Source organism: Cololabis saira, chromosome 3 (genome assembly GCF_033807715.1).
Source record: "Cololabis saira isolate AMF1-May2022 chromosome 3, fColSai1.1, whole genome shotgun sequence".
Lineage (NCBI taxonomy): Eukaryota > Metazoa > Chordata > Actinopteri > Beloniformes > Belonidae > Cololabis > Cololabis saira.
In genome coordinates, this window is record NC_084589.1 from 50,126,447 (window position 1) to 50,257,637 (window position 131,191).

The window sequence follows — 131,191 nt, forward strand, 5'->3', positions numbered from 1 at the left end:
GGCTCATTCATATGCAAATACTACTTTGCATTACGCTTTTAAGGTAAAAAGTGGGCGTGTAGAGGGCGGGATATGAGGCGGATTCAGCTGCGCAACCTTCCAGCTGGACTGTGATTTATAAAGCGAACATTGCGTGCAGGTATGCGTGCACATGGTTTTATTGATCCGGATTTTTTTTTGCCCCCGGCATTTTCGGGTTTTGGGTGTACATGCACTTTTAGTATGACTCCTACGCAGTCCATTTTAAATGAGGCCCCTGGGCATTGCTCCCTCTACCAACCCCGGGAGTTCCTGCACTGAGCTCAGGTCTCCTCCTTAAAATACTTGCAAAGGTGGAATGAGGAAGCGTCTTAGGACAAAACTCGACTTGTCTGTTAGTCAACTACAGAAGAAACTTCCTCTTTGTGAGTGTGTGATGCAAAAAGATAAACATAGAATCTCCTTACTCGTTCATATATCAGTTTATTAGATAAAGTAATTTAAAAGATCGTACTATGCCTACAATGATTGGTCTTTTGTTAGTTGTGAATTTATGGTTGTCATTCAAAATAAGGGTTTCTGTAGAAGAATAAATTATGGTTCTTGAGATTATTTTTGTTTATTTTTTATATAATTAAGGTTTTGGAGTTTCTTGAGATTAGAAACCTATTCTATTTGTTTTATTCTTTCTTTTTTATTATTAAAGTTTTAGAAAGAGAGAATAAAGAAAAGAGAGAGGAGAAACAGATGTTCTTTCCTGTCTTTGGTTTGGATTCAGCCCCTAGTGGTCAGCAGGTGAACTGCAAGTCTTTCCTGATTGGCCTCAATTCAAATATCTAGATTGTGTGGAGGTTTTGCTAAAAACTACATTTACTTCTCTGCATTTATCAGCCTAATTTTCTTAAGAAAATGTGCTCAGATTAACTTTAAGTTTAAAAAATGAACACACAAGTCTGTTTTTCTTTATCTGTGTCGGCGCGCGATTAGATTAGATAGATAGCGAGGCATAAGGTGTCCATTTGTCCCAATTTTATTTTACGTGTTATTGTGTGAAACCATTTTTAAAAAGTAATAGCACTGTACTATTTTGTATCCATGCTTATGTTATAGAGATGTGAAAAATGAACATATCCTGATGCTCAAAAAATTGCTTAAAGATACATGTGCTGCACAATCACTGACCTTTATTTACAAATTCAACATTTGTGATGTTATACATTGTTCACTGAAAACTGTAAAAGGCTTTATGCATTTTAAAATCTGAGCTGCACGTACATCAGATTATCGTGATAATTCATGGGACAAACTAAGTCAAAACAATGTAATTGAAATAATCCATGCTGTGTTATTGTAACTATACAAGCTAAAGTTACAACATATTTGTGTATGTTTTTAATATTTATGTGGCGGCACGAAGAGGTAGTTTTGGTCAAAGTTATATTTTAAAGGATTTTTACTGTTGCCAAACAACGCCACCCTGGGAGTTTCACCCAGGGAATTCAAAGTAAACTCGTTCAGGAGAAAAGGCACTCAGGTTCGTCACAAAGTGAGGCAGAGACAGTCGTTCAATTATACAAAATATAGGTTTGCTTTATTATTCGAATATTTCTTGTTTAAAAATGATCAGTAAAAGGAAATCATTCACTAGGGGAGGATTTTAAAAAGGGGACCACTCAGGGCTGAGACTTTCTGGTGTGGATGGGTCAACTAAGAGGGGATACTTAAAAACACCACACGTGCAATAAAATAAATAAAGTGAAAAACTTAAACACAGCACACAACAAAAGGCAGGGGCACCACCACCGGACACCAATCCACCACCGTCAGCTCAGCACCTGAGAGGGGGGAAACCAGAGGACAGTTAGGGAACAAATGAACAAATGAACACAAAAGGAAATGAATAGACTTAAATTAAAACGTAATTAGGCTCAACAATCACTTATTGGCCACCCAAAATATACAAAATCACAGATACCTCAAAAGAAATATAAATAACGGACACTAAACCAACAATAAGTTCCTAAATGAAATAAAATACAAATAAACAGGATCAACAAACACACAAAACAACCAATAAACCAAGTCCCACACTGTTCTCTCTCACACATACACACACGCGCGCACACACACAGACACTATAAAACTTGGCTGAACGTCACGGAGCCCCAAAGCAACACAGTAGCTCCACAAGCAGCAGACGCAAGCTGTCACACAGCAGCAAAACGGCGTCTGACGTCACGGAGCTCCAAGCGACACGGTAGCTCCAGCAAGGCAAAGCAGCTCCACAAGGCAAAGCAGCTCCACAAGGCAAAGCAGCTCCACAAGGCAAAGCAGCTCCACAAGGCAAAGACGCAGGGGTTTAGCGGTGGCTACATGGACATCCTTAACCTACAACAGGGGCGCCACTAGGCCCTTTTTGGGGGGGCTTGAGCCCCCCCAAAAGAAGTCTCAGCCCCCCCAAAAAAATAGAGACAATTTTTTTTTTTTTTTTTTTTTTTTTTTTCCCCCTCTGGTGGTCATTACTAGCAGTTTCTGATTACACTCAATGCGCTGTGTGTGAGTTCCCCCCTCTATGTTCTTAGGGTGTGCTGACAAACATTTAGGGGGTTCAGCCCACCAAGGGGGCCCTGACTCAGCCCACCCGAAAAGTTTCTAGAACCGCTACTGCCAGGCGCTCCCTCCTCCATCTATGTGCCTAATCCCTTCACTTCACACAGGTCACACACACACACACACACACACACACACACACACACACACTGCAGCAACGAAGTAGCCCTTCACAGTCAACAATCGTTTTCCCCAGTCCCCACTCATGATGAAACTGTGAGGTGAGCATTGAGCAGTCAGAGTCGTTAGTTACTCAATTAGCGCATATTGATATGCAAATTAGCGCATACCGTTGTAGTAGCTAAACAAACTAACGTGTCACAGTCCCTGCCAGACAGGTGACTATAGGCAAGGCTACCATGACAACCCAGCCAGCCAGCCATCATGCTATCTCGCAGTAAAGCGGGTCTAAATGGATGCGATGTCTTTTGAGAAACAATATGGGCATAAGTGAAGAACATATTTTCAAACGGGTCTCTTGTTTTCTGAATGAAATTAAGCCCTTCAGAATCGCAAGTGGCTGCTTTTCAACTAGTTGACTGCAAACTCCTGCTTTAGCTTACAGTATATTATTATCTTGTCGGAATATTATTCCAGCCAATAAGTTAGGAAGTTCCATTTGATTTGATTTAATTTTACTTTTGTTTTGGCTACAAAGCAAAATATTACTTTACTTGAGTCTCCCCTGAAGTGATTTTGGTATTATTTATGCAAGCAAAATTCTACCATAACCTGTATGCAGAATATATATAGGGAAACAATTATTTTTTCCATCGCTGTAAAACCACAGAACAGTAAAGAAGATATTGATGTGTATAGGTCTTCATAGATCTAGTCCCTTCATTTTGACCTCAAAGTGCACCAGATTGATCAATTTTTACTTAAAATCTACAAATTTTTCTTCCGGGGGGGCATGCCCCCGGACCCCCCTAGGGGTTCTGTGGTCCATGAACTTTGGGGAGGCTGAGCCCCCCCAAAGCTCTGATGCTAAAATCGCCCCTGACCTACAATAATAAATAAACACAACATAAGAAACTACAAGTGGCTGGCAAAGAAAGCCATTGTCACTGAACACCTACCAATCAGGCATTCCTGGCCATTACGGCATGGAAAGAGGGGTCAGCGCAGCATGTGCGCCACCTGTAAACACACACAGGTTGCTGCGTGTGCAACGCCAAGGAGGATGACGCGGGGGGGAGAAAGCTCACTTAAGCAGTGAACGGCATACAGAACGGTACAAACGGTGAGCAGCATGCAGCCAGCATTCAATACAGGGACAGGGCGACATGAGCTTTGACACTTTCCACGTCAATTGCACCTGTGAAGAAGCAGCATGCAGCAATCACCCAAACGAGCCTCCACACCCAGGGGCTGAAGTGACGGACGTCAAGTGGCAATGAAGCCCGGCCCCCGGGAGCAAGAGAAAGACAGGTATTGCAACCCCCCTTTTATACCGTCACTGCCCACTAGAAGTGACGTCACAGGACCGAGGACTGTCCTGCTACAATCACATAATATGAAATTAACAATATTATTGAATCACATGTATAAAATCAAGTTGTACTAGATTTACAACTCGTCTGACACATGATTTATTATAAAACTGATGTTTAGATCCGTGTTGAAGCTGCAGATCTGCAGGTTGGAGAGCAGGAAGAAGAGGGAGGATCATCGGGATCAGATTCCAGGAAGAGGACACACTTTGGGTTTAACCCTTTTATATCAGACATCCGTTTAGAAGTAAATGTCTTTTTACCTAAACTTAAACTTAAACTTTATTTATTTGTATAGCGCCAAATCATACAATATAAAATGCAACACATGGTGCTTTACATGCAGAATAAAATAACAATAAAAAAAACACAATTTAAAACATTCCATACGACCCCACCCCCCACGCGTACACACACACTCACTCACACTCATATACCTGTGCACACACTCACACGCCCACACCCACACACACACACACACACAATAAGTGGACTGGTGACATGGCTTAGCACTAACGATCCAGGTGAGGAAAACACTACCTATGGGTGGCCGTCCACACCGAGAGGCATCACCGACCACGACCACCAGAAGCATCCCCACAGAGACCCCCCCAACCTGGACAGACCAGGGCAGACCCCACACAGAAGGTGGAGCCCCCCCCCAGCTACCCAGGCCTGAGGGATCCCCATGACGACACCCCCATGGGCGGAGCAGGCACACCTCCCAGTGTGAACGACCCCCCTGAGGAAACACTGGAGCTAAAAACTAAAAGATTAAAAGAAAGTAAAAAATGCCTAAAAGTGTAAAATTTTAGAGAAATATATATAAAACTTAAGATGAATAATAAATAACATAAAGTAAAAAGTCATTAAAATGGATTAAAGTTTTAGAGATGATAAAAGAGCTAAAGAAGTACACACAATACATAGCTAAAAACACTAGGTAAATGAGATCAGATAAAAGCCAAACTAAAAAGGTGTGTCTTGAGCCTCCTTTTAAAAATATCAACATTCTCTGCGGCCCTGAGGTTCTCTGGCAGGCTGTTCCATAAAGAGGGGCCATAATGGCTGAATGCAGCCTCACCGTGGGTTTTGGTCGCGGCTCGGGGAATGGTTAAAAGGCCGGTACCAGAGGACCTCAGGGTCCGTGAGGGTTGATACAGTAAAAGCAGATCAGATAAATAAGATGGCCCAAGACCGTTAAGACACTTAAAAACCAGTAAAAGAACCTTAAAATCAATCCTGAAACGGACGGGGAGCCAATGCAGCGATTTTAAAACAGGTGTAATGTGCTCCCGCCCTCTGGTCCTCGTCAGCACGCGAGCGGCTGAGTTCTGTAATAGCTGTAAGTTCTTAATACTCTTTTTAGGAAGACCGGAGAGCAGGGCATTACAATAATCTAAACGACTAGAGATAAAAGCATGCATCAGCACCTCCGTGCTGGCCTGAGAGAGAAACGGGCGGACTCTGGCTATGTTCTTAAGATGGTAAAAACCTATTTTCGTGATATTCTTTATGTGTGGAATAAAAGTGAGCTCAGAGTCAAAAATAACACCCAGGTTCTTTACACGTTGCGAAGGTTTAAAATCTTGTAGTTTTGGTAAAAGTTTCTCTCTCCGGCCTTCAGGACCAATAACTAAAACCTCTGTTTTGTCCTGGTTGAGCTGTAGGAAATTATCTGCCATCCATGACTTAATATCTAAAATACAGTTAAAAAGGGCATCAAGTGGCCCTGTGTCATCAGGAGACACGGCGATGTACAGCTGTGTGTCGTCAGCGTAACTGTGGAAGCTGATGCCGTGTCTCCTGATGACGTCCCCCAAGGGAAGCATGTAAAGGTTAAAAAGAAGCGGACCTAAAATTGACCCTTGGGGGACCCCACACTTAATTTCATGCATTCTGGAGGAACATGTATCCAAACTTACAAAGAAAGATCGATCTGTGAGATAGGAGCGGAACCAGTTAAAAACAGCACCAGAGAGGCCCACCAGGTGCTTCAGTCTGTTTAATAAAATGTGATGGTCTACTGTATCGAAGGCGGCACTAAGATCCAGTAGAACCAAGACTGTCAGTTTGCGGTTATCTAAATTGCACCTGATGTCATTTAAAATCTTTAAAAGGGCTGTCTCGGTGCTGTGGTTCATCCTAAAGCCAGACTGAAATTTCTCTGAAATATTGTTTCTTATTAAAAAATAATTTACTTGGTTAAAAACCAGCTTTTCTAAAATCTTACTTAAAAAGGGTAAGTTGGATACAGGTCTGTAGTTATTAAAAATGCTGTGATCTAAATTACTCTTCTTCAGAAGGGGCTTCACCACCGCCATTTTAAAGGCGGCAGGGAAGACACCCGTCTGAAGAGAGTAATTTACTATATTTAAAATATGTTCCTCAAAGAATTCATAAAATGTCTTTAAAAGTGATGTGGGAATGGGATCTAAAAGGCAGGTTGTTGGGTTTACCTGGGAGAAAACTCGACCAAGTGTCCTCGCATCAACCAGGGCAAAACTCTCCAGTGTTTCCTCGGGTAAAAGCAACTGTCCAGATGTGTTAAAAATGACATTTTGATGTGGTAAAAGACTGGACCTAATGTTGTCAATTTTACTTCTGAAGTGGTCTGCAAAATCCTCACAAAGATTGTCTGTTGGTGGTTGTGAGGAATTCTTAAAATGTACATTTGTTAAAAGATCGAAGGTGGAGAAAAGAAATTTAGAATTGTTTTTATTGTCTGTAATGAGTTTTGAGAAATGGGCAATTCTTGCTTGTTTGACGGTTTTATTGTAGGATTTGAGTTGATCACGAAATATCTGATAATGTATTGTAAGTTTGCTTTTTCTCCACCTTCTCTCAGCACTCCTGCATTTTCTTTTTGATTTTTTGACTTCCTCAGTTCTCCATGGGGGTGTAGGCTTAGTTTTTATGGTTTTTGTTAAAAGTGGAGCAACTGAGTTCAGAGTGGATTCTAGTTTCCTGTTAAAATTATCAACAATAAAATCACATGATGCAGGTAAAACATCTGCAGGAGTGCTCTGTAAAATCTCAATAAAATTTGCAGCCACTTCAGGAGTTAGGTAGCGTTTCCTCACCGTTCTCATCGAGGCTTCCTGATGATTAAGACTGGTGACGTTAAAAAACACGCAGTAATGGTCAGACACAGCCAGATCGACAACAGAGGACACACCGGTGGACAGGCCATAGGTTATGACTAGGTCCAGGGTGTGTCCTCTGTTGTGAGTCGGCTGTGTGACATGTTGGGTAAAATCCATGCAGTTTAAAAGGTTTAAAAATTCTCTCGACAGTGGGTCGGAGGTATTGTCAATGTGTAGATTAAAATCACCAGTTATTAAAATTCTGTTGTAAGTGGTATGTATGATTGATAAAAGCTCTGAAAATTCACTGATAAAAACAGTGGAGTGATGGGGTGGTCTATAAACAGTTAAACAAAGAATAGGAGGACTGCTAAAAACAAAGGCAAGGTGTTCAAATGAGGAGTAGTTGTTAAAAGGGACCTCCTTTGTAGCTAATATGTTTTTAAAAATTGAAGCTGTGCCGCCTCCCTTTCTAACACCCCGTGTAGTAAATAAAAAATTAAAATTTGGTGGAGAAGCCTGGATGAGGGAAAATGCAGCGTCCGTGCCAAGCCATGTCTCTGTTAAAAGAATACCATCAAGTTTATGATGCACAATAAGATCATTTAAAATAAAGGTTTTGTTTAAAAGAGAGCGCACGTTCAACACAGCCAAGTTAATGTCTGTGTTGGACGTGCGCTCACGACCACAACGTACCGGGTTGATAAAAACAAGATTGTCTCTGTTAAAACCAGTGGGTCTGTGGATCTGACGGGGAAAACGGGTGGTGACCAGGGGATGAATTGGTTGAGGATCTGGTGTGTGGGTGGCGCCAGATGTAGCTGGTTTTATGGAAGAATTATCTGGTGGGGGTGGCAATGATGACTGTGACCTGTGGGGGAAGCTGGAGAGGGGGGCAGTGCTGTGAGCGGCTGGCTCCACAGGTGAAGAGGAAGACTCCGGGCCAGAGCTGGGAGTGTGGGTGTGGCCAGACCTCAACTCATATTTAGTCAGAAATAATCATGAAAAATGTAATTAAGTTTTCATTTTAGATGGATGAATTATTTTATTGTTTATAATTCTGGAATATTACACTCTCCATATGTAGAAAGAGCAGCAGTGCCCCCTGGTGGTGAGTTATAAAAGCTCAACATAAACCCAAGAGTGAACAATCTAGAAAGAGAAATGTTATCAAATGAAGTTGAAAAGTGGAGATGCACTTTTGTCCTTTATCCTCAACTTCCTCAATCACGTCATTTTGATCCAGTTTGTTATTTCACTGGTCTTGGCTTCATCAAATGACACATCCTTAGTCCCAAAAGCATCGTCACACGTGTCAGGGCTGGAGGCCTGAGCCTGGACTCCAAGATCTTCATCTGCTGCTGTTACCGGCACCTCAGCTGCTCCAGCAGCTCCACGTTACACCAGTTCTTATATTTTCCTGCAGCTTTGCCGGCACGTCCCAATACTTTAGCTGTCTGTGAACCACAGTCTGCTGTGTTTCTGAATGTCTTTACATTTGTGTTTACGTCATCCGTCTCTCTGTTGCTGCATTTTCCAGAGCGGGCAGCGAGACCTCAAACGCCATAAAACAGTTGAGATGTTAATTTATTTTATTTTGAACATTTCACACTTCACCATAAAAACTGTTACTTGAATTGAACTGAAAAAAAATTTAGTGAACTAATTAGTATTTTGAGTTGATTTTATTAATTTTTGAGATTAATGATATTAGGACATTTTACTGAATGCCTAAAACTTAAGTAAAATGTAAGATAAAAGTATGAGAAGTGGAATAAATGCAATGTCAAAATCTTTAAAATCTAAAATTAGATTTCTATAAAATACAATAAAAAAATCATGACCTCAGTGTTTATTTTCATTAATCCTTTTATGATTCTACACATTTACCGTAATGCAAAAAAAAAAATTTAGACCAGTATCTACTTTGAACATATACTGAATTATTTTATTTTTTAACTACACAGTTGCAATAAATAATGGTGTGCATTCATGTCCATCTATGGGAAGAATAAAACCTTTGATTTAAGCTTTAAAAGTGCAGTTTGATGGGCAGCTCTGTGGCGTAGTGGGTTAAGTAGCGGCTCCTGTACTGAGGCTACAGTCCTCCTGCAGCGGTCCTAGGTTCAAATCCCGGCCTGCATGTCATCCCCATTCTCTCTCTCTACCCCCTTCCTGTCTGCAACTTGAATAAAGGGCCACTAGAGCCACAAAAAATGTAATGCTTTTTAATGAAACCTTCACAGTATCAAGTGCAAATCTTGAACATGAAACTTTGCTCATATCAACTAATTCAGCATTTGACGTTAGAAACAGCCAATCATACCTGCCCTAGAAACAGAATATTTGCAACAGCTGCCAGCCTGTTTCATCAACTCTTTCTCTGATACAGGTACAGTTAAAGGTGATGACATTCCCCTTCAAAATATGAACATGGACAACATCATAAAGTGCATCCTAAAAACACCTTCACGATACTTTGTTTGGGTGGAGAGGCTGAAACACACTGAGATATAACAGCCATCATTTCTTAACTAGCCAGAAATCCTGAGAGGGAAGCTTGATTTTGAGAGTCAAACATAACGTTTAGTTTTGGGAAATTACTGCAAAAAAAAACTTTGGAAGTCTCCAAAAATGTTTTCATATGTATTATTTTGAAGCCCATTGCAATAAAAGTTTCTTAACAACATAAATATTTTATGACACATTATAAAGTACACATGAATTAAAAAATATTTTTATTTTATTTATTGATATTAACAATCAGAAGCTTATCATATAAATTGCGTCAGCTCTCATTGTGTTAGAAAAAATAAAACTCTTTCTAAACCTTCTTGCTTGTGTTGTTTTCTCAGATGTAAATCACTTTGGATTAAAGCGTCTGCTAAATGACAGAAGTAGTAGTAAACCAGTGATGAAAAATGTTGTATGCATTTTGTTCCAATTACTTTCGTTGGTAAATGAAATACTTACTGTAACTGCGAGACGGAACTATCCGTAGAACCGTGATTTCTACCGGAACTCCAGATTGTAACACCCGGCGGAAGGTCGGAAGTTTGGAGCGAACGGAACACGTGAGCAGTGATTCCTTTGAGGAGGACGGTTCTGTTGTTTCCTTTCTTTTTCCTCTTCAACAATGTCTAAGGTGAATCATCTGAGAGAGTTTATCGGTCAGCGACTAACAGCAGCTGCTGTAGAAATATTGTCAGTGTTTGAAAAAACCATCTTGGAGTATGAAGAAGAGCTCGACCGTCAGCGCAGACTGTTGGACCTCGCCTGGAAACCTGAAATCAGACTCCACAGAGTCGGTACGTAACCCTGGAAAGTTGAATGAATGAACACATGAGTATGACTCCTACAAGATCCCTTTGTTTCCAGTTAAAAGCCGTGGTGATGAAGCAAACCAACTAAATGGGAAACTCCCCAGCTCAAGCAGCTGCTGATGTGGGATTCGGAAACATCCCGAACTAACTTGTTGTTCTGTTTACTTGGTGCTGCCTTTCATGCTCCATTCACACTCTGGACCAGACTGATATTTCAGACTTTACACTTAATCCTTTATTTAGTAGAAAAGATGCAGATCACACTGGCTCCGTGTAGATTTTTTTTTTTTTTAGATTTATTTCTTCAGCACAGTTTAAAAAACAGAACAAGTAACATACAAATGTAAAGAGAGATTGGTAATGTGCTCGACTGCGGTCCAGCCAGACGTCATTCGTATTTACGGTCAAATCAGCTGCTCCTAAATTTCATGTGTGCTCCTATTTAAATCTTTACGGCAAATGAATGCGGCTCAGAAACAGAAATATATGAAAATACTGAGTTTGAGATAATGCAGATATGTTTTTTTCATATATTTTTTTCATTACCTTGATTACACCCAAACTTCCACCGTAATATTTACACACTCTTATTGTAAAATATTTTTTTTTTACTTCAGGTTCTGTTTTGCAGAAACTATAAAAATGAATTCTCCCATAATTTCACCCAATAGCTCATATCTCTTCATAACTGCAATCACTACAAGCATGCTTAATTTCAAACAATTTTTCTTTAGAAATATTGAAATATTAAGGTGTAAACTTCAAACACTACTTTTCTACAAAGGCCTTTGTTGCAGAGACTGTAAAAATGAATTCTAAAACTAAATCAAATATCCACATAGTGTACTTAAGGGTGATTATAAAACAATGAGGCGATTGTGGTGACGGGACTGAGCCTGTGATTCTGTGTGGATTATAAAAGTACAGTGAATGTGAAATTGAGCAGACCTGTAGTGAAAAGTTTGAAGTTTACACCTTAATATTTCAATGTTTCTATAGTAAAATAGTTTGAAATTAAGCATACTTGTAGTGACTGCAGTTGTGAAGAGAGGTATATGAGGTATTGGGTGAAATTATGGGTAAATTCATTTTTATAGTCTCTGCAAAACAGAACCTGAAGCAAAAAAGGCGATTGACTTTTGTAGAAAAGTAAATTGTGTTAAAAACCTTGGTCACACTAGCAGTATGCAGAAGTAAGATTCTAAAGAATAATCGACTTAATAAACTTTCAGCCAACTGTGGCGTATTTATTCCAGCTTCAGTAATGCACATACAGGCTGCTCTCATCAACAGGTGCAGAGGAAGAGAGAGTGAGCAGGGCGCGAACACACCCTTTTATATTGCGTACCGCTGACGTCATCACGTCAGCTCCTCTCACAGTAAACAGCAGTACAGTAACAGTCAGTCATATATTAAACATTTAACACTCCCACTTATGAATGTTCTGTATACTGTACAGTCTTTACAAAATCAAATAAATAAAAATAATAACATGGCAGTCAAATGCTAAACATTTACACACCAAACATGACCCCTACAAATTTCCTCAACTTTAACTTGGAGGCAGGTTTGGTCATTGCATCTGCAACCATATCATCTGTGGGACCAGTGTCATCTTCTCCTCTCTAATAGTGGACCTAAGTCCTTCATCTTGAACCTGGTGGAAAGCATGCCTTTCTGCATCACCACACGAACACTGGTCAGGTTTGCTGTAGGTGAGAATGTTTCACCGTAATCGATCCCCGCCCTCTGGCTGTATCCTTTAGCTACAAACCTAGCCTTGTATTGCTCGTGTCCGTCACTGTCCTCTTTGATGGAGTATACCCGTCTTCCTCCCACTGTCTTTCTGCCCTCTGGCAACTTAGTCAAAGTGAAGGTCCGGTTGTCTTCTAAAGATTTGATTTCCTCATCCATCGCTCTCTGCCATTTTTCTGACGCTGATGATGTCATGGCCTCTTTAAAGGTTGTCTGTATACCACACACCGCTCTATAGCAATAGTCTATGCTGGTGAGTGTGCTATCACCCTCCTCACTGTCCTCCTGAGTAACATAGTCCCTCAGATACCCCGGCGGATTACGCTCTCGGGTGGGATATCTCCCACTGCTTGAGGCATGTGACGTTAGGGGTGGGCGGTACACCGGTGTCATAGTCATCACCGGTGTGAAACTGCGCCACGACATGGATTTTGCAATACCGTCAATACCGTAATAAATCAATTATAAAATAATAAGCCTAAATAAGGCATTAAAAACGTCGGTGAAATGCAAGGTTTGCTGCCGTGTTGTGACAGCAAGAGGTGGAAACACAAGCAACCTGTTTCATCACTTAAAAAACACGCACGCCCGTGAATATGAAGAGGCAACCCGGGCCAAAACGAGCGCAAGTGGGACCAGCAGCTGCTGCTGGGACCGCTGCTCCGCTGGTGCTGCTGAGCAACACCAGCGGAGCACGTCCCAAGAGTACACAGCTTTCACTGCAGGCATCGTTTACTGCTGCTACACCTTACGACAAGAGTAGTAAGAAATGACAGGGCTTAAAGTATTCCGGCACCGTGCCGGATCTCCGGCGTACGGAGTTTTTTTTCTCGGCGTGCGAGTTTGACTGCTTTAAAAAAAAAAAAAAAAAAAAAAAAAGGTTTGAGAGAAAAAAAAAAAGTCTTAGTCAACCGTATTCGTCTACCAATGGAATGAGAGGAAAGCAGCTCTGGCGCTCAACCAAACTAACACTAGCCAATCAGAAGTAGAGCTGGGCGGGTCTTTGACGGCAGCGGAGCGCAGTTTCAACCTGCTGGAATACCAGTCACCCACTTCAAGACGGAGAGAAAATTAATGAATGTCGGTTTAAAAGAATCTTTTTGCCCAGAAGAAAAAAAGAGTGACAAAAAATACCCATAACCATGTTCTTCTCTCGAAAAAACACACCTGTACCGCGGGCTTTAGAAGAAAAAGACGCTACAGCGCGAGTCGGGATTGCAGCAGCATCAGAACAGCAGTGGAATACGTGCGAGGCGGTGTTGAACTCCGCAATTTGAAGCTTTGTATAATAATTATAAAAAAAAAAAAGGGTTGCTACTATTGTGTGTATCTGGACCCAAACATGGGCAGGATGTTTTAAGATGGTCAGTTTATTTTTCTGTGACTTCAGTTCAGACTTGAGTGGATATGTTTGATGAAAAACTTTGTGTTTTGTTTCAGTGGCGTTTCACTTTCGCACTTTGAACGCCACGGTCTCTGAACGTATGAGACACTGGTTTTGTCCCAGTGGGAAGACTGAACAGGATGAATTTGTCCATTCCGGGTTGCATATTTAAAAATACAGCGAGGACAAAACTTAGTTTGATTTTACTTTAAGTTATTTACATTAATAAGTTGTCAGGACTCAGTGTGTCGGGTTCATCCGAGCCTGATCAGCTGCACAGCCCGCACCGCAGCTCTCTGGTCGCGCTGCAGCAGTTACTTTCCAATGCTTTTTCGAAAGCCCGAAAGTCCAGTCCAGCAGACACGACAGCCCACGCATCTACATCTACCATCCTTCAGCAGTAACGACGGATCCCACCGCCCGAGCGGCAGCCTCAGCCGACCTCCCCGGCCGCGGGGACGCGCCGGGATAAATGATGACGCCGCGCTCGCTTGCTCTGGGCGCAGACCCAATTAATCGATCCCTGATCCTGGCGGATCTAAACCTACTCTGTGCAAAATGAAGGATTTTCTCTGTAAATACCATGGGGTAAATACACACCATTTCTCTTACTATTACACGTACAGCTAGCTGAGTGTCTTCTTCTCCTCATTTGGTTGGGAGTTGCTATGCAGTCCCGCGGCCCTCGCGGCCCACACGTACAAAACTGAATTTTTTTTGGCGGCCCACTAGATGGCGCTCGCGGCCCAAGTGTGGGCCGCGGCCCTATGGTTAAGAATCACTGCTCTACCACACCTGGATTCTAGTTTACCTCTGTCCTGTTGGTAAGCGTAACACACTGATCCAAACTTGTGCATCCTGGCTAGATTACACTCTTTCCCCGTCAGTGCTGTGTATGGGGTGGTACCTGTGTGCTTATTAAAGCACCGCTTTCTTGTGTAAGCTGCTTCCTGAACAGCATGGTGCCACAGACTCTTAGGTAAGTTGCTGTCTATAAGCTTACATCTGGCCATCTCGAAAAGAGTACGTCCTTCCCTCTCAGCTATCCCGTTCTGATGCGGGGAGTAAGGACAGGACGTCTCATGTCTGATCCTGTTTTTCCTCAGTAATGCCCGGAACTCTCGGTTAGTGAACTCGGTTCCGTTGTCTGATCGTATGCATTTTACGTTGCCATAAGGCGCTACATCGGCTAAAAACTTCTCAGTAGCCTGAAGTGCATCACTCTTCGCTCTCAGAAAGTAAACAAACACTACTCCGGTACACACATCTGTGAAAGACTGCATATACTTAAAACCGTCTATAGACTTGTTGTTTACTGGACCAGCAAGATCTGTGTTCACCATCTCAAGTGGTTTATTTGCCTTTTCAGTTGGACCTCTGTTTCTCATTTGAGTGAATTTTCCCTGTATGCACACATCACATTCTCTATCAGGCCTGCGCTTTGCACCTTTAATATGCATGCCTACTGTCACATCCTGCAATTTCAGTATATCCTCGTAATTGCAATGACCCATTATCTCATGCCATGTCTGGATATCATGGCTGACATTACACACATCATATTCATCACACTCGGTTTGCAAGTAGTACATTCTCTTATTCACATGAATATTAAACCTTGTGCCATCGGGGGTAACAAGAGCATCTTTACCTTCCTCAAAGAATACTTTGGCACCATTAGCAGTAGCACACTTCACTGAAAACAGTTCTTGAGGGAAGGAGGGGATGTAGAGGGCCTTCTTCAGCGTCACCTTACACCGGCGCCCCTCACTGTCTATGAGGCACACCTGTGCGTCTCCCTTACCTCGTGCCAACCCGAAAGTGTGCTTCCCGTCTGCCAGCTCCATGCTGTGCCTCTCCGGCTGGAAGTCGCTCTCAAAGCTCTTGAACCGCGTCTTGTCGTTGATGATGTGGGATGACGCCCCGGTGTCCACAATCATCCCCTTTCTCAGGATCTGCTGCGCTGACCGGCTGCCGCTCTCCGTCTCCGCTCTGAAGAAGAAGTCGTCTCCTCCCGCTGCTCTCCGTGCGTCATCTCGGTCCTCTCCGTGACCGCCGTCGTATACGCCATCTTGGACCCGCGCGTACCGAGCGCTCTGTCCACGTTTCTTTCTGCACACCTTGTCTGCATGCCCGGAATGTTTGCAGAAACCACACCAAACCGCCTTTTTACAGGCATCTTTCCGGTGACCGCTCTCCCCGCATCTCCAGCACGTCAGCTCCGTCGGGGGTCCGCTCGTTCTCCTCCTTGGCGCCGCCCGCGCTTTCAGCACCCTTTCTCCCGCCTCCTCGGCGGCTGCGTCGGTGTCCTCCGCGGCCTCGAAGTTCCGCAGCTTGGCCTTGAACTCTCCCAGCGACATGTTCACTGAGCCGTGCGTCACCATCAGCGTGAACGGCTTGTATTTCTCTGGTAGTCCCCGCATAATCATCGCCATCATCAGCCCTTCGCTTGGCGCCTCACCTGCGCTTTTAAGCGCGGTAATAATCTGCTCTGCCCTGATAATATACTCCGTCACAGTCTCTGTGTCAGCTTTCTTCAGTGCAGTCATTGTTATGTACAGGGAGACGATGCGGGGCCTGCCTTTGCCAATATAATGTTCCCTCAATACTTTGAGGCTTTCCCGGCCCTTATCCTTTGTCTCCCTGAATATAAGTCCGAGACTCGTGTTGTCGAGAAGCGGCGCCAACGCGCAATATGCGTCGGCGTTCAGCTTGTCATCCAGGGCCCGCTGCTCTGCCGTCATGGGTCCCGCTGGTTCTTCCAGGATAGTCCTTTTCAGACCCGCTCCATGCATGCAGCACAGCATCCTCTCTTCCCAGAGTTCGTACTCCTCCGCTCGCCCGTCAAACGTGGGCCACTTGCTCTTGCTTCTGTTCGTCATGGCTCGTGCTTCGTAGTAGCCGCCCGTTAGCTCAGCTTTAGCTCCGCGTGGTTCTCCCACCGCTAAACTAGCTATACTTTGCAGCTAATAAGCTACCGCCGTTACCTCACCGCACCAGCAGGCCGGCGTCTTACTTTGCTCGTCGTCGACTAGCCTAGAATCTATTTCGTGACCTGGGCCCATAACCTGTTAAAAACCTTGGTCACACTAGCAGTATGCAGAAGTAAGATTCTAAAGAATAATCGACTTAATAAACTTTCAGCCAACTGTGGCGTATTTATTCCAGCTTCAGTAATGCAAATACAGGCTGCGCTCATCAACAGGTGCAGAGGAAGAGAGAGTGAGCAGGGCGCGAACACACCCTTTTATATTGCGTACCGCTGACGTCATCACGTCAGCTCCTCTCACAGTAAACAGCAGTACAGTAACAGTCAGTCATATATTAAACATTTAACAAATTGTTTGAAGTTTACACCTTAATATTTCAATAATTGTACAGTAAAATTGTTTGAAGTTCATTGTGCCTGTAGTGATTCTAGTTATGAAGAGGGCTATATGGGGTATTGGGTGAAATTATGGGAGAATTCTTTTTTGTAGTCTCTACAAAACAGAACCTGAAGCAAAAAAGGCAAATTACTTTTTTAGAAAAGGAAGTGTTTGAAGTTTAGATGTTAATATTTCTATTTTTCCACAGTAAAATTGTTTGAAATTCACTGTGCCTGTAGTGATTGTAGTTGTGACGAGGGCTATATGGGGTATTGGGTGAAATTATGGGAGAATTCATTGTTATAGTCTCTGCAAAACAGAACCTTAAGCGAAAAAGGAGACTGACCTTTTTAAAAAAGGTGTTTGAAGTTTAGATCTTAAAAGAAAGGTGTTTCATCCTTTTCTTTTACAGTAATAGCATGTAAATATTACAGTGGAAGTATAGGTATAAGAAAAAAACATCTGCATTATCTCAAACTCAGTACTTCATATCTTTCCGTTTCTGAGCCGCGTTCATTCATTTGCCGTAAAGGCTGAAATAGGAGCACATGAACATTTAGGAGCGGCTGATTTGACCACGCAAGTACGAATGACGGCTGGCTGGACCGCAGTAGTGCTCAGTTGAGGCAAAAAGCCCAAGGGGCTTATACGAGGCCTCTGCCTGTTAAATACAGCAAAAGATTGTACAAAGATTTAAAATATGCAGAATACATGATTGCAGTCTAAAAACACACAAAGCAAATAAACAGCAGCATGAATAGAATACATGGTATCTACATGATTAAAGAAAAAAATAACAAATCGAGAAATATCATTAGGTAATTTGATCAATTAAATGTGTCCTGAGCTTCTGTTTAAAATGATTGAATGAAGTAGAGGTAGACGAGATTGCTGTAGGTGTTCCATAACTGTATCTGATGGAGAACTGACACAAACCAGTACGGAACTTCGGGAGATTTACCGTATTTTCACGACCATATGGCGCACTGTGTGGAAAGGCGCACCCTCAGTTTTGTGTGTCATTTTTGGTTTTAAAACACGCATACGGCGCACCGACCTAAAAGGCGCCGTCTACAGAGACGGAGCTGCACACACACGCGCTGCAAAACACACACACGCTAAAAATAGAGCGGAAGCAAAACTTAGTTTGATATTTTATTTCACTTTTAACATCAATCAAACCCTTCAAGGGTTCATATTCTGTTTCTGCATTAAAGAATTTTAAAAAACCACGGGTCGCTGCACATAAACCTGTCTCAGCCACTGATCATCTCCTCATCCATCCAGCCCTTTTCATTTCACTCTGGCTGGAAAAGTCTGTTTAGGCAACGCTTTTCTTTTAAAAATCACCATAGCCGGCAGTTTCTGTCCATCAGCGTGGCAGGCAAGCACAAGAGTAAATAAACTTTTCATACCCCGTTGTGCTGCTGATCCCGACCACGGCGGGCACGGGTCCCGCTCCGCTCCCCCCCGCGCTGGACCGGGTCCGCTCCCGTCTGCTCTCTCGCGCTCCCAAAACTTAGTTTGATTGTATTTTATTTCACTTTACACATCAAGCAAATCCTTAAAAGTTTTCATCTTCTGTTTACGCCTTAAACAGCTCAGTGGATGGTCTCATTCCCGTCGCAACTCAAGGCTTCACCCGCCCCCTTCTCTTTTTACCGTTCTCATGGTGGCCGGCCTTACATTACCGTAATTCAGGTAATAGACACGGCGCACTGTTTCATAAGGCGCCCGGCACATTTAAAAAAAAAAAAAAAAAAAAATGTGCGCCTTATGGTCGCGAAAATACGGTAAATGATTAGCCTGTCTTGTATTAAAATGGTGCATATCACTGTTGAACTGAAAACAATCTTTACATGGCAAAGAAAATGAAACTGGCAGGAACAATACTTTGAAAACAAAATTGCAGGTTTGATATGTATTTAACTTAAAGTTGGGTAAAATATTGAGTTGTTTGAAAAGAGAGGCAGAATGAGCAGACCAATTACTGTGTGTGGCAATCCTGCAGAATATTTTTTAGCAACATGTTAAGTTTATGAAGATGTGTGTTGTAGGTAGCTCCCCAAATACTATTACAGTAAATGAGATATGGATATATAAAGCTATAATAAAGAGTTGGGAGACAATTTTCATTCACCAAACTACGGAATTTGCCAATAATACCAATAGATTTAGATATTTTTTTACAGACATGGTTGATGTGGCTTTTCCAGCTTAAACTTTCATGGATAATTACACCAAGGAAGGTTGTTGATGTAACCTGAGTGAGCGGGTCATCTCCTTTAGACAGACCAGTTTCTCTGGATAAAGGCCCAGCAGGAAAAGTTTAGGATCCAACGATATTGATTTGGAAATTATCTTTTCGATGATGACTCTTATCTCTTCCCAGTATTTAATATTTATTCTACACTGCCAAAGGCAGTGAAATAGTGCTCCTCTATCTTCTGTACATTTTGTGCATATGTCTGGTATATTCAGGTCATATCTATTCAAATCCACCTGTGTCACATATACATCCGCATTAACCATTTATATTGTATTATTCTAAGGCGTGCATTTATGGATCCAGAATGAGCGTTGGCACATGCGGCTTCCCACTCTTCCTTGGTAATATCTGTTTGGATGTCTCCTTCCAGGCCCTTAGCTTATATGTTGAGTTCTCACTTGAAAATGATATCAACAAATTGTAGATGTCTGATATTGCACCCTTTCTCAGACAATTCCTTGTTACAATTTTTTCTAGTTCTGTGCTACAGGGTTTAGAAAGTACATTGCTTGGATTTATTTTAACATAATTTCTAAGCTGAAGGTACTTGAAGAAATGTTTTCTATTAAGATTATATTTAGCTACTAGTTCTTCAAAGGACATCATATCATCTGAGTTTGTTGTGTATAGATTTTTAATTGTTTTTAGTCCCTTAGTTAACCACAATTGGAATGTTGCATCTGCCCTGCCTGGTACAAAGAACTGATTACCCCAAATTGGGGTAAATTGCGATAGTGATTGTGGTTCGTTTAAGTATTTATTCACTTCATACCAAATCTTTATCATTTGTTTAACAATTTGATTTTTAGTTTGTTTACAAAGCTTTTGTACATTGTCGGAATAAATATATGAAGGAAGAGATAGATTTAAGCCATAAGATTCAATTTCAGCCCAGTGGGGGGCATTATCCAATGAAAAATAAAACATAATAGACCTCAGTTGTGCAGCCCAGTAATACCATATCACGTTCAGACATTTTAGACCCCCCCGGTCATATGGTAAGTACAATAAAGACAAGCGTATTCTCGCCCATACGGTTGTTCCATAGAAAACCAACAAATAATATTTTGACTTTTGAGCATAAATCTGTAGGTGGTGGTAATGGGATGTTCTGGAATAAATAAAGCAACTTTGGCAAAATATTCATTTTAAAAATATTAACTTTGCCCATTATGGATACTGGTAACGACATCCACCTGTCGATTGACTCACTAACTTCTGCCATTAAAGGTTCATAGTTGGCACTTGCTACCTGTTCTAACCCGGGTACAATGCGTATTCCCAAATATTTAAATTGGTCCACAACATTGAACTGAATTGCTTCAGCTATTGGATTTTTCCTCTCATTTGAATTAAGTAGTAATATAGAGGATTTGGTATGATTCACTTTATACCCTGAGATATCGCCAAACGCTCTTATCAGCTGTATCAGAGCTGGGATTGATTTCCTTAAACAGGACATAAATAAGATTACATCGTCCGCGTAAAGGGCAATTCTGGTCCTACTGTAATTCCGCAAAACTGTGGATGAGAACGTTTTGCTATAGCAAACGGTTCTATTGCTAATGTGAATAACAAGGGTGAGAGAGGGCAGCCCTGTCGACATCCTTTGTTAACATTTATTGGTTTTGAAATATTTCTGTTTGTAGAATTTCTGCTGTAGAGTTATTGTATATGACTTGCACCCATTTAATAAAGATATTTCCACAACCAAATTTTTCTAAAACATAAAAGATAAGGCCATTCGACCCTATCAAAGGGCTTTTCAGCATCTAATAATAATAGGGCTGTATCTGGTTTATCTTTTTTATAGTGAATGATATTCAGTATTCTTCTGACATTATGGAAACCTTGTCTTCCTGATATGAATCCATTTTGGTCCTTATTTACAATCTTTGGCAGAATTCTCTGTAATCTAATTTCTAGAAGCTTACATAATATTTTAAGGTCCGAGTTTAGGAGGCTTATTGGTCTCAGATTTTCACACTTATTAAGGGTTTTGCCTGGTTTTGGCAGTAAAATAATTAGAGCTTTATTCATCGAAGATGGAAGATTGCCACTCCGAAATGCCTCGAGAAACATTTCTAAATGGGGTGTTAGCAATATGTTTTTAAATGTTTTGTACAAGTCAATCGGGAGACCATCTGGTCCTGCTATTTTTCCTGATTTCAAATTATCTATGGCGTTACAGATTTCTTCTTTGGTAATATCTGTATTTAAATCTTGATTATATTCATCTGGGGTACAAGGAATAGGTAATCCATCTAAAAATCTATTCATATTTTGTACATTAATAGAGTTAGTTGTACCATATAATCTTTTATAATAATCTCTGAAATCATAATTTATTTCTGTAGGGTTCACCACAACATTCCCGTTGGATGTTATGGTTGTAATAGCTGTTCTGGTCTCTAATTGTTTTATTGGCCATGCTAATAGTTTTCCAGATGTATCACCTTGTTCATAGAATGACTGTTTTAATCTTAGAAGACTAGATGCGGCTCTAAAAGCAGATTGTTTGTCATATTCAGACCTCAAAATTAGTAATTCTTTTTCCAGTTGAGTTGTTTTTTTCATAAACTTTTTCTTGAAGAGTTTTCTTTTGTTTTTCCAAATTGAATCTCTCTTCTTGTGCCTTTTTTGACTTTGAACCCGTATAGCTTATTATATGTCCTCTGAGAAAGGCTTTAAATGCTTCCCACCTTATACATGCTGTTGTCTGTGTAGTGTTAATTTTGAAGAACTACTCTATTTGTTTTCCTATGTACTTTACAAATTCTTCATCTTGTAACCACTTATGCTGAAAGCACAATCTAGGTGGGCCAATTGGCAATTTTGAGGTCATTGGGTATTATTCCAGTTTCTAGAGATTTGGTGAAAATATGGGTCAAAGGCTTAGCAATTGAATGTCTAGTTTTCATAATTAAGTTAAATCTGACCTCATCATGACCAGCAGCTGAGTCTTTCAGGCACATAATTATGTCCAAGATTTCCTTCTCTGTAGGAGGCTTGAAGCTCTGAATAGAAGCATGGGAACCTGTCAGAAACTCAGATGGAGACCCGGCTATAGGAGTTATCCTTTTTGAAAGAACAGTACCAATATTAACAAAATAATTGTTAAAACATATGCAATGTCAGATGGGTCAGAGTAGACTCGATTTTCATTAAAAAATTAAGATGGAAGATTGGCTGTAGAATTATTCATATTTAGAAGCTGGTTAATGACTCCCCAGGTAGTTTTTATGTTATTAGAAGCCTCATTGAATTTGTCGGAAAAGTACTTTTTCTTGGCAATTCTTTCAAGATGATTATAATTGTTACGAAATGTCTTATAATTTGCTTTATTTGGGGATGGATTACTGAATATCTTATACAATCTATTCTTAGCTTTCAGAGACTTATGGAGATCTGGTGTAAACCAGGGTTTTCTAAATGCAGAGACCTGGTTTGCTTTTTTGCTGACAAGAGGAATGCACCTGTTGAAAGACTTGAAAAATGACTGATATGCTTGTTCAACATCATCATGGGTGTATCCATCATCCCATAGGATGTCATCAACCTGCATCTCAAACCGGTCAACATTTATTTTGTTATACACTCTATACCTTAGAACTAGAACTTGTAAGATGTGAGATGACACTGGCAAAAAACACGACGGTTGGAGGATGTTCATATAGGTGTTCATATGCAGTACTTGTGGTTAGATCGTTATATATGACGCAGAAGAAGCCATTTCTAGAACAACAACTTTATTCTTCAACTGTCTCGATACCAACGCAGTAACACAAGAGTACAGTCACAGTGCCGTCTAATGGTCACGCAGAGTAATGCACTTGTTTTCAAATATATACTACATAGATGAAGGGGAAGACCGAAGGTTCAGGACAAAGTTTAAACCTCACAAATACAACCAAACAATCAACACTGGGAAGCACTTTTGACTTGTTAAAATCCTATCTTTTTGTCCCTTTTTGTAATTCCAGAACTCCCACAAGAAAATGTTTGTAAAGTGGAGGAGGACGGGGTTTTCAGTGACCAGCACCTCAATAACCTGGAGAGGAGCTGCAGCCCGGACCAGGAGGAACCAGGGCATCCACAGACTACAGAAATGGAGGAAGACTCCACCGGTCAGGAGATGAAACACAAGGACGTAGAGGTGGATGTCTCATTGGTCAATGTTGCTCATGAGAAAGTTGAAAATGGTGAACCAGGACCAAACTGTGGCCAGCTGCTGTTGCACACTTTTCCTGAAGCTCAAAACAAAGATGAGGAAGGGACTGAAAGTTTACGCTCAGACTCCAGTAAAATTGCAGATCCAGAGCCAATGAGACGACACGGTGACCACGAAGATGCTTCTGTCCCGTCAGACAGCAACTGTAAATCAAAGCTGACCAGGACCCACACAGGGAAGAAGGCGTTTTCTTGCAGCACTTGCAGGAAAAAGTTCAGTAAAAGTAGAATTTTAATGGATCACATGAAGATCCACACTAGCGAAAGGCCGTACCTGTGCAACACCTGCGGAAAATCGTTTAGAAAATCATCAATATTCAAGAAGCATAAAATGATCCACATGGGCCAGAAGCTCTACGTCTGCAAAACATGTGGTAAAAGTTACAGACAAAATTCCAGCCTGATGATTCACTCGAGGGCCCACACTGGTGAAAAGCCGTACCTGTGCAAAACCTGCGGCAAAAGCTTTACTAATTTATCTGATCTTAACCGGCACATAACCATGCACACGGGCGAGAAGCCCTACGTCTGCAAAACATGTGGAAAAAGTTACAAGCAAAATTCCAACCTGGTGATTCACTCGAGGACCCACACCGGTGAAACGCCGTACCTGTGCAACACCTGTGGAAAAACCTTTACTAATTTATCAGATCTTAACCACCACATAGACACGCACACGGGCGAGAAGCCCTACATCTGCAAAACATCTGGAAAGAGTTACAAGCTACTTTCCTACCTGGTGATCCACCCGAAGATCCACACTGGCGAAAGGCCATACCTGTGCAACACCTGCAGCAAAACCTTTACTAATTTATCGGATCTTAACCAGCACATAACCACGCACACAGGCGAGAAGCCCTACGTTTGCAAAACATGTGGAAAAAGTTACAAGAAAAATTCCAACCTGGTGATTCACTTGAGGACCCACACCGGCGAAAGGCCGTACCTGTGCAACACGTGCGGAAAAACCTTTACTAATTTACCGGTTCTTAACCGCCACATAAAGACGCACACGGGCCAGAAGCCTTACATCTGCAAAACATCTGGAAAAAGTTACACACAACGTTCTACCCTGGTGGTTCACTCGAGGACCCACACCAGTGAAAAGGAGAAGGGTCCAGCTGCAGGCTCGGAGGCTGCAGTTCCAGGACCCGCAGTTCCAGGACCCTCAGTTTTTGCAACAGCGCCACTCAATGAATTGGAGTTGTCATTGCAGGTTTGCAGGTCGCAGATTGCAGATTGTATCCGGACTTCGATGACGAACGTAAGTAACATGTCATGTTATAAGTTATTTGTTTAAACTGCGGTCTAAATGTAGGATAGTTCACCAGCTGCACTCTATTAAAAAGCACCAAAGACGAGTATATTCGTCTTTTGGCGGTCAAAGACGAGTAAACTCGTCAAAGATGAGTAAACTCGTCTTTGACACAGATGCATTTTTAATAAAAAAAAAGACGAGTATACTCGTCTTAACTCGTCTAACATTAGCGACACGGAACTGTTGCTTTTAATTTTCTGCAGAACTGTTGCTTTTAACTTTCTGCAGAAGGTTAAAAGCAACAGTTCCGTGTTGGAAACAAAATAGTTTCGTGTTGTTCTACAGTTAGGCTAACGTTTGGCGTTAGCCTAACACGGTACCGGCTCAACAGATGCATTTTTAATTTAAAAAAAGAGGAGTATACTCGTCTTAACTCGTCTAACATTAGCAACAGTTCCGTTAAAAGCAACAGTTAACTTTCTGCAGAAAGTTAAAAGCAACATTTCCGTGTTGGAAACAAAATAGTTTCGTGTTGTTCTACAGTTAGGCTAACGTTTATTTGAAGTTGTGGAAACATTGCTTGATTTCTATTTAACTATGAAGCTAATTCGATTATTTCTATCCAGTACATAGATTTTTAAAGATTAAAAAAAAGATTTTAAAGATTAAAGTTATGTCATTACCTGTCTGATAATCTTGAATTAAGTATTCCAACCTAAACTGTATTAATGTCATATGTCAATATGACATAATGTTAATGTCATGTAACGTTTTTTTTTACACTTCATTCATTTTGTGACTCTGCTTGTAATGTTATGCTTCTTTGTACAGTACATTATAACCTATAACTTAGGACTGCGGTCAAGTGGACAGAACATGCAAAACATGCTCAAATAAACAGTAACACTTCACAATTAGGTAAAATAAAACAATCGGGTAGTTACTGATAAGTCAGTAGTCACTTGGGAATTAACGAGTAACAGATGCGACAGATGAGTATTTTATCATTAGTTGATGGTCAGTCAAGGTAACAAAAAGTATTGTAGTTACTGATTAGTTAGAAAGAAACTAATGAGTAATGAATGAGAAACTTATAATTATGCTGGTCAGTTCTTGAGTAACTCTTCATCAAATGCCTTAGAGTAGCTAATCAGTAATGAATGAGAAACAAGTGAGGGAAGGAATGAGTGACAAATTATTTCACTGAGATTATTTGTAAACTTTGTAGTTAAAGGCAAAATCAGTTCAAGTTAATATAGACTTCTCATTATTTCCGCCCTTTGCAACTGGTGTGTTGGCTTCAACTTTAGTACATTGTCATATGAAAATGTAGAAGCAACACTGTCAATGTGAATGAGGGATTTTATGTTTTCGTGATAAAAACAATTACTAAATGTCTTATTTTGATTTCCTTACTTGTGTCTGTGGTATCATGTAAGAATGTTCAATTTAACCAATTATGTTCTCTCATTTACTAGATGCATATTACTATACAAAGAGGGAGCTCTTTGCCAGAGTTGCAAAGGTTCCGTACGTGCTGCGATCAATATCACTGCCCTTTCTGCCAATCATCCTTGTTCCATCCCACCAAACTGAGCAAGGTGAAAAGCCATTTGGAGGCCCATTTTAAGAGGGCAATGTCACATGAAGGTAAAGTTGTAGAGACCGGTTCCATTTAAGCAATGAATCAAAACTAATCCTTCTGTGATGTGTTTGTGACAGATACTACATGATTCAGATGTTGATTGTAGAATAATATTACAATTCAATGTTCTGTTCCAGGGTACACCATCCACAGATGTGGGTTACAGTGCAAATCTGACCTACACTACCACTGCATCCACTGTCAGTCAATATTGATACGCAGGGCAGACTTTATCAAGCACCTTGCTTCGTGCAAGGCAAAGCCCCCTGCTGTAATAGGCATCCAAGCACCAAAAGCACCCACACCTGTGGCGCCTGCGCCTGTAACATCTGCTGCTACACAGCACGCCACTGCACTGCACGCCACTACCACCACACCACACGCCACTACCACCACACCACACGCCACTACCACCACACCACACGCCGCTGCTGCCACACCACACAATGTTGATGCACCATCCACCGCTGCACCATCCACCGCTGCACCAGCCACAGGCGGAACAGCTGTTCCTTGCTGGGCAACCCTTACATCCAAGGTGAGAGAATAAAATATAAATATATTTCTAACAAAATTACATTAAGTCTTAATCAATATATGCAATGCGTTACATACTATAATTAAGAAATGTGCATAATTATTGTAATTCCTGTAGCACTTAATGTTTTAAATGTTAAACACATTTCTGTCAATAAAGCTGTGATTTTTATGTCTACTATTTCAGTGAAAGGGAGGAATTTAAAAGGAAGCTCCAAAAACAACTGTTCTTTGTGCAAGACGTGCAACAAAGGTTTTAGCTGCAGAATTAATTGTCTGAGTCACATGACATATCACCCGGAGGAGAAGTCTGGTGACTCGTGACAAATGAAGCTCATGTTGTCGTCCTCCGGGGGCAGCTGTCCACTCCTGTCTGACTCATAGATAGAAGAAGAACCTGCAGAAGTCCAACCACCACCTCCTGTGGCTGATGAGCCTAATCCCCTCCCCACAAGGGTTGCAGGTTCAACCCGGATTTATGCTTCTCCGTCAACTTGACGCAGAGGGAGCCATGTGGTCGTGTACTTTTTTTTTAAAGTTCTGCATTGAGTTTGTTTGAATCCCTGTTCATTCTTAAAATCGTATTATTTGTTGCTGTTGGTAACTTGTCGTCTCCACGAGCTGTTAGTATGTGCTGAAGTTTCTTTAAACGTTTATTTCGTTCATCTACAAAGCCTCTCTCACACTTCCTTTTCCCGTCTGTTTCTTCTTCACTCACATTCTCTTTGTAAAGTTAATCTGCAGCTCCATGTTGTTAAACTCTCTCCATCTACTCCGTTCAGAGTTTAGTCCAAGTTTGATATATTTACATGTTCAGTTTTTACAACGTTCCTCTGAAAAACAAGAAGAAACTTCAGAGAAACGAGGACAAAAGAAGAAATGCAACCATCAACACGTCAGAAACAGAACAGCCAACCATCTGTCACCATTTACAGTTTAAGATTAAGATTCCCAGAATATTCAAATTTTTTGAGATAGGATATTTGAGTTTTCTTAATATGTAAGCCATGATCAGCAATATTAAAATAATAAAAGGCTTGCAATATTTCAGTTGATTTGTATTGAATCCAGAATGTATGACTTTTTTGTTTTTGTAATTGCATTACTGAAAATCATAATATTCAAATTTTCTGAGACAGTCCTGTACAAGCTAAAGTTACAACATATTTGTGTACGTTTTTCATATTATTTACATAATGAGATTTTAACAATATTATTGAATCACATGTATAAAATCAAGTTGTACTAGATTTACAACTCGTCTGACACATGATTTATTATGAAGCTGATGTTGAGATCCGTGTTGAAGCTGCAGATCTGCAGGTTGGAGAGCAGGAAGAAGAGGGAGGATCATCGGGATCAGATTCCAGGAAGAGGACAGACTTTGGATTTAATCCTTTTATATCAGACATCCGTTTAGAAGTAAATGTCTTTTTACCTCAACTCATATGTAGTCAGAAATAATCATGAAAATGTAATTAAGTTTTCATTTTCATTTATTTTATTGTTTATATTTCTGGAATATTACACTCTCCATATGTAGAAAGAGCAGCAGTGCCCACTGGTGGTGAGTTATAAAAGCTCATCAGAATCAGAAAAAGGTTTATTGCCAGGTTTGTTAAACACACAAAAGGAATTTGTTGTGGTGATTGGTGCGGTTTTTAAAGTGCTGGATATGAGTGTATGCAAAAGTGACTTAGGATGTGCGTTAAAGGAGACCTATTATGGCATTTAATGTATATTTTAAACAGGCCTTGAATGTCTTAAAAACAATCTAAAGATAGTTTTTTCTACATAAATCAGAAATTCAGCCTCTGGGTCATGTCTCTAGTTTTACTGCTTCTAACCTCCTCTGTGAGGGATTCTGAGGGGATGGGAGGTTATGATAATGAGGCTCTGCGCTGATTGGCTGCTTGAATGACGTGTAGCAGGGGAGGGAACAAAGCCTCGCTCCGGGCAGAAGAGCCGGCTGCGTACACAAAGCGTGTCCCATGTGATGCGATCGAACTTGAGTGACAAAATAAATTTCCTTTTTTTTTTTTATTGGACTGTCCTAACTGGCCGCGAGTTTAACGGTTTCAGTGTGGACAGAGAGCGTCCGATGTCACGCAGCTCAACACGATAGTCGGACGCTCGCATGCAGTAAGACACGGTGTGAACGGATCTTAAAGCCTGAATTACGGTTCTGCGTTAAATCGACGCGTACCCTACGCCGTAGGCTCTGCGTTGGTGTAACGCGGAACCATAAATCAGCCTTTAGTCACCTCGTCTTCACACAGGAAGATTTAATTGAATTCTAAACAGGTACACCACAGTTATTTACTCTGATTCCTTATCCATCCATCCATCCATCCATTGTCCACCGCATTATCCGAGTCCGGGTCGCGGGGGCAGCAGTCGGAGCAGGGATCCCCAGACTTCCCTCTCCCCGGACACCTCCTCCAGCTCTTCCGGGGGGACTCCAAGGCGTTCCCAGGCCAGCCGAGCGACGTAGTCACTCCAGCGTGTCCTGGGTCTTCCTCGGGGCCTCCTCCCGGTGGGACATGCCCGGAACACCTCACGAGGGAGGCGTCCAGGGGGCATCCTATACAGGTGCCCGAGCCACCTCAGCTGGCTCCTCTCGATGTGGAGGAGCAGCGGCTCTACTCCGAGCTCCTCCCGGGTGACAGAGCTCCTCACCCTATCTCTAAGGGAGCGCCCCGCCACCCTGCGGAGGAAACTCATTTCGGCCGCTTGTATCCGGGATCCCGTTCTTTCGGTCATGACCCAGAGTTCATGACCATAGGTGAGGGTGGGAACGTAGATCGACCGGTAAACTGAGAGCTTTGCCTTTCGGCTCAGCTCCCTCTTCACCACGACGAACCGATACAATGACCGCATTACTGCGGCCGCCGCACCGATCCGCCTGTCGATCTCACGCTCCGCTCTCCCCTCACTCGTGAACAAGACCCCAAGATACTTGAACTCCTCCACCTGAGGCAGGAACTCTCCCCCGACCTGGAGGGTGCAAGCCACCTTTTTCCGGTCGAGAACCATGGCCTCAGACTTAGAGGTGCTGATTCTCATCCCAGCTGCTTCACACTCGGCTGCAAACCGCCCCAGTGCATGCTGAAGGTCCTGGCTCGAGGGAGCCAACAAGACCACATCATCTGCAAAAAGCAGAGATGAAATCAAGTGGCTCCCGAACCGTACCCCCTCCGGCCCCTGGCTGCGCCTAGAAATTCTGTCCATAAAAATAATGAACAGAACCGGTGACAAAGGGCAGCCCTGCCGGAGTCCAACACGCACCGGGAACAGGTCTGACTTACTGCCGGCAATGCGAACCAAGCTCCTGCTCCGATCATACAGGGACCGTACAGCCCTCAGCAGAGGGCCTCCGACCCCATACTCTCGGAGCACCCCCCACAGGACGCCACGTGGGACACGGTCGAAAGCCTTCTCCAAGTCCACAAAACACATGTGGACTGGTTGGGCAAACTCCCATGCGCCCTCGAGCACCCTGCGGAGGGTGTAGAGCTGGTCCAGTGTTCCACGACCGGGACGAAAACCGCATTGTTCCTCTTGAATCCGAGGTTCGACTATCGGCCGAATTCTCCTCTCCAGCACCCTGGAATAGACTTTCCCCGGGAGGCTGAGGAGTGTGATTCCCCGGTAGTTGGAACACACCCTCCGGTCCCCCTTTTTGAAGAGAGGGACCACCACCCCGGTCTGCCAGTCCAGAGGCACTGTCCCCGACTGCCACGCGATGCTGCAGAGGCGTGTCAGCCACGACAGCCCCGCAACATCCAGAGACTTGAGGTACTCAGGGCGGATCTCATCCACCCCCGGTGCCTTGCCACTGAGGAGCTTCCGAGCTACCTCAGTGACTTCAGCTTGGGTGATGAATGAATCAACCTCTGAGTCCTCAGCCTCTGCTTCCTCGACGGAAGGCGTGTCAGCGGGATTGAGGAGATCCTCGAAGTATTCCTTCCACCGCCCGACGATGTCCCCAGTCGAGGTCAACAGCTCCCCTCCTCCACTGTAAACAGTGTTGGTGGAGCACTGCTTCCCCCTCCTGAGGCGCCGGATGGTTTGCCAGAATTTCCTCGAGGCCGACCGGTAGTCCTCCTCCATGGCCTCCCCGAACTTTTCCCAGACCCGAGTTTTTGCTTCCGCGACCGCCCGGGCCGCAGTCCGCTTGGCCTGCCGGTACCCGTCAGCTGCCTCGGGAGTCCGCCGAGCTAGCCAGGCTCGGTAGGACTCCTTCTTCAGCTTGACGGCATCCCTTACTTCCGGTGTCCACCACCGGGTTCGGGGATTGCCGCCGCGACAGGCGCCGGAGACCTTACGGCCGCAGCTCCGGACGGCCGCGTCAACAATGGAAGTGGAGAACATGGTCCATTCGGACTCAATGTCTCCGGCCTCCCTCGGAATCCGGTCAAAGCTCTCCCGGAGGTGGGAGTTGAAGACCTCCCTGACAGGGGAATCTGCCAGACGTTCCCAGCAGACCCTCACGATACGCTTGGGTCTTCCAGGTCTGACCAGCTTCCTCCCCTGCCAGCGGATCCAACTCACCACCAGGTGGTGATCAGTTGACAGCTCAGCCCCTCTCTTCACCCGAGTGTCCAAGACATACGGCCGAAGGTCAGATGAAACGACAACAAAGTCGATCATTGACCTCCGGCCTAGGGTGTCCTGGTGCCACGTGCACTGATGGACACCCTTATGCTCGAACATGGTGTTCGTGATGGACAGACTGTGGCTAGCACAGAAGTCCAACAACAAAACACCACTCGGGTTCAGATCGGGGAGGCCGTTCCTCCCAATCACACCTCTCCAGGTAACACTGTCGCTGCCCACGTGAGCGTTGAAGTCCCCCAACAGAACGATGGAGTCCCCAGTTGGGGCACTTTCCAGCACCCCTCCCAGGGCCTCCAGGAAGGCCGGGTACTCTGCACTGCCGTTCGGCCCGTAAGCCGAAACGACAGTGAGAGACCTATCCCCGACCCGAAGGCGCAGGGAAGCGACCCTCTCGTTCAGCGGGGAGAACTCCAACACATGGCGGCTGAGCTGGGGAGCTATTAGCAAGCCCACACCAGCTCGCCGCCTCTCACCATGGGCAACTCCAGAGTGGAAGAGAGTCCAACCTCTCTCAAGGAGTTGGGTTCCAGAGCCCAGGCTGTGCGTGGAGGTGAGCCCGACTATCTCTAGTCGGTACCTCTCAGCCTCCCGCACAAGCTCAGGCTCTTTCCCCCCCAGCGAGGTGACATTCCATGTCCCTAAAGCCAGAGTCGTCGTCCGGGGATTGGGTCGCCGGGGCCCCCGCCCACGGCTGCCACCCAAATCGCACGGCACCTTCCCCTTATGAACTCTCCCGCGGGTGGTGGGCCTACGGGAGGGCGGGCCCACGTCGCTCCTTCGGGCTGCGCCCGGCCGGGTCCCGTGGGCCAAGACCCGGCCACCAGACGCTCGCCTGCGAGCCCCGACCCCAGGCCTGGCTCCAGGGTGGGGCCCCGGTAACGCCAGTCCGGGCGACGTACACTTCCTTGTTGTTTTTTCTTTCATAAGGGGCTTTGAACCGCTCTTTGTCTGACCCGTCACCTAGGACCTGTTTGCCATGGGAGACCCTACCAGGGGCATTAAGCCCCGGACAACATAGCTCCTAGGATCATTCGGGTGCTCAAACCCCTCCACCACGGTAAGGTGGCGGTTCAAGGAGGGGTGATTCCTTATCATTTAATTTAATGATGATGATAATGATAATGATATGAATGATAATGATGAATTCTTTACAGTTAACATGATTCATTTGTCTTGTAACATAAATTAAATTAAATGATTCCTTATCATTTAATTTAATTTATGTTACAAGACAAATGAATCATGTTAACTGTAAAGAATTCACAACACTGAATTTTCACAAATGGCAACTTTATTGTTAAAAAAAAACAACATAAGTTGTATATAAGTAACATGTATGCACTATTGCTGGCTCAAGGAAGGACCGTGCATCTTCTGAAGGTGTCGTTGAACAGCTTCAGATAATAATGATCTTAACTACGCTGCAGCCGTCTGGACATGTGGTTGGGTGGAGCAGGTCGTCCTCCATCCTGAAGGTCGTGGACTGACCCCAGTCTGAGGAGTCTTTGAGCAGGACACTGAACCCCACACTCCCACCTGATATGACGACTGGGCTACGATGTAGAACATAATTACTACTGTAAATATGCAGTACTGATACTTGAAAATCAAACTTGTCGTCAGTTCAACATTTACTGGAATTTAAACTGAGCAGAGAGAACTTGGAAGCAGGACTGAAGATCACAAAACTGCATCTGGACGAACCAGCAAACTTCAGGAACCGTGTCATCAAGATTCAGGTGTCTGTTCCGGGACTCTCCTGTGTTTCCATGGAGATGCCCTCTGACCCTGACCTCTTCCTCATCTTCATCATCAGCACCAGCAGCAGGATGGCAGCAACTATCAGGACGACGGGAGCGGAGATGACGTGGACTCTGAATGAGCGGAAAGACTCCACCCTCCAGCTCACGTCCAGCCGGTTGTCCAGACACAGGTGAGACGCTGCACAGGTGTACTTGTGCTTCCTCTGCAGCTCCTCTTCATCCACCACCAGAGTCTTCCTCAGCTGGTAGAGACCGTTGCCGTTGGGCAGCACCGAGCCAACGGTCATTTCCTCCTCGTCCACGGGTTCACCGTCCCGCAGCAGCGTCAGGTTGATGTGGCGAGGGTAGAAGTCTGTGGCCAGACAGGTGATCAGGGCCCCGCCCCCCCCCCGGCTGTGATAGGAGGCGTAGTCGAGGTCGAACACGACGCATCACCAGGTGCTTGTTGATCTCCAGCAGGTGTTTCAGAGTCCGGGCACAGAAGGGCAGGTAGATGTTTGAGAAGCGCATCTGAAAGTAAATCTGCTCCATGGTGTCCAACTGGAACTCCCAACCGTCACCACCGCCGTACAGGAAGTGGGTCGTGTTACACACTACGCTTTCGGCATCATGACCATTCACACCATCCCTGACCATGAGGAAATTATGCTGATCGTCGTATTAGTATTTTCCTGTAAATTTCCCATTTTATAATGTAATAATTTTTAAACCGCAAACTGAATTGTCACTAGTCTCGCCAGAAACTGCCTCTTGCTGCAGCCTGGGAGACAGTTCTCACGAGGTTAGTGGAAACAACGGGAACAAACTTGGAACAACAAATCAGAGATGGATGGATGTAACCAGAGAGGAGACATTTCTGAAAAAAAAGCAAAGACCTCGTGTAAATATCTCTAAAAAAAACTTTCCTAAAGAGGAGCAGGACCATGAACAGTCACGAGTTCTGAAGTTATTTCAGCTGAAGACACAGAAACGTGCGTCTGTTCATCAGTCATTGATGGCAGAGAGCCACATGAGTGAAAATGACAAATTAAAATAAAATGTAAATGTTTCACTTGAAGACAAACAATGCATATATAAACTAAAAATGTTTAAAATAAATAAGTGTGCTTTAATTCACTAGTGTTTTCATTTAGGCTCTATTATAGGAATTACAAACACAGGAATGTCCACAGCATTTCAGTGTCAACAAAGGTAGAATTAGCAGATTCTGAGCTCATAATTGTAGTTTGTAAGTGGTTGACAGGTAGTTATTTTAGATTTCTCATAAATCTGTCTTTAAATGTAATATAATACTGGACCTCGGTTGCGATGGTTGGACAGCGGCGGAAAATTTCACTTATTTTAAAATCCAAAGCTTGACAGGTAAGATACAGAATCACCATCAAAATGCAGAGATAGATTTACGACATATTTAAGAGAAAAAGGAAGTCCGACTCCGAAGTTAGAGATGAAGAAAAGAGGGAGGAAGAAAAGAGGGAGGAAGAAAAGAGGGAGGAAGCAGCAGCAGAACCAAAAAGAGGGGCAGGCTGTTGACAGAATTAAGGGCCAACTAACTAAATAATGTTAAACTTTACTGTCTCAGAACACACACACATAACATTACACTGGAAATTATACTAAAACATTTTTTTTTAAATTTATTTAGATGGGATAATGCATATTGACACATAAAGCAGAGTAAATACAGGCTATTATCTAGCTCTGTGCAGCTCTCATCTAGAACATTACATGTCTATGTGAGAACAGCCTTTTTACAGTTAGTCTTACTCTGAATTAGGTAAACTAGTTTTACTTAACTTATAAACTATAAGCATACTATAATTCTAAAATTGTAAAATTGAATTTGTGTCTGAGGTTTGGCCCGTGGGGGGGCGATTAGTTCCTACAAGAACTTTATCCTAGAGTAAATAAAGAAACACAGCTGTTTCCAGCAGTATTTGTTACCTGAACTCATCACCAGGTGGAGGAGCAGAAACCCCGACATCAAATGGAGAACAAACATATTTATTACACTGCTGGTAAAAACCCGACCGTCTGTTTCTGAGTTTTTACTTTCAGTTTTGCAGATGAAAACACACAAAGACACACGAAGACCCACGAAGACCCAGCAACAGCAGCGGAACTGATGAGCAGAGTCTGGTTCCTGACGGACGAACAGAGGAGGAGGACGACGGTTCTGTTGTTTCCTTTCTTTTTCCTCTTCAACAATGTCTAAGGTGAATCATCTGAGAGAGTTTATCGGTCAGCGACTAACAGCAGCTGCTGTAGAAATATTGTCAGTGTTTGAAAAAAGCATCTTGGAGTATGAAGAAGAGCTCGACCGTCAGCGCAGACTGTTGGACCTCGCCTGGAAACCTGAAATCAGACTCCACAGAGTCGGTACGTAACCCTGGAAAGTTGAATGAATGAACACATGAGCATGACTCCTACAAGATCCCTTTGTTTCCAGTTAAAAGCCGTGGTGATGAAGCAAACCAACTAAATGGGAAACTCCCCAGCTCAAGCAGCTGCTGATGTGGGATTCGGAAACATCCCGAACTAACTTGTTGTTCTGTTTACTTGGTGCTGCCTTTCATGCTCCATTCACACTCTGGACCACACTGATATTTCACACTTTACACTTAATCCTTTATTTAATAGAAAAGATGCAGATCACAGTGGCTCCGTGTAGATTTTTTTTTAGATGTATTTATTCAGCACAGTATAAAAACAGAACAAGTAACATACAATTGTAAAAGAGAGATTGGTAATGTGCTAGGCTGAGGCAAAAAGCCCAAGGGGCTTATACGAGGCCTCTACCTGTAAAATACAGCAAAATATTGTACAAAGATTTAAAATATGCAGAATACATGATTGCAGTCTAAAAACAAAGACAAAGCAAATAAACAGCAGCATGAATAGAATACATGGTATCTACATGATTAAAGAAAAAAATAACAAATCTAGAAATATCATTAGGTAATTTGATCAATTAAATGTGTCCTGAGCTTCTGTTTAAAATGATTGAATGAAGTAGAGGTAGACGAGATTGCTGTAGGTGTTCCATAACTGTATCTGATGGAGAACTGACACAAACCAGTACGGAACTTCAGGAGATTTAAATGATTAGCCTGTCTTGTATTAAAATGGTGCATATCACTGTTGAACTGAAAACAATCTTTACATGGCAAAGAAAATGAAACTGGCAGGAACAATACTTTAAAATAAAATTGCAGTTTTAATATGTATTTAATCCATCGTAGGAACAAAGGGTACTGGAAATGTAACTTTAAGTTTATTGAAATGCCAGGCCTTTCATGATGGAATCGAAATCTTAATCTCAGATGTAAAGTGTGATGAATCAATAATATCTTATGTTGCTAAATGGGAATTCTTAAAATTTAAAATTTGAGAATTTGCTATTAGTTTTGGAAAATCACGTAACAGAAGTAACAAATTATCTGAAATTATTAAAGAAATAAATTCTATTGCAATAAAATTTTACAGACTGATGAGGATAAACAAAAATTACAAATTTAGCAAATTAAGCTTGATGAAATCTATCTCAGGAGAGCCGAAGGTTCTTATATAAGATCAAGAGCAAAATGGATAGAGGAAGGAGAAAAAAGCACATCACACTTTTGTCGTTTAGAAAAAAGAAGACGGGAAAGAAATTCAATCAAATCACTGGTGATTAAAGATCAAACTGTCACAGATCCAGCTGTCATTGCCAGAGAAATAGTTTCCTTCTACAGTAAGTTATATTCCTCATCTTTCTCTAGAGATGATTCTGACAACTTTTTAAACTATATCAAAGATCTTATTCCAACTATAGAAAAAGAATTTGCAGATTTACGTGATGCTGATATTTCTTCTGTTGAACTTGACCAGTTAACAGTTTGTCTTTGGACAAATCCCCAGGGCGTGATGGTCTTACTGCAACTTTTTATAAACATTTCTGTGATTTATTAAAGAACCGTTCTCTCTTATGTTAAAAGAAGCAACTAACAATATCACATTTCCCTCTAGTACGAAACAAGGAATAATAACTCAAAACCCAAAAATGTTAGAAAATCTTAGACCAATCACCTTATTGAACAATGATTACAAAATTGTAACCCTCATTTATGCTAACAGATTAAAGAAGCATTTGCACAAAATCACAAGTGACTCCCAATCTGGCTTTATGAGGGGTAGATCCATTCACAACAATATTCGCTTAATCCTCGATCTTCTAGACCAGGGATATTCAAATGACGGCCCGCGGGCCACATGCGGCCCGCCAGGAGCTTTTATGTGGCCCCTGGTCATATTTCAAAAAGGGGTTGTTTGTTGAAAAAAAAAAAGTTTTTTTTTTGTTGTTTTTTTTAATAAATAATAGTGATGCATCGAATGTTCGGCCGAAAATAGTAAAAAAAAGACTTTCGGTGTTCGGTGGAATAAGTGGGGAAAAAACCGAACAGTTAGGTAAGGTAATAATCTATTTTAATTTTTTTTTTTTTGTAAATGAGTGATGGACATTGGACAATATGGCACACATAAGTTTGCACTACTGTACTTCAGTTCCGAGCTCGAGCTGTTTGCTTTTTATTTAAATTGATTTTGAGAGAGTGCCAACTGCGCTGCGTAATTTTGTTGGCCCGCTGCACACCGCTGGCTGACGAGCCGCCTTGAGAATCAGGCAGACACACAGGCAGACAGACATGCCAGGAATGCGTTCACACAAGGTGCGATTTTTATTTGTAATGTGTGCAGAGAATGCATATCGCATTTAAGTTTAAGAAGCTTGGTAGCCTTTTTTTAGTTGGTTAACGATGCATAGTGTTTGTACATGTTAATCTCTGTTGGAGATGTTTTTTACTTCAGATTTTTTGCCAGTGTTGCACAGTGTTAATGTTTGTCACATTATTATTAACCTCCGTTGTACAGAGGACTTGTTGACATCATTAGGCTTCTAGGATTGGCCTGACGTTTTTTTCATTTGAATAAGTGAGGACTTTGCATTTCAGATGGAACTTCTAAGCCTCCTATAATTTCATGTGATTGTTTTGTTTTGCTGATATAATGCACAGATGTGTCATTAATAAAGGAGCTTATGGTTAATATTTTGGTTCCTTATTTATAACATCAGACTGGCTACTATGGACTGAAATGCTTGTGCTCAATGCTTAATATAATATTCAAATAAGGAAATCTTGGTGGAAAGTGGTGCTTTGTCATTATGGCGTATTTTATTAAAAGTAGGTCAATATCAACTTCATTAAGTTTGTACAATGCATGGTTTCAAAATGAACTTGCATTCAAAATAATATTTCTTTATCTGAATATTATATTTAACATTCACAATTACTAAATCTGGAGACAATTAATACATAATTCATATGTAAACTAGATATATTCAAATGTATACAAATGTATTATATATACAAGTCTTCGTCTTTGAGTGCAAAATACATTTTGAAAACCCCCAAATTTTCAAATTGTGCGGCCCTCTCCATACAGTCCTTTTGCAGATGTGGCCCCCGGCCGAATCTAGTTGAATACCCCTGTTCTAGACTATAATAATTTAATAGAAGATGATGATTTTATTTTGTTTCTTGACTTTTATAAAGCGTTTGATTCGATTGAGCACCCATTCATTTTTCAGTGTTTAAAATTAATTGGATTTGGTGATAAATTCATAAATATCTTTGAATCCCTTCATCAAAGTTCAAATAGCTGTATATCTTTACCAAAAGACACATCACCTCGATTTACAATTAAACGAGGAGTAAAACAAGGCTGTCCTATTTCTCCATTTTTCTTCATAATAGCTACAGAAATGCTCTCTATCCTTATCAAACATTCCAATATTGCACCTTTTAGAGGTACTTGGAATACATGTAATCATTAGCCAGTTAGCAGATGACACTACTATCTTCACAAAACAATTATCTGAAGTCCCAAAAATATTGCATAATATTGATATTTTCTCCAAAGCCTCAGGGCTGAAATTAAATTTGAACAAATGTGAGTTAATGCCAATTCACCATAGTCACTTATCAGAGGCATACAACATCCCTATAAAATCTGTTGTCAAATATCTTGGCATTTCCATCTCTAAAGATTCAGCAGAACGTGAAAATAAAAATGTCTGGAGGGTAATTAATGAATGCCAAACCAAACTTAACTCCTCGTTATTAAGAGACATCAGTTTATTAGGTCGTATCTTCTTAACCAAAATGGAAAGTCTCTCCAGATGTATTTATCCAGCAAACTCGTCGTCTATTCCCAATAACGTAATCAAAAAGATGAATCGGGTTAACTTTGATTTTACCTGTGGAAAGAAAAATAATTACATTAGGAAAACTGAACTGATCAAAGAATTCAAAGATGGAGGCCTGCAAGCTATAGATTTAGATTTTATTAATGGAAACCTAAAATGAACTGGTTGAAATCTTTTCTACACAATAAGAGCTTTTGGTATCATTTTTAATAAACTGGGAGACATTGAACTGTTACTAAGATGCGACTTTACCGTTCAAATTTCATGCTTTAGACTTAATCGTTTATTTTGTAGAAAAGATGCAGGTCACAGTGGCTCCGTGTAAGATGTGAGATGACACTGGCAAAAAACGCAATCGTTGGAGGATGCTCATGTAGGAGTTCATATGCAGGACTTGTAGTTAGATCATTATTTATGACGCGGAAGAAGCCATTTCTACAACAACTTTATTCTTCAACTGTCTCAAAACCAACGCAGTAACACAAGAGTACAGTCACAGTGCCGCCTAATGGTCACACAGAGTAATGCACTTGTTTTCAAATATACTACATAGATGAAGGGGAAGACCGAATGATCAGGACAAACTGTAAACCTCACAAATACAATCAACACTGGGAAGCACTTTTGACTTGTTATAATCCTATCTTTTTGCACCTTTTTGTAATTCCAGAACTCCCACAAGAAAATGTTTGTAAGGTGGAGGAGGATGGGGTTTTCAGTGACCAGCACCTGGATAACCTGGAGAGGAGCTGCAGCCCAGACCAGGAGGAACCAGGGCATCCACAGACTACAGAACTGGAGGAAGACTCCAGCGGTCAGGAGATGAAGCACGAGGACGTAGAGGTGGATGTCTCATTGGTCAATGTCGCTGATGTGAAAGTTGAAAATGGTGAACCAGGCCCAAACTGTGGCCAGCTGCTGTTGCACACTTCTCCTGAAGCTCAAAACAAAGATGAGGAAGGGACTGAAAGTTTACACTCAGACTCCAGTAAAACTGCAGATCCGGAGCCAATGAGACGACACGGTGACCACGAAGATGCTGCTGTCCCGTCAGACAGCAACTGTAAATCAAAGCTGACCAGGACCCACACGGGGAAGAAGGTATTTTCTTTCAGCACTTGCAGGGAAGAGTTCAGTAAAAGTTGTAATTTAACGGATCACATTAAGATACACGCTGGCGAAAGGCCGTACCTGTGCAACATCTGCGGCAAAACCTTTACTACATTATCAAATCTTAAACGGCACATATACACGCACACGGGCGAGAAGCCCTACATCTGCAAAACATGTGGAAAAAGTTACAGGCAACGTTCCCACCTGGTGGGTCACTCGAGGACCCACACCGGCGAAAAGCCGTACCTGTGCAACACCTGCGGAAAATCTTTTGGACACGCATCACTTCTTAAAAATCACATATACACGCACACAGGAGAGAAGCCCTACATCTGCAAAACATGTGGAAAAAGTTACAGGCAACGTTCCACCCTGGTGGTTCACTCGAGGATCCACACCGGTGAAAGGCCGTACCTGTGCAACACCTGCGGAAAAACCTTTACTAGATTATCAGATCTTAAAAGCCACATAACCATGCACACGGGCGAGAAGCGATATTTGTGCAAGACATGCAACAAAGGTTTTAGCCGCAGATTTGATTTGCTGAGTCACATGAAAAATCACCTGGAGGAGAAGTCTGGTGACTCGTGACAAATGAAGTTCATGTTGTCGTCCTCCGGGGGCAGCTGTCCACTCCTGTCTGACCCACAGAAGAAGAACCCGCAGAAGTCCAACCACCACCTCCTGTGGCTGATGAGCCTAATCCCCTCCCCACAAGGGTTGCAGGTTCAACCCGGATTTATGCTTCTCCGTCAACTTGAGGCAGAGGGAACGATGAGGTTGTGTTGCAATGAGGTTTTTTTTTTAAGTTCTCCATTGAGGTTGTTTGAATCCCTTTTCCTTCTTAAAACTGTGTTATTTGTTGCTGTTGGTAACTTGCCGTCTCCACGGTGCAAATAAAGAGCTGTTAGTATTTGCTGAAGTTTTTTTAAACGTGACAGTTTCTTTCGTTCATCTACAAAGCCTCTCTCGCACGTCCTTTTTCCCGTCTGTTTCTTGTTCACTCACATTCTCTTTGTAAAGTTAATCTGCAGCTCCATGTTGTTAAACTCTCTCCATCTACTCCGTTCAGAGGTTGTATATTGTGATGTTATACATAGTTCGCTGAAAACTGTAAAAGGCTTTATACATTTTAAAATCTGAGCTGCACGTACATCAGATTATCATGATAATTCATGGGACAAACTAAGTCAAAACAATGTAATTCAAATGATCCATGCTGTTTTATTGTAACTATACAAGCTAAAGTTACAACATATTTGTCTACGTTTTTTACATTATTTAAATAATATTAAATTAACAATATTATTTAATCACATGTATAAAATCAAGTTGTACTAGATTTACAACTCGTCTGACACATGATTTATTCTAAAGCTGATGTTGAGATCCGTGTTGAAGCTGCAGATCTGCAGGTTGGAGAGCAGGAAGAAGAGGGAGGATCATCGGGATCAGATTCCAGGAAGAGGACAGACTTTGGATTTAACCATTTTATATCAGACATCCGTTTAGAAGTAAATGTCTTTTTACCTCAACTCATATTTAGTCAGAAATAATCATGAAAAATGTAATTAAGTTTTCATTTTAGATGGATGAATCATTTTATTGTTTATAATTCTGGAATATTACACTCTCCATATATAGAAAGAGCAGCAGTGCCCCCTGGTGGTGAGTTATAAAAGCTCAACATAAACCCAAAAGTGAACAATCTATCATAATAGTAATAATAATAATAATAATAATAATAAAACAACACAAACAATACTTTACACTGCAAAAACTCAAAATCTTAACAAGAATATTCATCTTATTTCGACTTAAAATGTCTCATTTTTGGTCAAAAAAATCTCATTACACTTAAAACAAGACATCACTGGAAAAAACAACAATTTTCACCTGTTTCAAGTAGATTTTCACTTAAAATAAGTAGAAAAATCTGCCAGTGGAACAAGAATTTTTTGCTTGTAATGAGAAGATAAATCTTGTCCCACTGGCAGATTTTTCTACTTATTTCAAGTGAAAAATTACTTGAAACAGTTGAAAATTGTCAAATAAGTTATTTTTCTGGTAATGACTTGTTTTAAGTGTAATGAGATTTTTTGTCAAAAATTAGACATTTTAACTAGAAATAAGACAAATATTCTTGTTAAGATTTTGAGTTTTTGCAGTGTAGTGCAGCAACAAGAGGAAAGTTGTCAGTGACGGAGATTATTGGTACAGCGTGATCAGTACAACCAGCATTTAGCTCAGAATACAATGTGGAAAGAGAAATGTCATCAAATGAAGTTGAAAAGTGGAGATGCACTTTTGTCCTTTATCCTCAACTTCCTCAATCACGTCATTTTGATCCAGTTTGTTATTTCACTGGTCTTGGCTTCATCAAATGACACATCCTTAGTCCCAAAAGCATGGTCACACATGTCAGGGCTGGAGGCCTGAGCCTGGACTCCAAGATCTTCATCTGCTGCTGTTACCGGCACCTCAGCTGCTCCAGCAGCTCCACGTTACACCAGTTCTTATATTTTCCTGCAGCTTTGCCGGCACGTCCCAATACTTTAGCTGTCTGTGAACCAAAGTCTGCTGTGTTTCTGAATGTCTTTACATTTGTGTTTACATCATCCGTCTCTCTGTTGCTGCATTTTCCAGAGCCGTCAGCGAGACCTCAAACGCCATAAAACAGTTGAGATGTTAATTTATTTTATTTTGAACATTTCACACTTCACCTTAAAAACTGTTACTTGAATTGAACTGAAAAAAGGTTTAGTGAACTAATTAGTATTCTGAGTTGTGGAGATTAATGATATTAAGACATTTTACTGAATGCCTAAAACCTAAGTAGAATGTAAGATAAAAGTATAAGAATTTGAATAAATGCAATGTCAAAATCTTTAAGATCTAAAATTAGATTTCTATAAAAGACAATAAAAAATCATGACCTCAGTTTTTATTTTCATTAATCCTTTTATGATTCTACACATTTACCGTAATGCTAAATAAAAAAATTAGACCAGTATCTACTTTAAACATATACTGAATTCTTTTATTTTTTTAACCACACAGTTGCAATAAATAATGGGAGAGGGACATGAATTATTTCATGAATAAGGACTAAAAATAACGTGAAAGGTATTTGGAATATATTGAACGATGCCATTAGGAAAAGTTCAAGACAGACTAATTATCCACAATATTTAACCAATAACGATGAAGTCATTAATGATATGAATGAGGTGGTTAATAATTTTAACAGGTATTTTGTGAGTGTTGGACCAAAGCTGGCAGAAAAATGTGTGATCCTGGATCAGCTGATGGATGGAAGGAAACATTAATAAGTAGAAATCCAGATTCAATGTTTCTCACAGCTGTGGAGGAGAGAGAAATCATAGATATTGTAAGTAAATGTAAAAACAAGGTGTCAACTGACTGTGGTGATATGACAATAGTCAAAAAGGTTATTGATGGATTGTTAACTGACATACAGCTGTAATCAGTCGCTCAGAACTGGGACATTTACAAAAACAAATGAAAACTGCAAAAGTCATCCCACTGTACAGAACTGGAGACAGACACCAATTCACTAATTACAGGCCTGATTCTTTACTCCCAACATTTTCTAAGATCTTAGAAAAAGTATTTATTTACAGGTTGGACAAATTAATGCCAATCAAAAACCACGCCCCTAATTACACATTAAACTTCTTGCTTTATATAATTCCAACCTGCCACAATACGAGGAAAAAGAGGCTTCAAACCCCTGCAGAAAACCTGTGGGTGATTCATGCATGAATGAACCGTCATTCTGAGTTTGGGGGTTAGTTTGGGATCTTTATTCCTTCTAGGGGTTAAATGTTGGAAACTGCAGCTTTAAATGTGTCTTGTATATCTATATATTTCACACCAAAATCATGTTAATTGATCCTCATTTCCTTCCCTGTGTTCCCTCTGGTCGTACCATCCGAAGTTTAACTTCCCTCTGACTTAACTTACTTTTTTATTTTAATGTCAAACGGTGACTCATGAGTCCTGCATGTGCACGTCAATAATAAATCCACCGACTGGACGCGCTGAACTAAACTAAGTTGGATATTTAAATGTTTTAATGTCTCAAAGACTTACCACGTGTATTATTTTGAAGCCCATTGCAATAAAAGTTTCTTAACAACATACATGTTTTATGACAAATAATAAAGAACACATGAATTAAAAAATATTTTCTTTTCTTTATTGATATTAACAATCAGAAGCTTATCATATAAATTGTGTCAGCTCTCATTGTGTCGGAAAAAATAAAACTCTAAACCTTCTTGCTTGTGTTGTTTTCTCAGATGTAAATCACTTTGGATAAAAGCGTCTGCTAAATGACAGAAGTCGTAGTAAACCAGTGATGAAAAGAATGTTGTATGCATTTTGTTCTAATTACTTTCGTTGGTAAATGAAATACTTACTGTAACTACGAGAAGGAACTATGTCATTTGTTCAGACTCCACTGCAGCCCTTCAAAGTTTGACTTCAAAGAAAACAATAAGAGAAGATCTAGTGTTGGAAATATTAATGGTATTGTGGAGGTTATGCAGAACTGGAATTACTGTGCAGTTTTGTTGGGTTCCTGCCCACATGGGTGTTGATGGCAATGAGAAAGCAGACAATATTGCTAAAAGAGCATTGAAATTGAGTAGTGAGGTAATTATGGAAATTCCTTTTGGTAAAGGTGAAGCAAAATCATGAATCAGAAAGGCAGTGAGGGATTCATGGCAGAAGGTGTGGGACAACGGTGTAAAAGGGAGACATTTTTATAACATACTCAAGTCAATTAACGTGAAGGTTTTCAAAGGAAAGTGTAGGAGAGAGGAAGTCATCATTTCTAGATTAAGATTAGGTCATACTAGTTTAAAATCAACTCTGTATTTAATGTCAAAGTCCGTGTGTGATAAATGTGATGAGTGTGATGTCACAGAGAATGTAGAGCATGTGATTCTTAAATGTGGCAAGTATGAGGTAGAAAGGAACGCTTTAAGAGACAGGATGTACGAGCTGGGACGGGAATGGAGTTTAGTAGGTTATTAGGGAGGAGTGAGGTGATGAGGGATTGTTATAAGGAAATCCTTGTCTTTCTTAAAGATGCAGGGATAGATAATAAGATTTAAATGTGGTTATCTTATTTTATTTACGTATTTCCTTTTTTCCCCCCTTTAAGTTAGACTGTAACCTGGTGTAATAATGATCCTGATGTTACACACTCCGGTACAGCAGGTGGCGGTAGAACCTAATAACGTTGGTTGTGATCCGCCATTAAACCTAGAGAAGAAGAAGGAGAGGACGGTTCTGTTGTTTCCTTTCTTTTTCCTCTTCAACAATGTCTAAGGTGAATCATCTGAGAGAGTTTATCGGTCAGCGACTAACAGCAGCTGCTGTAGAAATATTGTCAGTGTTTGAAAAAAGCATCTTGGAGTATGAAGAAGAGCTCGACCGTCAGCGCAGACTGTTGGACCTCGCCTGGAAACCTGAAATCAGACTCCACAGAGTCGGTACGTAACCCTGGAAAGTTGAATGAATGAACACATGAGTATGACTGCTACAAGATCCCTTTGTTTCCAGTTAAAAGCCGTGGTGATGAAGCAAACCAACTAAATGGGAAACTCCCCAGCTCAAGCAGCTGCTGATGTGGGATTCGGAAACATCCCGAACTAACTTGTTGTTCTGTTTACTTGGTGCTGCCTTTCATGCTCCATTCACACTCTGGACCAGACTGAGATTTCACACTTTATGAATGAATGAATGGATGAATGTTTATTTCGAACATGTAAAAAATAAACATTAACATCTTCATATTCACATATGTTGGAAAAAAGGAGTAAGAAGAAGTCTACACTTTTTCCTAGTTCCTACCCCTTTATAACTCTATTAATTTACATTATTGCTATTATTATATCTACACAATATCCATATAAATATAGTGTATATAAATACTATGTAAAACATGCCTATTACTATAAAATCTGTTGTCAAATATCTTGGCATTTCCATCTCTAAAGATTCAGCAGAACGTGAAAATAAAAATGTGTGGAGGGTAATTAATGAATGCCAAACCAAACTTAACTCCTGGTTATTAAGAGACATCAGTTTATTAGGTCATATCTTCTTAACCAAAATGGAAAGTCTCTCCAGATGTATTTATCCAGCAAACTCGTTGTCTATTCCCAATAACGTAATCAAAAAGATTAATCGGGTTAACTTTGATTAAATCTGGAGAAAGAAAATGAATTACTTTAGGAAAACTGAACTGACCAAAGAATTCAAAGATGGAGGCCTGCAAGCTGTAGATTTAGATTTAATTAATGGAAAAAAAAAAGGCACTGGCAAAAAACGTGATGGTTGGAGGATGCTCATATAGGAGTTCATATCCAGGACTTGTAGTTAGATCGTTATTTATGACGCGGAAGAAGCCATTTCTAGAACAACAACTTTATTTTTCAACTGTCTCGATACCAACGCAGTAACACAAGAGTACAGTCACAGTGCCGCCTAATGGTCACACAGAGTAATGCACTTGTTTTCAAATATACTACCGTATTTTCACGACCATTCGGCGCACCGTGTGAAAAGGCGCAGCCTCATTTTTGTATCTCATTTTTAGATCTAAAACACACATACGGCGCACCGACCAAAAAGGCGCAGTCTACAGACACGGAGCTGCACACACGCGCGCCGCAAAACACACGCACTTGTTTTCAAATATAATACATAGATGAAGGTGAAGTCCGAAGATTCAGGACAAACTTTAAACCTCACAAATACAACCAAACAATCAACACTGGGAAGCACTTTTGACTTGTTAAAATGCTATCTTTTTGTCCCTTTTTGTAATTCCAGAACTCCCACAAGAGAATGTTTGTGAGGTGGAGGAGGACGGGGTTTTCAGTGACCAGCACCTGGATAACCTGGAGAGGAGCTGCAGCCCGGACCAGGAGGAACCAGGGCATCCACAGACTACAGAACTGGAGGAAGACTCCAGCGGTCAGGAGATGAAGCACGAGGACGTAGAGGTGGATGTCTCATTGATCAATGTCGCTGATGTGAAAGTTGAAAATGGTGAACCAGGACCAAACTGTGGCCAGCTGCTGTTGCACACTTCTCCTGAAGCTCAAAACAAAGATGAGGAAGGAACTGAAAGTTTACGCTCAGACTCCAGTAAAGCTGCAGATCCGGAGCCAATGAGACGACACGGGGACCACGAAGATGCTGCTGTCCCGTCAGACAGCAACTGTAAACCAAAGCTGACCAGGACCCACACGGGGAAGAAGGCGTTTTCTTGCAGCACTTGCAAGAAAGAGTTCAGTAAAAGTAGTATTTTAATAGATCACATGAAGATCCACACTGGCGAAAGGCCGTACCTGTGCAACACCTTCAACAAACCCTTTACTAAATCATCAGCTCTTAAAAGCCACATAATCACGCACATGGGCGAGAAGCCCTACATCTTCAAAACATGTGGAAAAAGTTACAGAGAACGTTCCAAACTGGTGATTCACTCAAGGATCCACACGGGCGAGAAGCCCTACATTTGCAAAACATGTGGAAAGAGTTACAGGCTACGTTCCACCCTGGTGGTTCACTCAAGGACCCACACCGGCGAAAGCCCGTCCCTGTGCAACACGTGCGGGAAAACCTTTACTAAATCATCACATCTTAACTGCCACATAACCACACACACGGGTGAGAAGCTTGACATCGGCCACAGGGTGCAGTTCCCCTGCATTCTAACTTCAAGGCTTGCCTGTGACTTTGACGTGGTCACATTGTTTTATTTTCTTTATATGTTTTTAGATGAGCTTATTGGAGTGGAGTATCTCTACAAGCAAACTGGTAAAGTGCTGCAGGATTACAACGTGGCCATTGAGCAGTCAGAGAATAATGTGGTCCAGGTGGATGAGAGTTTCATTGAGACTGAGGAGTTTGTAAACATGACCCTTCCATCCTTGGAGACAGTGCGAAGACCTGCCGTCTCACAATCGTCTGCAGCTGCTCCTATTCCACCACTTTCAGCTCCTCCATCTACCAGCTCCACATGTCTGCCAGCAGTTCCTCCTTCAGCTCCATCAACCAGCTCCATGTCTCTGCCAGCAGTCCCTTCTTCAGCTCCATCAACCAGCTCCATGTCTCTGCCAGCAGTCCCTCCTTCAGCTCCTCCATCTATCAGCTCCACATGTCTGCCAGCAGTCCCTCCTTCAGCTCCATCAACCAGCTCCATGTCTCTGCCAGCAGTCCCTCCTTCGGCTACGGCTTCTCCTTTGGACAGCCTACTGATGGCTAAATCCAGGCCAGCAATTCTTCCTGCTACTCAATGCTGTGAGTTTTACTGAAGTATTAATAGAACTTTTAGTATATGTAAATACACCAACTCTAAATACACAAATGGGTAGAAGTAAAATTAGCCAGGAACACATATACATTTTAAGTAATAACCTTGTTCTTCTATGTAGCCCCAACACAGCAACCTTCGTCAGGAGCTGCTGCTCAAGCTTCTGAAGCCTCCTCCTCACATGATGTAAGAAGGAATTTGAAAATAGGTATTAAAATTATACTTTGCTGCTGTGCATAGAGCTTATTGTATTTTTGTGTTTTTTTTCTGTTTTAGGATTCAGTTGGGCCTGACAACATCGAAGGGTATGGAGCAGTACAAGACTTGGCAGAGTTTTTGGTTGGCCTCAGACACCACCGTCTTGCCTTGAGTGGAGAAGAGGCCAACCAGGTCATCACCTTGTGGCAAATGCTGGGGGAGTACGACAAAAGAAAAACCATTTACCCAATACGTCACCGAACCAACCTGTCACAGGGTCGACTCAGGGCAACCAAAAAGATTGTGGCACCAGGTGTAGAGAGCACCAAAAGGTAGATAAATCTAAGCAAGAACAAGGTCTTGACTGTTTAAAAAATATATATTCACAATTCAAAATATCTAATTACAAAATAATAACACTGAAAACAGTCGTGTTTTAATAGTGTATATGGGATTCTATTTTTCAGATCTTTCATCGGGGCCCACAGTCCAGCTCAGTGGCCTGACTGTAACAGGGTGGTGGAGGCCGTCTTCCTGAGACTCTGTGCCCTCTACCCAAATGCTGTGCACTGTGATGGTAAAAAGGTGTCCCGGTTCACAATGATGGCTCGTTTATACAAACACATCCGGGAGTGTGTAATAACAAACAGTAGAGTGATGAGTGAGACCACCATCCAGCTCCCCGAAGTAAACGCTGCCACACTCACACAATGGTGAGTACCTCAGCATACTTCATATACAGTTCAGTACAGAAGGATTTGAACAATGACAGAATCTGTACAACTTTGCACCAAAAAAATGGATTTACAATGAAAACAATCAAGTGTTATCTTTCACCTTTATTGCTGCTGACAGCTTTACAGAGATTTTACTTTACCTCACATTTACCTGCATTTCTGAGGTAATTAAAGCCTTGAAAAGAAAGTACTTATCTTCTTATATATTTATTTTACACAGGTACAGCAGGCGCAGAAGGGGACAGGAACAAAAAATTCTGCTCCGGGGCGTCCCAGCTCCAGACCCACCCATGGCTGCCCCAGAAAAACTATGTCCAGCGGTACAGAAAGATCCTTCCCTGTTTTCAGCCAGTTTACTTCTGCCTCATCAATTCATATTGCCACTAAATACTGCTGGGGAAGCACATCTGAAAGGGAGGCCACAGCCCCAAACCATCTTCCCAACTCCACAGCCCCATCCACGGCTGCACTTCCTGTCACAACTGCCACCTGGCTATGTTGTCCCGTCTGCATCCTCACAGGTGACGGCTGCACCTGGATGCTCACAATACATACTTTCATATACACCATTATCATCACCATCCACCCAGACACAAGCACACAATGAAAGCGGACGTAGGAAACGGGTAGAAGAGCACACAGCCCAAGGAAAAAGAAAATACACCAGAAAGACAGATGTGATTATTTGCAGCAAGTGCAAAGAAAGCCGAAAAACGCCATCACACAGGCAGTATTTCGGCAACTGGTACTGTGGAGAAACAGAGACACAATCATATGATCAATGGAGGGCTGAATTGGAGAAAAAGGGCTACAGAAAAAGCAAAAAAACTGAAAACAAGGACCCTCCTGCTTCTTAAAAGTGAATTAGTTGGGTTTAGTTTATTTGGTGGTAACTTTTTTTGCTGTTTTTATGTTTTTGTGTTTGGGTTTAGCAGCTTTTTTTGCAGGGAGGAATATTGTTATTGTTATGGGTGTTTTTCTTTTTTATTTCTAAATATTAGTCATTACATGCCTTTTTACATCTTATTATAAAATATTAGTATTGTAAATATAAATTAGTGCCTTTCTACATCTTAACGTTACAGCTACGATTGTTATTGTTGTTATTGCTGTTTTATTTTACCATGTAAATATATATTTATACAAGTTAATAAAAGTTTATAAATATGAGTTAGCATTTATTGTGTTTTATTACTGTTTCTATTGTTTTATTAGTTTCTATTGTTGTTATATTACTTGTAGCGGCTAAGCCCAAAACTTAAAGCCACTGAGGGGCTGCATAGACAGGCTGGATTTAATTGACACGCTTGCTGCTCTACTGAACTTTGCGTCTGATGAAACAAATGACTTAAACTTCACTTCTTTTGTGATGTTCTTTTATTTATCACCTTTTCACCACTATCAAACAAAGTTACAGAGCAGGGCGGAGCAGAGCCTAGTGTAGCGGTCAAAAAACTATATGCTCCTCCGTCTAGCAACACCTGCCAGCTGATTGCAAGCTCTCACCTTTATACTAATTACAAGGAGGAAGTGAGTACACCTGTTGGCCCAATTTGGTATCATACAAACACACACCCACATAGAAATGGCTCCTACATTACTGTTTCTATTGTTTTTATTGTTATTATTTGTTATGTTGTTGTTATTGTAATTATTTCAATAAAATGTTATGTTTATAATTGATTTTATGACTTTCTTCCTCTTATTCTTTTGTTATAAACTCAAATAGTAAGATCCTTTAGAATCTATACAAGGCTAACTGTCCGAAATTGGACATAGCTTAGGGAAGAAAATGTGTAGAATTAACCTTTTATTTCTACCATTTCATTTGTTTTTACTCTTAAAAAAACGTTCTTGTTATCGGTAGTCCGATAGAATTCCCGGTTGAAACGGCTTTTTTTCGTGCGTTCCCGTGCTCGATCTCGCAATGTCGCGGGAGATTTTGATCATTTCTGGATGAGTAACATCGACTAATGTGCGATGTCCTTGGCGCAGCAGGTAGTGTAGCCGTCTCACAGCAAGAAGGTCCTGGGTTCGATTCCCGCTGTGCTGTGGGCGCTGAAGTGCGTGTTAGTTCCCCCATGACTTCAGAACCCACACCCTGGGTGGGGTTGGTGAAAGGATCTTTCTGTGTGGAGTTTGCATGTTCTCCCCGTGTTCCCTTGGGTAGCTAATGGGAGCTACCCTCACAAAAACATGCACCAGTCCTGGGCTATACATGCCCCCTCTGGCCAGCCGGGGCGTCAGATGGGGTGGGGAGGATCCGGCCGGAATAACGTGATCCTTCCACGCGCTACGTCCGGCCGGAGAAGCCACACCCTGTCTGGTGAAAAGATGCGGCCTGCTCACTCCTCAGGTTAAGGAGGAGACTTGAGCTCAGTGCAGGGCCCTCCCGGGGTTGGTAGAGGATGGCAATGCACAGGACTGTTAGGTAGGAGCACTGGGTGATAAAATGGGGAAAAAAACCGGGATAAAAACATAGAAAAAAAAAACAAAAAACATCAAAATCTGGGAAGTCACCTGGCCCAGACGGCTACCCCGTCGAATTTTATAAAGCCTTCTCTGTCAAATTGGTACCACTTCTACGTGAAGTATATGAAGAGGCTCTGCAGAATAAAACCCTGCCCTTAACAATGACACAGGCAACTATATCTGTACTCCTCAAAAAGGGTAAAGACCCACTGAAATGTGACTCCTACTGTCCAATTAGTTTGCACTGTTGTGATTACAAAATTTTAACAAAGACCCTTACAGCAAGACTCGAACCAACCATGCAAAACATAATCCACAGAGATCAAACAGGTTTTATGACTGGCAGGCAGCTAGCTGGCAATTTACGTCGTCTCTTTAACACAATGTATACACCAAACCATAACCATGCTCAAGAAGTTTTGATATCTTTAGATACATATAAAGCCTTTGATAGGTTGGAGTATAATTATTTATTTGCAGCTCTTGAAAAGTTCAGTTTTGGACAGAAATTTTGTAACTGGGTAAAGCTTTTGTATTGTAATCCACAGGCCTCTGTGCGGACCAATAATCTTACATCAGATTACTTTCCCATTCGGAGGGGCACAAGACAGGGGTGCCCCCTGTCACCCCTATTGTTTAATATCACTATTGAACCTCTCGCTGTGTGCTTGAGGGAGAATACTGGATTAGAGGGCATAGACCGTTGTGGGCTCAATCATAAACTTTCTCTATATTGTGATGATCTCCTCTTGTACCTCTCGCAGCCAGATACATCCATACCTGTTGCATTAAATGTGATTACTAAATTTGGGGTAGTCTCCGGCTATAAAATACATTTTTCCCATAAGCTCAGCCGCAAAGCAGAGGTCTTTTGACATGTTCCCATTTACGGTTACACATGACTCTTTTAAATATTTAAGTGTCCAGGTTACTGAGAAATTCAAGGATTTATTCAAACACAATTTAAGGGTGGCACTGGACAGAGCTAGACAGGATTTGACAAGGTGGTCGTCCCTTCCACTATCTCTAGCAGGAAGAATGAACTCCATCAAAATGACTATAATGCCACGATTTTTATTTCTTTTTCAGACAATCCCTATATTCATTCCTAAGGCATTCTTCACTGAACTGAATAAGTACATATCCGTCTTTATATGGAATAGAACTGTGCCACGTATTAGAAAGGCATTCTTAGAAAGGCCAAGGGAAAATGGGGGTCTGGCATTGCCAAACCTGATGTATTACTACTGGGCGGCTAACCTCCACGCCCTCTCATACTGGAACAATATTCTAGCTCCCCAAACTCATTGGCTGCCTTAGCTTGTGCTCCGATGCCAATTAGTAAGCGCTATCACACAAATAATCCGGTAATCTGGGGGCTCCCTCCGAATTTGGTCACAATTCAGAGTGCATTTTGGATACAAGAAATCACTTTTGTCGAGTCCTATTCTGGCTAACCCCTTCTTCCCTCCCTCTTTCATGGACCCGGCATTTAAATTGTGGAAACGTAGAGGCTTCATATGTGTAAGGGCTTTCTTTAAAGACTGTTCTTTCATGTCATTTGAATATTCAAAGGCACATCACAAAATTCCAAAAACTCACTTCTTCAGGTATCTGCAGATTCGAATTTACATTAAGACATGTTTCTCACCTTCCCTAACACCTACAGAGATGTATTATTTTTGTTTGTTTCCATCTTTTGTCAATGTGTAGTTGTCTATATGTCTGAGATGTTCTTATGTGTGATATTTGTAATTCATAACACTGAAAACTCAATAAAAATATTTGTATAATAATAATAAATCCGGGGGGCATGGTGGCGCAGCAGGTAGTGTAGCCGTGTACCCTGGGTGGGGTTGGTGGAAGGATCTTTCTGTGTGGAGTTTGCATGTTCTCCCCTCACAAAAACATGCACACAGTCCTGGGCTATACATGCCCCCTCTGGCCAACCGGGGCGGGAGAATCCGGCCGGAGAATCCTCACCCTGTCTGGTGGAAAGAAGCGGTCCATCACTCCTCAGGATAAGAAGGAGACCTGAGCTCAGTGTAGGGCCCTTCCCGGGGTTGGCAGAGGATGGCAATGCCCAGGACTGTCTAGGTAGGAGCACTGGGTGATGAAATGGGTAAAAAAAAAGACAGGAGTGGACAGCTAGGCCTGGGAGGATAACAAATTTTGCTGGACGATATATTGTCCCACAAATTATTGACGATAAACAATATTATTGTCGACATTGTCGAGACCAAAATGAGCACTTATGTAATGTTAATATATCATAATAATGCAAGTACACCCTTTCAAATGTAATAATTAAACCTTTATTTGGCATTGGAGAACTTTTAAATATGCAAAACAAATAAAACAAGCAAATGGGAGGTTCGAGCCTTCGTGCCCCAAAGTGCAGACCGTCGGGATGCCCGGACCTCCGCACCCCTTGCAGAAACCACCACCCCCCAAACAGCAGCTCTCACCCGCGGGGGTGAGAGGAAAAAAGGAGTGCCGTCTCCGTCGAGCCCCCCGCTTGCGCGGTGGACTCAGGTCTCCGCGCTGACCGCGTACCACTGCGCCTGCGAAGGCCGGCGGAGGCGGACACACGCTCCCATCCACTTGGGGGATCTTGGCGGTGGACATGTGGGGTGACGGAGCTCCGGCTCGTCCCCTCGCTGCGCCGGCGTGCCCGGCAATCACCCGAGCACTGAGCCGCGGGCTGGAGGGAGAGAGATGGCCGGCCTCCGGGCCGCCACCGCCCCTCTCCTCTCCACCCGTGCCCCCTTTTTTTTTTGCCTACGACCTCAGATCAGACGAGACAACCCGCTGAATTTAAGCATAATACTAAGCGGAGGAAAAAAAACTGGGGTCCGGTCCGCGCAGTCTGCCCGATTAATTGATTTATTGATTATCGTCCCAGGCCTATGGACAGCTGCCCCCGGAGGACGACAATTGCTTCGGGGGGTTTATGTTTATGTTCATGTTCTGGTTCTCTGGAAAGCGTCTAGAGACAACATCTGTTGTATTAGACGCTATATAAATAAAATTGAATTGAATTGAATTGAACAACATGAGCTTCATTTGTCACGAGTCACCAGACTTCTCCTCCGGGTGATTTTTCATGTGACTGAGCAAATCAATTATGCAGCTAAAACCTTTGTTGCACGTCTTGCACAAATATCGCAGCTCGTCTGCGTGCGTGGTTATGTGGCGCTTAAGAGCTGATAATACAGTAAAGGTTTTTCTGCAGATGTTGCACACGTACGGCCTTTCACCGGTGTGGGTCCTCGAGTGAATCACCAGGCCAGAACGTTGCGTGAAACCTTTTCCACATATTTTGCAGTTGTAGGGCTTCTCGCTCATGTGGATCCTCGAATGAACCACCAGGCTAGACCGTTGCGTGAAACTTTTTCCACATGTTTTGCAGATGTAGGGCTTCTCGCCCGTGTGCGTGGTTATGTGGTTTTTAAGATGTGAAGAGTGTCTAAACGATTTTCCGCAGGTGCTGCACGGGTACGGCCTTTCACCAGTGTGGATCTTCATGTGATCCATTAAATTACTACTTCTACTAAACTCCTTCCTGCAAGTGCTGCAAGAAAATACCTTCTTCCCCGTGTGGGTCCTGGTCATCTTTGATTTACAGTTGCTGTCTGACGGGACAGCAGCATCTTCGTGGTCACCGTGTCGTCTCATTGGCTCCGGACCTGCAGTTTTACTGGAGTCTGAGCGTAAACTTTCAGTCCCTTCCTCATCTTTGATTTGAGCTTCAGGAGAAGTGTGCAACAGCAGCTGGACACAGTTTGGTCCTGGTTCATCATTTTCAACTTTCACATCAGCGACATTGACCAATGAGACATCCACCTCTACGTCCTCGTGCTTCATCTCCTGACCGCTGGAGTCTTCCTCCAGTTCTGTAGTCTGTGGATGCCCTGGTTCTTCCTGGTCCGGGCTGCAGCTCCTCTCCAGGTTATCCAGGTGCTGGTCACTGAAAACCCCGTCCTCCTCCACCTTACAAACATTTTCTTGTGGGAGTTCTGGAATTACAGAAAGGGACAAAACGATTGGATTTTAACAAGTCAAAAGTGCTTCTCAGTGTTGATTGTATTGGTGAGGTTTAAACTTTGTCCTGAATCTTCGGTCTTCCCCTTCATCTATGTACCGTATTTTCCCGACCATAAGGCGCACATAAAATTCTTCTTTTTTTTTTTTTAAATGTGCTGCGCACCCAATGAAACGGTGCGCCGTATCTATTACCTGTATTACGGTAATGTAAGGTGGACGGCCACCATGAGAACGGTAAAGGGAGAAGGGGGCGTGTGAAGCACCTGTGAGTTGCGGACGTGAATGAGACCATCCTCAAACTGAAAGCAGAAGCGCTGGCGGAAGAAATTAGAATTGAACATTTTCATGGAGGTCTGTCTTGTCTTGGTGCTTTCGCTTCATGAAATGGTGCCAGCGCCGGGGAAAGACGGGATCCGCGCCGGGGAAAGACGGGGTCCGCGCCGGGGAAAAGACGGGATCCGCGCCGGGGAAAGACGGGATCCGCGCCGGGGAAAGACGGGATCCGCGCCGGGGAAAGACGGGATCCGCGCCGGGGAGAGACGGGGTCCGCGCCGGGGAAATCAAACTAAGTTTTGCTCCCGCTCTATTTTTAAATAAGCACACTTGTGTGCTTGTGTGTGTGTTCTGCAGCGGGTGTGTGTGTTTTGCAACACGCGTGTGTGTTTTGCGGCACGCGTGTGTGCAGCTCCGTGTCTGTAGACTCCGCCTTTTGGGTCGGTGCGCCGTATGTGTGTTTTAAATCTAAAAATGAGACACAAGAATGAGGCTGCACCTTTTCACACGGTGCGCTGAATGGTCGTGAAAATACGGTAGTATATTTGAAAACAAGTGCATTACTCTGTGTGACCATTAGGCGGCACTGTGACTGTACTCTTGTGTTACTGCGTTGGTATCGAGACAGTTGAAGAATAAAGTTGTTGTTCCAGAAATGGCTTCTTCCGTGTCATAAATAACGATCTAACTACAAGTCCTGCATATGAACACATATATGAGCATCCTTCAACCATCACGTTTTTTGCCAGTGTCATCTCACATCTCACACTGTGACCTGCATCTTTTCTACAAAATAAACGATTAAGTCTAAAGCATGAAATTTGAACGGTAAAGTTGCATCTTAGTAACAGTTCAATGCCTCCCAGTTTATTAAAAATGACTCTGAACTGAAATGATCTGAATCATCTACTGTATTAATGAATGTGTTTACACAGGACTTGATTATATTTATTATTCATTTTTGTTTTTTTAATTTATTTTTTCTTTTTTCTCTTATTTATTTATTTATTTATTTATTTATTTTGGTTTAATTAATGTCATGAAAAGTAAAAAAAGGGGGGAAAATATTGATAATTATATTGTTATTGTAAATCTTTTTTTCTTTTTTTTAAAGCCCTCAATAAAGATATCTATATAAAAAAATTACTCTGGGGATATGATACCAAAAGCTCTTATTGTGTAGAAAACATTTCAACCAGTTCCTTTTTTAGGTTTCCATTAATAAAATCTAAATCTATAGCTTGCAGGCCTCCATCTTTGAATTCTTTGGTCAGTTCAGTTTTCCTAAAGTAATTCATTTTCTTTCTCCAGATATAATCAAAGTTAACCTGATTAATCTTTTTGATTACGTTATTGGGAATAGACAACGAGTTTGCTGGATAAATACATCTGGAGAGACTTTCCATTTTGGTTAAGAAGATACGACCTAATAAACTGATGTCTCTTAATAACCAGGAGTTAAGTTTGTTTTGGCATTCATTAATTACCCTCCAGACATTTTTATTTTCACGTTCTGCTGAATCTTTAGAGATGGAAATGCCAAGATATTTGACAACAGATTTTATAGTAATAGGCATGTTTTACATAGTATTTTTATAGACTATATTTATATGGATATTGTGTAGATATAATAATAGCAATAATGTAAATTCATAGAGTTATAAAGGGGTAGGAACTAGGAAAAAGTGTAGACTTCTTCCTACTCCTTTTTTCCAACATATGTGAATATGAAGATGTTAATGTTTATTTTTTATTTTTTATATACATGTTCGAAATAAAAAATAATTAATTCATTCATTCATAAAGTCTGAAATATCAGTCTGGTCCAGAGTGTGAATGGAGCATGAAAGGCAGCACCAAGTAAACAGAACAACAAGTTAGTTCGGGATGTTTCCGAATCCCACATCAGCAGCTGCTTGAGCTGGGGAGTTTCCCATTTAGTTGGTTTGCTTCATCACCACGGCTGGAAACAAAGGGATCTTGTAGGAGTCATACTCATGTGTTCATTCATTCAACTTTCCAGGGTTACGTACCGACTCTGTGGAGTCTGATTTCAGGTTTCCAGGCGAGGTCCAACAGTCTGCGCTGACGGTCGAGCTCTTCTTCATACTCCAAGATGCTTTTGTCAAACACTGACAATATTTCTACAGCAGCTGCTGTTAGTCGCTGACCGATAAACTCTCTCAGATGTTTCACCTTAGACATTGTTGAAGAGGAAAAACAAAGGAAACAACAGAACCGTCCTCCTCAAAGGAATCGCTGCTCTTCTTCCTCTTCTTCTTCTTCTTCAATGGTGTTTATTGGCGGTTGGCAAACCAACTTGAAGGTGCATTACCGCCACCTACTGGACTGGAGTGTGGAACAGCAGACTAGCAGACAAAATAATAAAAAATAAATAAGAAAAGAAAAATACTAATAAAATAAATGAATAAAATAAAACAAAAACTAAATAAGGAAATCAAATCCTCTCCAGTATCCCTGTATCTTTCAGATATGCCATCAAATGCTTGAGCATAACTCCTGACTCTGCTCCCAGCAAGTTCCCCACATGTAAAGCCATCCTGGCTTCCTCTGCTGCTGCTGCTAATGTCCTTCTTTCCACCTCAGATCCTCCACAATCCAACAACACATGCTGAACACATTCAGCCTGCCCACATTGCTCACATCTGCCATCAGGGTGTTTTCCTATTTTGTGCAGTGTATTGTTCAGTCCTGTGTGCCCTATCCTGAGTCGTGTAATGACTGCCTCTTCCCTCCGGTTCCTGCCCCTCCTTCTTCCCAACCCAACTGTTTTCTGTATATTGTAAAGGTGTCTTCCCGTGTCTTGGATGTCCCAGTATTCTTGCCGCACTTTCCCCACATGTTTCTTGATTATTGATTTACCCTCTGCCCTACATAATGGAATTTCTGTATCTACAGTGTGTGATTTGAGTGTTTGTTTGGTCAGAATATCCACTCCTTCATTCCCTTCTACCCCTACATGGGCAGGAACCCAAATGAAGCAAACTGTCAAACCTCTTGTGCATTCTGTGAAGTAGATTATGTATTTTATATATGAGATCTTGCCTACATGACTTCATGGTTTTAATACTTGTAAGAGCTGCCCAACTGTCTGATGCTATTGCTGTTTTGTTATGGTTGTTTTCTTCTATCCATTCCAAGCCTAAAATGATAGCTGCAAGTTCAACTGTATATACTGATAAATGGTCTGTGGTTCTTTTCTTGATATGTGTTTTGTAGTGTGGAATGAAAACTGCAGCTCCTGTTCTTCCAGTATCAGGGTCCTTTGACCCATCAGTGAAAATTAATATTTAGTCTGAAAAGTGTTGTTCCAGATAACTTTCAGCTGCCCTTCCCTCGGAAATCTGCCTCTTCCTTTTCTTCAATTGTTGCTGTATGTCAAAGTTTACTGACGGTTCTATGAATACCCAGGGAGGAGTACATGAATATGGGACTGTCGGACTGAAGTGTATATGACCTAAACCTGCTTGTACTGCTTTTATGTTTCCTACCCACCCAAAACTCATAATATTTGATTTATTATGTTCCCAACAGTCCTCCAGGATGGCTTTAGCAGGATGGGAATCACTGCTCACGTGTTCCGTTCGCTCAAAACCTCCGACCTTCCACCGGGTGTTACAATCTGGAGTTCCGATAGAGCTCACGGTTCTACGGATAGTTCCTTCTCGCAGTTACAGTAAATATTTAATTTACCAACGAAATAATTAGAACAAAATGCATACAACATTTTTTTCATCACTGGTTTACTACGACTTCTGTCATTTAGCAGACGCTTTTATCCTTACTAAACGACCTGTTAACACTCAGGCTCTCTACAAGAAGGGCCAAAGCCGACTCCACCTGCTGCGCAGACTGAGGTCCTGGAGTGAGGGACGGCCTCCTGAGGACCTTCTATGACTCTGTGGTGGCGTCGGCCATCTTTTATGGTGTGTCTGCTGGAGCAGCAGCATCACTGCAGCAGAGAGGAAGAGACTGGACAAGGTGGTGAGGAAAGCCGGCTCTGTCCTGGGCTGCAGTCTGGACCGGGTGGAGGTGGTGGGGGAGAGGAGGATGGTGGCTAAGCTGTCCTCCATCATGGACAATGTCTCCCACCCCCTTCATGAGACTGTCAGAACCCTGGAGAGCTCCATCAGAACCCTGGAGAGCTCCATCAGAACCCTGGAGAACTCCATCAGAACCATGGAGAGTTCCATCAGAACCATAGAGAGTTCCATCAGAACCATAGAGAGTTCCATCAGAACCCTGGAGAGATCGATCAGAACCCTGGAGAGCTCCATCAGAACCCTGGAGAGCTCCATCAGAACCCTGGAGAGCTCCATCAGAACCTTGGAGAGCTCCATCAGAACCCCGGAGAGCTCAATCAGAACCATGGAGAGCTCCATCAGAACCTTGGAGAGCTCCATCAGAACCCCGGAGAGCTCCATCAGAACTCTGGAGAGCTCCATCAGAACCCTGGAGAACTCCATCAGAACCCTGGAGAGCTCCTACATCAGGGGTGGGCAATTCCGGTCCTGGAGGGCCGGTGTCCTGCAGGTTTTAGATGTTTCCCTGCTTCATTGCACCGTGATACAAGTGAGAATTGTGCAGCCCTGGATGACAAGCTGATGACAATGATTAATTAGAATCAGGTGTGTTAAAGCAGGGAAACATCTAAAACATGCAGGACACCAGCCCTCGAGGACCGGAATTGCCCACCCCTGTCCTACATTGTTTTCTGAGCTAAATGCTGGTTGTACTGATCACGCTGTACCAATAATCTGCGTCACTGACAACTTTCCTCTTGTTGCTGCACTACACTGCAAAAACTCAAAATCTTAACAAGAATATTTGTCTTATTTCTAGTTAAAATGTCTCATTTTTAGTCATAAAATCTCATTACACTTAAAACAAGAGTCATTACCAGAAAAATAACTTATTTGACAATTTTCACCTGTTTCAAGTACATTTTCACTTGAAATAAGTAGAAAAATCTGCCAGTGGGACAAGATTTATCTTCTCATTACAAGCAAAAAAATCTTGTTCCACTGGCAGTTTTTTGTACTTATTTTATACATATTTTAAGTGAAAATCTACTTGAAATAGGTGAAATTTGTTGTTTTTTCCAATGATGAGTCTTGTTTTAAGTGTAATGAGATTTTTTTTTTTACCAAAAATGAGACATTTTAACTGGAAATAAAACAAATATTCTTGTTAAGATTTTGAGTTTTTGCAGTGTAAAGTCTTTTTTGTTTTTATTATTACGATAGATTGTTCACTCTTGGGTTTATGTTGAGCTTTTATAACTCACCACCAGGGGGCACTGCTGCTCTTTCCACATATGGAGATATTTCTAATATTTCCACATATTCCAGAATTATAAACAAAATGATTCATCCATCTAAAACGAAAACTTAATTACATTTTCATGATTATTTCTGACTAAATATGAGTTGAGGTAAAAAGACATTTACTCCTAAACGGATGTCTGATATAAAAGGGTTAAATCCAAAGTCTGTCCTCTTCCTGGAATCTGATCCCGATGATCCTCCCTCTTCTTCCTGCTCTCCAACCTGCAGATCTGCAGCTTCAACACGGATCTCAACATCAGCTTTAGAATAAATCTTGTGTCAGACGAGTTGTAAATCTAGTACAACTTGATTTTATACATGTGATTAAATAATACTGTTAATTTCATATTATGTATATAATATGAAAAACGTACACAAATATGTTGTAACTTTAGCTTGTATAGTTACAATAACAGCATGGATCATTTGAATTGAGTTGTTTTGACTTAATTTGTCGGATGAATTATCACGATAATCTGATGTACGTGCAGCTCAGATTTTAAAATGCATAAAGCCTTTTACAGTTTTCAGCTAACTAATTTGGATACCGCAATGTCGTATTGTATCGTGACTCAAGTATCGTGATGTGTATCCCACATTACACTCATTTCCTCATTCATTTGAAAACCAAATGTTCTTGTTTTCTAAATCATAAAAACATTTTAGGGGAAATAAAAGCAAACTGTATCTGACTGCACTGACTTCTGAAATCTTCAAGGTTTTTTGTTTAATGCTGCAGACATTAAAGTTTATAAAATGGTGACAGATGGTTGGCTGTTCTGTTTCTGACGTGTTGATGGTTGCGTTTCTTCTTTTGTCCTCGTTTCTCTGAAGTTTCTTCATGTTTTTCAGAGGAACGTTGTAAAAACTGAACATGCAAATATATCGAACTTGGTCTAACCTCTGAACGGAGTAGATGGAGAGAGTTTAACAACATGGAGCTATAGATTAACTTTACAAAGAGAATGTGAGTGAAGAAGAAACAGAAGGGAAAAAGAACGTGTGAGAGAGGCTTTGTAGATGAACGAAATAAACTGTCATGTTTAAAGAAACTTCAGCACATACTAACAGCTCTTTATTTGCACCGTGGAGACTGCAAGTTACAAACAGCAACAAATAAAGATTTTAAGAAGGAACAGGGATTCAAACAAACTCAATGCAGAACTTTAAAAAAAAAAAAAGTACACAACCACATCGTTCCCTCTGCGTCAAGTTGACGGAGAAGCATAAATCCGGGTTGAACCTGCAACCTTTGTGGGGAGGGGATTAGGCTCATCAGCCACAGGAGGTGGTGGTTGGACTTCTGTGTGTTCTTCTTCTGTGGGTCAGACAGGAGTGGACAGCTGCCCCCAGAGGACTACAACATTCAATTTCAATTCAATTTTATTTATATAGCGTCTAATACAACAGAGTTGTCTCTAGACGCTTTCCAGAGACCCATACCCAGAACATGACCCCCGAGCAGTTATTACATAAACAATGGCAGGTAAAAACTCCCCTAGTGGGAGAAAAACCTTAAGCCAAACAGTGGCAAGGAAAAACTCTCCTTTAGGAGGGAAGAAACCTTGAGCAGGACCAGGCTCGTAAGGGGGGACCCTCCTGCCGAGGGCCAGACTGGTGGGTCAGGGATGGCAACAGCACAGCAGGCAGGTGGAAGCAGCAACGGGATGACCAGGGGTGGGGACCGCAGGCCAGCATGCAGCTCCCGAAGCTCCGGCCCAATCATCAAGTCCCAGGTTGGGGTGCAGGGTCGGGGAAAGGTTGAAAAGGGGGAGGGCCAGGGAGAGGAGTCTTGAGGGACGAACCTTCTCCCCCGCCCAAAAGGGGCCGTTACCCTGCCCCCCTCACTCCCACATGAGCTTCATTTGTCACGAGTCACCAGACTTCTCCTCCGGGTGAATTTTCATGTGACTCAGCAAATCAATTCTGCGGCTAAAACCTTTTTTGCACTTCTTGCACAAATACGGCTTCTCGTCCATGTGCGTGGTTATGTGCTGTTTAAGAGTTGATAATTGAGTAAAGGTTTTGCTGCAGGTGTTGCACAGGTACGGCCTTTCGCCCGTGTGGATCCTCGAGTGAATCACCAGGGTTGAACGTTCTGTGTAACTTTTTCCACATGTTTTGCAGATGTAGGGCTTCTCGCCCGTGTGCGTGTATATGTGGCTTTTAAGATGTGATGATTTAGTAAAGGTTTTGCTGCAAGTGTTGCACAGGTATGGCTTTTCGCCGGTGTGGGTCCTCGAGTGATCCACCAGGTGGGAACGTTGCCTGTAACTTTTTCCACATGTTTTGCAGATGTAGGGCTTCTCACCCGTTTGCGTGATTATGTGGCTTTTAAGATGTGATGATTTAGTAAAGGTTTTGCTGCAAGTGTTGCACAGGTACGGCCTTTCGCCAGTGTGGATCTTCATGTGATCCATTAAATTACAACTTTTACTGAACTCTTTCCTGCAAGTGCTGCAAGAAAATACCTTCTTCCCCGTGTGGGTCCTGGTCAGCTTTGATTTACAGTTGCTGTCTGACGGGACAGCAGCATCTTCGTGGTCACCGTGTCGTCTCATTGGCTCCGGATCTGCAGTTTTACTGGAGTCTGAGCGTAAACTTTCAGTCCCTTCCTCATCTTTGTTTTGAGCTTCAGTAGAAGTGTGCAACAGCAGCTGGCCACAGTTTGGTCCTGGTTCACCATTTTCAACTTTCACAACAGCAACATTGACAAATGAGATATCCATCTCTACGTCCTCGTGCTTCATATCATGACAACTGGAGTCTTCCTCCAGTTCTGTAGTCTGTGGATGCCCTGGTTCCTCCTGGTCCGGGCTGCAGCTCCTCTCCAGGTTATCCAGGTGCTGGTCACTGAAAACCCCGTCCTCCTCCACCTTACAAACATTTTCTTGTGGGAGTTCTGGAATTACAAAAAGGGACAAAAAGATAGGATTTTAACAAGTCAAAAGTGCTTCCCAGTGTTTGGTTGTATTTGTGAGGTTTAAACTTTGTCCTGAATCTTCAGTTTTCCTCTTCATCTATGTTGTAGGTATTTGAAAACAAGTGCATTACTCTGTGTGACCATTAGGCGGCACTGTGACTGTACTCTTGTGTTCTGCGTTGGTATCGAGACAGTTGAAGAATAAAGTTGTTGTTCTAGAAATGGCTTCTTCCGCGTCATATATAACGATCTAACTACAAGTACTGCATATGATCACCTATATGAACATCCTCCAACCGTCGTGTTTTTTGCCAGTGTCATCTCACATCTTACTAGTTCTAGTTCTAAGTTATAGAGTGTATAACAAAATAAATGTTGACCGGTTTGAGAAGCAGGTTGATGACAGCCTATGGCAGTGGTTCTCAACTCCGGTCCTCGGGACCCCCTGCCCTGCATGTCTTAGATGTTTCCCTGCATCAACACACCGTGATAAAAGTACCTGTGTCATCAACAGAGCTGTGCAGACTTTGATGACAAGCTGGTGACGACTGTTAATTAGAATCAGGTGTGTTGATGCAGGGAAACAACTAAAACATGCAGGGCAGGGGGTCCCGAGGACCGGAGTTGAGAACCACTGGCCTATGGGATGATGGATACACCCATGATGATGTTGAACAAGCATATCAGTCATTTTTCAAGTCTTTCAACTCTGTATTCAACAGGTGCTTTCCTCTTGTCAGCAAAAAAGCAAACAAGGTCTCTGCATTTAGAAAACTCTGGTTTACACCAGATCTCCATAAGTCTCTGAAAGTTAAGAATAGATTGTATAAGAAATTCATCAGTAATCCATCCCCAATTAATATAGCAAATTATAAGACATTTCGTAACAATTATAATCATCTTGTTAGAACTGCCAAGAAAAAGTAATTTTCCGACAAATTCAATGAGGCTTCTAATAACATAAAAACTACCTGGGGAGTCGTTAACCAGCTTCTAAATATGAATAAGTCTACAACCACTCTTCCATCTCAATTTGTTGATGAAAATCGAGTCAACTCTGACCCATCTGACATTGCATATGTTTTTAACAATTATTTTGTTAATATTGGTACAGTTCTTTCAGAAAGGATAACTCCTATAGCCGGGTCTCCATCTGAGTTTCTGACGGGTTCCCATCCTTCTATTCAGAGCTTCAAGCCCACTACAGAGAAGGAAATCTTGGACATAATGATGTGCCTGAAAGACTCAGCTGCTGGTCATGATGAGGTCAGATCTAACTTAATTATTAAAACTAGACATTCAATTGCTAAGCCTTTTACCCATATTTTCACCAAATCTCTAGAAACTGGAATAATATCCAATGACTTCAAAATTGCCAAAGTAGTCCCTGTTTACAAATCTGGAGACCATAGTGTATTTAGTAACTACCGGCCCATTTCTGTTCTCCCAGGTTTCTCAAAGATCCTGGAGAAATGGGTCTATAACAGAATGATGAAACATTTGCAGGACTGTAATATACTGTATAAACACCAATATGGATTTAGGAAAAATTATTCTACAGAAATGGCTTTACTTCAATTGGTTGATAAAATTCACACTGCAATCAATAAAAATGAATACACTTTGGGAACCTTTCTTGATTTATCCAAAGCTTTTGACTAGGGGTGGGAAAAAAAATCGATATTTCAATATATTGTTGTGCTCCCTGTTTCAATAAATAATCGATATACTGTCGGCTAATATCGATATTTAATTACAACACACTTAATGGTTTACGCGGTTGTCACCGCACTATTGTTCAAGCTCTGCCCCGCCCGCCCCCGCTGCCCTCGTGAGCAAAACAAACATGCCGCCTGAGAAACCAGCTCAGAAAATACAGAACCACAGTTTACTCCGTACAGACAGCGGGCTGAGCAGCACTGTTAATGCTGGAAGTTACTTGCTGTTTGAACCGGTGTTTATGCTGCCATGTGCGTTAATCTCCGCTCGCACAGACAGCCAGCTGCGTTAAGAAACGGACCCCGCTCCGCTCGCGCTCCGCTCGCGCTCCGCTCGCGCTCCACGTGAGGAGAGCGCGTCGTACTGTAATACAAAATTATTCCACCTATTACAGACGCCGTTAAAGTAAATGATCGTCAGTCTTTTTGTGTTATGACGTTTATGCTTTTCACTCTGTAAGTGATCCTCTCTCGTATCCTTCCGTGTCCAGTCAACCGTGTGCTGGGAAAACTTGCAGATCATTGAATCACCAGTCACGTTACACACGGACACGGACACTCTCATACACACTCAGACACACGCCCACCCGTGCACAACCAGTGTTCAGTGCTTTGGATATTTCAGCTTAAATTTCAAAATGTTATATTAGTTCAATGAAGTTCATATTATTTATATTTATTATAGCTTGTTTGGTTTCTTCTGTTATCGGATACAGTTTGTCATGACATGAGTGAAAAATGCCTGATGCTTCATGGCAATATGTGTGTGTGGTGACAGAATAAATTAGACAGGCTAAAAGGATATTGGAAAAGAAGGGATATTTTTAAGCCTATTTGAGTTATTTATTTCTTAGTTATTTCACAATAATTATTTGTGAAATTATTATTTAATGTATTTAATTATTACAAAGCAGTGCACTGTCCTGGTTTATATAAAACATGTTATTAATGTTCATGCACTTTAATTAGTCCAGCTGTTCAGTGTTTACATTTACAAGCCTAGGAGACAGTGAGGAAATATACAAATGCACTTTCTTGTATGAAGTTTTGGCATTGAATAAATGCATAACTACAGACGTTTTCCTTTTTATAGGTATTTTTTCTTTTTCAGTCCCATATATCGTGATATATCGCTCTTACCGATATATCGATATATCGATATATCCAATATCAAAAATATCGTGATATTATCGATATCCTGGGCCACATATCGCCAAAGTATCGAATTGGGACTTACCCGTATCGTCCCACCCCTACTTTTGACACAGTTAATTTTGATATTCTTCTTCAAAAATTATTACACTATGAATTTGCTGGAATCACTCATGTGTGGCTTTTCAATCATATTCATAACCGTCAGTAATTTGTCATCATTGACCGTAAATCATCAGAGGGCCACCTTAAAATGCGGGGTCCCGCAGGGGTCTATACTAGGGCCCCTGTTATTTTTGATTCATAAATGATTTGGCCGCAGCCTTGTCCTCCTTGTTTCCTGTACTTTTTGCCGATGATACAAACGTATTTATTTCACATAATGATTTTCATCTCTAATGGGAAAGGCTAACCATGATTTACAAAACATTTAAAAATGGTTTAATATTAACAAAAATCACTGAATATAAAAAAAATCTAATTTTATTATATTTGCATCAAAAAATAAAATATATTGTAAATCTAACACTGGTCTGTCTATAGGAGACGACCCGCTCACTCAGGTTACATCAACAACCTTCCTTGGTGTAATTATCCATGAAAGTTTAAGCTGGAAAAACCACATCAACCATATCTGTAAAAAAATATCTAAATCTATTGGTATTATTGGCAAATTCCGTAGTTTGGTGAATGAAAATTGTCTCCCAACTCTTTATTATCGCTTGATATATCCATATCTCATTTACTGTAATATTATTTGGGGAGCTACCTACAACACACATCTTCATAAACTTCATATGTTGTAAAAAAGATTCTGCAGGATTGCCACACACAGTAATTGGTCTGCTCATTCTGCCCCTCTTTTCAAACAACTCAATATTTTACACATCTTTAAGTTAAATACATAACCTGAAATTTTATTTTCAAAGTATTGTTCCTGCCAGTTTCATTTTCTTTCCCATGTAAAGATTTTTTTCAGTTCAACAGTGATATGAACCATTTTAATACAAGACAGGCTAATCATTTAAATGTCCTGAAGTTCCGTACTGGTTTGTGTCAGTTCTCCATCAGATACAGTTATGGAACACCTACAGCAATCTCGTCTACCTCTACTTCATTCAATCATTTTAAACGTAAGCTCAGGACACATTTGATTGATCACATTAGCTAATGATATTTCTAGATGTGTTATTTTTTTCTTTAATCATGTAGATACCATGTATTCTATTCATGCTGCTGTTTATTTGCTTTGTCTTTGTTTTTAGACTGCAATCATGTATTCTGCATATTTTAAATCTTTGTACAATCTTTTGCTGTATTTTACAGGTAGAGGCCTCGTATAAGCCCCTTGGGCTTTTTGCCTCAACTGAGCACTACTGCGGTCCAGCCAGCCGTCATTCGTATTTACGGTCAAATCAGCCGCTCCTAAATGTTCATGTGCTCCTATTTCAGCCTTTACGGTAAATGAATGAACGCGGCTCAGAAACGGAAAGATATGAAGTTCTGAGTTTGAGATAATGCAGATATGTTTTTTTCATATATACCCATACTTCCACTGTAATATTTACATGCTATTACTGTAAAAGAAAAGGATGAAACACTTTTCTTTTAGATCTTAACTTCAAACACCTTTTCTAAAAAGGTCAGTCTCCTTTTTCGCTTAAGGCTCTGTTTTGCAGGGACTATAACAATGAATTCTACTATAATTTCACCCAATCCCCCATATAGCCCTCTTCATAACTAGAATCACTACAGGCACAATGAACTTCAAACAATTTTACTGTACAATTATTTAAATATTAAGGTGTAAACTTCAAACAATTTACTTTTCTACAAAAGTCAATCGCCTTTTTTGCTTCAGGTTCTGTTTTGCAGAGACTATAAAAATGAATTCAGCCATAATTTCACCCAATACCTCATATACCTCTCTTCTAGGGCTGGGCATTTATACGATCTCGATTTGTGATCGCGATCAAATTAAGTTCGATCACGGTGATCAGCTGTGGGTATACTTTCTCGATCACGTGCAAAACATGCTGCAGGAAAGTGCACGACAACCAATCACAACCCGCTTTCCCTGCACCGCGCTGTCTGCCTTAATTGATCATGCGCATGACATGCCACGGCAAGTTGCATGACCATAGGAGCACATTTTCTTTTAGTTAAAACTGTAGCGGGGACAGATGTTTAGAGAAACCTATGTATGTACCGGGTGAAGGCTGATTCATGGTTCCGCGTTACAACAACGCAGAGCCTACGCCGTAGGCTACGGCGTAGGCTCTGCGTCGATTTAAGGCGGAACCATAATTCAGGCTTTAGGGGAGCATATCGGAGAACAACCAGAAGAATATAGAGTGGATTAAAAATAAAGGTTACCGTATTTTCGCGACCATTCGGCGCACCGTGTGGAAAGGCGCACCCTCATTTTTGTGTGTCATTTTTAGATTTAAAACATACATATGGCGCACCGACCCAAAAGGCGCAGTCTACAGAGCAGAGCTGCACACACGCGTGCCACAAAACACGCCGGCCGGAAAACACACACACCCGCTGCAGAACGCACACACATGCAGAACGCACACACAAGCACACAAGCGCTTATTTAAAAAATAGAGCGGGAGCAAAACCTCTGTTTCTGCATTAAAGAGCTCCGCTAATTCAGCTGCGCCAGTCCGAATTTCCTCGGTGTCAGTCACTTTCTGCACAACAGTAAATAAACTTTTCATACCCCGTTGTGCGGATCCTCCACCGCGCAGAGCCCGTCTCTCCCCAGCGGGGTGGAGCAGCGCGCGTCACAGCGGCTTTAACCGGGAATGTGACCTGTTCGGACCGGCTGGGACCGAAGCCACCCACCTGTATGGGAGCAGGGGCTCCCGGGGAAAGACCAGCGGCATTTCGGCCGGATCTGCCCCGGGGATGGTGCGCCCTGGCCCGGCAAACCCGCGGCGGGAGCCTGGCGGCTCCTGAGCGCATCCTCTGCATCTTGGTTACCGGAGATCAAACCGACAGATTTGCCTGAAAATCTCGCAGGTTGAAGTTGATCCGACCTGGGACAGACCCCTGAAATCCCTGCTCCTAAAGCGGGTGGGAACCAGGAGAATTTGATCTGATCCAGCTTCGGGAACCTGGAAGTCGGGTTGCAGCAGCGCGCGTCACAGCGGCTTTAACCGGGAATGTGACCTGTTCGGACCGGCCGACACCGAAGCCATCCACCTGTATGGGAGCAGGGGCTCCCGCGGAAAGACCAGCGGCATTTCGGCCCGATCTGCCCCGGGGATGGTGCGCCCTGGCCCGGCAAACCCGCGGCGGGAGCCTGGCGGCTCCTGAGCGCATCCTCTGCATCTTGGTTACTGGAGATCAAACCGACAGATTTGCCTGAAAATCTCGCAGGTTGAAGTTGATCCGACCTGGGACAGACCCCTGAAATCTCTGCTCGCAAAGCGGCCGGGAACCAGGTCATCGGACCCCGCTTGGGGAACCAGGAAGTCGGCTGCAGCAGCGCCGATCACCGCGCTGCTCCAGCCGCTGCTTTAACCGGGGAACGTGGACGGTTCCGACCAGCCGGGACCGGAGGAGCCCGCCTGCACTGTTGTAGGGGCTCCCGGGGAAAGAGCACTGGAATTTCAGCCGGATCTGCCCCGGGGAACCGGCGATCGGACCCGCAAACCCACGGCAGGTGCTTCCTCGGTTCCCGACATGCAAAACACACGCGCTGCAGAACAAGTGTGCTTATTTAAATAGAGCGGAAGAAAAACTTAGTTTGATTGTATTTTATTTCACTTTACACATCAAGCAAATCCTTAAACGTTTTCATCATCTGTTTCGCATTAATCAGCTCAGTGGAGTCTCATTCACGTCGCAACTCACCGGGGCTTCCCCCGCCCCCTTCTCTTTTTACCATTCACATGGTGGCCGGCCTTACATTACCATAATTCAGGTAATAGACACGGCGCACCGTTTCTTAAGGCGCCCGGCACATTAAAAAAAAAAAAAAAAAAAAAAAGTTGCGCCTTATGGTCGCGAAAATACGGTAAGCACTGAGCTACATGTGTCTCCCGTCTGGGCCATTGCAGACTCATTGCCTAAATGTAGTCCGGGCGTAATACCTGCTTTGAGCTGGTGAAATTAAACGAAAAAAAAGTGCTGTGTTAATTCACAATTCTGCAGATTTTGCATTTCACTTCCCTCTAGGAAGCACAACTGTTTGTTTACATTTTGAATATTGACTATGGTGGAGATCTTGGTGGCTGCTAAAATAATTTAAAGTGAACTGTCAGAGTTGTTTCTGTTTGTTTGACTATCCATGTTGCATATGAATACCTATGTTAAACAGTATTAGTGGCTTGATATTCTGTGCACTGTTTTTGTTCACAGTTCTGCAGGTTTTACAGTTCACTCACTTGCACTTTTTTGGTTGGTTTACATTTTAAATGATCATACAAATGTATTTTGTCTGCTAAAACTACTTGAAACTTTTTTAAACTGCTTAAGACTACCTGTTTGTTGTGCCATTTTCTATATGGCTCTTGTTAAAACATGCTATTTGCTTTATTTGTTAAAAAAAAAAACTAATCTCTGGTTTCTTTCTATTTTATTCCAGAAGGGAGGGGGGATCTTCCGATTTAAAAAATCGTGATTAAAAATCGAGATCATTCAATATGGGAAAAAAAAATCGTGATCAATTTTTTTGCCATATCGCCCAGCCCTACTCTCTTCACAACTGCAGACACTACAAGCATGCTTAATTTCAAACAATTTTACTGTAGAAATATTAAGGCGTAAACTTCAAACACTACTTTTCTACAAAGGTCAGTTGCCTTTGTTGCAGAGACTGTAAAAATGAATAATTCCATAATTTCACCCAATACCTTATATACCTCTCTTCAGGACTACAATCACTGCAAGTATGCTTAATTTCAAACAATTTTACTGTACAAATATTGAAATATTAAGGTGTAAACTTCAAACTTCACTTCAATTTCACATTCACTGTACTTTTATAATCCACACAGAATCACAGGCTCAGTCCCGTCACCACAATCGCCTCATTGTTTTATAATCATCCTTAAGCACACTATGTGGATATTTGATTTAGTTTTAGAATTCATTTTTACAGTCTCTGCAACAAAGGCGACTGACCTTTGTAGAAAATTAGTGTTTGAAGTTTAAATGTTAATATTTCAATTTTTCCATAGTAAAATTGTTTGTTTGCTTGTAGTGATTGTAGTTCTGAAGAGGGCTATATGAGGTATTGGGTGAAATTATGGGAGAATTCATTTTTATAGTCTCTGCAAAACAGAACCTGAAGTAAAAAAAAAAAAAAGAAGTGTTTTCCTCTTCCTTTTCTTTTACAGTAAGAGTGTGTAAATATTACGGTGGAAGTATGGGTGTAATCAAGGTAATGAAAAAAAATATATGAAAAAAACATCTGCATTATCTCAAATGAAATAGGAGCACATGGACATTTAGGAGCGGCTGATTTGACCGCAGCTGCTTGAGCTGGGGAGTTTCCCATTTAGTTGGTTTGCTTCATCACCACGGCTTTTAACTGGAAACAAAGGGATCTTGTAGGAGTCATACTCATGTGTTCATTCATTCAACTTTCCAGGGTTACGTACCGACTCTGTGGAGTCTGATTTCAGGTTTCCAGGCGAGGTCCAACAGTCTGCGCTGACGGTCGAGCTCTTCTTCATACTCCAAGATGCTTTTTTCAAACACTGACAATATTTCTACAGCAGCTGCTGTTAGTCGCTGACCGATAAACTCTCTCAGATGATTCACCTTAGACATTGTTGAAGAGGAAAAAGAAAGGAAACAACAGAACCGTCCTCCTCAAAGGAATCACTGCTCACGTGTTCCGTTCGCTCCAAACTTCCGACCTTCCGCCGGGTGTTACAATCTGGAGTTCCGGTAGAGCTCACGGTTCTACGGATAGTTCCTTCTTGCAGTTACAGTAAGTATTTCATTTACCAACGAAAATAATTAGAGCAAAATGCATACAACATTCTTTTCATCACAGGTTTACTACTACTTCTGTCATTTAGCAGACGCTTTTATCCAAAGTGACTTAGATCTGAGAAAACAACACAAGCAAGAAGGTTTAGACCAGGGTTCGGCAACCCGCGGCCCCCTAGCGCCGCCTAGTGGCTCCTGGAGCTTTTAAAAAATGTTTGACTTTTTTTTCCTTTTTTTCTTATTTTTTCCCTTTTTTCTTCTTTTTTGTATTTTTCTTCTTTTTTTCCATTTTTTCTCTTTTTTCTTTCTTTTTCCTTTCCTTTTTATTCTCGAAATTTCGACTTTTTCTCTCGACATTTCAACTTTTTACTCGAAATTTTGACTTTTTATCGACATTTCGACTTTTTTCTTGAAATTTTGACTTTTTTCTCGATATTTTTCGACTTTTTTCTCGAAGTGCATAATGAAAAAAAAATCTTCCCCCAGTACACACAGCAGTTCTAAGGCTGATACAAGACTTTTCATGTTTTGCGGCTCCAGACCATATTTGTTTTTTGTGTTTTTGGTCAAATATGGCTCTTTCAACATTTTGGGTGGCCGACCCCTGGTTTAGAGTTTTATTTTTTCCGACACAAGGAGAGCTGACGCAATTTATATGATAAGCTTCTGATTGTTAATATCAATAAATGAAAGAAAAATGTTTTTTAATTCATGTGTACTTTATTATTTGTCATAAAACATTTATGTTGTTAAGAAACTTTTATTGCAATGGGCCTCAAAATAATACACATGGTAAGTCTTTGAGACATTAAAACATTTAAATATCCAACTTAGTTTAGTTCAGCGCTTCCAGTCGTGGATTTATTATTGTCGTGCACATGCAGGACTCATGAGTCACCGTTTGGCATTAAAATAAAAAAGTAAGTTAAGTCAGAGGGAAGGTGTCATGGTTTCCCAGTGTAGTTTTTTACTTTAACTCACTCCCCTGTCTTTCCAGATCCTGCCACCCTAATCAGCCAGAAATCCACTCATTCCCTTCACCTGTGCTTCCCCACCCAGCTCCACACCTGGTTTCCCTCATCAGCAGTTCCCCTTATATACCGGCCCATTTCCACCTTTCTGTTGCCAGATTGTCGAGTGTTTATGCCTCGCTTTCCAGCCTTCCTGATTTCTGTTCTGTTTCTGCCTGCCTGCCTGCCTGCGACCCTGCATGACTCCCGGTTTCTGATTTTTGCCTGCCCCTTTTGGACTTGTTTGCCTGATCGCCTGTCGGCCCAGTTTTGACCCCTGCCTGCCTTTTGACCTGATTAAAGCCTCTCTTGGACTCTGATCTGCCTGGTGTTGTGCATTTGGGTTCTCTGTCCTGTCTGAGCCGTGACAGAAGGTAAACTTTGGATGGTACGAACACAGTACGGAACACAGGGAAGGAAATGAGGATCAATTAACATGATTTTGGTGTGAAATATATAGATATACAAAACACATTTAAAGCTGCAGTTTCCAACATTTAACCACTAGAGGGAATAAAGATCCCAAACTAACCCCCAAACTCAGAATGACGGTTCATTCATGCATGAATCACCCACAGGTTTTCTGCAGGGGTTTGAAGCCTCTTTTTCCTCGTATTGTGGCAGGTTGGAATTATATAAAGCAAGAAGTTTAATGCGTAATTAGTGGCGTGGCCTTTTGATTGGCATTAATTTGTCCAACCTGTAAATAAATACTTTTTCTAAGATCTTAGAAAATGTTGGGAGTAAAGAATCAGGCCTGTAATTAGTGAATTGGTGTCTGTCTCCAGTTCTGTACAGTGGGATGACTTTTGCAGTTTTCTTTTTTTTTTGGAAATGTCCCAGTTCTGAGCGACTGATTACAGCTGTATGTCAGTTAACAATCCATCAATAACCTTTTTGACTATTGTCATATCACCACAGTCAGTTGACACCTTGTTTTTACATTTACTTACAATATCTATGATTTCTCTCTCCTCCACAGCTGTGAGAAACATTGAATCTGGATTTCTACTTATTAATGTTTCCTTCCATCCATCAGCTGATCCAGGATCACACATTTTTCTGCCAGCTTTGGTCCAACACTCACAAAATACCTTGTTACAACCAATAAGGTAATAACTGCCAATAATGTAATAATTTTGGCCATTTCAAATGTAATAAAGCCAATAGTGTAATAATGTGCCAATAATGTAATAAAAAAAAGTTTTATTACATTATTGGCACATTATTACACTATTGGTTGTAACAATCCCGACCCCCCCTCTATATCGGATGAACCTGCTTGTATAGCTGATGAACCTGGCTTTCTGTTTCAAACTGAAGCTAATTCTGATAAACAGTCTATGGCTAACCCTTTGGTTGACAATGACATTGAGGATGCTGGAAATGAGCTGGGAGGCCAATACCTGCCTCCAGAGATTTTATCAAGAATGATTGAATTTGCTTTAATTCAAGATATGTCCATGCTGGGGACATTTAATCGGGTCTCACACTTATTCCAGGCACTATCGGCACCATTTCATCCCAACCTCTATATCAGAGAAACACTTGAGGAGAGCCTAGAACTAGAGAAAGAAAATGACTGTTCTATTAGTGTTATGAAGCTGTACAAGGCTGCTGGACGCAACAGTGGTCTGAGCATAAGAATAAAGGAGTTGTTTAGCAAGGACAGCCGATGGATGAAAGCCTGGATAGTCCTTACTCATCTGTGTTTCGGGCAGTACAAAATCAAAGACATATACTGGAAGAAGTCATGCCAGTTGTCTGTTATGATTCCTCCTTTGTCAACTATTTTAAGTTTCTTTTTCACATTTGTAAATGAGCGAAAGCTACTTTTCATTTGAGGAGGAACAGTTTTTATTTTTTTTGTTCATGTTTTTGCTGTATGTATATTATATATTGCAGTTCAGATTTTTTGATTGGAAATAAACAATAATAAAAACAAGAAGAAGAAGAGAGAGACGCCTCAGGACGCTTGTAACACACTTCTGTTAACCAGTCAACAAATAGATCACTACTGAAACCAGCTGTTGGAGATCTAAAATGAATGCTCTGCAGGGTTCATATGTCTAACTTTGTTTTACATGTTTGAAAATTAAAAACTACATCAACACATTGAGCTTACAGGCCCCATGTTGGCTAAAGTGACGTTTCAAAGTTGTTTTTTTACAGTAATGATAAAGCAGCTGTGTAGATGTTTGTATTGCTCCATATTTTGTGAATATGAGTGAAAGCTACTTTTCATTTGAGAAGGAACAGTTTTAATTTAATTGTGATTGTTCATGTCCAGGAAAATATATGGTGAATTCATTTGACAGCTCAACGAGACACTGATTTTATGGTATATGCATGATGGTACACATGAAAAATTGCCTGTTTAGACAAGAACATCTATGAATATCTATTTGTCTAAAGAGGGGAAAGACCAAACAATTATGAAGAGAGAGAGAGAGAGAGAGAGAGAGAGAGAGAGAGAGAGAGAGAGAGAGAGAGAGAGAGAGAGAGAGAGAGAGATCTTGGATGAATAAATATGACGACTATATGTCATCCACTAACTGCCCAAAAACTGCAAAAAAAAACTTTATTTCCAAGAGCTGCTGTCATATTTATGTGTTATTACATTACCGGCACCAGTTATTACATTTTGAAAGGTTTTTTTTTAATACCAGGCCAATAACGTAATAACCAGCCAATAATGTAATGCCTTATTATATACATTATCGGCAAAAAGTTATTATGTTATTGGCTCAAAAGTTTTATTACATTATTGGCACATTATTTCACTAGTGGCTTTATTACATTTGAAATGGCCAAAATTATTACGTTATTGGCCGTTATTACGTTTTTGGTTGTAACATACCTGTTAAAATGATTAACCACCTCATTCTTATCATTAATGACTCCATCGTTATTGGTTAAATATTGTGGATAATTAGTCTGTCTTGAACTTTTCCTAATGGCATCGTTCAATATATTCCAAATACCTTTATCGTTATTTTTAGTCCTTATTCATGAAGGAATTCATGTCCCTCTCCATGAAGGCAAGTGGTCTTGGCCCTGAAACAGCAAAGTCCTCCCTCCATTATCATGTTATTATTTTTATTATTAGGGCCCGAGCACTGACAGTGTGAAGGCCCTATTGTATGTGTAGGAATTTTTTTCCTTGTTTTTATTTGTATTTTTCTGACCAAATGAGGGCCTTTTTGCCCCCCTAAACGTGCCCCAAAAGTCACCAAATTTTGCACGCAAGCCAGGCCTGGCGAAAAATATGATATTTAATGGTTTGTATTAATGGGCGTGGCAAAATGGCTCAACAGCGCGCCCTTGAAAACTTTGTGACTCAAGCCCCACAATACGGTTTGACGTACAAAAATCGGTAAACACCTGTATCATGTCGCAACTTAAAGAAAAGTCTCTTGGCGCCATGGCCGAAACCGAACAGGAAGTCGGCCATTTTGAATTAATCGTGTCATTTTGGCGCAATTTATGCCATTTCTTCAGCCGTTTTAGAGCCCGAACGGTAATGTGCACCCAGGTGTGTTATACATCAAAATGTGCGTCTTCATCCTGCAACGAGCCACATTACTTTTCTCAGTCAAAAGCGTTACCGTGGCGACGATAGACGCCCCTTTATCTGATTGGTCCATATTTGATAGTTCCTACTTTCTGCATTAACTTTTGAATGGTTTGATATAAAGTCATGGGTGGTGTCATCGGACTCGGTTTTGAGTCCTTGACCTTTATTGGTGAAAATTGCACGCGCGAGGGCCCATTCATCGTTGCTTGCAGCCCTAATTATTATTACAATAGATTGTTCACTTTTGGGTTTATGTTGAGCTTTTATAACTCACCACCAGGGGGCACTGCTGCTCTTTCTACATATGGAGAGTGTAATATTCCAGAATTATAAACAATAAAATGATTCATCCATCTAAAATGAAAACTTAATTACATTTTTCATGATTATTTCTGACTACATATGAGTTGAGGTAAAAAGACATTTACTTCTAAACGGATGTCTGATATAAAAGGGTTAAATCCAAAGTCTGTCCTCTTCCTGGAATCTGATCCCGATGATCCTCCCTCTTCTTCCTGCTCTCCAACCTGCAGATCTGCAGCTTCAACACGGATCTCAACATCAGCTTTAGAATAAATCATGTGTCAGATGAGTTGTACATTTAGTACAACTTGGTTTTATACATGTGACTAAATAATATTGTTAATTTCATATTATTTAAATAATATGAAAAACATACACAGATATGTTGTAACTTTAGCTTATATAGTTACAATAACAGCATGGATAATTTGAATTACATTGTTTTGACTTAGTTTGTCCCATCAATTATCACGATAATCTGATGTACGTGCAGCTCAGATTATAAAATGCATAAATCCTTTTACAGTTTTCAGCGAACTATGTATAACATCACAATATATAACCTCTGAACGGAGTAGATGGAGAGAGTTTAACAACATGGAGCTGCAGATTAACTTTACAAAGAGAATGTGAGTGAAGAAGAAACAGACGGGAAAAAGGACGTGTGAGAGAGGCTTTGTAGATGAACAAAATAAACTGTCACGTTTAAAGAAACTTCAGCACACACTAACAGCTCTTTATTTTCACCGTGGAGACGACAAGTTACCAACAGCAACAAATAATACGATTTTAAGAAGGAACAGGGATTCAAACAACCTCAATGCAGAACTTTAAAAAAAAGTAAACAACCACATTGTTCCCTCTACGTCAAGTTGACGGAGAAGCATAAATCCGGGTTGAACCTGCAAACCTTGTGGGGAGGGGATTAGGCTCATCAGCCACAGGAGGTGGTGGTTGGACTTCTGCAGGTTTTTCTTCTGTGGGTCAGACAGGAGTGGAGAGCTGCCCCCGGAGGACGACAACATGAGCTTCATTTGTCACGAGTAGGGGTGTAACGATACACTAATCTCACGATACGGTACGATACACGATATTGAGGTCACGATAACGATACGATACGATATAGCAGTATTTTTTTAACAACCTTGAATGAGGTAGTCATGAGGAAATTGTCTTTTATTTGAAAGACACAAAATACAAAATAATGCTGTGCGTTTGCCCTAATGTTCCAGTTTGTAATGCTTTATAACTGTTTAAGTTTTAAAGAGAAAGCCAGGCCAACCATTTTCCACAAACTGAACTAAAAGTAAATGTCAGGTTTGCATTATGCATCTTCAGTTTCATACAAGTACAAATATTTTGCCACAAACTGAATTGTTTCTCTCATGTATGATTTGACTTTTTTCTTTTCCAGAAATTTAACAACTAAAATTAAATAAATAAATAAAAGTAAATAAATACATACAATTTTACATCATAAAAAAGATTGATTCATGCTCACCTTATAAGTGTAAGAGGAGATTTATTTTTGTTAAGAGGGTTATTTTGTTAATTCAGGGTTCATTATTTTATAAATATATTCTTTATATTCTGTAAATCAGGGACTATAATTACACTAGTCAGTTAATCTGTAGTGATTAGTAGGTTTTAGATTGGGCGGAGTGATACAGCACTAGGTGCTGTGTTGATGCTCTAAAATCCTACGCTGTTGAGCGGACATTGAAGTACACTGGAACTTAGCAGAAGTTGTCTCCGTGTTTATCCTACTCACGACCCCAAAAAGGTTTAATTTAATAAGGTAAGGCTTAACTCTACACCAGACTTACATAAGTAAAGGTTCAGACCTCAAAACGGGACTGCAAAACGGGACTAGTTTCTTCTGAGCGGAGGAAGATTTTGGTCCGCGCGGTCCGGCCGCGGTCGCGGTCGGATGCGCGTTACTAGTCAACACAATAGATTAATATTAATAACCCAATATCGCGATACACTTTGTCACCTCCACGATAGGGCTGAACTATATACCGTTATCGTATCTATATCGAGATATGAACATTCAAGACATTAATAACGGAAAAGCAACGATATAAACGATATATTTCCGCTCGCCCTGCTTGTACAGCGCGAGCAGTCTCCATAAACATTACTTTTAAGATTGCTCTTGAACGCACCACTACGGCCAGCCAACCACAAAGCTTATTTCATGCTTGCTGTTGATCGACAGCTGAAGCCAACCAATGACAAACATAGGAGGGTGGGAGGGAGGGAGACGTGACTGAGACGCACACAGCCACACACAGGAGAGCGGAGAAGAGCGGAGAAATCCAAACGGAAGAAAGGAGACATGAGTACGGAGGATAATGCGGCCAGTGGCGGTGCAGAATCTAATTTTGTGGCAAAACATAAATCATCCTCCATTATTTGGAGGTATTTTGGATTTAGAAAGGATGATGTCGACCAGAGCGAGGTGTTGTGCAAGTCGTGCTTGGTGAAAATTGCGACGTGTATTTCGCAGCCATCCGTTTTTTTTTTTTTTGAAATTACAAAATAAAAATAGAGAAATAAACCAAAATAATCCGTTCCCCATCTTTTGTTTTGATAATAAAAAATTCATTGATGTGTTTGAAAATCGAAATTGGGAATTAAAACAGCGAGTGGAAAACTCTTTTCTCTATTTCCTATTCGTTTACTGAAAACAAGGATTGGACAAATGGGGGGATTGCACATGCGCAGTAATAAATTAAGAAAGTTGTTTCTGGTTCTTTTGTTGATCAGATTGAAAGTTAACATTTTTAGATATTTAATTGTTGAAACAGAAAATAAATCAAATATGAAACCTGGGAGTGAAACATGAGTTTAATCTGTAATCTGTCTTCACTTCGTCATGAAACTGCAGTGATGTTGTGACAGTCCGTTCAGCTGCAGCGTCCAATCAATAACATGTACTGAACTCCAACTCTAACTGCATTGGTTATTTATTGTTAAAGCGGAGCTACAGTAAAATATTTTGATTATTATTTATTATTGAGTGACTTTATGTTAATGTTGATGACTGGCAGTGAGTTCTAATCAATAAAACTGCACTCTTTTGATTTCTGATGTTTTTATTTTTCTGAAAAATGCTTGGTTTTCACCGAACCAAAGTCATATCGTATCGTATCGATATCGAGATATCTGGCATAAATATCGAGATATGAAATTTTGTCCATATCGTTCAGCCCTACTCCACGACACGTATTGTGACATTTTTGTATTGCGAAATTTCGTGGCACGATATATTGTTACACCCCTAGTCACGAGTCACCAGACTTCTCCTCCGGGTGATTTTTCATGTGACTCAGCAAATGAATTCTGCGGCTAAAACCTTTGTTGCACGTCTTGCACAAATATGGCTTCTCGCCCGTGTGTGTGGTTATGTGGCGGTTAAGATGTGATGAGTCAGTAAAGGTTTTCCTGCAGGTGTTGCACACGTACGGCCTTTCGCCGGTGTGGATCCTCGAGTGAACCACCAGGTGGGAAGATAGCCTGTAACTTTTTCCACATGTTTTGCAGATGTAGGGCCTCTGGTTCGTGTGCGTGGTTATGTGGCTTTTAAGATTTGATAATCTAATAAAGCTTTTGCCGCAGGTGTTGCACAGGTACGGCTTTTCGCCGGTGTGGATCCTCAAGTGAACCACCAAGGTGGAACGTAGCCTGTAACTTTTTCCACATGTTTTGCAGATGTAGGGCTTCTCGCCCGTGTGCGTGTATATGTGGCTTTTAAGATGTGATGATCTAGTAAAGGTTTTGTTGCAGGTGTTGCACAGGTACGGCCTTTCACCAGTGTGGATCTTCATGTGATCCATTAAAATACTACTTCTACTGAACTCTTTCCTGCAAGTTCTGCAAGAAAATACCTTCTTCCCCGTGTGGGTCCTGGTCAGCTTTGATTTACAGTTGCTGTCTGACGGGACAGCAGCATCTTCGTGGTCACCGTGTCGTCTCATTGGCTCCGGATCTGCAGTTTTACTGGAGTCTGAGCGTAAACTTTCAGTCCCTTCCTCATCTTTGTTTTGAGCTTCAGGAGAAGTGTGCAACAGCAGCTGGACACAGTTTGGTCCTGGTTCCCCATTTTCAACTTTCACATCAGCGACATTGACCAATGAGACATCCACCTCTACGTCCTCGTGCTTCATCTCCTGACCGCTGGAGTCTTCCTCCAGTTCTGGAGTCTGTGGATGCCCTGGTTCCTCCTGGTCCGGGCTGCAGCTCCTCTCCAGGTTATCCAGGTGCTGGTCACTGAAAACCCCGTCCTCCTCCACCTTACAAACATTTTCTTGTGGGAGTTCTGGAATTACAAAAAGGGACAAAAAGATTGGATTTTAACAAGTCAAAAGTGCTTCCCAGTGTTGATTGTTTGGTTGTATTTGTGAGGTTTAAACTTTGTCCTGAACCTTCGGTCTTCCCCTTCATCTATGTAGTATATTTGAAAACAAGTGCATTACTCTGTGTGACCATTAGGCGGCACTGTGACTGTAATCTTGTGTTACTGCGTTGGTATCGAGACAGTTGAAGAATAAAGTTGTTGTTCTAGAAATGGCTTCTTCCGCGTCATATATAACGATCTAACTACAAGTCCTGCATATGAACTCCTACATGAACATCCTCCAACGATTGCGTTTTTTGCCAGAGTCATCTCACATCTTACACGGAGCCACTGTGATCTGTATCTTTTTTACAAAATAAACGATTAAGTCTAAAGCATGAAATTTGAACGGTAAAGTCGCATCTTAGTAACAGTTCAATGCCTCCCAGTTTATTAAAAATGATACCAAAAGCTCTTATTGTGTAGAAAAGATTTCAACCAGTTCCTTTTTTAGGTTTCCATTAATAAAATCATAATCTATAACTTGCAGGCCTCCATCTTTGAATTCTTTGGTCAGTTCAGTTTTTCTAATGTAATTATTTTTCTTTCTAGAGGTAAAATCAAAGTTAACCTGATTAATCTTTTTGATTACGTTATTGGGAATAGACAACGAGTTTGCTGGATAAATACATCTGGAGAGACTTTCCATTTTGGTTAAGAAGATACAACCTAATAAACTGATGTCTCTTAATAACCAGGAGTTGTTTGTTTTGGCATTCATTAATTACCCTCCACACATTTTTATTTTCACGTTCTGCTGAATCTTTAGAGATGGAAATGCCAAGATATTTGACAACAGATTTTATAGGGATGTTGTATGCCTCTGATAAGTGACTATGGTGAATTGGCATTAACTCACATTTGTTCAAATTTAATTTCAGCCCTGAGGCTTTGGAGAAAATATCAATATTATGCAATATTTTTGGGACTTCAGATAATTGTTTCGTGAAGATAGTAGTGTCATCTTAGTGCTGGGCGGTATACCGGTTCATACCGAATACCGGTGTTTATTTTTCTTATGATATGAATTTTTCATATACCGTAATACCGGTGAGTATGTACAGTAGTGTACACAACGTTGGGAACGCCGCGCCGCGCGGCGGAACGTAGCGCCGCTGGACACTGTTTGTGAGGGGACTGTTTAGCAGTAGTGATGCACCGATTGTTCGGTAACCGAATTTGTTCCGCCGAAAATGGCAAAAAAACACTTTGGTGTTCGGTGGAATAAGTGGGAAAAAACCGAACAATTAATAACGGCGTTGTAATATAAGGAAATAGACTGGCCGCTCCCGTAACGGTTGCGCACCACAAACATAAATCGTTGGCCAACCAAAAAGTAAGCACATAAGAATTTTACCTAACATTCACCAGGAGGTGGAACCAAAACAACATAATGCTGGGAAATTAAAAAATTCAAGTTCAGTTTTTTATGTTCAATAAATATTTTCTACCTTGTAATTTTGTAAAAGATTTTTTTCTTTGAAAAGCATGCCTAAATCAAATTTATTTGCTTTGATTTGACGGTAAAATAGGCTATTCTAAGCCAAATTACTGCAGCAATTCCTTTCCAAATCATTAGAAAATGTGGTTAACACCCAGTTGTGCATGAAAAAAAAAATACTGTGATATACCGTGAAACCGATATAATTTTGAAAAATACCGTGATATACATTTTTGGTCATACCGCCCAGCACTATGTCATCTGCTAACTGGATAATGATTACATGTATTCCAAGTACCTCTAAAGGTGCAATATTGGAATGTTTGATAAGGATAGAGAGCATTTATGTGGCTATTATGAAGAAAAATGGAGAAATAGGACAGCCTTGTTTTACTCCTCGTTTAATTGTAAATCGAGGTGATGTGTCTTCTGGTAAAGATATACAGCTATTTGAATTTTGATGAAGGGATTCAAAGATATTTAGGAATTTATCACCAAATCCAATTAATTTTAAACACTGAAAAATGAATGGGTGCTCAATCGAATCAAACGCTTTATAAAAATCAAAATAAAATCATCATCTTCTATTAAATTATTATAGTGTAGAAGATCGAGGATTAAGCGAATATTGTTGTGAATGGATCTATGTCTTTAGGTGTATATGACCTAAACCTGCTTGTACTGCTTTTATGTTTCCTACCCACCCACAACTCATAATATTTGATTTATTATGTTCCCAACAGTCCTCCAGGAAGGCTTTAGCAGGATGGGAATCACTGCTCACGTGTTCCGGCCATCTTTTATGGTGTGTCTGCTGGAGCAGCAGCATCACTGCAGCAGAGAGGAACAGACTGGACAAGGTGGTGAGGAAAGCCGGCTCTGTCCTGGGCTGCAGTCTGGACCCTGTGGAGGTGGTGGGGGAGAGGAGGATGGTGGCTAAGCTGTCCTCCATCATGGACAATGTCTCCCACCCCCTTCATGAGACTGTCAGAACCCTGGAGAGCTCCATCAGAACCCTGGAGAGCTCCATCAGAACCCTGGAGAGCTCCATCAGAACCATGGAGAGCTCCATCAGAACCATGGAGAGCTCCATCAGAACCATGGAGAGATCCATCAGAACCCTAGAGAGCTCCATCAGAACCCTGGAGAGCTCCATCAGAACCCTGGAGAGCTCCATCAGAACCATGGAGAGCTCCATCAGAACCCTGGAGAGCTCCATAAGAACCCTGGAGAGCTCCATCAGAACCCTGGAGAGCTCCATCAGAACCCTGGAGAGGCATCGCAGCTCCTTCCTCCCGCTTCCATCAGACTCCATAACCAGGACTGCTCTCAGTAGCTAACGAACAATAATAATAACATGTGCAATAACTAGATGTGCAATAATCATGTGTGCAATATCTATGCAATACCTGTCTACCTCACACTCATTCTACCTGCTTTTTTTGCACTGTTTTTCTTTCCTTTGCACTATTTTTTATGTTTTAATCTCCACCGCAACGCATATATATTGTCCATATTTTGTAATTTATACAATGGTGAATTGGCATTAACTCACATTTGTTGAAATTTCATTTCAGCCCTGTAGCACCCTATAATGTAATAATTTCCTGATAATGTAATAACGCCTGAAAATGTGAAAATTTGCACTTAACTCAGTCGAAAATGTAATAAAACCCAATAATGTAATAACTCAACCAATAATGTAATAAAATATCCTGACTGATATTGTAATAACATTTTTACCGATAATGTAATACCTTATTACATTATTGGGAATTTATTACATTTTTAGGTGGGTCTTTTTTTTTTCAAAACTAATAATGTAATACTTGACAGATAATGTAATATATATGTCTATTTTCAGTCCAGAGTTCAACATTTTGTGTTTTAAGAATCTAAGAATGTTATATACACTGGATGTGAAACACCAGATTGACTATTGGGTTAAATTGCAGACTTTGAGTTCCATACAGCCTTACCCAGATATGCAGATAAGAACATTTGCATTTACCTCAATCGAAAATGTAATAAAATCCAATAATGTAATAACTTCACCAACCACCCTAGGTTACCCCCAGAACCCCCTAAGTTACCCCATGAATCCCCTAGGTTACCCCCAGTACCCCCTAGGTTACCCCCAGTACCCCCTAAGTTACCCCCTGTATCTGCATACAGCGTATCTGCGTAAGGCTGTATGGAACTCAAAGTCTGCAATTTAACCCAATAGTCAATCTGGTGTTTCACATCCAGTGTATATAACATTCTAAGATTCTTAAAACACAAAATGTTGAACTCTGGACTGAAAATAAACATATATATTACATTATCTGTCAAGTATTACATTATCAGTTTTGAAAAAAAAAGACCCATCTTATCGGTAAAAATGTTATAACAATATCAGTCAGGGTATTTTATTACATTATTGGTTAAGTTATTACATTATTGGGTTTTATTACATTTTCGATTGAGTTAAGTGCAAATTTTATTACATTTTCAGGCGTTATTACATTATCAGGAAATTATTACATTATAGGGTGCTACACTCCCTGAGGCTTTGGAGAAAATATCAATATTATGCAATATTTTTGGGACTTCAGATAATTGTTTCGTGAAGATAGTAGTGTCATCTGCTAACTGGCTAATGATTACATGTATTCCAAGTACCTCTAAAGGTGCAATATTGGAATTTTTGATAAGGATAGAGAGCATTTCTGTAGCTATTATGAAGAAAAATGGAGAAATAGGACAGCCTTGTTTTACTCCTCGTTTAATTGTAAATCGAGGTGATGTGTCTTCTGCTAAAGATATACAGCTATTTGAACTTTGATGAAGGAATTCAAAGATATTTAGGAATTTATCACCAAATCCAATTAATTTTGAACACTGAAAAATGAATGGGTGCTCAATCGAATCAAACGCTTTATAAAAGTCAAGAAACAAAATAAAATCATCATCTTCTATTAAATTATTATAGTGTAGAAGATCGAGGATTAAGCAAATATTGTTGTGAATGGATCTACCCCTCATAAAGCCAGATTGGGAGTCACTTGTGATTTTGTGCAAGTGCTTTTTTAATCTGTTATCATAAATGAGGGTTACAATTTTGTAATCATTGTTCAATAAGGTGATCGGTCTAAGATTTTCTAACACTTTTGGGTTTTGACCCGGTTTTGGAATCACAGTTATTATTCCTTGTTTCGTACTAGAGGGAAATGTGATATTGTTAGTTGCTTCTTTGAACATAAGAGAGAATGGTTCCTTTAATAAATCACAGAAATGTTTATAAAAAGTTGCAGTAAGACCATCACTCCCTGGGGATTTGTCCAAAGACAAACTGTTAACTGGTCAAGTTCAACAGAAGAAATATCAGCATCACATAAATCTGCAAACTCTTTTTCTATAGTTGGAATAAGATCTTTGATATAGTTAAAAAAGTTGTCAGAATCATCTCTAGAGAAAGATGAGGAATATAACTTACTGTAGAAGGAAACTATTTCTCTGGCAATCACAGCCGGATCTGTGACAGTTTGATCTTTAATCACCAGTGATTTGATTTTCTTTCCCGTCTTCTTTTTTCTAATCAACAAAAGTATAATGTGCTTTTTTCTCCTTCCTCTATCCATTTTGCTCTTGATCTTATATAAGCACCTTCGGCTCTCCTGAGATAGATTTCATCAAGCTTAATTTGCTAAATTTGTCATTTTTGTTTATCCTCATCAGTCTGTGAAGTTTTATTGCAATAGTAGTTTACTTCTTTAATAATTTCTGATAATTTGTTACTTCTGTTACGTGATTTTCCAAAACTAATAGCAAATTCTCGAATTTTAAATTTTAAGAATTCCCATTTAGCAACATAAGATATTATTGATTCATCACACTTTACATCTGAGATTAAGATTTAGATTCCATCATGAAAGGCCTGGCATTTCAATAAACTTGCGTTACATTTCCGGTACCCTTTGTTCCTACGATGGATTAAATACATATCAAACCTGCTATTCTATTTTCAAAGTATTGTTCCTTCCAGTTTCATTTTCTTTGCCATGTAAAGATTTTTTCAGTTCAACAGTGATATGCACCATTTTAATACAAGACAGGCTAATCATTTAAATCTCCAGAAGTTCCGTACTGGTTTGTGTCAGTTCTCCATCAGATACAGTTATGGAACACCTACAGCAATCTCGTCTACCTCTACTTCATTCAATCATTTTAAACATAAACTCAGGACACATTTAATTGATTAGATTACCTAATGATATTTCTAGATTTGTTATTTTTTTTCTTTAGTCATGTAGATACCATGTATTCTATTCATGCTGCTGTTTATTTGCTTTGTCTTTGTTTTTAGACTGCAATCATGTATTCTGCATATTTTAAATCTTTGTACAATATTTTGCTGTATTTTACAGGTAGAGGCCTCGTATAAGCCCCTTGGGCTTTTTGCCTCAGCCTAGCACATTACCAATCTCTCTTTTACATTTGTATGTTACTTGTTCTGTTTTTTATACTGTGCTGAATTAATGAAAAAAAAAAATCTACACGGAGCCACTGTGATCTGCATCTTTTCTACTAAATAAAGGATTAAGTGTAAAGTATGAAATACCAGTCTGGTCCAGAGTCTGAATGGACCATGAAAGGCAGCACCACTCTTATCCCCCCTGGCATGAAATTTGATTTCTATGTTCTGTTTCAGATATATAATTTGTAAACTTCATGTTTTTGTGAAATAAAGTAAACATAAAGAAAACATAAAGTAGGAACAACAATGTGCAGCATGTGCATATGGAACTGTGGAGACTCTGTGGAACAGTTTGGAGCTGGAAATGAAAAAGTACTAACATAAATCTGTTTAAAAAGAGATACAAAAAATATTTATAAACAGGTATATGGAAGAGGAAATAGGGTAACGAGTGTGAGAAACAAATAAAATAGGGAAAAATTGTATATTATACTTGCTTAAGATATGTTTAGATATTTATGTGGATATTTATGTAGTATATATTATATGTTGAGAGGGATAGTTATTATTATGTAATATATGTTATATATTTATTAGGTATGTAGCATATATATTTATAGGGATATTTATGTAGTTATATAGTGTATATTTATATAGATTTATAAAATATTTCTATTTTCTATATATTGATATAATATTCATATAATATTAATTTTTAGCTATATACTTATATGGATAATTATGTGGTAATAGGCATGTTTTACATGGTATTTATATAGACTATATTTATATGGATATTGTGTAGATATAATAATAGCAATAATGTAAATTCATAGAGTTATAAAGGGGTAGGAACTAGGAAAAAGTGTAGACTTCTTCCTACTCCTTTTTTCCAACATATGTGAATATGAAGATGTTACTGTTTATTTTTTATATACATGTTCGAAATAAAAATTCATTCATTGATAAAGTGTGAAATCTCAGTCTGGTCCAGAGTGTGAATGGAGCATGAAAGGCAGCACCAAGTAAACAGAACAACAAGTTAGTTCGGGATGTTTCCGAATCCCACATCAGCAGCTGCTTGAGCTGGGGAGTTTCCCATTTAGTTGGTTTGCTTCATCACCACGGCTTTTAACTGGAAACAAAGGGATCTTGTAGGAGTCATACTCATGTGTTCATTCATTCAACTTTCCAGGGTTACGTACCGACTCTGTGGAGTCTGATTTCAGGTTTCCAGGCGAGGTCCAACAGTCTGCGCTGACGGTCGAGCTCTTCTTCATACTCCAAGATGCTTTTTTCAAACACTGACAATATTTCTACAGCAGCTGCTGTTAGTCGCTGACCGATAAACTCTCTCAGATGATTCACCTTAGACATTGTTGAAGAGGAAAAAGAAAGGAAACAACAGAACCGTCCTCTCCTTCTTCTTCTCTAGGTTTAATGGCGGATCACAACCAACGTTATTAGGTTCTACCGCCACCTGCTGTACCGGAGTGTGTAACATCAGGATCATTATTACACCAGGTTACAGTCTAACTTAAAGGGGGGAAAAAAGGAAATACCTAAATAAAATAAGATAACCACATTTAAATCTTATTATCTATCCCTGCATCTTTAAGAAAGACAAGGATTTCCTTATAACAATCCCTCATCACCTCACTCCTCCCTAATAACCTACTAAACTCCATTCCCGTCCCAGCTCGTACATCCTGTCTCTTAAAGCGTTCCTTTCTACCTCATACTTGCCACATTTAAGAATCACATGCTCTACATTCTCTGTGACATCACACTCATCACATTTATCAGACACGGACTTTGACATTAAATACAGAGTTGATTTTAAACTAGTATGACCTAATCTTAATCTAGAAATGATGACTTCCTCTCTCCTACACTTTCCTTTGAAAACCTTCACGTTAATCAGAGGTGTCAAGTAACAAAGTACAAATACTTTGTTACCTTACTTAAGTAGAAATTTTGGTTATCTATACTTCACTGGAGTATTTATTTTTCAGACGACTTTTTACTTTTACTCCTTACATTTTCACGCAATTTTCTGTACTTTTTACTCCTTACATTTTAAAAACAGCCTCGTTACTCTATTTCATTTCGGCCTTTAAATAAAAACTATCCAGTTAAATTGCTCCTTCCGGATAGAGTGAATTTGGTTGTGGTTGTTTCAGATGTTCTTGTCCAGTTTTGTTCTTACATCCGTTCCCTCAGATTCCTGCAACTAAACTTGGATGTACATTCCAATAAAGGTTAGGATAAATGACAACATGCCTCTGAAGTTTGACTTTTTGCACCATTACAATACTTATAGGCAACTAGTCATCATATCTACTGCTCTCTGAAACACATGTTAATGCTCAATAGTACACATATATGGTTCTTTAATATATTTGCATTATACTAAGATGCATTCATTTTCAATGGCTTTTGTCCTTAATGGCTTTTTCCCCCCATTACATTACTTTTACTTTTATACTTTAAGTAGTTTTGAAACCGGTACTTTTATACTTTTACTTGAGTAAAAAACTTGAGTCGATACTTCAACTTCTACAGGAGTATTTTTAAACTCTAGTATCTATACTTCTACCTGAATGTGAATACTTTTGACACCTCTGGCATTAATTGACTTGTGTATGTTATAAAAATGTCTCCCTTTTACACCGTTGTCCCACACCTTCTGCCATGAATCCCTCACTGCCTTTCTAATTCATGATTTTGCTTCACCTTTACCAAAAGCAATTTCCATAATTACCTCACTACTCAATTTCAATGCTCTTTTAGCAATATTGTCTGCTTTCTCATTGCCATCAACACCCATGTGGGCAGGAACCCAACAAAACTGCACAGTAATTCCAGTTCTGCATAACCTCCACAACACCATTAATATTTCCAACACTAGATCTTCTCTTATTGTTTTATTTGAAGTCAAACTCTGAAGGGCTGCAGTGGAGTCTGAACAAATGACATAGTTCCTTCTCGCAGTTACAGTAAGTATTTCATTTACCAACGAAAGTAATTAGAACAAAATGCATACAACATTCTTTTCATCACTGGTTTACTACGACTTCTGTCATTTAGCAGACGCTTTTATCCAAAGTGATTTACATCTGAGAAAACAACACAAGCAAGAAGGTTTAGAAGGAGTTTTATTTTTTCCGACACAATGAGAGCTGACACAATTTATATGATTCTGATTGTTAATATTAATATTTAAAATAAAAATGTTTTTTAATTCATGTGTTCTTTATTATTTGTTATAAAACATTTATGTTGTTAAGAAACTTTTATTGCAATGGGCTTCAAAATAATACACATGGTAAGTCTTTGAGACATTAAAACATTTAAATATCAAACTGATCAAACTATCAAACTGATTTTGGTGTGAAATATATAGATATACAAGACTCATTTAAAGCTGCAGTTTCCAACATTTAACCACTAGAGGGAATAAAGATCCCAAACTAACCCCCAAACTCAGAATGACGGTTCATTCCTGCATGAATCACCCACAGGTTTTCTGCAGGGGTTTGAAGCCTCTTTTTCCTCGTATTGTGGCAGGTTGGAATTATATAAAGCAAGAAGTTTAATCTGTAATTAGTGGCGTGGCCTTTTGATTGGCATTAATTTGTCCAACCTGTAAATAAATACTTTTTCTAAGATCTTAGAAAATGTTGGGAGTAAAGAATCAGGCCTGTAATTAGTGAATTGGTGTCTGTCTCCAGTTCTGTACAGTAGGATGACTTTTGCAGTTTTCATTTGTTTTTGTAAATGTCCCAGTTCTGAGCGACTGATTACAGCTGTATGTCAGTTAACAATCCATCAATAACCTTTTTGACTATTGTCATATCACCACAGTCAGTTGACACCTTGTTTTTACATTTACTTACAATATCTATGATTTCTCTCTCCTCCACAGCTGTGAGAAACATTGAATCTGGATTTCTACTTATTAATGTTTCCTTCCATCCATCAGCTGATCCAGGATCACACATTTTTCTGCCAGCTTTGGTCCGACACTCACAAAATACCTGTTAAAATTATTAACCACCTCATTCATATCATTAATGACTTCATCGTTATTGGTTAAATATTGTGGATAATTAGTCTGTCTTGAACTTTTCCTAATGGCATCATTCAATATATTCTAAATACCTTTAACGTTATTTTTAGTCCTTATTCATGAAATAATTCATGTCCCTCCCCCATTCTTTATTGCAACTGTGTGGTTAAAAAAAATAAAATAATCCAGTATATGTTTAAAGTAGATACTGGTCTATTTTTTTTATTTAGCATTACGGTAAAAATGTGTAGAATCATAAAAGGATTAAGGAAAATAAAAACTGAGGTCATGATTTTTTATTGTCTTTTATTGAAATCTAATTTTAGATCTTAAAGATTTTGACATTGCATTTATTCAAATTCTTATACTTTTATCTTACATTCTACTTAGGTTTTAGGCATTCAGTAAAATGTATTCATATCATTAATCTCCACAACTCAGAATACTAATTAGTTCACTAAACTTTTTTTCAGTTCAATTTAAGTAACAGTTTTTAAGGTGAAGTGTGAAATGTTCAAAATAAAATAAATTAACATCTCAACTGTTTTATGGCGTTTGAGGTCTCGCTGCCCGCTCTGGAAAATGCAGCAACAGAGAGACGGATGATGTAAACACGAATATAAAGACATTCAGAAACACAGCAGACTGTGGTTCACAGACAGCTAAAGTATTGGGACGTGCCAGCAAAGCTGCAGGAAAATATAAGAACTGGTGTAACGTGGAGCTGCTGGAGCAGCTGAGGTGCCGGTAACAGCAGCAGTTGAAGATCTTGGAGTCCAGGCTCAGGCCTCCAGCCCTGACATGTGTGACGATGCTTTTGGGACTAAGGATGTGTCATTTGATGAAGCCAAGACCAGTGAAATAACAAACTGGATCAAAATGACGTGATTGAGGAAGTTGAGGATAAAGGACAAAAGTGCATCTCCACTTTTCAACTTCATTTGATGACATTTCTCTTTCCACACTTTCTGAGCTAAAGGCTAGTTGTACTGATCACGCTGTACCAATAATCTGCATCACTGACAACTTTCCTCTTGTTGATGCACTAAAGTATTTTTTTATTAGTGTTTTTATTATTATTACGATAGATTGTTCACTCTTCGGTTTATGTTGAACTTTTATAACTCACCACCAGGGGGCACTGCTGCTCTTTCTACATATGGAGAGTGTAATATTCCAGAATTATAAACAATAAAATGATTCATTCATCTAAAATGAAAACGTAATTAAATTTTTCATGATTATTTCTGACTAGATATGAGTTGAGGTAAAAAAGACATTTACTCCTAAACGGATGTCTGATATAAAAAGGTTAAATCCAAAGTCTGTCCTCTTCCTGGAATCTGATCCCGATGATCCTCCCTCTTCTTCCTGCTCTCCAACCTGCAGATCTGCAGCTTCAACACGGATCTCAACATCAGCTTTAGAAGAAATCATGTGTCAGACGAGTTGTAAATCTAGTACAACTTGATTTTATACATGTGATTCAATAATATTGTTAATTTTATATTATTTAAATAATATGAAAAACGTACACAAATATGTTGTAACTTATAGTTACAATAACACAGCATGGATCATTTGAATTACACTGTTTTGACTTAGTTTGTCCCATGAATTATCACGATAATCTGATGTACGTGCAGCTCAGATTTAAAATGCTTAAAGCCTTTTACAGTTTTCAGCAAACTATGTATAACATCACAATATATCGCAAAATTTGAATACTGCAATATCGTATTGTATCGTGACTCAAGTATCGCGATGTGTATCCCACATCACACTCATTTCCTCATTCATCTTTAAACCAAATGTTCTTGTTTTCTAAATCAATAAAAACTAGGGCTGTCCAACTTAATGCATTAACGACGCGTTAACTTCACGTCCTCTTAACGCTGACAATTTTTTTAAACGCACGATTAAAAAAAAAAAAAAAAAGGCATGATATCATTTCTGCCGGTCGACGGCACCTGTAGCTGGAGGAAAAGTATGGTGGATTGAAAGATGGAGAATTAAGACTTTTGAACGGTTGGTTCACTTTCAAAAAGATGCCAGATGGTTCGCTGGACAAGACTGAAGTTATCTGCATGTACTGTCGATTTGAAATGAATTACCATCGAAGTACGTCGAGTCTCAAATACCATTTGCAGCCAGCCCCTCCCCCCCTCCCCTCTCGTCAAAAGCAGACAACGCTGTAGCAGCTTGCAAAAAAGGACCAGTCAAATCAAACTTTATTTGTAAAGCGCTTTTCTTACAAAATAAAAAATGCAACGCAAAGCGCTTTACATAAAACTCAATAATGCCCCCCGCACACACGCGCACAGACGGGCGCACGCACGCTGCGATTCGCACAAGTTTATGGCTGAGCTCTGAGGATCAGGTGAGGAAACGGCTGCACTTTATAGGTTGGGTTACTCCCTGCTGTTACATGTGCACTTTATTTGTTTGTAATTTAGTTTTTGTATCCCCCTGTTTTGATCCCGCTTAGGAGAAGGGGATATTTTTGGAGCCTTTTATTTTCCTCCATATGTTTATGATGCATAGCCTATGGTTCAGCTGCTTAAAAAAAACAAGGAATCTTAAGTTAGTCTTTACAAGTGTAAAGTTGGGGACTACATTGTGTTTGTATTTATGAAGGAATGTTAATTTCAGGTCAAAAGCTTTTTTTGTGGAAAGTTGAATAAACATTGACATAAAGCAGCATAGTTGCCCTTTCTCATGTTGTTAACAGTATTAAAAACATAAAAAAATACCTTGAGGTAATTTAGAACAGCACAAAATGTGTGAATACATTTGCAATTATTATGTAATTAATCACGATTAATCGTATAGTTAATTACAGAAATCATGGATTAATTAAGATTAAAAATTTTAATCGTTGGGCAGCACTAATAAAAACGTTTTAAAAAGGGAAATAAAGGCAAACCGTATCTGACTGCACTGACTTCTGAAATCTTCAAGTTTTTTTGTTTAATGCTGCAGATATTAAAGTTTATAAAATGGTGACAGATGGTTGGCTGTTCTGTTTCTGACGTGTTGATTGTTGCGTTTCTTCTTTTGTCCTTGTTTCTCTGAAGTTTCTTCATGTTTTTCATAGGAAGATTGTAAAAACTGAACACGTAAATATAATACGTGAACTAAACGTACTTGAACTAAACTCTGAACGGAGTAGATGGAGAGAGTTTAACAACATGGAGCTGCAGATTAACTTTACAAAGAGAATGTGAGTGAAGAAGAAAACAGATGGGAAAAAGGACATGTGAGAGAGGCTTTGTAGATGAACGAAATAAACGTTTAAAGAAACTTCAGCACATACTAACAGCTCTTTATTTGCACCCTGGAGACAGCAAGTCACCAACAGCAACAAATAACGATTTTAAGAAGGAACAGTGATTCAAACAAACTCAATGAAGAACTTTAAAAAAAAAAGTACACAACCACATCGTTCCCTCTGCGTCGGTTGACCAAGTTGACGGAGAAGCATAAATCCGGGTTAAACCTGCAACCCTTGTGGGGAGGGGATTAGGCTCATCAGCAACAGGAGGTGGTGGTTGGACTTCTGCGGGTTTTTCTTCTGTGGGTCAGACAGGAGTGGACAGCTGCCCCCGGAGGACGACAACATGAGCTTCATTTGTCACGAGTCACCAGACTTCTCCTCCGGGTGATTTTTCATGTGACTCAGCAAATCAATTCTGCGGTTAAAACCTTTGTTGCACGTCTTGCACAAATATCGCTTCTCGCCCGTGTGTGTGGTTATGTGGCTTTTAAGATATGATGATCTAGTAAAGGTTTTGCTGCAGGTGTTGCACAGGTACGGCTTTTCACCGGTGTGGATCCTCGAGTGAATCACTAGCTGGGAACGTAGCCTGTAACTTTTTCCACATGTTTTGCAGATGTAGGGCTTCTCGCCCGTGTGCATGGTTATGTGGCTTTTAAGATTTGATGATTGAGTAAAGGTTTTTCCACAGGTGTTGCACAGGTACGGCTTTTCACCGGTGTGGGTCCTCGAGTGATTCACCAGGTGGGAACGTAGCCTGTAACTTTTTCCACATGTTTTGCAGATGTAGGGCTTCTCGCCCGTGTGGATCCTCGAGTGATCCACCAGGTGGGAACGTAGCCTGTAACTTTTTCCACATGTTTTGCAGATGTAGGGCTTCTCGCCCGTGTGCATGGTTATGTGGCGTTTAAGAGATGATGATCTAGTAAAGGTTTTGTTGCAGGTGTTGCACAGGTATGGCCTTTCGCCAGTGTGGATCTTCATGTGATCCATTAAAATACGACTTTTACTGAACTCTTTTCTGCAAGTGCTGAAAGAAAATACCTTCTTCCCCGTGTGGGTCCTGGTCAGCTTTGATTTACAGTTGCTGTCTGACGGGACAGCAGCATCTTCGTGGTCACCGTGTCGTCTCATTGGCTCCGGATCTGCAGTTTTACTGGAGTCTGAGCGTAAACTTTCAGTCCCTTCCTCATCTTTGTTTTGAGCTTCAGGAGAAGTGTGCAACAGCAGCTGGCCACAGTTTGGTCCTGGTTCACCATTTTCAACTTTCACATCTGCGACATTGACCAATGAGACATCCACCTCTACGTCCTCGTGCTTCATCTCCTGACCGCTGGAGTCTTCCTCCAGTTCTGTAGTCTGTGGATGCCCTGGTTCCTCCTGGTCCGGGCAGCTCCTCTCCAGGTTATCCAGGTGCTGGACACTGGAAACCCCGTCTTCCTCCACCTTACAAACATTTTCTTGTGGGAGTTCTGGAATTTCAAAAAGGGACAAAAAGATAGGATTTTAACAAGTCAAAATTGCTTCCCAGTGTTGATTGTTTGGTTGTATTTGTGAGGTTTAAAGTTTGTCCTGAACCTTCGGTCTTCCCCTTCATCTATGTAGTATATTTGAAAACAAGTGCATTACTCTGTGTGACCATTAGGCGGCACTGTGACTGTACTCTTGTGTTACTGCGTTGGTATCGAGACAGTTGAAGAATAAAGTTGTTGTTCTAGAAATAGCTTCTTCCGCGTCATATATAACGATCCAACTACAAGTCCTGCATATGAACACCTCTATGAGCAGAGAGAGTTGAAGAATAAAGTTGTTGCATTTCAGGTTGACCATTTCTGAATTCTTGTGAATTTTTGTATTGTCAGCATCTCGTTTGTCCAGTCTTTGTCCAGAAGGTATAGGTTGCCAAGCTGTAAGCTCAATAGATATAAATTCTCATTTATTCCATTATCAATTAAGTTACTCAATAACAGGAAATGAGCTGTGTGTGTGTGTGTGTGTGTGTGTGTGTGTGTGTGTGTGTGTGTGTGTGTGTGTGTGTGTGTGTGTGTGTGTGTGTGTGTGTGAAGGGTGGAATGTGCAATAACGAGTGTGCTGCTGTATGAATAGAGGGATGTGCAATAATGTTGCTGTAGCAAGGGTTTTTTTTGTGTAGAGGTGTTTTCAGGACATTGCGGGAGGGCATGCAAAGAGCGGGGGGATATGACAATGTGTTATTTGTTTATTGTGATTTTATATGTTTTGTTATATATGTGGCGCCTGGAGTCTCTAGTTTTGTCCAAGACAAATTTCTCTCAAGGGAGACAATAAAGATTATCTCATCTTATCTTTACACACTACCCAAAGTGCACAAAAGCCTGTCAAATCCTCTGGGTCACCCTATTGTGGCCCAGATGAAAGCTTTACTATCACCTTTGTCAGAGTTTGTGGATCACTATATCAAACCTTATGTCCAAACACTACCAGCGTACAGTGCCTTGCGAAAGTATTTGGCCCCCTTGAACTTGGTGACTTTTTGCCACATTTTAGGCTTCAAACATAAAGATATAAAACTGCAATTTGTTGTGAAGAATCAACAACAAGTGGGATACAATCCTGAAGTGGAGTGAAATGTATTGGATATTTCAAACTTTTTTAACAAATAAAAAACTGAAAAAGTGGCCGTGCAAAATTATTCACCCCCTTTATTTTCAGTGCAGCAAACTCTGTCCAGAAGTTCAGTGAGGATCTCTGAATGATCCAGTGTTGACCTAAATGAGTAATGATGATAAATGGAATCCACCAGTGTGTAATCACGTCTCCGTCTAAATGCACCTGCACCGTGATCGTCTCAGAGGTCCGTTTAAAGCGCAGAGAGCATCATGAAGAACAAGGGACACACCAGGCAGGTCCGAAATACTGTTATGGAGAAGTTTAAAGCTGGATTTGGATACAAAATATTTCCCAAGCTTTTAAACATCCCAAGGAGCACTGTGCAAGCGATAATATTGAAATGGAAGGAGTATCAGACCACTGCAAATCTACCAAGACCTGGCCGTCCCTCTACACTTTCAGCTCATACAAGGAGAAGACTGATCAGAGATGCAGCCAAGAGGCCCATGATCACTCTGGATGAACCGCAGAGCTCTACAGCTGAGGTGGGAGACTCTGTCCATACGACAACAATCAGTCGTATACTGCACAATTCTGGCCTTTATAGAGTGGCAAGAAGACAGCCATTTCTTAAAGATATCCATACAAAGTGTCGTTTAAAGTTTGCCACAAGCCACCTGGGAGACACACCAAACATGTGGAAGAAGGTGCTCTGGTCAGATGAGACCAAAATCAAACTTTTTGGCAACAATGCAAGACGTTATGTTTGGCGTAAAAGCAACACAGCTCATCACCCTCAACACACCATCCCCACTGTCAAACATGGTGGTGGCAGCATCATGGTTTGGGCCTGCTTTTCTTCAGCAGGGACAGGGAAGATGGTTAAAATTGATGGGAAGATGGATGGAGCCAAATACAGGACCATTCTGGAAGAAAACCTGATGGAGTCTGCAAAAGACCTGAGACTGGGACGGAGATTTGTCTTCCAACAAGACAATGATCCAAAACATAAAGCAAAATCTACAATGGAATGGTTCACAAAAAACATATCCAGGTGTTAGAATGGCCAAGTCAAAGTCCAGACCTGAATCCAATCGAGAATTTGTGGAAAGAACTGAAAACTGCTGTTCACAAAAGCTCTCCATCCAACCTCACTGAGCTTTGCAAGGAGGAATGGGCAAAAAGTTCAGTCTCTCAATGTGCAAAACTGATAGAGACAAACCCCAAGCGACTTACAGCTGTAATCGCAGCAAAAGGTGGCGCTACAAAGTATTAACTTAAGGGGGGTTAATAATTTTGCAAACCCAATTTTTCAGTTTTTTATTTGTTAAAAAAAGTTTGAAATATCCAATAAATTTCGTTCCACTTCATGATTGTGTCCCAATTGTTGATTCTTCACAAAAAATTACAGTTTTATATCTTTATGTTTGAAGCCTGAAATGTAGCAAAAGGTCACAAAGTTCAAGGGGGGCAAGGCACTGTATATTAGAGACTCCACGGATTTCATTTATAAGATCTTTAACCTCACTAACCTTCCTGATGATCTTCTGTTGGTCACCTTTGTCATCCCCAGTCTCTACACTAATATTCCCCATGATGGAGGTAGAGAAGTCTAAAAGTTGTATTTGCAGGACTTACTCATGCCCCCGGGTAAGTTTATTGTTGACTTAGCTACTTTCATCATGAAGAAAAACTACTTTAACTTTAATGGTGATGAATATTATTTACAAGGATCTGGTACAAGCTCTATTTGTGCTCCGAATTACACAAATCTATACGTGAGTCACTTTGAAAAAAACTTTGTGTGAAATCCTGAGCACAATATTTTTTTGCCAAAAATCTTAAAATGGTACAGATTCATTGATGACATCTTCTGTCTAATTAAAGCTGATGCTAATGAACTGGAATACTTTTTTACCTTACTGAATAGCTTCGACAGCAACCTCCAATTTACAATGGAGTATAGTAATGAAAAAGTTCATTTTCTAGATATGTGGGTTGAAAAAAAGAATGGCTCCTTATCCACTTCACTCTACCGCAAAGAAACCAAAGGAAATACGTTCTTATTGGCTAGTAGTTTTCATCCTCCTCCCCTCAAAAGAGGCCTACCCTTTTTTAGACTCCTGAGAATTTGCAGCAGTACAGAGGATTTTTTTTTTTCTCCCTTGTCTGCACACATATTAATGATTGATACCATGACGGTAGAAACCAAAAGTATATATATGTGCATTATTACTATATTTAATATATATACATATATATACGCATACATATGCGTACACATACATAAATATACACATACAAACCCAGTGATTTTATTTTTTTTTTTTTTGGGGGGGGGGGGGGGGGGGGGTGACGACATCCACTGCCAATCCAGGAAGCAGTAACACACGGAAACACACGTCAAGCACTGGAAATCTGCAACAAAAAACCACAAACAAAGCACGAAACCGGCACGGAGCCAACCAAAACAATACCAGCAATCGACCTAAAGATCTGATCGCAGTCTGAGCTAAGCTATCGCTACCTAAACCCAAAAACTAGAGAGCCAGCATGCAGGTGAACAAGCCAGTGTGTATGTCTATGTGTGTGTGTGTGTATGTATATGATCATGTGTGTGACTAAGTGACTATGTGTGTGTGTGTGTGTGTGTGTGTGTGTGTGTGTGTGTGTGTGTGTGTGTGTGTGTGTGTGTGTGTGTGTGTGTGTGTGTGTGTGTGTGTGTAATAAACCAGGGGTTCTTAACCTTTCTGACCTTGGGGCCCAATTTTTTCAGTACAGAGTGGCCCGGGGCCCATTAAATAATATAATATATATATATATATATATATATATATATATATATATATATATATATATATTCAAGTAGCCTCATAGTTGTATCAACATCTGTATCTGACTGTTATATTAAAAAGAGTACATATTTGCCACTTAACATGTGTAACTTGAATTAAACATATTTTTTTCTCTTAAAAATAAAATAACATTTGAAAAATAAAATAAAATCTATCTTATTTTATTTCTCTACCAGCAGTTTGAATTTCCCCTTTTCTTTGTTAATTGTCTCAACACATTTTTATATATATACATTTTATATATATATATATATATATATATATAGTCAATCTAATTACCCACACGGAGCGCCGCCTTACAACACACACACACACACACACACACACACACACACACACACACACACACACACACACACACACACACACACACACACACACACACACACACACACACACACACACACACACACACACACACACACACACACACACACACACACACACACACACACACACACACACACACACACTCCGATGCTTTTTCGAAAGCCCGAACAGTCCAGTCCAGCAGACACGACAGCCCACGCATCTAAATCTACCATATTTCACCACTAACGACGGAGCCGCCGCCCGAGCGGCAGCCTCAGCCGACCTCCCGGCCGCGGGGACGCGCCGGGATAAATGATCACGCCGCGCTCGCTCGCTCTGGGCGCAGACCCAAGTAATCGATCCCTGATCCTGGCGGATCTAAACGTACTCTGTGCAAAATTAAGGATTTACTCTGTAAATACACACCATTTATCTTACTATTACACGTACAGCTAGCTCAGTGTCTTCTTCTCATCATTTTGTTGGGAGTTGCTATGCAGTCCTGCGGCCCTCGCGGCCCACACGTACAAAACTGAATTCTTTTTGCCGCCCACTAGATGGCGCTCGCGGCCCAAGTGTGGGCCGCGGCCCTATGGTTAAGAATCACTGTAATAAACCAAACAAAGTTCCACCTGAAGTGTAGCTATAGTGGGGGAGGGGGGGGAGCAACCCCGCCACCCGCGAGACCAGAATCAGAATCAGAATCAGAAAGGGGTTTATTGCCAAGTTTTCACATGAGGAATTTGTTATGGGGATTGGTGCAACACAATACAAATATAAAAACAAATATATAAGAGATAAAATAAAATAGAATGAAATGTATAAACAATAAAAAGTATAGACAGTAAAATAAAATGTAGACCGGAAATGTACAAAATGAGGTTTTAAAGTGCCGGGTGAGTCTGTACAAAAGTGACTTAGAAACTTAGGATAGGTAAAAAGTAGACAGAAATGTACAATGAGGTACAATGAGGTTTGTAAAGTGCCGGATATGAGTCTGTGCAAAAGTTACAGGATTGGAGTTTTTACGTTAATGTAACGTAGAGGGGGATGGGGGGGCAGTCCTTGGTAGTCGGGGGGGGGGGGGGGGGGGACCGGGGCCTTGTTGACCAGAGGCCGACACGGAAAGAGCCCGGAACCCAGGCCCCCGGCAACCCCACAGAGGGGATAAGTAGGAGGGAGGCAACCCACCGCCTGCGAGGCCCCCCCCCCCCCCGGCGGCGGCCGAGGGGGCCCGCGGGCGGGGCCCCCACGGCGCGGGAAGAAGCAGCCAGGGATCCCGCGGCGGCGGACCGCGACCCAGGCAATCCCCGGCCACCCGGTCCGGGCCGGACACGCGGCCAGGAGGCCCTCACCCTTCAGGCCAACGACCCCCACCCGGCAGGGGGCCAGCCTGCCCGGAGAGACAGAGCCGCCCCGGCCGCCGACGCGGGCAGGCGCACCCGCCCCCCACGAAAGTGGCCCTCCAAGACCAGAGGGGCGCCCCGCCGCAGAGGCAGCGGGGGGGACCAGAGACGGGCCCGGAGAGAGGGAACCCCCCAACAAGGCGACACCCGTGCAGGCCCGACAATGGAGGGCCCCAGACCTAGGCATCCCATTCAATCATCCATTCAACTATCCGATATCTATACTAATAATAATAATAATATGATATACTATACATAATAATAATACTAATAATACTACTACTACTACTACTACTACTAATAATAATAATAATAATAATAATAATAATAATAATAATAATAATAATAACCATCTTTGTATAATATAATATTGATAAATTATTAAGTTTTGATGTCCTGCCAATGGAGGCCCAAATCCTCCATGGCAGGACCCTTCCATACCGCATTCTCACCGACACAGACACACAATCACGCACCGTTTCCCCCTCCCCGGGGGGGTCCAGCTCCGCCAGAAGGCACCCCAGGCTGCACGGCGAGCCCCGCCAGGCCCGGGTATCCCGACCCACCTATCCGAGGCCGGTGAGGGAACGCGGGTGATGTGGGACCCCCTCCCGCCCCTGGTGTTGAGTGCATGTGATTAATGCCATGAAAACAGGGAGGGGGGAGGGCCAAGTATCGATTTGACACCGACCCCCCCCCCTCCCGAACTACGTGTCCTTGTCAAATGTATTTATTAAGTGTTGAATGTGCAGTGTCTATTTTGCTGTTAAAACCGTGAGGCGGGGAGTGCCGGGCCACGCGGGACAGTGCCCCCCACGACCCGGACCCCCCGCCCTTCGCCTATGTGCGTATGAATCGTGTAGGGGGGGAAGGAGGGGGAGCGGAGGCCGAAGCCAGGAAGCAGGACCAGCAAAGCCGGCCCTGATAAGACACCCGCGTCCCCCTACCGGCCATTCAGTAGACGGGGGCCGGCCCTCCGAGCCGGGCCAGGGCCCCACCGTACCTCCAGGGGCGCCCCCGGCGCCGCCGGAGCCCCCAGACGGAGGGGGAAACGGTCCAACATCCTCCCATTCATACTGACAACATAAGACATAGACACCTGGGAATGGTGCCACCCCGCCGCCGCGCCCGCCCGTGCACCCCCCGGTCAGGGGAGGCCCGATCCCCGGACCCGGCCCCACCCCCCCCCCCCGAGGCCACCCCGGCGGACATCCCAAGGGTCACGGAGTCCCCACATCCGCAGGGCCACTTGGCCCCTGCCCAGCGACGGAGGACCAAGGCAGCAATGCCCCCCCAGCGCAGACAGCCACCCCCCATCCAGGCAGGGCCGGGCCCACCGAGTGGGACCCCCACGTCCACGGCCCAGCCCCCCCCGGGAGACCCGGAGACGCCCAAGCCACAGCCCCCTGCCCGAGCCCCCCCAGCAACCCCCCCCATCGCCATGAGGCAACCCCCCCCACAGGCCCCTAGCGGCCAGGGACAGGGCCCCGCGGCCCCCCCCACCGCCCCCCAGGGGCCACCGGAGGCCCGCGCCCCAGACCCCCCAAGCCGACCCCCAACCCCAAGGGCAGAGGATTTCATAGACAAGGCATCAGAGATGAGCTCTAGATTTGTCCAGCGGGGATATCCTATGGATTGTATCTCAATTGGTTGATAAAATTCACACTGCAATCAATAATAATTAATACGCTTTGGGAATCTTTCTTGATTTATCCAAAGCTTTTGACACAGTTAATTTTGATATTCTTCTTCAAAAATTATTACACTGTGGATTTGCTGGAATCACTCATGTGTGGCGTTTCAATTATATTCATACGTGTCAGCAATTTGTTATAATTGATGTTAAATCATCAGAGAGGGCCGCCTTAAAATGCGGGGTCCCCCAGGGGTCTATACTAGGGCCCCTGTTATTTTTGATTCATATAAATGATTTGGCCGCAGCCTCGTCCTCCTTGTTTCCTGTACTTTTTTCCGATGATACAAACGTATTTATTTCACATAATGATTTTTCATCTTTAATGGGAAAGGCTAATCACGATTTACAAAACATTTCAAAATGGTTTAAAATTAACAAACTATCACTGAATATAAAAAAAATCTAATTTTATTATATTTGCATCAATAAATAAAATATATTGTAAATCTAACAGCGGTCTGTCTATAGGAGATGACCCGCTCACCCAGGTTACATCAACAACCTTCCTTGGTGTAATTATCAATGAAAGTTTAAGCTAGAAAAACCACATCAACCACGTCTGTAAAAAATACTTAAATCTATTGGTATAATTGGTAAATTCCATAGTTTAGCCACACACAGTAATTGGTCTGCACATTCTGCCCCTCTTTTCAAACAACTCAATATTTTACCCATCTTTAAGTTAAATACATATTAAACCTGCAATTTTATTTTCAAAGTATTGTTCCTGCCAGTTTCATTTTCTTTGCCATGTAAAGATTGTTTTCAGTTCAACAGTGATATGCACCATTTTAATACAAGACAGGCTAATCATTTAAATCTCCAGAAGTTCCGTACTGGTTTGTGTCAGTTCTCCATCAGATACAGTTATGGAACACCTACAGCAATCTCGTCTACCTCTACTTCATTCAATCATTTTAAACGTAAACTCAGGACACATTTAATTGATCAGATTACCTAATGATATTTCTAGATTTGTTATTTTTTTCTTTAATCATGTAGATACCATGTATTCTATTCATGCTGCTGTTTATTTGCTTTGTCTTTGTTTTTAGACTGCAATCATGTATTCTGCATGTTTTAAATCTTTGTACAATATTTTGCTGTATTTTACAGGTAGAGGCCTCGTATAAGCCCCTTGGGCTTTTTGCCTCAGCCTAGCACATTACCAATCTCTCTTTTACATTTGTATGTTACTTGTTCTGTTTTTTATACTGTGCTGAATAAATGAATCTAAAAAAAAAAAATCTACACGGGGCCACTGTGATCTGCATCTTTTCTACAGAATAAAGGATTAAGTGTAAAGTGTGAAATATCAGTCTGGTCCAGAGTGTGAATGGAGCATGAAAGGCAGCACCAAGTAAACAGAACAACAAGTTAGTTCGGGATGTTTCCGAATCCCACATCAGCAGCTGCTTGAGCTGGGGAGTTTCCCATTTAGTTGGTTTGCTTCATCACCACGGCTTTTAACTGGAAACAAAGGGATGTTGTAGGAGTCATACTCATGTGTTCATTCATTCAACTTTCCAGGGTTACGTACCGACTCTGTGGAGTCTGATTTCAGGTTTCCAGGCGAGGTCCAACAGTCTGCGCTGACGGTCGAGCTCTTCTTCATACTCCAAGATGCTTTTTTCAAACACTGACAATATTTCTACAGCAGCTGCTGTTAGTCGCTGACCGATAAACTCTCTCAGATGATTCACCTTAGACATTGTTGAAGAGGAAAAAGAAAGGAAACAACAGAACCGTCCTCTCCTTCTTCTTCTCTAGGTTTAATGGCGGATCACAACCAACGTTATTAGGTTCTACCGCCACCTGCTGTACCGGAGTGTGTAACATCAGGATCATTATTACACCAAGTTACAGTCTAACTTAAAGGGGGAAAAAAGGAAATACCTAAATGAAATAAGATAACCACATTTAAATCTTATTATCTATCCCTGCATCTTTAAGAAAGACAAGGATTTCCTTATAACAATCCCTCATCACCTCACTCCTCCCTAATAACCTACTAAACTCCATTCCCGTCCCAGCTCGTACATCCTGTCTCTTAAAGCGTTCCTTTCTACCTCATACTTGCCACATTTAAGAATCACATGCTCTACATTCTCTGTGACATCACACTCATCACATTTATCACACACGGACTTTGACATTAAATACAGAGTTGATTTTAAACTAGTATGACCTAATCTTAATCTAGCAATGATGACTTCCTCTCTCCTACACTTTCCTTTGAAAACCTTCACGTTAATTGACTTCTGTATGTTATAAAAATGTCTCCCTTTTACACCGTTGTCCCACACCTTCTGCCATGAATCCCTCACTGCCTTTCTAATTCATGATTTTGCTTCACCTTTACCAAAAGGAATTTCCATAATTACCTCACTACTCAATTTCAATGCTCTTTTAGCAATATTGTCTGCTTTCTCATTGCCATCAACACCCATGTGGGCAGGAACCCAACAAAACTGCACAGTAATTCCAGTTCTGCATAACCTCCACAATACCATTAATATTTCCAATACTAGATCTTCTCTTATTGTTTTCTTTGAATTCAAACTTTGAAGGGCTGCAGTGGAGTCTGAACAAATGACATAGTTCCTTCTCACAGTTACAGTAAGTATTTCATTTACCAACGAAAGTAATTAGAACAAAATGCATACAATATTCTTTTCCTCACTGGTTTACTACGACTTCTGTCATTTAGCAGACGCTTTTATCCAAAGTGATTTACATCTGAGAAAACAACACAAGCAAGAAGGTTTAGAAAGAGTTTTATTTTTTCCGACACAATGAGAGCTGACGCAATTTATATGATAAGCTTCTGATTGTTAATATCAATAAATAAAATAAAAATATTTTTTAATTCATGTGTTCTTTATTATTTGTCATAAAACATTTATGTTGTGAAGAAACTTTTATTGCAATGGATCTCAAAATAATACACATGGTAAGTCTTTGAGACATCAAAACATTTAAATATCAAACTGATCAAACTATCAAACTGATTTTGGTGTGAAATATATAGATATACAAGACTCATTTAAAGGTGCAGTTTCCAACATTTAACCACTAGAGGGAATAAAGATCCCAAACTAACCCCCAAACTCAGAATGACGGTTCATTCATGCATGAATCACCCACAGGTTTTCTGCAGGGGTTTGAAGACTCTTTTTCCTCGTATTGTGGCAGGTTGGAATTATATAAAGCAAGAAGTTTAATGCGTAATTAGGGGCGTGGCCTTTTGATTGGCATTAATTTGTCCAACCTGTAAATAAATACTTTTTCTAAGATCTTAGAAAATGTTGGGAGTAAAGAATCAGGCCTGTAATTAGTGAATTGGTGTCTGTCTCCAGTTCTGTACAGTGGGAGGACTTTAGCAGTTTTAATTTTTTTTTTTGGAAATGTCCCAGTTCTGAGTGACTGATTACAGCTGTATGTCAGTTAACAATCCATCAATAACCTTTTTGACTATTGTCATATCACCACAGTCAGTTGACACCTTGTTTTTACATTTACTTACAATATCTATGATTTCTCTCTCCTCCACAGCTGTGAGAAACATTGAATCTGGATTTCTACTTATTAATGTTTCCTTCCATCCATCAGCTGATCCAGGATCACACATTTTTCTGCCAGCTTTGGTCCAAAACTCACAAAATACCTGTTAAAATGATTAACCACCTCATTCATATCATTAATGACTTCATCTTTATTGGTTAAATATTGTGGATAATTAGTCTGTCTTGAACTTTTCCTAATGGCATCGTTCAATATATTCTAAATACCTTTAATGTTATTTTTAGTCCTTATTCATGAAGGAATTCATGTCCCTCTCCATGAAGGCAAGTGGTCTCAGCTCTGAAACAGCAAAGTCCTCCCTCCATTATCATATTATTATTTTTATTATTGTTGTAATTATTATTACAAAAGTGCATCTCCAATCGTTGAGTTTGCACTTTGAAAGAGATGGAAAATGGACTGGTACCAAAAGCCAGGCTTGTTGCACAAGGTTTTGAGGAAGTGCAAGTTTCTGCTACAGAAGGAATCTCCAACCTGTGCTTCAGTCTCTGAGGCTCCTTGTGGCAGGAAGTTATCAAAAACAATGGACACTGCATTTGATGGACATAAAATCTGCCTTCTTTCATGGACTAGAAATGTGGAGAGACATTTTCATTAAACCTTCTCCAGAGACCAACAGAGCAGATCATCTTTTTTTAACCCACATCAACTCCATTGTTCCCGACACAGTGGATTCCTATCAGTTTTCCTACCGTGCCAACAGATCAGTGGATGAAGCGATGGCTTCGGCTTCACTTCACCTTCCAACACCTGGACAGGATGAACACCTATGCACGGCTTCTGTCCCTGGATGTGTCATTTGATGAAGCCAAGACCAGTGAAATAACAAACTGGATCAAAATGACGTGATTGAGGAAGTTGAGGATAAAGAACAAAAGTACATCTCCACTTTTCAACTTCATTTGATGACATTTCTCTTTCCACATTGTTTTCTGAGCTAAATGCTGGTTGTACTGATCACGCTGTATCAATAATCTGCATCACTGAAAACTTTCCTCTTGTTGATGCACTGAAGTCTTTTTTTATTTGTGTTTTTATTATTATTATTATTACTATGATAGATTGTTCACTCTTGGGTTTATGTTGAGCTTTTATAACTCACCACCAGGGGGCACTGCTGCTCTTTCTACATATGGAGAGTGTTATATTCCAGAATTAACAATAAAATAATTCATCCATCTAAAATGAAAACTTAATTACATTTTTCATGATTATTTCTGACTAAATATGAGTTGAAGTAAAAAGACATTTACTCCTAAACGGATGTCTGATATAAAAGGGTTAAATCCAAAGTGTGTCCTCTTCCTGGAATCTGATCCCGATGATCCTCCCTCTTCTTCCTGCTCTCCAACCTGCAGATCTGCAGCTTCAACACGGATCTCAACATCAGCTTTAGAAGAAATCATGTGTCAGACGAGTTGTAAATCTAGTACAACTTGATTTTATACATGTGATAAAATAATATTGTTAATTTCATATTATTTAAATAATATGAAAACGTACACAAATAAGTTGTAACTTATAGTTACAATAACACAGCATGGATCATTTGAATTAGATTGTTTTGACTTAGTTTGTCCCATGAATTACACGATAATCTGATGTACGCGCAGCTCAGATTTAGAGTTTTCACCGAACTATGTATAACATCACAATATATAACCTCTGAACGGAATAGAAGGAGAGAGTTTAACAACATGGAGCTGCAGATTAACTTTACAAAGAGAATGTGAGTGAAGAAGAAACAGACGGGAAAAAGGACGTGTGAGAGAGGCTTTGTAGATGAACGAAATAAACTGTCACGTTTAAAGAAACTTCAGCACATACTAACAGCTCTTTATTTGCACCGTGGAGATGGCAAGTTACCAACAGCAACAAATAACGATTTTAAGAAGGAACAGGGATTCAAACAAACTCAATGCAGAACTTAAAAAAAAAAAAAGTACGCAACCTCATCGTTCCCTCTACGTCAAGTTGACGAAGAAGCATAAATCCGGGTTGAACCTGCAACCCTTGTGGAGAGGGGATTAGGCTCATCAGCCACAGGAGGTGGTGGTTGGACTTCTGCGGGTTCTTCTTCTGTGGGTCAGACAGGAGTGGACAGCTGCCCCCGGAGGACGACAACATGAGCTTCATTTGTCACGAGTCACCAGACTTCTACTCCGGGTGATTTTTCATGTGTCTCAGCAAATCAATTCTGCGGTCAAAACCTTTGTTGCACGTGTTGCACAAATATCGCTTCTCAACCGTGTGCATGTATATGTGGCGTTTAAGAGCTGATGAATCAGTAAAGGTTTTTCCGCAGGTGTTGCACACGTACGGCCTTTCACCGGTGTGGGTCCTCGAGTGAACCACCAGGCTAGAACGTTGCGTGAAACTTTTTCCACATGTTTTGCAGATGTAGGGCTTCTCGCCCGTGTGCGTGGTTATGTGGTTTTTAAGATGTGAAGAGTGTCTAAACGATTTTCCGCAGGTGCTGCACGGGTACGGCCTTTCGCCAGTGTGGATCTTCATGTGATCCACTAAAATACTACGTTTACTGAACTCTTTCCTGCAAGTGCTGCAAGAAAATACCTTCTTCCCCGTGTGGGTCCTGGTCAGCTTTGATTTACAGTTGCTGTCTGACGGGACAGCAGCATCTTCGTGGTCACCGTGTCGTCTCATTGGCTGTGGATCTGCAGTTTTACTGGAGTCTGAGCGTAAACTTTCAGTCCCTTCCTCATCTTTGATTTGAGCTTCAGGAGAAGTGTGCAACAGCAGCTGGCCACAGTTTGGTCCTGGTTCACCATTTTCAACTTTCTCATCAGCGACATTGACCAATGAGACATCCACCTCTACGTCCTCATGCTTAATCTCCTGACCGCTGGAGTCTTCCTCCAGTTCTGTAGTCTGTGGATGCCCTGGTTCCTCCTGGTCCGGGCTGCAGCTCCTCTCCAGGTTATCCAGGTGCTGGTCACTGAAAACCCCGTCCTCCTCCACCTTACAAACATTTTCTTGTGGGAGTTCTGGAATTACAAAAAGGGACAAAAAGATAGGATTTTAACAAGTCAAAAGTGCTTCCCAGTGTTGATTGTTTGGTTGTATTTGTGAGGTTTAAACTTTGTCCTGAACCTTCGGTCTTCCCCTTCATCTATGTAGTATATTTGAAAACAAGTGCATTACTCTGTGTGACAATTAGGCGGCACTGTGACAGTACTCGTGTTACTGCGTTGGTAACGAGACAGTTGAAGAATAAAGTTGTTGTTCTAGAAATGGCTTCTTCCACGTCATATATAACATGGTGTCAGAGTAAAAACTTGAAGGAAAACAAAGATAGGAAGGCAAAATGGAGCAGATGAAACCTCCGACCTCATTAAGTCTAGAAGGAAATCTAGTGGAAAATTGGAGAGTCTGGATCCAGAGATTTGAACTGTTTCTTGTTGCCAGCGGAATAGACGAAAAATCTGATGCAGTGAAAAAAGAGCCACGTTCCTACATGTGGCCGGGGACGAAGCATTTAAAGGTATAGACAAGTTTACGCGCCAAAACATGGGCGCTGCCATTCGTCTGCATAGATGCGGGTCATTTCCGGTGGGAGTGATTTGCGCAGCATTTACCGGTGTAAACACAGCGGCGTGGACACAAACCTTAAGCAAAGACTCGCTGCTCGTGAGCTTTTAATGTCGACAACTATGTCCTTGTCATGGGAACACGGTTCTATACTCTGACTGGAGATGGCGTTACTCTCCCCACCCGAATTCAGTGCAGAACCGGGATGATAACGTGATGACAGCAGCAGAACTGACAGCTGATCTGCTCCTACTTCCTGAAATCCGCAACGGACAAACTGAAAGTTTCTGAGGTTTATCAATATCTGCACAGAGACAAAGTCGGTTTTGTCATGTCATACAAACATGATCGTTTTGTTTATTTGAAAGCAAATGTCGAGCCTGGCCAGTGTTTGAACAATGCGGGGCTTAAAGCTTGGCTGCTGTAACTGAGGCTGGAGAATCAGACCTGCGTCATGTGCGTTTTGCTGGACCTGGAGATCGTTCCCATTCAGCTGCAATCTTATGGAAGGTAACAAGATTATTTGACATATATGTCTTCATTTTTGGTATCCAAACTACATCATAGTTTACTTGGCTTTTTTTTCTCTAGGTAGAAAATGCTGTGAGACGGGAAAACCGGGCTTGCCTGCACTGACAAGAGTTGGGTCTGAAAGAAATGCTGGTCAGAAGAAGATGAAGTGCAGGACTGTTTCAGAAAATTAGAATATTGTGATTTTCTCTAATGCAATTATAAAAACAAAAATGTATACATTCTGGATTCATTACAAATCAACTGAAATATTGCAAGCTTTTTATTATTTTAATATTGCTGATCATGGCTTACAGCTTAAGAAAACTCAAATATCCTATCTCAAAAAATTAGAATATTCTGGGAATCTTAATCTTAAACTGTAAGCCATAATAAGCAATATTAAAATAATAAAGGCTTGCAATATTTCAGTTGATTTGTAATGAATCCAGAATGTATGACATTTTTGTTTTTTTAATTGCATTACAGAAAATAAAGAACTTTATCACAATACACACACAACAGGAAGGATCTTTACCAGCCGTCACCAACTTCCCAGCATCTTCTACCGCTCCAGAACCGGCACAGGAGGTGAAACTCTGTAGGACTCATGAAGAGTGGAGGACCAGCCCTGGGAATATTCTCCTGCAGCTCTGCCTCCCGCCATCACCCAACCAACTTTCACACATACTCCCAAAAATTGATGATTTTGTTGAGGGAAGGTTACAGTTCTGCAGTAAATATGTCAGCATTTTAAAACCAAAATGAGCAGCCTTATTTAGGAACCAACAGATGTTTGTACTGTGAAAATAAAGTTTGATGAAACTTAATTTAATTTCATTATTGCACTGAACTACATGAATTACATTTCTATTTATTTATGCACAACTGTAGAATATGCACACATTTGATTTATGTGCACAAATTCAATGAACAGTTCCCTTACCTCCATAGTAAAATACAAAAGCATCCCACACAATTACATCACTATAAAAACTATTCATATATAATATTAAAAAATACAATGCACACAGTATTTGTTGTTTATCTTTATTTAATGAACAACATCACTTGTGTAGCAGGCTCGGCCTCAGGTGACAGGTTTCAGGACCATCTAAAAAAAGGGGAAGAGAAAAACATGGAGCAAAATTAATGCAGAAAATCTCATTACACTTAAAACAAGAGTATTTACCAAAAAAATAACTTATTTGACAATTTTCACCTGTTTCAAGTACATTTTCATTTGAAATAAGTAGAAAAATCTGCCAGTGGGACAAGATTTATCTTCTCATTACAAGCAAAAAAATCTTGTTCCACTGGCAGATTTTTCTACTTATTTCAAATGAAAATGTACTTGAAACAGGTGAAAATTGTCACACACACACACACACACACACACACACACACACACACACACACACACACACACACACACACACACACACACACACACACACACACACACACACACACACACACACACACACACACACACACACACACACACACACACACACACACGCATCTCAAAACCATCAACTGCCTTATAAAAATACCAGTAGCAATGTTAGTGTATGACAACTTCTTCATAATTTACAGTACTGTCAGCTTCACAGCTAAAGTTGCTGAACTTACCCTCAGATCCGTGTTGTTTCTCCGGGGGGGGGGGGGGGGGGGGGGGGGCAGCGGATCCGCCGGGTGAGTTAACTCCTCTCTGGCTGGGGAGAGCGATTATAAACCAACCACAACTCAGGGAATGGATTATCCTTTGTTGGTTTTTTGTCAACAAAGTGGTATGAACAAATAAAAATGTTGCGCGGTGGTTTTTTAGATGTAATGCCTTCAGCCCGGTCCGTGGCTTCAGAAAAAAAGTAAACAAAGCAGCGCATGTACGTGTCTCTTTGAAGCTGGTTTGTGGTCGCAGCAGTCTCTATCTGAGCACTCCTTCAGGTGCTTCCTAGAGTCCTTACATCCAACTGCCGAGACATGTCGTTCCCGAACCACTTTTTTTCTTAGAAATATCCATTTTGTCCCTCTTTTTCGGAGCAATGTTGCCACTGTTTTCAATGGAAAAACCCCAAAACGGAAGTGGACTGCTTACAGGGGAGGAGTTTAGGAAGTAGAGCGGAAACGGCCGGTAAACTTGTCTATATAACAATTTTGACTTCGATGAGACGTAGATGACTAAGATACACTGAAAGAACTTTTCCGCCAACATTGTGAGCCAAGGAAAAATGTGACGTATTTTAGGCACCTGTTCTTTATTCGAGTGCAAGGAAAATCAGAGACTGATTAAAAAACAAAGTGAAAGACTGCGAGTTTGAGCACCTCACCGACTCACTGATACGAGATAGAATCGTGTGTGGAATCACAGATGACCAAGTGAGAGGACGACTACTGAGAGAACCGAACCTCACGCTAAATAAAGCAATAGACATTTGCAGAGAGTTGACTCGGAGTCAGCTAAAAAAAAGTCTACGTGAAGAGGTTGAAATTCCTGTCAATAAAGTCACTAAGCAAAAACAACATGACAAACAGAAAGACAGTCATGCCACAGCACAGAATGTAAAGATGAGAACTCAAGGAAACTGCGAGAAGATGCAGCTACAGGCATGAGCCAAGGAAGTGCCCTGCCTACGGACAAGTGTGCAAAGCCTGCCACGGGGAAAATCACTATGACAAAATGATGCAAAGAAAAAAAAGTGGCGTGAAGATCTGATTGTCATTTTTTATTTTTTTTTTACCTCGTCTGCACACATATTAATGGTTAATACCATAATGGTAAAAACCTAAGGCATACATATGTGCATTGTTACTATATTTAATATATATATATATATATATATATATATATATATATATATATATATATATATATATATGCACACACATACATATAGAACACGTACAGCAAGAACACATGGAGGCACACAGAAAACACAAAAAAAAAACACAAACGAAACCAATACGGAACCGACCAAAACACGAGCAGCAACTGTGATAAATCTCGAGATCCAATCACAATCTGAGCTAAGCTACCGCGATTACCGTATTTTCGCGACCATATGGCGCACTGTGTGGAAAGGCGCACCCTCAGTTTTGTGTGTCATTTTTGGTTTTAAAACACACATACGGCGCACCGACCCAAAAGGCGCCGTCTACGGAGACGGAGCTGCACACACACGCGTTGCAAAACACACACGCGCTAAAAATACAGCAGAAGCAAAACTTAGTTTGATATTTTATTTCACTCTTCACATCAATCAAACCCTTCAAAGGTTCATATTCTGTTTCTGCATTAAAGAATTTTAAAAAACCACCGGGTTGCTGCACAAACCTGTCTCAGCCACTGATCATCTCCTCATCCATCTAGCCCTTTTCATTTCACTCTGGCTGGAAAAGTCTGTTTAGGGAACGCTTTTCTTTTAAAAATCCCGACCGCGGCGGTCCCGGGTCCCGCTCCCCGTGTGCTCCCTCGCGCTGGACCGGGTCCCGGGTCCCGGGTCCCGGGTCCCGGTCCGCCCCCCCCCGCGCTGGTCCCGCGGCAGACCAGGTCCCGGTCCGCCCCCCCCCCCCGCGCTGGTCCCGCGGCGGTCCCGGGTCCCGCGTCCCGGGAACCTCGCGCTGGACCCGCTCACACACACGCGCTGTCGGGGAGCCGGTACCGGGGTTTGTATCCGACAGGAGCTCCGTTAATTCAGCTGCGCCAGTCCGAATTTCCAGACCTGTCTCAGCTTCTTGATCATCATCATCCCTTCATCCAGCCCCCTCTTTTCATTCACCCTTATAATGACTCCGGCTGGAAACGCCTTATGCAAAGTTTTTCTTTTAAAAATCACCATAAGTTTCTGTCCATCAGCTGCGCCAGTCCAGCACCACATACATGAGAATCTGTGTGTCGCGCCGCGAATACACACACGCGCATGTCGGGATCCGGTACCGGGTTTGTAACCAACAGATTTGGCTGCAAATCTCGGAGAGTGAAGCTGATCTGACCTGAGACAGACCCCAGAAATCTCTGCTCTTAAAGCGGCCGGGAACCAGGTCATCGGACCCGCTTGGGGAACCAGGAAGTCGGCTGCAGCAGCGCGCATCACCGCGCTGCTGCAGCCGCTGCTTTAACCGGGGAATGTGGACGGTTCCGACCGGCCGGGATCGGAGCAGCCCACATGGACTGGTAGCAGGGGCTCCCGGGGAAAGAGCACCGGCATTTCAGCCGGATCTGCCCCGGGGAAAGCGGCGATCGGACCCGCAAACCTACGGCAGGTGCGATCGGTTCCCGACATGCAAAACACACGCGCGCTGCAGAACACTCACACACAAGTGTGCTTATTTAAATAGAGCGGAGCAAAACTTAGTTTGATTGTATTTTATTTCACTTTACACATCAAGCAAATCCTTAAAAGTCTTCGTCATCTGTTTCGCATTAAACAGCTCAGTGGATGGTCTCATTCAGCTTCACCCGCCCCCTTCTCTTTTTACCTTCTCAGGTAATAGACACGGCGCACCGTTTCTTAAGGCGCCCGGCACATTTAAAAAAAAAAAAAAAAAAAAAAGTTGCGCCTTATGGTCGCGAAAATACGGTAACTAACCCCAAAACTACAGCGCAAGCATGCAGGTGAACAAGCCAATGTGTATGTCTATGCGTGTGTGTGCGTGTATGTATATGTCTGTGTGGCTATGTGTGTGTGTGTGTGTGTGTGTGTGTGTTTGCATTTTCTGTGTGTATGTGTGTGTGTGTGTGTGTGTGTGTGTGTGTGTGTGTGTGTGTGTGTGTGTGTGTGTGTGTGTGTGTGTGTAATAGTCCTGTCAAAGCTCTACCTGAAGTGTATCTATAGTGGGGGAGGCAACCCAGCCACACGCGAGACCAGAGGCCGACAAGGAAGAACCCAGAACCCAGGCCACCAGCAACCCCACAGAGGGTGAGAAGAGAGCAGGAGGAAACTCACCGCCAGCGAGGCCCGCCCCCCCCAGTGGCAGCCGAGGAGACCCGCAGGCAGGTGCCCCACGACTACGGGAAGAGGCAGCCAGGGATCCCGCGGCAGCGGATCTTGACCCAGACGAACCCCGGACGGTCCGGTCCGGGCCCTCACCCCCCAGGCCAACGACCCCCACCCGGCGAGAGGCCAACCTGCCAAGAGAGAGAGGGCCGCCCCGGCCGCTGACGTGGGCAAGCGCACCCCCCCCCCCCACAAAAGCGGCCCTCCAGGACCAGAGGAGCTTCCCGCCGCAGAAGCTGGACACTGGGACTGATTGCAACGTAATTTCTATGAAAGACCTCAGAAAGCTGAGACTGGATAAAAAAGTGAGCAAATCTCACTCCAAGCTTGTTGCTTATGCAGGACACCACATTCCAGCCAAAGGTTAAGTCATGTTGACATGTCAGTACAAAGATAAAAATTATGACATGGAGTTTGAGGTCATAAAGAACAATGCACCTGCATTTCTAGGAGTCGTCATGTGAGAAAATGGGGCTTGTCAAAAGATTGCATGCGCTTAAAAAAGAGAGTGACATTCTAAGTGAATAAGAGGATTTATTCACTGGATTAGGCTGCATACCAGGAGTATATCACATTGAGACGAATCCAGATGTCACTCCAGTAGTACACGCTCCCAGGAAAGTACCTGTCGCGCTAAAAGATAAAATTTAAACAGAGCTGAATAGAATGGTTATCTTCCCCAAGTTTTCCAAACAGAAATAAACTACAGATTGGGTCAATAGTATGGTGACTGTAACAAAACCCAAACAAAGTTCGGATCTGTATTGACCCAGAGGACCTGATACTTCTCAGTTGTAGACGCTAAACCACGGATTTTGGCAAATCAAATTGGACCAAGAAAGCTCTCACCTGTGTACATTCAACACGCCATGTGGGGATACAGGTTTGAAAGGCAGGTTTTTCTATTGCATAGCCAGACATCTAGAAGGGCTAGAGGGTGTAGTCAATGTAATAGATGACATCCTGGTCTGGGGAGAGAACATAGAGCAGCATGATCGCCGCTTGAAACAACAGCTGGACCGCCTAAGAAGCGTCAATATGAAACTGAAAAAAAGTAAGTGGAAGATAAGGATGACAGAAATCAGTTACATTAGACATGTGCTCAGTGAGAAAGGACTCAAGCCTGATCCTGAAAAAGTTAGAGCCATACAAAACATGCCTGCACCAGAGGACAAAGCTGCCCTCCAGAGGTTCACAGGGTTACTGCAGTACCTCTCTAAATTCATCCCTAACCTTTCAGACCTGAGTGCTCCACTAATGGCACTTTCGCACTAGGACTTACTTGGCCCGACTCGGCTCGGTGCGGTACGGCACGGTTCCACACGTGTGTTTTCGCACTGCCAGGGGAGAAGTGGGCAGGTTGGGGTGAAGCTGCTGTGACGTACTCGATTGCGCAACCGCTTTGTTCATGTCGGCGCAGATGAGAAATCAGCTGGAGCCGGGAGCGGCTGAGAGTAAAACAGCCCGTCTACATCGCTTTTTTAATTTTTTCTCGACAGCCACCAGGTTTATGAACATCTGCACCTCAGAGTTGGATCACCAAACAGACGTTTTGAGCTTTATAATAAAATCGCAGCGGGTCGCTCTCGCGCTGACTCCCGCTTCCTGATTCAAACGACTGACGGCCCCGCCCCCCGACCAATCAGAGGCGTGGAGGGTGGTGACGTCCCCGCCCCCCGACCAATCAGAGGCGCAGAGGATGGTGACGTCCCCGCCCCCCGACCAATCGGTGGCGAGGAGGTGGTGACGTCAGAAATAGTCCCTGCTCAGCCCGCTTTCAGAACCTCATTGAAATGGTTACAGAAAAAAGTACCGACTTGGAGCGGCTCTACACGTCTCAGCCCTAGTGCGAAAGCGCAAACCGGGTAGAACCGAGCTGAGGTGGTACCAGTGCAAAAGCGGCATAAGGAAGCTGGAAGGGAATGTGGAATGGCACTGGGGGTCAGAGCAACAACAGAGTTTTGACAAACTGAAAGTTCTCGTCAACCAAGCACCAGTACTCAAGAACTATGATGTCAGAAAGCCAGGTATGGAAGACATGTCCATGTAACAAGTGATCATAAGCCACTGGAGGTGATATAAAAAAAAAAATAAAAAAAATCACTCCTAAGCGCCCCAGCCAGTCTACAAAGAATGCTCATGAGACTACAAAAGTACAGTCTTGAGGTCAAGTACAAGCCAGGCAAGGAGATGCATATTGCTGATGCTTTAAGCAAAGCATTTCTAAAAGAGAACCATGAGAAACTCCTTGATGAAGAGCTGGAAGTCAACTTTGTAAATAACCACCTCCCAGTATCAGAGGAGAAGTTGCAGGAGTTCAAAGAAGCAATACAAGAGGATGCTGAGTTGATGCTGGTTGCAAATGCAATTCAGAGAGGCTGGCCAGATACACAGAGACAGCTTCCAGACAGAATCAAACAGTACTGGACATTTAGAAGAACTGCCATATGCAGATGGACTCATACACAAGAACTCAAGGTTAGTAGTACCACACACATTGAGAAGTAAAATGTTCAGGAAAATCCACACGTCACATATGGGCATGGTTAAGTGTAAGGAGCGAGCCCGTGATGTACTGTACTGGCCGGGCACGGTGAAACAGATAGAAGTCGTGGCTCAGTGTGCTGTACGTAACACACACAAGAACAATAATCCCAGAGAGCCACTTATACCACATCCAGTGCCTGAGAGAGCATGGGCAAAGATAGGTGTGGATTTGTTTCACTTCAAGGATGCATGAAGTATTTATTGTGTGTGGATTATTTTTCAGATATTTTCAGTTTCCAGAGATCATCAAACTGAATGGAACCACAAGCAAACACATCATCATTGGGCTGAAGTCTATATTTGCAAGGCATGGTGTGCCAGATGAGTTGTTCTCCGACAATGGCAGACAGCTGGTGAGCCAAGAGATGGTGGACTTCAGTGCTGAGTGGGGTTTCAAACACACCTCTTCAAGTCCCACTTTCCCGCAGTCAAATGGCCAAGTTGAGAGAGCAGTTCAGACAATAAAAAACATGCTGACAAAAGCACAGGACAATGCTGGTGACCCGTACCTAGCACTGCTTGAATACCGGAACACACCACTGAGTGGGGTTGGACTCTCACCTGCTCAGATGCTCATGGGAAGAAGGCTCAAATCAAAGTTACCTGTGACTAGAGCTGGGTATCATCACTGACCTCCCGATACGATTCCGATACACTAGGTCCCAAGACGATACGATTACCGATACAATTCGATATCGATATTCTGGTTACAATAAGGGAATAACATGATCCTTCCACGCGCCACGTCCGGCCAGAGAAACCCCACCCTGCCTGGTGAAAAGAAGCAGCCTGCTCACTCCTGAAGTAAGGAGGAGACTTGAGCTCAGTGCAGGGCCTCCCGGGGTTGGTAGATGGAGCAATGCCCAGGACTGACTTAGGTAGGAGCACTGGGTGATAAAATGGGGGGAAAAATAGGGATTAAAAAAAAAAAGATTTTTTTTTTTTTTTTTTAAATCGATACCTATGTATGGATTTATGTATCGATAATCGTTCCTACACATGCATATCGATAAAATATCGATATATGGATATTTTTAACCCACCCCTACCTGTGACAAAGACATTATTGCAGCCAGCTTTCTATAAAGATGCCAGGAGCCACCTCGTGCATAGACAACAAAGACAGAAACAATATTTTGATCAAGGAACCAGGACACTGTCTGACCTCCAAGTTGGTGAAAATGTGCGGGTTAGACAAGGCAACAAGTGGGAACCAGCCACTGTGGTAGAGAAACACATTCAGCCCAGATCATACATTATCAAAACCACAAGAGGAGAAATGTACAGGAGAAATCGCAGACACCTGCTCAAAACTAGAGATGCACCGATTGATCGCTTTTGATCAGAGATCGGAAAATAGTTCAGAGCGGGTCAATCTGATGACGTTTACAACAACAAACACCGCCCGCTCGGGCATTCCTGCATCTCAGACCGAGCGGTCCTAAGGGGGCGTGGCCGGCCTCGCCGGTATAGCAGTTTTACAATGTCCAAAAAGGACAACAAATTTGGTTGTCCATTAAGGATTCTGATAAAACATCAATTTGTAGTATTCCAGTCAAAAATTAAGTTGTTTACTTGGGTATTACAATAACTAAGGACCAACAAAAAATAACTTCACTGAATTTCAATCCTATTATCCAAAGAACTCAAAAAAAGTTAAACCAGTGGCTATTACGGGATCTTTCTCTTAGAGGTAGAGTTCTACTCACCAAGGAGGAAGGAATATCACGTTAACATATGCATCTCTGTCTCTGTCCGTGGACAACAAACGTATTACTCAGATTGACAGGCTGCTTCTCAACTTCTTGTGGAAAAATAGAACTCATCATCTGAAAAAAATCTGTTTTAATGAATGACTATGAAAATGGTGGACTACATTTTCTAAATTTCTGCACCCTAAATAACACATTTAAGATAGAATTAGTTGAAACAATTCTTCAAAAATCCTAACTCTATCTGGAATGTCTACCCTTCCATATTCTGTCAAAACTGGGTGGATTAAACCTTTTTTTTTTTTACCTGTAACTACAATATTGGCGACTTTGCAAAAGTATTTGGAGCAATCCCTTCTGGTGTTTGCATGTTTTTTAAATCTCAACCAAGAGTGGAAACCCAACAATTATCCCTGTTATCATTGACTGATACTCCAATTGGAAAAATCTGTTTGTCCTGTAACCATGGTAAGAACAATAAGTTGATTAGATTCATGTTTAGACAGGATGTCACCACAGTTCCTTATGTGGTCTCACACTGGAATAGGTACATGAATCATATTGGCTGGAAAAAGGTCTGGCTCTTACCCAACCGATACCTGTTGACCAACAAAGTTAGAGAAATATTGTTTAAAATAATTCATAGATTTTATCCTTCTAATGATCATATTGTTAAAAGGTTTCAAATAGACATTGATGTGAAATGTGCTTTCTGTTCTGTAAATATTGAAACAATGACTCATTTATTTTGACTCTGCCCCATTGTCCAAAACCTCTGGATTGATATATGTAATTTTATTGTTAACAATATTGAAGAAGAATTTAAGTTGTTTTGGAGGGATGTGCTGTTTGGACTCTATGACTTTGACAGGATTAAGGCAAAACCCAATGAAACATTCATTATTAACCGCGTCATACTGTTGGCAAAATTTCACATTCACAAATGTAAATTTACACATAGAAAACCCTCTTTTGTTGCTTATTACAATGAGCTCAAACATCGACTCCATTCAATTTTCTCTTAATCAAAAGGCGATCAAAACTATTAATATCTGTGTTCATTTTAATGTTTTCTTGTAAACACTTATCCCCCCTGGCATGAAATGTGATTTCTATGTTCTGTTGGATATATAATTTGTAAACTTCATGTTTTTGAAAAAAAAATTAAATAAAAAAATAACGATCTAACTACAAGTCCTGCATATGAACATTAGGCATGGGGCGATATACGATATTATCGTATATCGCGATAAAAAACGGCCGCGATAACGTTATCGTGGGGTACTGTAATTATCGCCAAATTTTTTTTTTTTTGGTCACACAAGGCTACCAGCCAGGTAGAAGCCAGTGTTATTTTTTTCATGTATTTTATTAATATTATTTATTATTATTATTTATTTAATATTTTTTCAGAGAGTAGTACAATCCGTGTGCATTTGACTACTGTGGCACTTTATTTTCACTCAATCTTTGTGTTGGCCATGCAGCTTTTGTTTTGTATACTACAGAGCAGTGCCTTTATTTTATTATTTTTCCAGAGAGCCGTACTAAGTAGCAGGCAGCCAGCCACTGTTAAAGTTTCAGAGAGTAATACAATCAGTGTGCATTTGGCTCTACTTTGTCACTTTATTTCTTTTTGTCACTTATTTCTTTCGACTCTCAGGGAAGTATTTTCTTACAAAAAAAGAAAGTTCAAATAAGTACCGGTACTATAGTTTACACTTTGTAATGCATAACATTTACAGTACACTATTTGTTCTCTACCTCAAGTGTTACTGTGTTGAGAATGATTTGAGAATAAATGTTCTAAAGGAACCAGTGGATCCACGGTTAGTGTTTTTCCTTGCATTTTAAGAATTTTATAAGCGACACGCTAATATCGTGATAATATCGTAATCGTGATATTTTTGTCCACTAATATCGTGATATGAAATTTTCATATCGTCCCATGCCTAATGAACATCCTCCAACGATCAGGTTTTTTGCCAGTGTCATCTCACATCTTACATGGAGCCACTGTGATCTGCATCTTTTCTACTAAATAAACGATTAAGTCTAAAGAAATTTATGGATCTGGTTAAATACAAAACAGCGCAAATAATGTTCAAAGCAACGAATAATCTACTACCAAAAAATATCAGAGGAATGTTCACTGAGAGAGAAAGGGGCTATAATCTAAGGGGAGAACTAGATTTTAGAAAACATAAAGTAGGAACAACAATGTGCAGCATGTGCATATGGAACTGTGGAGACTCTGTGGAACAGTTTGGAGCTGGAAATGAAAAAGTACTAACATAAATCTGTTTAAAAAGAGATACAAACAATTATTTATAAACAGGTATATGGAAGAGGAAATGGGGTAACGAGAGTGAGAAACAAATAAAATAGGGAAAAATGGTATATTATACTTGCTTAAGATATGTTTAGATATTTATGTGGATATTTATGTAGTATATATTATATGTTGAGAGGGATAGTTATGATTATGTAATATATGTTATATATTTATTAGGTATGTAGCATATATATATTTATAGGGATATTTATGTAGTTATATAGTGTATATTTATATAGTTTTATAAAATATTTGTATTTTCTATATATTGATATAATATTCATGTAATATTTATATTTTATATATACTTATATGTATAATTATGTAGTAATAGGCATGTTTTACATAGTATTTATATAGACTATATTTATATGGATATTGTGTAGATATAATAATAGCAATAATGTAAATTCATAGAGTTATAAAGGGGTAGGAACTAGGAAAAAGTGTAGACTTCTTCCTACTCCTTTTTTCCAACATATGTGAATATGAAGATTTAACTGTTTATTTTTTATTTTGATACATGTTCGAAATAAAAATTCCGTCAATTAATTAATTAATTCATAAAGTGTGAAATATCAGTGTGGTCCAGAGTGTGAATGGACCATGAAAGGCAGCACCAAGTAAACAGAACAACAAGTTAGTTCGGGATGTTTCCGAATCCCACATCAGCAGCTGCTTGAGCTGGGGAGTTTCCCATTTAGTTGGTTTGCTTCATCACCACGGCTTTTAACTGGAAACAAAGGGATCTTGTAGGAGTCATACTCATGTGTTCATTCATTCAACTTTCCAGGGTTACGTACCGACTCTGTGGAGTCTGATTTCAGGTTTCCAGGCGAGGTCCAACAGTCTGCGCTGACGGTCGAGCTCTTCTTCATACTCCAAGATGCTTTTTTCAAACACTGACAATATTTCTACAGCAGCTGCTGTTAGTCGCTGACCGATAAACTCTCTCAGATGATTCACCTTAGACATTGTTGAAGAGGAAAAAGAAAGGAAACAACAGAACCGTCCTCTCCTTCTTCTTCTCTAGGTTTAATGGCGGATCACAACCAACGTTATTAGGTTCTACCGCCACCTGCTGTACCGGAGTGTGTAACATCAGGATCATTATTACACCAGGTTACAGTCTAACTTAAAGGGGGGGAAAAAGGAAATACCTAAATAAAATAAGATAACCACATTTAAATCTTATTATCTATCCCTGCATCTTTAAGAAAGACAAGGATTTCCTTATAACAATCCCTCATCACCTCACTCCTCCCTAATAACCTACTAAACTCCATTCCCGTCCCAGCTCGTACATCCTGTCTCTTAAAGCGTTCCTTTCTACCTCATACTTGCCACATTTAAGAATCACATGCTCTACATTCTCTGTGACATCACACTCATCACATTTATCACACACGGACTTTGACATTAAATACAGAGTTGATTTTAAACTAGTATGACCTAATCTTAATCTAGAAATGATGACTTCCTCTCTCCTACACTTCCCTTTGAAAACCTTCACGTTAATTGACTTCTGTATGTTATAAAAATGTCTCCCTTTTACACCGTTGTCCCACACCTTCTGCCATGAATCCCTCACTGCCTTTCTAATTCAGGATTTTGCTTCACCTTTACCAAAAGGAATTTCCATAATTACCTCACTACTCAATTTCAATGCTCTTTTAGCAATATTGTCTGCTTTCTCATTGCCATCAACACCCATGTGGGCAGGAACCCAACAAAACTGCACAGTAATTCCAGTTCTGCATAACCTCCACAATACCATTAATATTTCCAACACTAGATCTTCTCTTGTTGTTTTATTTGAAGTCAAACTCTGAAGGGCTGCAGTGGAGTCTGAACAAATGACATAGTTCCTTCTCGCAGTTACAGTAAGTATTTCATTTACCAACGAAAGTAATTAGAACAAAATGCATACAACATTCTTTTCATCACCGGTTTACTACGACTTCTGTCATTTAGCAGACGCTTTTATCCAAAGTGATTTATATCTGAGAAAACAACAGCAAGAAGGTTTAGAAAGAGTTTTATTTTTTCCAACACAATGAGAGCTGACGCAATTTATATGATAAGCTCCTGATTGTTAATATCAAAATATAAAATACAAATATTTTTTAATCCATGTGTTCTTTATTATTTGTCATAAAAAATGTATGTTGTTAAGAAACTTTTATTGCAATGGGCTTCTAAATAATACACATGGTAAGTCTTTGAGACATTAAAACATTTAAATATCAAACTGATCAAACTATCAAACTGATTTTGGTGTGAAATATATAGATATACAAGACACATTTAAAGCTGCAGTTTCCACCGTTTAACCACTAGAGGGAATAAAGATCCCAAACTAACCCCCAAACTCAGAATGACGGTTCATTCATGCATGAATCACCCACAGGTTTTCTGCAGGGGTTTGAAGCCTCTTTTTCCTCGTATTGTGGCAGGTTGGAATTATATAAAGCAAGAAGTTTAATGCGTAATTAGGGGCGTGGCCTTTTGATTGGCATTAATTTGTCCAACCTGTAAATAAATACTTTTTCTACGATCTTAGAAAATGTTGGGAGTAAAGAATCAGGCCTGTAATTAGTGAATTGGTGTCTGTCTCCAGTTCTGTACAGTGGGATGACTTTTGCAGTTTTCATTTTTTTGGGAAATGTCCCAGTTCTGAGCGACTGATTACAGCTGTATGTCAGTTAACAATCCATCAATAACCTTTTTGGCCCGGTTTCCCAGATTCCCAGCCTGTGAAAGAAAATCGCGTTTCCCAGAGTCGCTCTTAGCTTAAGAATCTCTTTCATTAAGAAGGAAATGAAAGATGCTGCTGACCCAGTCTTTACAACCATCTTAGTGAACAAAGACTCACAGATCCAGCCACGTCAGGCAAATCAATATCACACCAAGCAATGAGATATTAAAACAATGCAGCCGCACAAATTTTGATCTATTTCATACTTTAGATTTATATTGTTTAGCATTCATTGGTGACAGCAAAGGGGAAAAAAAAGAAAAATAAGGAATAACAAGTGTGTTCCTGTATATGCTTTATGCATTACGCACAAATAAAACGATCATCATGAATATCATTTATTTGATAATTTGGCTGCTATACAGCATGTTCTCGCTGCAAATCAACCGCGCGAAGCAGAACTGTTTTTATGAACGCATTCGTGCGTCAGCACTTCAGTCCCTGGACGTGCTGTCGGACCGGGCTGTCCAGGCAGCCGTGACACCGATCCAGGGTCGGCGTCATGGGGGGGGTCATCCGCGGGCCATGCCCCCCCAAATGAGTTATTGTGCCCCCCTCCACTCGCCCACAAGCAGGCCAAGCCTTTGTGCCAAACTTTGTATTTTATAGATTATTTATCTTATTGAACGTGAAATCATCCTTCGTAAATTACATTTAATTAAAACCCGTGCTTATTAATCACAAAACACAGGTTAAACATCATGACCAAATCCGCTCCGACCCGGTGTGTCAGTATCAGCGCAGACAGACTGCAGCTTCGCCTGAATTATGGTTCCGCGTTAAATCGACGGCGTAGGGTCGCGGTGCGGTGTGTGTCGCCGCGTACCCTACGCCGTCGGTTCTGCGTTGGTGTGACGCGGAACCATAAATCAGCCACCGGGAGCAAGGGGTTGGGGGAGCTGGGTTGATGTTGATCCGCGGACCAAACTTGTTAAAGGTATTGTGACATCATTTTTAAAATGCTTTTTACACTATTAAAAGTCTTGGCCAACATCCCTCAAATGTGTCTAAAAGGGTGTAACAAGAAAAAATGCACTCTAGTACTCCATTCCTGGCTTTTTATTACAGTGTTTTTTTGCGCCGTGAAAAACGCTTCCTTTTCTCCCTTTCCTGTCAATCATTGCGCCGCTCCTCCTCCCAACCTCCTCCTCCTCCTCCTGCTACACGCTTCTGCCATCTCCACACACACGCGCGCACACCCAACCACACACACAGCCCAGACAGGGCGACTACAGCCCGGGTATGAAGTCCGTGGGACCAGAGGACTCGACTGGAAGTCGAGTCCTCTGGTCCCACGGACTTCTGTCGGTCACGGACTTCTAACAGCGGCGTCGGAGAGTTAAGCCGGAGCGACAGGCGAAGCATGCACGGAAAAGCAGCAGGGCGAAGCAGACAGTCCACCGCAAACAATCATAAAAATAAAGGCATGCAAGCAGCAGGTTCCCCTTATCTTAAGTCCAGTCAGTGGCCGTGGGTCTTCTTAGCAGTTTTCCTCCCGGTGATGAGAAGAAAAGAGGCTCTAGTCTAAACAGCTCCGTGTTAAGCCTGATTTATGGTTCCGCGTTAAATCGACGCAGAGCCTACGCCGTAGGGTTCAGTGTACGTTGCGCGTAGCCGCGTAACCCTACGCCGTAGGCTCTGTGCCGGTGGAACCATAAATCAGCCTTTATGGTGCGCTGGAGAGGAGATGAGGCAGGGAGCTGGGTGGAGGGGGCGGTGATTTAGCAGCCCTTTACGTCACGTTCTGCCACCAAACCAGATGAGCCGTTTTTGCATAGTTATGCGGAAAATCCCAGAAAGCACACAATACACTGAATGTTAAAAGTTTGTTGTTTTTTGGGTGTAATTGATGTCAAGACACCCAACAAAACACAAAAAATCAAGAAAAATGTGTTTTTCATGTCACAATACCTTTAAGGAGCATCAAACTCACTCTTATCTACGCGGAAATAACGCTAAAATATAAAGAAGGCTTCCCAAAGTGTGATCTATGGTGAAATAGGAAAATTAAGATGTGCAACTCTGCTAAAGGTGAGACATGCATTTAATTGACTTCATGGCGCCAGCCTTGGCGTTTATTATTACGCAAATGTGGAATGTTTGGGTCTGTCTAATTTCGTCAAATTAAATTTGGAGATTCACCGTTCACATTTTTATGTGTATGCGTTGTATGAGAGAGAGATGGAGAGGGCGAGGAAGGGAAAGACGTGGGCTGTACGTCGTTGTTTTTTGTTTTTTTGCAGTTTGGGTGCACAATACACTTGTGTGTGTGTGTATTAAAAAGAGATTTTGCAGTATGTTGTGTAATTGAAACTGGTTTGCTGTGATCGTTGATGGCAAACTCATATTAAGCATTTACATCATATTGCGTTCTTGAACGGCAGTTTGTGCCCCCCCGCTGGTTATTATGTGCCCCCCAATTAGATCTGTTCTGCCGCCGACTCTGCACCGATCCTCCTGCGCCGTGCCCGAGCCCGAGCACCTATATGTGTGATGACAGGGAATTAGTGCATTGAGGAGCAGCGCTGCGTCTCCACCAGTGTTGTGCTAGTTACTAAAAAATAGTAACTAGTTACCGTTACTAGTTACTTTATTAAAAAGTAACTCAGTAACTCAGCTACTTAGACCAAAAAGTAATGCGTTACTATGAAAAGTAACTTTTTAGTTACTTTAAATAAAAACATTATTTTAAATGCTCCCATTTCATGCCACTTTAGCCTTCATTTCAGCAGGTACTGTATGGATTTGCATTGTGCATCGTGTTCTGCATTCTAAACAGTCTCCCCGCTTCTTCACTTCCTGTATCAATAACGTTGGTTGCTTAGCAACAAGCTGAGAAACGGCCAATGAGCTTCAGCAGCAGCTGAAGAACAGGAGCCTTTGATGAATCGCTCATTACAGTCCTCAAATATAATAATCAATGGTAGCATGTCGGTTTATAAGAATCTTTTTGCCCAGAAGAAAAAAGAGCGAAGACAACGACCCATAACTATTTTCTTCTCTTGAAAAAACCCACCTGCACCGCTGGGTTTAGGATAAAAAGACGCTACAGAGCGAGTCGGGATGCAGCAGCATCAGAAGAGCAGTGGAATACGTGCGAGGCGGGGCTGATCTCTGCAATTTGAAGCCCTCTATAATTGTAAAAAGAATTTAACTTATCACAGGTTCTTTTTGGAACATAACCCCTGCGAAAAAACAGGGATTGCTGTAATTCCACGTTGCGAAACTCGCCTTCTTTTGGCTCTTGACCGCTCATGTTTTTGAACACACACACACTACGTTTCCTCAGGTCTCCGCATGTGGGGAAAAAAAGCTTCACTGTAGCCAGAAATAACGGAGTAACGCACCGTTTGGTAACGGTAATTGCGTGACTGAATTTAAAAAGTAATGCGTTAAGAGTATTAGTTACCGCAAAACTAACGGCGTTACTGTAACCCGTTACTAAATAACGTTAGTCCCACTGGTCTCCACACCGTCTGTGTCTCCAAACATCCGCAAATACAACGTTGATAAATGCAATAGTGAAAACGGTCAAGCAGCTAAATAAACTTCAGAATATTTTTTTGAGGTGAAGGATTCTGTTTTACTAATCAGGAGGATAAAATGTGGTCCTATATGCTGAATGATCGTTAAGTTAATTTCTCCTTTCGTCCATCTTTCACATTTAATAAAAACCATATATTTCCTCATTATTCTCTTACCAAGACTACTTCTTATTTAGTTGCAGTCTTGTTTTCATCATGAAAAAGGGTCATTGAATTATATTAATCATCTTAATTTTTCATTATAACGCACAGGCAGCAGGGAATTAGTGCGTTAGGTAGCAGTGCTGCGTGTGAAAATGGGCTGATAGTGATCGGTGATCGATTTGCCTGGCATCGATTGATTTGGTTTCAGAACCGGACAGCTCCTCCAAATGATTATTTCTGACTAAATA

At 41.3% G+C, this 131,191-nt stretch overlaps 4 protein-coding genes and 1 pseudogene across 4 annotated transcripts; 2 read left to right on the forward strand and 3 right to left on the reverse strand.

The window, feature by feature from the left end:
* Positions 1–23,726: 23,726 nt before the first annotated feature.
* Positions 23,727–26,272, forward strand: LOC133440756 (zinc finger protein 239-like; the record flags this gene model as incomplete). Its single annotated transcript, XM_061718073.1, has 2 exons — positions 23,727–24,761; positions 26,234–26,272. Coding segments are annotated over exons 1-2 (1,068 nt in total), but the record flags the coding sequence as incomplete, so codon positions are not given.
* Positions 26,273–33,292: 7,020 nt separating this feature from the next.
* On the reverse strand, positions 33,293–33,956 carry LOC133440757 (hereditary hemochromatosis protein homolog; annotated as a pseudogene).
* A 14,082-nt stretch (positions 33,957–48,038) lies between these two features.
* LOC133440758 (Krueppel homolog 1-like) lies at positions 48,039–50,496 on the forward strand. The gene is made up of 6 exons (XM_061718075.1): positions 48,039–48,390; positions 48,502–49,023; positions 49,158–49,222; positions 49,313–49,566; positions 49,702–49,947; positions 50,493–50,496. Exons 1-6 carry the CDS (start codon positions 48,039–48,041, stop codon positions 50,494–50,496), a joined length of 1,443 nt encoding a protein of 480 aa, XP_061574059.1.
* A 194-nt stretch (positions 50,497–50,690) lies between these two features.
* Positions 50,691–83,068, reverse strand: LOC133440759 (zinc finger protein 436-like). Its single transcript, XM_061718076.1, has 2 exons — positions 82,147–83,068; positions 50,691–50,719 (listed from the first exon to the last, which is right to left on the reverse strand). The coding sequence occupies exons 1-2, from the start codon at positions 82,919–82,921 to the stop codon at positions 50,691–50,693; spliced, it is 804 nt and encodes a 267-aa protein (XP_061574060.1). The 5' UTR covers positions 82,922–83,068.
* Positions 83,069–95,070: 12,002 nt separating this feature from the next.
* On the reverse strand, positions 95,071–107,018 carry LOC133440760 (uncharacterized). The gene is made up of 3 exons (XM_061718077.1): positions 106,799–107,018; positions 97,402–97,872; positions 95,071–95,099 (listed from the first exon to the last, which is right to left on the reverse strand). The coding sequence occupies exons 1-3, from the start codon at positions 106,968–106,970 to the stop codon at positions 95,071–95,073; spliced, it is 672 nt and encodes a 223-aa protein (XP_061574061.1). The 5' UTR covers positions 106,971–107,018.
* Between the last annotated feature and the right edge of the window lie 24,173 nt (positions 107,019–131,191).

Bases quoted from the DNA above. Each gene is read 5' to 3' on its own strand.
- LOC133440760 (XM_061718077.1), bottom strand. From the start codon at position 106,970: ATGTCTAAGGTGAATCATCTGAGAGAGTTTATCGGTCAGCGACTAACA. The intron at 97,873-106,798 runs GTACGTAACCCT...TTGAAATTCCAG, and splicing joins AATCAGACTCCACAGAGTCG to AACTCCCACAAGAAAATGTT. The intron at 95,100-97,401 runs GTATTTTAATGG...CTTTTCCTCCAG, and splicing joins AAAAGAGTTCAGTAAAAGTC to CTACAGGTGCCGTCGACCGG.
- LOC133440758 (XM_061718075.1), top strand. From the start codon at position 48,039: ATGAAGATCCACACTGGCGAAAGGCCGTACCTGTGCAACACCTTCAAC. The intron at 48,391-48,501 runs GTGAGAAGCTTG...ATATGTTTTTAG, and splicing joins CCACATAACCACACACACGG to ATGAGCTTATTGGAGTGGAG. The intron at 49,024-49,157 runs GTGAGTTTTACT...TCTTCTATGTAG, and splicing joins TCTTCCTGCTACTCAATGCT to CCCCAACACAGCAACCTTCG.
- LOC133440759 (XM_061718076.1), bottom strand. From the start codon at position 82,921: ATGAAGCACGAGGACGTAGAGGTGGATGTCTCATTGGTCAATGTCGCT. The intron at 50,720-82,146 runs GCGAGAAGCCAT...GTTTCTCCACAG, and splicing joins CCACATAACCACACACACGG to TACCAGTTGCCGAAATACTG.